Source organism: Bos grunniens, chromosome 11, assembly GCF_055505025.1.
Source record: "Bos grunniens cultivar Pamir isolate PY7600 chromosome 11, Bosgru_T2T1.0, whole genome shotgun sequence".
Taxonomy (NCBI): Eukaryota; Metazoa; Chordata; class Mammalia; order Artiodactyla; family Bovidae; genus Bos; species Bos grunniens.
In genome coordinates, this window is record NC_141175.1 from 40,609,455 (window position 1) to 40,742,170 (window position 132,716).

At 43.9% G+C, this 132,716-nt stretch overlaps 1 protein-coding gene across 6 annotated transcripts; it reads right to left on the bottom strand.

The window, feature by feature from the left end:
- Positions 1-20,589: 20,589 nt before the first annotated feature.
- On the bottom strand, positions 20,590-115,437 carry ARHGAP25 (Rho GTPase activating protein 25). 6 transcript variants are annotated; one of them, XM_086326259.1, is made up of 11 exons: positions 115,158-115,437; positions 69,083-69,282; positions 62,267-62,354; positions 54,903-55,019; positions 38,850-39,057; positions 32,984-33,116; positions 30,916-30,989; positions 29,233-29,354; positions 28,254-28,438; positions 23,928-24,454; positions 20,590-21,456 (listed from the first exon to the last, which is right to left on the bottom strand). In XM_086326259.1, exons 1-11 carry the CDS (start codon positions 115,234-115,236, stop codon positions 21,249-21,251), a joined length of 1,941 nt encoding a protein of 646 aa, XP_086182385.1. In that variant the 5' UTR covers positions 115,237-115,437; the 3' UTR covers positions 20,590-21,248. The 6 variants fall into 6 exon arrangements, with proteins under 6 accessions (XP_086182385.1, XP_086182387.1, XP_086182386.1 ...); XM_086326261.1 differs by lacking the exon at positions 115,158-115,437 and adding an exon at positions 112,480-112,959; XM_086326260.1 differs by lacking the exon at positions 115,158-115,437 and adding an exon at positions 112,192-112,356.
- Positions 115,438-132,716: the final 17,279 nt, after the last annotated feature.

Sequence of the window (132,716 nt, forward strand, 5' to 3'; positions counted from 1 at the left end):
CTTCCAAAGAGAGGGGCTTCCCTTGTGGCTTAGCTGATAAAGAAACAGCATGAAATGCGGGAGACCTGGGTCCAATCCCTGGGTTGGGAAGATCCTCTGGAGGAGGGAAAGGCTACCCACTCCAGTATTCTGGCCTGGAGAATTCCATGGACTATATAGTCCATGGGGTTGCAAAGAGTCAGACACAACTGAGGGACTTTCACTTTCACAGGGAGATGTGTTGATGAAGCTTCAGCCATCTTTTAAAACCTCCATAGATAATAGCTAAGAAATCTCGAAGGTGATTCTCTTTCTTCTGCGCACCACCCACACAGAGGCTCCTGGAAACACGTGCATTCTTGGCCCTGCCTAACTCTGAGACGCCCCTCCCTGCCCCTCACAGTAACTATTCTGCACTCTTCCACCAGAGCAGGTCACCAGCCCATCTCTTGACCTTAGATTTCTTGGGTGGGGCTCAGACTTGAGCTACCCAGGCCCCTCCTTGCAAACATAGAAAACATCTGTCAAGTTCTCAGAGGGGTACAATTTGAGGCAACTCTGACCATGTATGAGATGGACAAGTATTCTTCTCCCTCCCCTTAATTCTAACGATTAGAGCTAGGCCAAATAAATGAAGATACAGCCAAAATAAATTAATAGTCACTAAAATTAAGTTTTGAAGGATATTTGTAGGCATGGCAAATCCTTTCTTGATAGGAAAATATTTTTCTTGAGTCAAATCATGATAAGTTTTTAAGCTTGGTGACTCAAGATGGCTAAGTAATGTGTTTAAACTAAAGTTAGAGGCCTCTTTCAGGTTCTTTTGGTTTATTAGATTTTAAAACTCTATTTGGAATTCTTGGTCTTTGGACAAAGGAGTTGCAAAAATATTAAGTAATTTAACTAAAGTCATCTAATTAGTCAGTGAAAGACTTAATCCTAAGACCTAGATATATTACAACCTCAGGTGACCAAGATGTTTTTAGTGAAGTTACAGACTAATGTTTGCCTCAATACTTTTTTGTGTTAATGAGCAACAAACAGACAAGCAAAACATCCCAGGTCCTACTAGACTATATTCTGCATTTTCTAAATTTTCATGAACGTGTTTGATCAAAAGCCAGATTTTTGGCAATCAAATATTGCCAAGCAATGTTATTTAGTAAATAGGGATTTACATAATATGGTTGAATGCCATTGGCTTGAGGAGTTGCAAAGTGAGAAGCAAAGTGCTTTTGAGAGAACCCAGGACATGTGTTGAAAAGCTACATGTGGAGTTCAGTAAAGGTTGAAGGCAGTGTGGATTCACAAGGCAAGTACAGTAACCAAGTCCCATGATCCATCACCTTTGCGTGTGTTGTTTTTTGCCATGACAACTGCTTATCTTTGGTAGACGTTTTTGGATCCAGAGCTGACATTGAGGAAGTGGCTTTTCTTAACTGGTTTGACAAACAAAGACTAAATGTGAAATTCAGCAACACAGCAAGAGATTTCCATGAGGAGGATATTAAGGGGTTTATTATAACTGCTCTTTTCATCATCACACAAGTGATGTCAAAAAGACACTGAGCAGAGAATACTTGTTATTCTGAGCTCTAATACTCACAAAAAAGATGGAGTTCATCAACTACCTACAGCTAATTTGAGCCCTGTAGTTCTATTACTAGTACTATTACTAGCACAGTAACTTATAATCAGTGGTAGAAAGATCAAACTATTTGTCTCTAACCCTTGTGTCCGGGCAAATTAGACCAACTGCCATGTTTGAGCCTGTATGGCTGTCTGATATTCTGGTACAGCCCTTCTCCCTGCCTTCTTATCAGACCACCAAAGGATCCCACCATTCTCTTTGAGCTATCTAGAACTGGGATGGCAACCCCAGAGGCCAGGTAAGTGACATAAACAAGTGAGGCGGCCTGGAGACTGCGGATCACTGGAAGACTCAGGCTCCAAGTGTGGGCAGCAGCAGCTGTGAGGAAGCAGACGATTGTTGCTGAAGTAGTTTAAGGCCTGTGAGGGTCAGATTTTCCAATTTTAAGATAAACTAGAAATTTGAAATTGTAATTAAAAAATTTTTTTCCAACTGATTTCAGAAAATGTCTACATTCTGGGAAATACAAATAATATATATCTCTGAGCCTAATTTGGCTCATAAGCCACTTCTTTTCCCTGTCTCTCCTTGGGCTTGGTTAGGACACTGAGAGAATCACATTCCCCTTGACTGGGACGGTGGTTTTTCTGCTGAATCCAGCAAACATATTCATGTTCCTCTTGAGGCTCATTCTCTGACTCCCAGCTGTTTTTCTTGATCAAAATGAACCAGGAGTTAGGTCAGGTGCTTCCTTGCCCCCCACCCCAGTTTTGGGGAGTTTACCTCTGGTCCTTGTTGATGTGGAGCCAACAACATCCTTAATGTCCCCCACTAGACTGTCAAGGCCTATCCTTGATCCTGGCATTGTTTCTACAGCTCAACAATAAAATGAGGCTTTCTCCAGCAAAGACATGCTATGTGTCAATGGTTCTTAAACTAATTTGTGCCTTAGAATCATCTGAGAAACAATTTTTAAAACAGAGTCCCTGGTCTTAGCCAAGAGACTTACATTTAGTTGAATGGATATAATACCAGAAAGTAGTCCTCAAATGTTTTATTCCTCAGACCCCTTTACAGCCTTAAAAATTACTAAAGACCCCCAAAAGAGCTCACATTTCTGTAGGTTATAGCTATTGATATTTACCGTATTAGAAATTTAAACTCACAAGTTAAAAAATATATTTACCAATGTATTTTAAAATTAAACTCATTGTACATTAATATAAACAATGCATTTTTAAGAATAATAAATCTATTTTCCAAAACAAAATTAGCATCACAAGAAGATTGGCACTGCTTTATAATTTTGCAAAAATCTTCAATGTCTGGCTTAATAGAAGACAACTAGATTCCTATAATGTTCAATTCTTTGCAATGTTATTTTGGTTGAAGTTGATGAAGGATATGTGACCTCCTATACATTTGTAGTTGAAAAGGGGAGACATATTTTAATGGCATGTTCAGATACTTGTGGGTATTCTTTGACACTACACTAAAACTCAATCAGTGCTAGTTTCTTCAATGTTAGATGCAAGGTAAAATCTTAAATCATATCAATGAAATCTTTGTATGTAATTACGTTAAAATCCATTGGTCTTCTTGCACTTTTAATGGATCTTTTAGACAAGAGTGAGTCTATAATATTGTGCACTTGTTATCTGGAAAATATTTGCTCACAGATACCCTAAATGTTGACACATTTCATGTTCAATATCAGCACACATTGTATAGCCTCTGAAAAGCTCCACTGAATGAGAGTGAAAAATTCAAATCATGTCTTAGTATTATTATGAAAATAGCTTTGACTCTGTGGACTCTCTGGTGTAGGAAAATAAGCCCTTTCTTAAAAATATGTCTATCTGGATTTTACCTTAGGTTTCGCTACTAACTGGGCTTCCTAGCTACCTGGGTTTCCCAGGCTGCTCAGTGGTAAAAATTCCGCCTGCCAATGCAGGGTACATGGGTTCGATCCCTGGGTTGGGAAAATCCCCTGGAGAAGGAAATGAAAACCCACTCCAGCATTGCCTGGGAATACTTGCCTGGGAAATTCCGTGGACAGAGGACCCTGGAGGGCCACAGTTCACAGGGTCAAAAAGTTGAACACAACTTAGCAAATAACAACATTTTATGGTTCAGTTTCTCAATTGTAAAATGGAAGTTTGGAACTCAGTCAGTGTTTATCAATGGGACATCACTGGCATTCAAGGCAGAAAAATCTGACATTGTGAAGGACTGTCCCTTATGCTATAGAGCATTTAACATCCCAGGCTCCCTAACTAAATACGAGTAGCACTGCACTCCACCCTCAGTTATTATAACATGCCCAGACCCTCAAAAGAGCCATTTGGAGGGTGACATGGCCTTTAGTTGAGACCGACTGGACTAAATGAACTTTAAATTTCCCTTCAGTTCTGAAGCTAATTCTGTTAAACAGTGGGGAAATGAACTAAAATAACATACTTCAAATTTCTCTTTTGATGTTGTAAACATCCTTAAATATATCTGATTTGAACAAATGTTTGTGACCACTCTGGTCTAGTAACATGGAGGGAAGGTAACAAAATTAGAAGAGGGGGTCACCTGGAAGAGAAAAATAGAAACAGGAAAAAAAATTCCCATTCTCCTTGCCACATTTCAGAAACTAAGGATTCCTGACATCTTTAATAGCGGGTAGTGCTTTGACCAGAGGTGTGGAAAGGAAGAGCTAAGTTTTCCCTAGACTAATAGATGGCCAGGCAGACAACTCTCAGAAGGGCGGCCTCCTTTCTGCTCCTTGAAGACCAGTGTTGGCATAATGGCTAAAAACCGAACTGCTGGAGGCAGCCTGCCTGTTACTGACTCCCTCTGTGCCAGTGTTCCCTCATTTGCCAAGTGAGAGAGATAAAACACCTTACCTTACAGACATACTGAGAGGATCAAATGTGCTAATGCACATAAAGTATTTGGAACAGTGTGTGCCAACGGGTAAGGAAGCAATAAATGACAATTAATAGTGTTACTAAGTAAAGGCAGGAAGCCCCAGTTGCTCTCCATTGAAAACCCTGGGCTACCTTTGAAGCTTTCTTCATCTTTTCCTGTTCCATTTTTCCGTTCTTTTCCCATAAGGCTGAGTATAAAGCTGACTTGGTCATATATTTAAGTGTGCGTGTGAGTGGTTGATTGTCGTGGCGGGAAGCACCATCTTATCACCCTGGATGGCTTCAAGGAAGAGCTCTCAGGGAACCCACTGATGTCCACTCTAAGTGAAGGCAAAGCCCAGTGGAGCCAGTAGACTAGAATTCTGGGGGGTTGAAACACACATTTTTAAATGAGGTTGATTTGAAAGTCTCTGTTGGCAATGAAAGTCCCGGAGAAACAGGCCAAAATGGAATTCCCAAGATTTTCAGCTTTGCGATGACCGCTGAGAAGAAAATTCCAGATTGAAAAAAAAAGAGACCACCCTTGCCAGGACTTTTCCACAGTAAACATTTGAAAAGGCTGGGAGGTGACTCTTTGAAGAGTGCCGCCTCTTCTAAATTTGGCAGTTCATACAAAGGCCGTGTCTTCTTCCTTATCCTGCTCTGGAAAGGAAGAGATTGATTTGCAGTTGTGCATTCTGTTCTCTGAGAAACCTTCCCCCAGGCCACAGAGAATTTTCACTTTCCTGTCACCAGAGGAATGAGGCAGGAGGGGAGATAAGAAAGCAAAGACACTCACTTCTTGGGTTAATTGTGAACCTTTCTGCAGCTTGGCTTCCGGCGGACTCACGGAACTCTGGGGAAAGAATTCTGACAGATGTGTATATTCCATCAGCATTGCAGAGATAAGGGCAAGGTGACCTCATGGCAGAGCTTCTGTCTGTTTGCGTGTCTCTGGATAAACACTGTAGTGGAGCTTCTTGTTCTGGGTTCTTTAGTGGCCCAGACACAGCCACTCTCTCGTCAAGATTCTACTGATGACCAACTTAAGTACTTAGTGGGCAAGATGAACTTACGGGCTCATCCAACTCCATAAGTATATACATTTATATATTTGTAGAGCTGGAAATGACTTCAGATTTCATCTAGTTGAACTCTATTTTTCCGAAACAGAAGTGGAAGCCAGAGAGGCCAAATAAACTTTTGGGATCAGAAACTGCAAGACTGAATCAAGAACTCCCAAATTACAGCCCTTTCTGTTACTCTCCAGAGTTCTCGAGATTGGGGTCTGCATGCTTCCTTACACACATGTGTGTGACTATATGGGCAAGGTACACAAAAGGGAGGGGATACAACTTAGGGTATTTTCCTAGAACTCAAGTCTTATCCTAAGGCCAGCACTTAAATGTCATATCACATGGACCACTGTTCATGTCACATGTATTGCCTGTTTCCTAGTTCCCAGAATAGTGCCTGATCGAGTGGGTAATCAATATTTGCTGGGTGAATGAATAAATGAATGTTAAAAATAAGATATGACTTTTCATCAGAAATTTTAGTTTACAGTGCCTTAGAGATATGTCATGAAAATATTTTAGAAAACTATAGTAGTGTTAAAACTAGATGTCTCAAAGAAGTATCTATATTGTGGCCATGTACCTCATCTGTGGCCTCATGATTCCATTCTAAGCAATAGCAAGTCTTCTGAGGATACTTATTTTTTCAGATCAAAGGACAGTGCCTCAAAGGGAGAGGTGCATTTGTCTTCTGCTCCTTGAGTTAGGATGTGGTCAAGTGGCCTAGAGTTGAAGTGGCCATTTTGGAAACATGAGGTGACTAATGTGAGACAAGACTGAGGATGGTGAGGGATAGGGAAGCATGGAAAAACCTGAGCCCCCAAGGAATTGTGGAGCTTCCCTCCACTATCTATACCACCTGCCTCCAGAGCTCTCACGAGGAGAGATAGTTATGTGTCTTCATTGCCTGGGTTGCTCTTAGTTGGGTGTCCTTTTATTTACAGCCAAACACTCTTAACTGAATCAGGCTATTGCCAGTATTAGAAGAAGAAACTAAGACTTGAAAATGGTCAGTGACTTTGCTAAGGCTGGTAAAGTGGGGAGAGAGGCTGGCATTGAACACACACAGCTGGACTCCAGAGCCTGCTCTCTGGGCACTGTCTGTGTCTGCCAGGTTTTGAGACTTACATGACATGGAGCTGGATGATGGGCAAAGAAAGAGAGTCAGATAAAGGAAAGTCATCAGGAGAGGACAAATTGAGAAGACCAGACTATAGACTGACTAAGGAGATGGCAATTAGAGAAGTCAGGGGGGAGTTAAGGTTAAATACACAAATCAACAACACATCTCCAGTAGAGAAAGTGATTTTGAGACTCTGATGATGGTGGAGCATAAAAGATTGGGTAAGAGAAGTTACTGCTGGGGATTGGGTGGGGCGTTCAAAAGATAGACCTAAAAATACTAGAATTCTTCTCTTTTTCAAAAAATGTTCTGAGCTCTTTGCACTTTCTTCAATACTATATGGAGATCAATGAAGTAATACAGAGAGTGGCTTGCATGGGCTTGGAGCCATGGGTTTCTATCAAATAATAAAGACCCCATAATAATGGCTCTGTGTTACAGATGAACCCAATTTTTTAAGGCAATAACTCATTCTCCAAAATTTCTAGCCTGAATGTATAACTATTTCAGCTGCCACATCATAAACATAATGAATAGAGCTGATAATGGAGTCAAAGAAAAAAGAGATGAAAAATAACTCCCATCAGGAAAATGAGCAGAAGAGGAAAATTAAGTTCTTAAATTCTAGATTTGCACCAATCGCTCAGCAGAAAATCTTTAAATGTCTAAGCTGGAGCTAAGGACAAACAACTGTTGACGGCTCTCTTCAGAGAAGGTGAACTGTGAACAATTAATATAAAATCCTGCCACCTTTGATTTCAGTCCCCTCTTTTCTAGCCTCTTCTGGGACCTAATAGCATCCAGACAGACTGATGGCTGGTTTCTGAATTAACTGATGACTCTGCTTTGCATGTGCCATCTTTTCTGCCTGGAACCCTTTCCTCCCCTCCTCCGAACACCCCACAACCTGCTCACTATGAGTGGCATCTTCTCCACAAGCTGCCCCACATCTGGTGTTGGGTGCTCTTTTTTTGTGTGTGTGTCCCAACAACCTGTATGTGCTTCTATTACGACACTTCTGTTGATTGAAACAGTCTACTCACAAGGACTGTATTCTTAATAATTTAAGCCTATATCTGCCAGGAACAGTGTCTCTGCCATTTCCTTTGCAGGAATCTCTTATTTAGGGCTCTCTCTGAAAATCTGTTTATTCTCGAGTAGTGGTGGTTTAGTGGCTAAGTTGTGTCTGACTCTTGTGGAGCACGCTATTTATTTCTTTAGCGGCATTAATCACAATCTGCAGTTCTTCCATTTGCTGCCATCTGTAGTTCTGCATCTCTCTCCCTCCTGCTTTAGGAGGGCCCTTGTATGATGGCAAAGCTCTTTTCTGCCTGTCTCTTTCACGGAGCCTGGCACTCACCGGGTGCTCCAAAAATATTAGAATAAATAATGCCTGGCACATGATAGTCAAACATACCTAAAATTCAATCCAGGGCTGCTTTATTGCATATCTTTCAAAAAATGAATTATCTGTGTCTTTTGTTGTTCCTGTTGTTTTTGTGGAAATCTTTATTTCAAGCCAACCAGTATCATTAATATGACACACACAAAAACCAAAATGTTTAGGTGGAAATCATGCAAAACATTTTTTTTTTAATTTCTTTATCTTTGGCTGTGCTGGGTCTTCACTGCTGTGTTCATCTCTAGTTGTGGTGAGAGGGGGCTACTCTGTCGTTGCGGTGCACAGGCTTCTCATTGTGATGGCTTCTCTTGTGGAGCACAGGCTCTAGAGCACTTGGGCTTCGGTAGTTATGGCTCATTGGCTCATGGGCTTGGTAGCTCTGGTTCCAGGGTTCCAGAGCACAGGCTCAATATTTGTGGTGCACAGGCTTAGCTGCGTCATGGCATGTGGGATTTTCCCAGATCAGAGACTGAACCCATGTCTCCTGCATTGGCGGGCAGATTCTTTACCACTGAGCCACCAGGGAAGCCCTTCAAAAGACTTTTTTGATGGGATAATCTCTGGTGATGAGGACTAAATACTGCTCTACAAGTACTGGTTCCTCAGAGCTTTGAGCCAAAGCGTATTCTTTTTTTTAAAACAGCTCCTTTTGGAATTCCTGAAGCACCCCTTGGGCATTATTCTAGGTCTTAATAGAGCAGGGGCTGTGGACCAGGAAATCCATTGATCACTGAGGCTCATTCATGAACCAGATAGACACAGTCTGTGCCCTGTGAGTCTATAGGTTGGCAGATGAGATCAACATTAATCAAATAATCTTACCTGAAATGTATCACTACAAACTACGATAAGTACAGCGAAGTACAACCAGCATGTTGCCAGCAGGACTTGTTCTCAGGCCTGGGGGAAGAAGCTATATCTGGTTCTCAGCAGGTGTTTCCTTTGGCAGCTGCAAATCCACAATCATGCTCAGCACCATCCTTCCTCAAACAATGACTTGAAGGGAGGAGAAAACTTGTAGGTTCCAAATTGAGGCATTAAAAATAACAGTGTTAGTCTTAATGAATCCATATTAGATTCATCGAGGTGGGTTTGAGGATGTTTATGCCAACCTCAGCATCTTCTTGTGACCTGTGGTTCTCAGTGACCATGTTCAGAAGGGGCTCTCCAAGAAAGACTACTTTAGTACAATAAGGCTTTTTTTTTTCTATAAATTCTAGAGGTTGGGCCAGGGTGAATGCTCGGGCCTTTTGGAATGAATGACTTTTGTCCGGTTCCTGGGCGAGTTGAGGCTTACAGCCTGGAAGCAGACTGTCTGGCCTTCTGGGTCTCAGTGCCTTGGGCCCTTTAGCCCTCTCTAGGTCTGTGTTTTTTAAACTTGCCATGTATAAGGGTCTGAAGAGGTGGAACTTCTCTTGCCCAGCTAGCTGTGTGGAGTAATAAGACTCAGAAGATAACACTACAGGGGAGAATTTGGAATACAGCCTGTGGTCCCCTAGCTCAAGGCCCACCAGAATATCCGCACCCCATATTCTAGCCCATCTCGGGGCTGATGGAGGCATGAACCTGGAGCTCCCACTAGTGGCAGGAGTGGGTCACCAACGCTTCCCAACTTTTCCATTGAGGGTTTCTCAACTTTTCATTGGTTTCTTCCTTCATTCACATTGGGTTTAACAGCTAAGCCAGTGGTCTTCAAGAGATATTAAAAAACTTCATCTTCACCTTTATGGGTACAGTTTTTCCAAATGCTAGCAATTTTCTATGGACCTATGGGGAACAATGGATGCCTCCAGGCCTTCATGAATGTCTCCTTATAGTTGACGCCAAAGCCTCAGCTACTAGGAGGGAAGTGTAAGGTCACCTCAATCCTGCCATCACCTCCGCTGACCTCCACTACTTTCTTTTTTTAAGGACTGTTCAGAATCAAGAGATGTGAGTTTTGCGTGCACACACACACACGCACACACACACACACACACATACACACACACATGATTAGTTTATCTCTGCCTCCTGCCAGCTGGGAGGTTGGAAGAGCTCCTGAGGAGTCTGGAATGAGAGGTTTAGAAAAGCTCTCCACAGGGGTTAAGGAGAGTGGTCTCCTTTGCTTCTCTTCAGGCCTGTCTTTTCTCAGTGTCATTATGGGAGGTTTGGGGCCCAGCATCTAGGGGCGGAGGGGCTGCCCAGTCCTTCTGGAAATCAGGCTGCAAACCCACCTCTAGCCCAGGTACCATGGTGCTGCCGTGAGGTCCAGCTCAGGTCAGCAAGGGATTAAACTGGAGTTTGGGGCAAAACCTTTATAGTAATAAAGAGCATGCAATTGTCAACATATCCCCACAAACCCACCACAGTAATGACTGAATGAGTGCAGGCTGGGGCATTCAGGGTTCCTGGGCTCAAGTGAAATAGTGCCTCATCACACCTTCCTATTATTATTATTAATAGTTTAATAAATAATCTAATTAAAATGCTGTATATTATAAATAGAAATCAGGTTTCCTGGCCCCTATCCAATGTCCTTCTCATGACATCCATGGGTCAGCAAGACTTTAGAGTTCTGATCCTATTCATCTCCTGTGTAGAAAATTTAAAACTAAGTAAAACCATAGCCCCTAGTTTCTAGTTGTGAAGATATTAAATCTTTATTGATGTGCAGAAGAAATTCTGAAAAGTGGGGGGATCTTTCTTCTTTGGAGACATTAGTGATGAAGTGTCATGTTACCGAGTGTGATGGGTTGAATCGTGTCACCTCTAAAATTTACATGCTGAAGCCCTAACCCCTAGTACCTCAGAATGTCACCTGTAATTGGAGAGATGGTGCAATTTTGTAATTAGAGGGGTAATTAAGGTAAAATGGGATCACTAGGATGGGCTCTAATCCACCATGACTGACGTGCTAGGAGAAGAGATTAAGACAGATGTGCACAGAGAAAAGACCACATGAACACACAGGCAGAAGGCGACCATCCACAAGCCAAGGAGAGAGGCTCAGAAGAACCCGACCCTTCCCATACCTTGGTCTTGGACGTCCAGCTTTCAGAACTGTTAGGTAATAAATTTCTGTTGTTTATGGCAGTTCAAGAAAACTAATACACCAAGGGTGGGAGTTTTTCTGAAGATTTTACTGGTGATGGAGAATTCAAAATAATACAATTGAATAGAGTAGAACTGGCATTCAAATTCAGGGCTTCCAAGGTGGCTCAGCAGGTAAAGAATCTGCCTGCAATGCAGGAGACACAGGAGTTGTGGGTTCGATCCTCGGGTTAGGAAGATCCCCTGGAGCAGAGCATGGCAACCCACTCCAGTATTCTTGCTTGGAGAAACCCATGGACAGAGGAGCCTGGAGGGTTATAGTCTATAGGGTCACAAACAGTTGGATAGGACTATAACGACTGAGCACAGCAGGGCTCAGGGATTCAAATTCAGGTTAATTCTCACTCTGGAATCCACACAAACCGTAAATGTAATTCACTGTTCACCACCTTGAGCTGGCTTTCAAAAGGCAATTAAAATACACTTGGGGGAGGAGTACTTTTCATAGATAGATTGCTTTCTTAGTGGTATGGGGGGTAAGCAGGAAGCTTTGACGTTCACCAGAGTCTCTTCATTGCTCTGTCCCACTGCTGAGACTTCAGCTGAAGGAGCAAGCCTGACTCCTGTTTTTCTTCCAGGTGTTTCCTCCACACCAGGTGCTCTGGTGTGAACACAGTTCCTAGAAGGCAAAATGGAGAAACTAGGTCCAAGGGTCTCCTTGAGCTGTGTGAGCACCTCCCTGCATTGGAGGCTCCTCGTGTGCACGTTGGGTCAAAGACATGAAACTGCTCATAGTGACTTGTGTACTAACAGTCCATTTTCTCTGGCTGCATCAGGAGACCCTGGTGCCCTCCACCCCAGTAAGGACCCTCATCCTGAGCCCAGGCAGTCAGAGGGGCCGGGATGGATCTGTGTCCTGCTCTTGCTTGGGGAGCTGGAGTGCCAGCAGGCAAGCAGGATATAGAGCCTGCTTTCAGCACAATTCCTATTCCGGGGTTGTGAAATGTGGAGTCCTAATCCTCAGGCCAGTAGCTCACATTTGCTTAGCCCTTTCACAACATCATCCTATTTGGTCCTAAGGGCCATTATGAGCTTTGAGTGAGATAGATCTCCCCACCATCCCTGTTCATGGGTGAGCGAAGTGATGTCTCACAGGTGACTCAGAAGACACTTGCACTGCCAGTCAGATGAACGGCATGACGACGAGGACAGAGGCGATACCCGAGAGCAGTGGAGTGCTGGTTCCTGTGGCAGTCTTGTCTTGGCATTGGTTCTGCCCTCCAGGGGAAGACAGCCAAGACGGGCTGGGCCGAGCACATGGCAGCTCCTGGGGTAACATGGGGACTGCATGTGTATACATGTGTAAAGGGAGGATGTGGCTCAGAACTACAAAGGGGCTCTGGCCCAGCCCTGGCCTAAGTGCCCCCCACACCGAGTACAGGCAGTTGGGCTTGTCCTAGTGGCAGGCAAAGCTTTAAGAGGCAGGGTGGTCAGATGGCATTATTAGCTGTGTAGGATGCCTCTAAATAGACTAAATAATTTCAAACTAGGAACAATTCTTCCAAGGTAATATCCTTGTTTACACTTAATATAATACCATGCATCACCTAGACTAGTGAGAGGAGGTAATTTTAGAATGGAAGCCTGGGCATCTCTTGCTAAATTTGCAACCTACTGGTTCTCTCCATTCTTAAATCTTTTTATTTTCCTTTATTGTTGAAGTGTAGACATTTAGGTTGCTTCTATGTCTTGGCTATTGTGAATAGCACTGCTATGAACCTAGAAGTGAATGTATCTTTTCAAATTATAGTTTTGTCTGGATATATGCCAAGGAGTGGGATGCTGGATCATGTGGCAACTCTATTTCATTCTTAAGTCCTTTTGATACTTTTTTTTAATCTGTAAGAGAGCTTTTCATCAAGGGAAGTAATAACAGTTGCCTCAGTTACTAACAAAGAGCTATTTTAAGGTGGACGTTTTGGCAAATCTCTTGACGTGTAAGGATCTTCTTTTCCCCTCTGTCTCTGAGTATTCACCAAGTATTTACAAAATTACTTATAATAAGACCCAAACTTCACCATTCTCAACAGTTAGGTGGCCATTTCTGCTTCACCAAGACCTCTGTTCGAGAGCCATAAGCAGCCTGTGTGGCTCTTTGGTGTCAGCTGAAAACTGTGCCCACTGTGGGCTGGCAGAGCCCTGCAGGTGCTGGGCTTAGCAAACTGAGTGTGGCTCTGCATGGAGGAAGGCCCCCTTCCGTGGGGTGAGAAGTCAGGATGGAGGGTTAGGGGACAGATCAGGCTGCAGACAGCAGAGTGAAGGATCTGTGTTTGCCCCCTCAGCTGTACAACTGCTCACACAGCCTGGAGGCAGGGTACACTCACCGTCCCCCACCCCTGGAGTTCCAAATGGTGAATTTTCCCTGCCTTCTGATCCTCTCTACAGGGTCTGCAACCACTGCCCCAGCTCACCTTGCCCTCGGTCCTGATCTTCAGTTCAGTGGTCCAGGAAGCAACCTCTGCCTGCCTTGTCTAATATTTTCCTATCAGGTGTGAACTTCACTGATGCTTTACTGGGGTTTCCAGTAAGTCTCTGTTTCCAGTTGGCCAAGCTAGGCTATTAGCATGTGAAGCAGACTAATTTGCTCAAAGGCAATTTGTCAGATGAACAATTCACCCAGTTACTGAATATTGCCCTCATGTGCTCCCAACTCCATCTCCAACCCCAGGAACTGTCAGAAAAATGTTCTCCTCTGAACGTGAGACAGTTTGCAGAGTCACCATGAAAAGCAGGAGCAAAAGCAGCAACAAATTCCTTTGCTGTAAAAAGGGGTTAGTGCTATCTAGTTCTGGGGATTTTGTTAGGATTAACTCAGATAATACCAAAAAAGCACTTAGAACAGTCTGACTGGCAATATTCAGCACACAATAAAGGTTAGTGATTATTACAATTATAATCATTATTACTTTTAATTTCACACGTGCATTTAAACTATATGAGCTAAACTACACTTTACATTAAAAATTAAAATAACAATTTGAATAAGAATGCCAGGAATAGAAGACAGATTGCAATCACTAGGCTTCCCTGGTGGCTCAGTTGGTAAAAAGTCTGCCTGCAATGCAGGAGACCTGGGTTTGAGCCCTGGGTTGGGAAGATCCCTTGGAGAAGGGAATGGCAATCCACTCCAGTATTCATTCTGGCCTGGAGAATTCCATGGACACAGGAGCCTGGTGTGCTACAGTCCATGGGGGTCACAGAGAGTCGGACATGATTGAGTGACTAACTCACTTTCAGGGCCAGTTCAGTGGTCTGTAACTTTGGTCTCATCATTTACCCGGAGGGTGGGGGGAGAGGGCCTGGAGATTGAGTTTAATCACCAATTTGAAGCATCAATTTGGTCAGTGATTTAATCAATTGTTATTATAGAATGAGGGCTTCCTATAGGCCCAAATGACGAAGTTTGGTAAGTTTCTGTGTTGGTGAACACATGGAGATACTGGAAGATCAAGGAAGCTCTGTGCCCCTTCCCGTCTACTTTGCCCTATGCATCTCTTGCATCTGGCTGTTCCTGAGCTATATTCTTGTATAATAAACCTATGATCTAGGGAGTGAAATGTTTCTCTGAATTGTAGTTTAGAATTTTTAATTTTAAATTTTAGAAATTTTTAATTTCTCTGAAGTGCTAGTGATCCACTCTAACACTAGGCAAACTGGACAGACTTGGGTCAGTTCCTAGCTCTGCTACACTGAAACCTCAATTTTGTCCTCTGTAAAACTGGTATCAGATCAGATCAGATCAGATCAGTCGCTCTAGTAGCACTTAATCCAAGTGTTGGTTTAAGGCACAGTTCTTGAGGCACAAGCCTATTGTGTTCCCCCTTTGCCTGGCAAAGTAATAAAGCTACTCTTCCTTTCTCTTCAAAAAACAAAAAAAAACAAAAAAAGAGAAGAGTTGATGTAAGATTTAAAGATGACATGTACAAAATACTTGGCATAGTGCCTTGCAGAGAATACGTGGTATTTGTTGCTTATCAATGGTAGGGACTGTTATAATGTCGATGATGACACTGATCAAGGATCCAGAACGATGTTTGAACGTGACTGGCCTTGCAGGCAGGGAGGACAGCCATTAGTAAATGGGAGGAGAGAGTAGAAAAGGAAGTCAAAGTGCCAACTTTGATCTGTTATCAGGTTTGTTTGAGGGCAAATGAGCTTTCCATCCTGCTGCTTGAATCCCCTGTCCCTTTGTAAGTCCCTGCCTCCTCACCCAGTAGTCAACTATGGATGTGAGAGTTGGATTATAAAGAAGGCTGAGCACTGAAGAATTGATGCTTTTGAACTGTAGTGCTGAAGACTCTTGAGAGTCCCTTGGACTGCAAGATCAAACCAGTCAATCCTAAAGGAAATCAAATCTGAATACTCATTGGAAGGACTGGTGCTGAAGCTGAAGCTCCAATACTTTGGCCACCTGATGCAAAGAGGTGACTCATTAGAAAAGACCCTGATGCTGGGAAAGAATGAAGGCAGGAGGAGAAGGGGACAACAGAAGATGAGATGGCTGGATGGTATTATTGATTCAATGGGCATGAGTTTCAGCAAACTCTGGGAGATAGAGAAGGACCGGGAAGCCTGGCATGCTGCAATCCATGGGGTGGCAAAGAGTCAGACATGACTGAGCAACTGAACTATGAAACAGCTCTTCACCCATCTCAGATTGTATAACCTGTGCTCTCAGGTGACCAGGGCCCTCACCTGCTCTATTCTGTGGTACATCCCACACTCCATCCACACCTCCACCCATAGCACAATTTAGCCAGCCAGGTTCCCATCTTAATCACACAGCTCTCTGCTAGGAATCAGATAACTACATGGTATAAAGATGGTATTAATGATTAATGGAAATTTCATGGGTGTCTCCTAGGACTGTCACACTCATGGTTAATATCCCAAAGGCTCCTGGTAGAGATGTCGCTATCTGCCTTGAGTCTGAAAGAGAGATGGTTTGAATCAGAGTCATTCTCAAGACTGGGACTTCCCTGTAGCTCAAATGGTAAAGAATCTGCCTGCAATGCAGGGAACCTGGGTTCAGTCCCTGGGTTGGAAAGATCCTCTGGAGAAGGGAATGGCAATCCACTCCAGTATTCTTTCCTGGAGAATCCCATGGACAGAGAAGCCTAGGAGGTTACAGTCTCTGGGGTCGCAAAGAGTCAGACATGACTGAGCTACTAACACACATTCTTAAGACTCTTTAAATCAGGTTCTCAAGGGCTTACCTTCTTTGCTTATGTGAGCATTTAAAGTAAGTTGAGTGTATCCCCATATATTAAGGAAGTCTCAGACTCTTTGGATTTATTCACGACTAAGCTACTGTTATATTAAAGTTGTTTGGTAACATCTTCAGGCTCAGTTTTTCCCATCTGAAAAATGGATTCATATCATAAATCCATTCTCTATCTTGTAGGCATCTCTTACCTTATATGAATGAACCCATGATAAACCAACATGTAGGGAGGACAGAGTGTATAGTTGTGTTGATTGAAAATGGGAGAGGGAGCAGGTAGATTTAATATTATTATTAGTCATGACTTGAGTCATACTTAGCAGTTTTAGACTCATGTTTAACAATTCTGTCTGTATTAGAAGTAATTGAAAAGTTTTTTGTATTTTTTTTAATTCTTACGCTCCACTCCTAATATTCTGATTCAGTTGATATGGAGTAGGATCTGATGCTCAGATCAAGGGGGTTCTATTGTGAGGCTAAGTCTGAGAACCACTGTCTTAAGACAGCTTTGGTAATGCAGAGAAGGTGGAAAATGCTATATTAGGTGGGTCTTGGTTGTGACCAAGAGCTAAGCCCAGCTCCATATTTTGGAAGCACTGAAGTGACAGACGTTCAGTGGGTTTCACAGCATGGTCCTGGTCTGGGGGCAGAACCCTCGGACAGAAGCTAAGAATCACAAACATCACTGAACGGTGGAACGGAGGAGCCCTTTAAACCTCTTCCTCATCGCTCTGTGAACTCTGACAATTTACTTGTCTCTGGGCTTCAGTTTCACTATCCATTAAGTGAATAGGTTAGATTAGACAAGTTCAAGCGTATCTTCCAGTCTGTTATTCTAGGATCGTAAAACAGTTTCCAGGCAGCAGAGGAAAGAGAGGTTGGCCTCCCTGTTGGTATTCTGCACTCACTTCTCGTCTGAAGTCACTCAGCAGCTCTCTCTGTGGCTGACCAAAGGCCAGCCTTGAGCAACAGCTGAATCTCCATCCCCGGGGCCTCCTTTTATCCAGCCTTCCCGGCAGGATGAAAGCTTTCCTGCAATTCTTATGAGGGCAGCCCACGTGAATTGCAGGAGTAGCCTCTGAGTGATCTCTCTGCTCCCCGGCAGCACACGTCTGATGCTATCTGGCAGCACGTGACCTGATGCTATCTGCAGAGGAAGTAGTGGAATGTGGAAGTTTACATGATGTCAGCGCATATGCATCCTCCTGTCCTGAACCCAGAGCCCAGCCATCCACTCCTGTGCCATGCAGCTCCTGGCCCTCCCCTTCTCCAGAGCCTCAGGCTGCTTGGGAGCCCTCTGCTCCATGTTTCCCGAGAGGATGGGCATCTGAGCAGGACTGAAAGAATTGGTCAAAACAACAACAAAAACGATTATTGCTTGCATCCTCTGCAGTAGGTTCGGTATTGTGATGTCACATTCCATCTCTCGAGGCTCAGACTGACCAAAATTCACTGGGAAAGAATGGCTCTGATCTGAATGTTTGCTTCCCTTCCACCCAAAATTCATATAGAAATCCATATGTAGATTTGGAGAATCCACGTAGAAATCCTCAGCCCTAAAGATGATGGTAATAGGAGATGTGGCCTATGGGAAGTAAGTCATAAGGCGGGAGCCCTTGAGAATGGGATTAATGTCTTACAAAAGAGCCCCCATGGAGCTCCCCACAGAGCTTCTTCCATGTATGCATACAACCGGAAGCCTTCAGCCCAGAAAAGGACCTCACCTGACCTTGATCTCAGCCTCCAGCCTCCAGAATTGTGACAAATAAATGCCACCCCATCTGTGGAATTTTGTTAGATGAAGTCAGGACTCACCCCAGGCAATTCCCTAATACAAAGTCTCCTGCCCTATGCACAAACAGGTGGAAGACCATCAGGTCTGCTTCACGCATAGGAGAAAACGTGCCATGCTCGAGGCAGTGAGGAAGTGAAGAATGTTGGTGGGAAGAGGGCAAGGGGTTTGAAAGTGCATATTGCAGACTTTTTGAAGTTCTCAGCACCTGTGCAGGTAGAAGAAAAGGGACGGTAAAGGGCTGGTGGCAGGGAAAAGGCAGATTCCTTAGATCCTGCGCATTGCAGGGCTTTGAAAGTAACACTGGGAGCTCCAGGCTCCAACAGAGGTGGCAAAGGTCAGTCTGGGTTTGGCTTCCAGAAACTGGCTCCCGGGTCCAGGTGAGCTGCAGCTACACTGCTATGCAGCTTGTAGGTGGTCTTTTGGGGCTTTGATGACACTGGCCTCAGACCCCAGATCTGCTTCCCTGGCCCTTCCTTGGATTTGAGGGCCTGAGGGCCTGGAGAAACGCTTCTTTGTGTTCTCCTTATGTGGAGGGTGGCACCAGAGCAGGTGGGGGCAGCTTCGGTAAGCCAGATGCCCTCAATTGTGAAGAGATATTGAGACACTGGCTTCAGAAGCTAGACCGGTCGCTCTGTGATCTTGTGGTTCTGGCAAAAGGCGTGGAATGAGAGGCATGATCTGACCAGGAGGCGCTTGGGACTCAAATGTGGGCCAGCAAGTTCCTATAATGTGGACCCCCAAACAAACAGGCTTCAGGGCTTCCTCGCTGTACCTGCAGACAAATGTTCCCTTTGGAACTATGAAGCCGGCTACTTCCACACTCAAGTCTGTATTAGCATCCAAAGGGTCCATGTCAGGAGCCCATGGGAACATGTGGCACACATGCCTGGCAGAACTACAGACACTCATCAGTGGACATCAAGTATTCAGGAAGTGTTTCTACGTTTGCTACTCTGTCATTGAAAAACAAATCCCAGGAAATCAAATATTTAACTGCTTTACTTAATAATGTCCCAAATCAGTCTCCCTGCCCTCAATGGGCTGTAAGCAGGCCTCTACTAGGAACTCTACGTGTCATCCTTGTCCTCCATCCGTCTGGTCCTCAGGGTGCTGGAGATGGGAGGAGCAGGGCCTGAGTAGTAAGACTGGGAAACAGCTCCTGTCCAGGCCTTTCACTCTGTGAGGGATATGATGACCAGAGTGAGGAAAAGAGGAAGAAAAGGGAGAAAAAGAAGTAACGAGGAGACACAGATGCTGGGGAAGGCTAAACTCTCATTGTGGTAACCGGAGATTCCAAACCACTAATTCAGCCATGTGTCTTCCCAAAGTCAAGCATATTTATGGGAGTAATGGATGAAATATGTAATATGTAATATGAGTACAGGTAACACCCACTGGGAAACTGGGCTAGGGGCTTCCAGAGCTGAAAGCACATTTGAGAATATTTACTTAGGTCTGTTTTTATCTCATCATTATTCAGCTTCTTCCTGTGTATGTTTTGTGATATACATGATAAATTAATATAGTAGTATGTGTATATCATTTATAAATAAATAAACATGTTGAGAAGGATGGACTTCCCTGGCTGCTCAGATGGTAAAGAATTAGTCTGCAATGCAGGAGACCCGGGTTTGACCCCTGGGTTGGGAAGATCCCCTGGAGAAGGGAATGGCAATCCACCCCAGCATTCTTGCCTGGACAATCCCATGGCCAGAGGAGCTTGGCAGGCTACAGTCCATGGGATTGCAAAAATAGGATACGACTGAGCGACTAACACTTTCACTTTTTTTCATGTTGAGGAAGGTATGCTCAAATATTTTCTATTGATGGGGTACATGATCAAAAGAGCTTAGAGACTACTCAACTAGAATGATGACAAAAACCATTAAAGACTCCACCATGCTTCCTAGGAAGGCCTGGGGCCTCACGAGGGGCCTCTACCAGGTTGGCTTAATATAGAAGGAAAAGTCAACTCTCAGCTGGGAAAGCCCTAGCTTTTCTCTAGTGCCTCGGGATCATTTAAAGAAAAAATCATATGCATTTTCGTGAAACAGGAAAAATATTATTATATGACTGTTACTATCTAAACTCACAGTTCACTTCAGTTCAGTCGCTCAGTCGTGTCTGACTCTTTGCGACCCCATGAATCACAGCACGCCAGGCCTCCCTGTCCATCACCAACTCCCGGAGTTCACTTGATGGACATGACTCTAAACTCACAAACAGCGTCTAAAAAAAGTTGTATCATCGTGGGCCTGACCTATGCAATTGCGGCCCCTGAAATGCAAGTGGAATTAGAACACAGCCCATGTCCTGCTCACCGTGTGCCTCGAGAGGGATGTCTCTGCCCCCAGGATGGGGAGTCATTTACTCTCATAAAGGTGTTGCATGGATTACCAACAGCCCTGCTGCTGCTTTTTTTTTCTTTATTTGAATATAATTTTCTAACGAGTTTTGCTTTCATAAATACAGTTTATTGCTTGGTTTGTCTTTGCCTAACACTAATTTTGAGTTTCCAGCCCTGGAGAGTGTGCCTCATGGTGGGGGTGGCAGAATGGGGTCCCGGCTTCAGCAGGTGCCGCTCTTCAAAACACAGTTCCCCTCCCCCAAGGCAGAGAACTCAAAAGCTGAATATTATTTTTGGCCCCTGTGTCTCAGAGACATCCCAGTCAGACATCTGACCAAGCAAGTTGTTCCACAACGGAAACACAGCTAACACTTCAGTCCAGCCTATGTCGGGGGCAGCCTGTTGCCTGTGGCCTGCATCAGTCTCCACTGGACACAGCCATCCAGTTATGGAAGGTGCCGTTTCACTCCGCTGAAACCACCGTGGAATAATGCAATCCTTTCAAATACAGCCCCATGGGCTCAGAGCTGTCCACACAAGTCCCCGCTCACTCTTCTCCTCTTGCAAACTCCACCGATCTATTTATTGGGAAATGTGATGTTTTTCCCTCCAAATGTCGTCTCCCTCTTAGGGAGTGATGTTGCTTCCTGGCTATTGGTTAGCAGCAAGAAAGGCAGCAGTGCTGGGTCTCTGCAGGCGGTCTCTGTGGTTCCTGGGATCCTCAAGCGTCGGTCTTGGGTTCCTTTATCGATTTGACAAACTCCTTGACCTCCTCTTCCAAGACCTTGTTCCTCTTCTCCACATCCTCCCGGCAGCGTTCCACGTTGCGGAGGCTGATTTCCAAGGCTGCTGACTTCTTCTTCTCATTCTCCAGTTCTTCATTGAGCCTCACCACCTTAGCCCACACGTCATAATTTTCCTTCTCGAGGCTATGAAGAAGGGAAGAAAAGAATGGGATGACAAGGCATGACCTCTAGACTCTCCCTCCGGCCTTGCCCACTGCCACCCTGTCCGTTTCACCTTCCATATCACAAGACCCATCTCCAGCCTGTGCCTCCTAGTGTGTCCCACCCCAGACAGGAGGACTTCCCAGTAAAGCTGAACTCCCACAGCATGTTCCCGCTCCTCTTTCGTCATTTATCATCCATCCTGTGACATCTCGTGTTGTTTTTCATGTCGTTTTGTGTTTTGTATCTTCTACCACCCTATAAAGTCTTTGAATGAAGATACCACCTCTAATACTTAGAGCCCACTAGCGTCTTACATCTGTCCTGCTCTGTGGAAGTGTTGATTGACAGCTGAACCTCACCCAGATTCCATGTGTACGGATCCCCAGCCCCTGTGTAGGGATCCCCAGCCCCTGTGTACACATGTGTGCCTTCTCATCCTGCTCCACGCAGACCATGGATCAGAGCCTTCTCTCATGAAGGCTCCTGGAGACCAAGATTTGGAGAATCCAGGGAGCTGCCCTTTGAGAGCAATGGTCTTTCCAGCCCCACCCACACTTCTGAATCCTATTCAAAGTGCAAGATCTACTGGATTACTGAATTCCCAGGATTTTCACTGTTACTGCCCCAAATCTTGGTCTCATCCCAGGTGCCTGTCTGTCCCCCTTCAGGCTGTGCTGAATTAACCCTTGAAAAATGAGCGTATATATGACATTTTTAAACCATGGTAGGGAATTTCAGGCCTGTGAGGAGAATGTGATTAGAAAAGTCACTTCAGAGTTTCATTCTGTGAGATACTGCCTCCATGCTACCCAATGGCAGAGACATTCTTAAATGGAGACTTGAGCTCCTGTTTGAGCCCATCCCTGGGCTCCCCTGGTAGCTCAGATGATAAGGAATCTGCCTGCAATGCAGGAGACCCATCTACAGCGTGTGCAGGGGATCCCGGTTCAATCCCTGGGTCGGGAAGATCCCCTGAAGAAGGGAATGGCAACCTACTCCACTATTCTTGCCTGGTGAATTCCATGGACAAAGGAGCTTGGCGGGCTACTGTCCATGGGGTTGCAAAGAGTTGAACACAACTGAGCAACTAACACTTTCACTGGCTTCTAACTTCACAGGCCCGGTCGATGCTGCACGTAATGGCCTCTCATCAGAGTATTGCCTACCATTGCCCATTTCTTCTTAAAGCCAAATTAGACATTCCTCTGGAATCCACATTGCAGGAAGATTCTTTCCCATCTTCCCTAGTGACTCAGACAGTATACAATCTACCTGCAACGTGGGAAACCCAGGTTTGATCCCTGATTTGGGAAGATACTTGGCAGGAGGAAACGGCAACCCACTCCAGTATTCTTGTCTAGGCAATCCTATGGACAGAGGAGTCTGGTGGGTTACAGTCCATGGGGTTGCAAAGAGTCAGACACGACTGACTGAGTAGCACTTTTACTTTCTGTAATCCTACTCATCACAAATCTAATTTTCTTCTCACAGTTCTCCACATCCCTCTTGTTCAGAGGGCAACCTCACGAGACACTGCTAGATCTTGACCACTGATTCCAGTGGTGGAGAGGTAGAATCTGAGTGGGCTCGGGAGGGTGGCTGACCCGGGTTCAAATCCCAGCCCCATCAATGATTAGCTGTGCAATCTTTAGGAACCTTTTTATACTTCCCAAACTCTTATTTCTTCCGTAAAATGAGGGTATTACCTATTTCACCTCATTACTGAAGGGATTATATGAGAAGGGATGTCTGAAGCATGAAGATTAGAGAAAGTATTATAGACTGAGTCCTCTTTCTTCTCCCATGGAGGAGTTGGGAGTCCCCACCCCCCACCCAATTTTGGATTCAGAAGACTTTGTCCCCTTCAGGAGGAGTGGCCACCTTAATAAATATTTGCAGAGTTGGTGAATGACATTAATACAAAAAAGTTTTTAAATTTCTCTTAATGTTTTAGGGCAAATGCATGAGACTCTTTGCGATCCCATGGACTGCAGTCCTCTAGGCTCCTGTGTCCATGGAATTTTCCAGGCAAGAATACCGGAGTGGGTTGCCATTTCCTCCTCCAGGGAATCTTTCCAACCCAGGGATTGAATCTGCCTCCCATGTGTCTCCTGCATTGGCAGGCACATTCTTTACCACTACTCTACCTGGGAAGCTCCTATTAAGGCACGTTGATGCTTAAACAATCACTTTTTGGAAATAGCTGGTTAAGCTACTTAAGCTACATACTTACTTTTCCACGAATTTAATCTAAAGTTTAGTGTTTTCACTAATTTGGTCATCTCCTCAATCTTTTTGCCCTTTTTCTTCATTAGGCCAGACTACTTACTATAGAATCTGTCGTCTATAATTGAAGTTTCATGATGTCACTCCTTTGGCAGAGAAAAATCCCTATTTGCTTTTAATATGGAAACCAAGTGGCTGCCCAAGCCCCTCTGGGATTGACTTACTTTTCAATCTGTTCCTCGTACATTTGCTTCTGTGTTTCTATTTCCTTTCGCAGCTCCTGGACCATCCTCTGCAAAGATTCAAGTTCGTCTTCACCAGAGATTTTTTTCCCAGGCCCAGTTTCAGAGTTTAGGCTGGCAAGAGCATCTCTCTTGGAGTCACAGGCCTGGGGTGAGAGTGTACTGGCTTCATCCCCAGGCGACCCGGGCTGGGTGGGGACATTATCATAGGTGGAAGTTCGCTGGGAGTCGAAAAGCTGCGGCACACCTTGAGACATCGTTCTCCTGTGCCCATCCCCAGCCTTCGCCTCCAAAGAAGATGACCAGAATTCATTTTTAAATATCTCTGTTTTGCAGCTGTTGGCACCTTGCAAAGCAGAGGTCAAGAAGCATTTCCGGTTTGGGAGCGTCTGAGTCCTTTTTCGTGATTGCGGCTTCCAATCCCCTGGCTTGTCCCTGGATGCTTTGTCTTCTAGACACCCATCGTTTGGCTGTTGTCCAGTGGGGCTGGTTGCATCTGAGTCACTGGCCTGAAAAAAAAAAATGGCCATGGATGTTACATGGGTTTTTGTCACATGTGTCATGTTCTCAGGATGAGAAACTTGAAAGAAGGCATCTCCTGGGTGCGCATCTATGAAACTCCAGAAGACCGTCTCTTTTATTTCCTTGGTATTTTCTTTATTATTGTATTTTAGATTAGAGGATAAATACTTAACAATATTGTGATGGTCTTTGCCACACATAAACATGAATTGGCCACAGGTATACATATGTCCCTTCCTTCCTGAATCCCCCTTCCATCGTCCACCCCATCCCACCCCTCTAAATTGTCAGAGAGCACTTTGAGTTCCCTGCATCTTACATTAGACTCCCAGTGGCTATGTATTTTACATACGACAATGTATATGTTTCAATGCTATTCTCTCAAATCATCCCCCCTCTCCTTCCCCCACTGTGTCCAAAAGTCTGTTCTTTATGACTGTATCTCTTTTGCTGTCCTGCATATAGGGTTGTCAATACTATCTTTCTAGATTCCATATATATGTATTAATATATGACCTTTATGACTTACTTGACTCTGCATAATAAGCTCTAGGTTCATCCACCTCATTAGAACTGACTCAAATGCATTCCTTTTTATAGCTGAGTAATATTCTATTGTGTATATGTACCACAACTTCTTTACCCATTATCTGTCGATGGACATCCAGGTTGCTTCTATGTCCTAGCTATTGTAAATAGTACTGCAATGAACATTTGAGTACCTGTGTATTTTTCAGTTATGGTTTCCTCAGGATATATGTCCAGTAGTGGGATTGCTGGGTTGTATGGTAGTTTTATTCCTAGTTTATTAAGGAATCTCCAGATTGTTCTTCATAGAGGCTGTATCAATTTGCATTCCCACAAACAGTGTAGAAGGGTTCCCTTTTCTCCCCACTCTCTAGCATTTATCATTTGTAGATTTTTTGATGATGACCATTCTGACTGGTGTAAGATGATACCTGATTGTAGTTTTGATTGGCATTTCTCTAATAATGAGCAATGTTGAGCATCTTTTCATGTGTTTCTTAGCTATCTATATGTCTTCTTTGGGGAAATGTCTGTTTAGGTAAGAAGACCATCTCTTAATTTGTCACATTAGTTGATTTTCTGCCAGGCACTTTTTTCAGAAGAATATTACATTAATACTTGAAGGAACTCGTGCTCTAGAAGTGAAATGCTGACTAAAATCAATTGCTTGTGGGAAGGAGTCTTAAAATAGGATCTTTTAAAATAACCTTAGAATGGGGAGGCTTTTCCATGACCAAAATCCAGAAGCCATAAAAGAAAAGTTTGATAAATTCAATCTACATGGGTTTCCATGATTTTCCAAATTAAAAGTAAGCCACAGAAATCACTACATGCTAAATCAAAAAAGAATTAACAAACTAACAAAAATATTTGCAATGCATATCACAGACAATAGGCTATTTTCCCTAATACATAAAGTTCATAAAATTTGAGAAGAAGACCAATAATCAATAGAGACATAGGCAAAGAACAAGGTCAGACAGTTTATGTAGGAAAATGCAACTGGCCCTTACACATATGACAACAATGTTTGGATTCTCTTACAACAGGAAAACTTCACAATTAAAATTAATGAAATATCAGTTCTTTCCTATCAGATGGGAACCCCCACCCCCTGAAAGCTAACATACTCTGCTGGGAAAAGTGTAGGGAAATAGATAATTTCATGCATCACTGGTGGAAGCACAAAAGAGGACAACCACTATTTAACAATTTTAATCAAAATTACATTACAAATCTATTTACTGACTCATCAATCCCACTTCGAGGAATTTATGCCAGAAATATATCTGTCTGAGCATTAAATAAAGCATGGTCAAGATTATTTATGGCATCCTTGTTTGTAGTATAAAGGAATAAAAGTAACCTGCTCATCTCTAGGGGCTGGCTGAGTAGATCGTGGTCCATGCACAGAATGGAATACCATGTGCGTGAGTCGCTCAGTCATGTCCGACTCTGTGACCACATGGACTGTGGTCTGCCAGGCTCCTCTGCCCATGGAATTCTCCAGGCAAGAATATTGGAGCGGGTTGCCATGCCCTTCTCTAGGGGATCTTCTTGACCCAGGGATCAAACCTAGGTCTTCTGCATTGCAGGCAGATTCTTTACCATCATACATCTGCCAAAAACACAGTTTATGAAGTTGCTGTCTATGTATTGACATGAAAATGTCTCCAGAGTATGCCATTAAACAGAAAACTTCAAGATACAGAGTAGCATGCATGTGTGCCTGTGTGTGTGTGTGTAAGGGGAGAGAATGAGTATGTTATACCTTGTATAAAAAGGGAGGTAAATAACAGTTTACATTCATATTTACTTATGTTTTCATAAAGGAACATTGGGAAGATGAAAAAGGAACTGATAAAGGCAGGGAAGAATGAGGTGGGTGGAGAGAGCAGAGGGAGCTGAAGTTCTAAACATATCTCTTTTTCTTTTGTTTTGATGTTTTTGTATCATGGATATATATGTTTAGATTAAATTAAGAAGAAAGAGAAAAAGACTGAGCCCTAAATGTAAAATCAGAAAATCAGGGCTCAAGCTGCACTGGAGGCTTCTAGCTTATCACCTGCGCCAGCAACCCCACCTGGAATCAGAAGGGCCTGGGCCCTGAGATGCAAACTCGGTCTAAGTCCCACTCTCCTGCCATTCTAGTACCATCACCTTGGGCTAGCGGGTCCACCTCCCTGAGCCTCAGCACCTCAGCTATCAGATGTATAAGATAAATTCTGCCCTACAGAGGAAGGGTGACGACTCCACACGTGATCTATTCAAGGTCTCCAGCACAGTGCCTCTCTTTAGTGTTACACTAAGTACAGAAACCTGTCAAATGAGCAAAATGGCCACTCTCAAGGACGTCCAGGATGATTTCACTATATGAAGTAGGAACATTCCTAAATATTAATTTGATTTTAGAGTATTAGTAAGATGCACTGTATCCAGACAGGCATCATCCAGGAAAAAAATCACAACCACCACCACCTTTTTTTCAGTACTTTCTTCACCATCCACAGGATTAACAGTACTGAAGGCAGCTGACAGCACCTGGTCAACCGGGACTTTTAGATTCATTACTTGGTCACACATCAAGAATCAAGCTGCTACGTAAAGTTCACATGTTCTTTTAAAAAATATTTGTTTCTCTAAAGATGTAAAAATAGCTGAGCTTTGTAAATTGTTGGCCTTACTCTAAATTTCAGAGTCTGCAGAGTTTTTTGACATTGTGAACGTGAGCCGCAATCCTTCAGTACAAATGAGGGGTTGACATTGCTGAGACAGCTTATCAGGGAAAGGGAAATAATACACAAACACATCACATACTCTGAGAAAGAAATCACGTTTCATGGCTCAGCAGGAAACCAGTTCTCTCTGGACTTTCACCCGGAATTTTCAACAACTCTCACTGAAACATTTACACTGTGGTATACATTAATTTCCCTATCAAACTTCCCTGGACTGCATTTGAAAGGGTTTCCTTTTTAATGTGGGCTTCAGTGAGGACTCCCATTGCTCAGTCACTGAAGGGTGGGCACACATGTCACTAATCTCATCTCCAGGATACCAACAGAAACTAGATTTTGAAAGATGCCAGGCTTTCAAGATGCATTCAAATGAGTCTATACCAGCTGCGCCCACTGCCATAGCATCTCCCAGGACTCCCCAGACTGCCAGCCCAGAGCAGCTCTTACATGGAATGACCTGGACTGAGGGAAGAGTTGGATGGAAAGAGGAAGGTTTTCTACACCTTACCATGTTACTTACACTGTCAGTCCTAGAAATTGGAGGGTCCTCAGTGGCATCCCAGCCCACAGAGCTTCGTGCAACTGGAGGTTTCTTGGGGTCATTTTGGGGGGCAGGGGGTGACAAAGGTGCGTCCTTGGACTTGGGGAAAAGGACTTCGTGGTCTCTGATCATCATGGTCATCACTCTTTGGATTTGAGGAGTCCCTGAAAGAAAGAAGAAAGAGATTTGTAGTGCAAGACCATGGGCAGGGGGCAGGCAGTCCTCAAGGGTCTCCACCCATGAAATGTCACTAAACTTGACTCTAAAACCACATGGCCCCCACAGACTTCAGTTATTCCTCACAGAATCCTTCTTAATTGCTTGGGATAGGGGATCCTGAAAAGGATGAGACAGAAGGATATGGGACTGGGGTGAAAAAGGGTTGTTTTCAGCCTATAGTCCTCTGCATCATCTTTGATTAGGAAGTAGGGACTACAACAAGAAAAAAAACGAAGACATCTTTCTCTCCTGATGTGGTCCTCAATATGACATCTGATTTCTTACTGCACACATACCTAATGTGTGCCAAGCGTACTGCCTCCCCGAAATTACGGCAGACATCAATACTCTGTGTCAGAACTCTTGTTCACTGAACTAAGACACAGCCTCAGAAGTCTTTTCAGCACAGCTTTACACGTAGCCTCTTGCTGAGGTGTCTTATAAAATTACATTTGTTCGTACTCTCTGGTTAAGGGTGTTTAAAAATACTAAAAGACTAAGAAACACCAGCTAAATGTTTTTGTGCTAGCCTACCATACTGTGTGATGACTGGTAAATCTCTAACCTCTCTGCTCTGCTGTGACCCAGAAAATAAACTGCCTGCTGATTTCACAGGGTTATTTTACAACTCAGATAAGATAATCTACAGAAAACTCTCAGCAAATTGCAGAGCAATTTGGTAGTGATGTCACTGTTATTACTTCCTCTGCCCCTGCCATCACCATGGGACCAGCGGTACCTCTCATGATCACAGCAGGGTCCTCGACCTTCGACCTGATGAGATTCACACCAATCACAGTAGCCAGATTGTCCACACTCATTTTGTTAACTCCACAGTTCAGCTGGATTTCATGGAGGAACCTGCGGGCAGCCAGGATATCCCAGAGTGGGGGACAAGAAGTTGCCACAAGGAAGTACTTCCAGGTACCACAGAGGTATGTCTCAGCTCTTTCCTCCTGGTCTCAGGAATGGGACCAGTCTGCTTTGACTACAGGAATTTGGTTTTGTCTCGAAAGATTCAAGATCAAGGCAGACAAGAAACAAGCAGCCCAGCTGCTGAGGGTGGTGTAGGGGTCAAGGGTGGCTAGGAAGTTACATTGGCACAAAGCAGGGTCCAGTGCAAGGAGCTAAGAGGAGATGAGAAAGACTAAAATGGGTGCGGACCATGCCTAGTCTTCACTTTACAGGCTTATCTCCCAGGCTTTCTGTACATCCCAGCTGAGTCTCCAGAGAAGAAAATGTTATAGTGAGATTTCATAAATGGGAATTCATGATCCCTCCGTGCTCTCATCCTCAGAGTACACCACCGAGCATCTCAAATTTTCAGCAGGTGCTCAAAAACTAACAATGAGTTTTCACTATAATTCTACCCAGCTGAGGCATGAAGCTCTCAGACTCATTATTAAAAAAAAAAAAAAAAAAAAAACAACTCTGAAAAGATCAGCAAAGGGATTTCTAAATACTATCTCTAAAAAACACTTTTAAAGGAATAGGCTGAAACAATATAAAATTCCCAATATGGAGAAATTCTCAGAGAAGGGTGTGGTGTCCAAATGAGAAAACTTTATGGAATATTACAGAGTCATATATAACCCTATTTTGCAACATAGGAAAATTCTCAAACTATAATGTTTAGCCAAAAGAAGCAGCTTACAAATATATATATATATATTATTAACATATATACATATTTCTAATTTGGTATAAAAATTGTTTCCCTATTATTTATATTGATAGATGTGAAGATGTAGCACAGAGACAACAACATTCAGAAGGAAACACATTCAAATGTTAATAGTGATTTTTGCTGGGTGAGTGGACTTGGGGTAATTTTTGTTTATATACAGTATTTTGTATTTTGCTGGTTTCCAAACCAAGCATGTATCTCTTCTATAATTTGGAAACTATAGAAAATATAAAAAAAAATAATAAAGAGAAATTCAGCTATGTCTGGGATGGAGATCCAGGTTCCCAACTCAGCCTGATCTGGGTCAATCTACTTACTGTGTGTTGCCGCAAAGTCAGCACACAGCAGGTCCTCAGAAAGGGAACTAAGAAAGATAGCCTGGAATGAATGCCTCTGGGTACTAAGTTATGATCCAGAGTCAGGAAAATGGGAGATAATTCTAGAAAATTTTAAGGATTTTGGGTTCTAATGTCTGTTCCAGGATTCTGGGCAGCCTTGGAGTAGGTTTGAAGGAAGACGTATGTTTCCTTTTTGTGTTGATCAGATTTTCAGGGGATCCTTTAAATTATCTTGGGGTCACAGGAAAACTACCTCAGTGGTCTGTGAATAGAGCTGATCTTCCAAAGGTCTGGACCAGAATCTCTTGAGTTCACAGAGATCCTCTTTCCTCCTCTAACTGGGGGCCTCTTTCTGGTGTGGCTGAAAATTATGGAGCTGATTCCAGGGGCCTCTTACCTGCAGATGTAGCTCAGGAGGCTATAGTTGTCTCGGGGAAGAATAGAAAGCTGTTTTATCAACTCCTGCTGGGCCTGGGAAGAGATTTCAACACCAGTGAATGAGGCTGCTCACTTGCCAGCAATGGGACCCTGGAACATAACTGGGGTTCATCTCTGCAGGAGCAACGCTTTGGCAGTCAATCCTATCTGTCACCATAGTTTTCTATGTTTTTTTAAAAAATGTTTCATTTTGAAATAACTATAAATCCACAGGAAGCTGCAAAAACAGCACGGAGATGCTCATTGCTTTTAGTACAGTGTATTTCTTTATTCATCTGCAATTATGCTCTCCTCCCCAACTCAGAGGTACTCTAAGGCAAGAACTAAGTGATAACCATACTCACAATAATTGTTTGTTTCATAAATGCTAGAGATGTAACACTCCAATAAAGAATTGGACCAGAACCAAATGCCCCCAAGTAACTTCAAATGTATTGAGAAGGAGGATGCTTCTGAGAACTGGGATTTCAAGCAATATGGTTTTCCTGGAACACACTGGGACACAAAGCCAGGATGACCAACCTGGAGGGCAGGTGAGAGGTCTGAAGGTTAGAGCTCCATGATGACAATGAATGTCATAGAGAGTCATACAAGGAGAGCATGTGCCAGGAAGAAGAAAGACTGCAAACTTTCTTTCCTGTTTTCACTCATAGTACCTGCAGGGGCTGCCATCACTATTTTTTAAAGATTTTTTTTAAGTGTGGATCATTATTAAAGTATTTATTGAATTTGTTACATTGTTGCTTCTGTTTTATGTTTTGATTGTTTCTGGCTGCAAGGCATGTGGAATCTTAGCTCCCTAACCAGGGATGGAACCCACATCCCCTGCATTGGAAAGTGAAGTCTTAACCCCTGGACCACCAGGGAAGTCCCGAATCAATAATTTTAAAATGTGACTCACTTGTGACACATATCCTTTGGTTCTCCAAACGATCCTGTTATGAAACCTAAGTTTGTACTGTCTACTATAACAGCAACTTGCCGCATGTGACTATTATAAAATACAATAAAATTAGAAATTTCGTTCCTTAGTTGTACTAGCCACATTTCAAGTACCTAGTGGCCACATACAATGAGCAGTTACTACATTGGATGGTGCAGCTATGTAACAGTTCAATCATTGTAGAAAGTTCTCTTGGTCTACGAAAATAAACTGAGTCTTACAGAAGATACATCATTTGCTATTAATAGCAAAATCAAAGTTAAATTTATTGCAAGTTTTTCTGTGCACCATTTTGCCAGAGAGAGCTTTTAGCTTAGTAGTGCTAAACACAAATCTCCCCCCACCCCCAACATGGGGAGTTAGACCCCTTTAATAGCTGTGTAATACAAACACATTCATGGACCATTTAGTTTTGCAAATCTTGATTAAAAACCATGAAGGTTTTATCGTTGTCAGTAGGGTTTTACTGGTTTCTTTTGCTGGTTGGTTAGTTTCTTTAACATGATTCTAATGTGGTTAACTGTTGATTCTAAGCTCTTTAAGGAAACAATTTACCTGAGGATCAAAACTCCTGCTGGTGAAGAGCTTTGTGATGTTGCAGACAGGAACTGTAGCCCTGCAGGCAGCTGTGGCTGAAATGAGCCAAGGAAAGTTCCTGTCCTTCCTCTCCCTGGCATATGTTCCTTATATACCCACGCCTGCCATGCATGGTATCACAAAGCTAGAACACTCGGACCCTGCATCTGCCCTCCAGGTTGGTCAGTCTGTCTTTCTGTTCCAGCAGGTTTCAGCAAGGCCATATTGCTTGAAACCTTCTCAGAAGCATCCTCCTTCTCTTACTAGCTTTAAAGTGACTTGAGGGTATTTGATGACAGTCCAGTTCTTTGTTGGCATGCAACATCCCATAAAGACTGTTACCATGATTGGCTTCATTCAACTTTTTGCTGTTGAGAAAGTTCTAGTTTAACAAAGTATCTCACCAAAAGGTCCACCCTTGACCCACTGTTGCCTGCCTAACAGACTAGTGTTCAGTAACCATTACCTTCTTCTAAAGTAGGACAATTTACTCTAATGACATACAAACCTTTGCCTCATCTGAATTCATGAGCTGCCCACAGAGCAGGAACCCGTCGTACTGGCTCCAGGGAACGACGGGCTCTGGGAGGTCTCGGAGGTAGAGCTTCAGCAGGGAGGCCACCGTGTGGACATCTGTATCTCTGGAAGAAAATAAGCAATGCTTTTTGAAAGTAAAGTTTCAGAATTCTCCTCACCTCCCTGCTGGTGATCCACTGAATAAAACCAGGTCCCCAAAAGGAAATTTTGCAAAGTAGACTCAGCAGCAGCAGCAGCAGCAGAGTTTGATAAAGATGCATTTGACTAAAATATTTTTGCTACTCCCCCTTCTGGAATAACAATCCCCGACACCATTTCCTTTATCTCTTCTATCTAAGAGCCTCAAAGATAAGTTGAAGGTCTACTTTTCCATTAAACCTGTTAAACTATCTAGCCTTCATTGCTTTCTTCTTTCTCTAAGTCACTTAGTATATTACAACTTAGCATTTTCTATGTAGTCTATAGTTTTTCACATGATAACTCATTTATAGCTATGGCCCATTGTTCTCTTTAATCCCTCAGAGAGTTTACATAGTTCTGGGCTTCATTCATATATTTACACGATCATTTATTCAACATTTACTCTCAACAGTAAGTGTTGAGAGAACCTACTAAGTTCAAGATACTATGTCAGATATAGGGATTTCAGCAGTGAACCTGAGAGACACATAAGACCCCTGTCTTCATGTAGTAACAAAGCTGTACAGACTCAAATGTTACCAGTCATTATAATACTGTGTGGTTAGTGCAAAGACAAGGGACATTCAGGACCTGGGACTGCATCGAAATGTAGAAAAGGGATATCCGACATAGAACTGAGGAGTCCTAGGAGACGCTTTAGAAAAAATTTGAAGGATGATGAGGAATTAGGGCATAGGCCAGGCAGCACGTTATCAACAAAGAGAATGGAGGCAAGACTGGGTAAACCGTGGCCCAGAAGCCAAATCTGGCCCATCGCCTTTATGTGTACATCCTGTGAGCTAAGAATGGGCTTTACATTTTCAAATAGTTGCGGGGGGGTCAAAAGAAGAATATTTCATGGCAAGTGAAAAATCATATGAAATTTGAAGTTCAGCATCCATAAATAAAGTGTTATAGGAACATAGCCATGCTCATTCATTTTTGTATTGTCTTCAGCTGATTTCATGCTATAAGAACAGAGTTGAGTAGCTGCAGTAAATATTGTCTGACCCACAAAGCCTAAATATTTTATTTGTGGCCCTTTAAGAAAAGTCTACTGATCCCTGGGGTTTATGGAGCTATTGCATTTATCCCACAGCTCTATAAGAGAAAATGAGTCTGAATATACCATAAACTTGAAGCTCAATAGTGAAAAAACATATGCTTATTTCATTCATATCAAGGAAAACTGGTCATGCACTCCACTGTTCAAAGCAGCACTATTTATAATAGCCAAGACATGGAAGCAACCTAAATGTCCATTGAAGATGAATGGATAAAGAAGATGTGCTACATATTTGCACAATGGAATGTTACTCTGCCTTTAAAAAAAAATATTATAATGCCATTTGCAGCAACATGGATGGATCTAGAGATTATACTAAGTAAAATAAGTCAGATAGAGAAAGACAAATATACGATGTTGCTTATATGTGGAATCTAAAACAATGGTACAAATGGACTTACTTACAAAACAGAAACAGACTCACAGACACAGAAACAAACGCATGGTTACCAAAGGAAGGAGGAGGGTTGGGGTAAATTGGGAGTCTGGGATTAACATATACACGCTGCTGCTGCTGCTGCTGCTGCTGCTAAGTCGCTTCAGTCGTGTCCGACTCTGTGCGACGCTATAGACGCCAGCCCACCAGGCTGCCCTGTCCCTGGGATTCTCCAGGCAAGAACACTGGAGTGGTTTGCCATTTCCTTCTCCAATGCATGCAAGTGAAAAGTGAAAGTGAAGTCGCGCAGTCATGTCAGACTCTTTGAGACCCCATGGACTGCAGCTTACCAGGCTCCTCCATCCATGGGACTCTCCAGGCAGGAGTACTGGAGTGGGGTGCCATTGCCTTCTCCGATACACACACTACTACATATAAAATAAGTAAACAAGGACTACTGCATAGCACAGGGAACTATAGTCCATATCTTGTAATAACCGATAATGGAAGAGAATCTGAAAAAGAATAGATATATGTGTGTGTGTAACTGAATCACTTGGCTGTACACTCGAAACTCTGTAATTCAACTATGCTTCGATTAAAAAAGAAAGAAAAAGAAAAACTCGTGTTTGTAAGAGACAGCCCCAGTAGTATTCTGAAAAGCTGTGATGTGGTAAAAGGTTCAGCTGATCTGAGTGCTTCCTGGACATCAGCAATGGGGGATACAGAAGTGGATGGGCTAGGTGGGAACCACTCTTGGAGGAGGGCCAGGAGGGGTGGATTTGGGCATGAGGAGGAGAAGGCAGGCATTTGAAGCCTCAGAAACCAGAACATCACAGCTTGACTGTGGAGCTCTCTGTCTTGACATTTCATGTAAATGTTTTCTCTTTGGTTTGTTTTGATGGCTGGTGGTTGGCGCTGCCTCCTGAAAAGTCTCCAGCCTTTGCAGCCCGTGAACTCTAACTCCAAAGCAGAACTCGAGCAAGCACAGGGCCCTGCCTCTGCTCCACTGCTGCCGTCAGGAAACCAGGGGTGGGGACTATTCACTTTAAGGTGGGGATTATGGAAAAGACTTCCCTGCTGAGTCACTGCCTAAAAATACCTTGGCAAAGCCCTAGCATCAAAATGCAAGAGAAGTTCCCCAGAAAATAGCATCTGATACTTTGCAGAGCAGCATTCTCCTAAGTCCAGAAATCTCCTTTGTCCCAGTGCCCCTGAATCACTGTCCACCCAACGGGCATCTCTGGTTTAATTGAAGCCCTTCCCATACCGCATATCTTCTAATCTTACTCTGCAAGTGCCCCTGGAATCCCCCTAAGTCCTGCCCCTCCTTTCCCCGCCCTGTTCCAGAAGGCCATCGTCTTTTGCCAGATTCTGCCCTAGCCCCTATTTGGCTTACAACTCCATTCTCCAATGCATCGTCCGTCATGTGGCACAGCCCCCAAAACTCAGAACACACCCACAGAACAAATATGGAAAACAAAGAATTTGAAATGAGAAAAATAGTATAGATGGTACATCAAGAACCAGAAAATTTTGAAGATAAACATAACAACAAAAAAGTCAAACTCTATAGATAGCTCAATCGGGAGAAGGTAATAGCCAACATTAGAAAAGAGAAAGGGACTGTAACCACAGATACAGGATTCATACTTTGAAGTTATCATCAAAAAACACAATTAGCCATCTAAATCATCATAGACTATTGCAACCCACTGAAAGCTTTCCAGTACATTTTGTCAAGGGAAGATAATTCTGCTTGGCTTGGCTAAATCCTTAGGCTTGTTTATTGTATCTCAGATTAAGTATCATTTTGGGGTGAAAGCAAAAATACTGGGTTGCCATGCCCTCCTCCCAGGGGATCTTCCAAACCCAGGGATGGAATCCAGGTTTCCTGCATTGCAGGCAGATTCTTTACTGTCTGAGCCACCAGGGAAGCCCCCTAAATCCAGCAGATCATGTCAAAAGCCCCCTGCTGAAATGAAAAATGATGAAAAAATGAAACTAAAAATAGATGAAAAAATACCATCTATTTTTCATTTTTTGGCACTTAACACAATAGAACTATACAGTTTTGTCTCTAAATTTTTGGTTTAATGTCTGTGCCCCCATGGTTACAGAACTGGCTCTAATATTATGGTTATAGTCTAAATTTCCAGCATGATTTTTCCTGAGTTTGCTTTTCCTCCAACCTAATGAAATGTCCTTATATATATATATATATATTTTTTTTTTTTTTTTTAATCAAAGACTAAGAACAAGTCAGGAGCTAAGTGACTTCTGAGTTCAATGACTGACCCATCAGAGATTAGCCAAGGCCTCTCAGATGGTCTGCCAAGCCTTGCGTTGTAACACTGATCTTATAATGTGGCACACTTGTCCTTTTCTCACAGAAATATAGGTATGGGAAGTGAATCATATATGGGCAGTATCCAGCCCAGAAGTAACTCGACAAAGACATTTTAAACTTCTTACTTATATGTTTAATGAGAACCATATGTATCTGCAGTAGAACCTACCAAATAAGAGCACCTTTGTTTTCTTCTTTCTAGAGAGGTAATTCGGGGGATCTGACGGTGGAACTGCACACATGACCAATGTAGAAGATCTAGACAAGTACCCTAGGGGTCACGTGGCCCCAAGAGTCGGCTCTGAAGAGCCTCAGGTGACCCTTCTTACTTTGAATGTGTAAATTCTACTCCTCAGTCCTAGGGGGTGGAGCAATCAGACAAGGTGTGTGAAACTCTCCTTCCTCCAGCCCCAAATACTTCACAGGAATCAAAGACTCAACTCCAACCACCCAGGCTGACTTTATAGATGTAGGAGCTCAAGCCTCAGGCAGGTGTTTGGCAATTCCCATAATCACCTCTAGTCCTCCTGGCTGACTGCTCTCATTGCTTTAGCAATAACCCATCTGCATCTTTTGATCCACACAAAGCTAGCTAAAAACAAGAAGAAAAGTCAGTGTGAAGGTAATGCACTTGATTGAACAGGTGCCTGATGGTGAAATGTGATTTATGGTCCTCCCAGAAAGCTCTGTAAATCTGATGCCTGTAACCTGCTCTCATTCCAGTAACATCTTCCCCTGTTGCTTTCCTGTTAAAACACAGCACCTTGATAAATTAACCTGCTGGATGCCAAGGACAGCAGAGACAGACATATGATGCTCCAAACCAAGACAGTGGCTGAGAATGGAGAGCAAGAGACGGGTCTCAGCAATGCTTCTGAAGGAGAGTGGGCATCATTGGTGACTGGAGTGGGAGGTGAGGGAAAGGGAGGGCGAGACGGTCGCCACAGTACCACACTTAGCTGTTCATGGTTGCCCCAGGATCAGCCCTAGTCCTCCATCGTAAACAAGCTCCTGGGGGGATTTCAATCTTTGGAGACTGGTGAGAGTTCAGGTTTGGCTCACTAAACCTCGGTTTATGGGCTGCTGATTTGGAAAGAACAATGGCTCTTTCTTGCCAGCAGGACAAGTGCGTGCAGGCAACTGAGCAAATATTGCACAACAGGTTAAAAGTATCCAATGTCGGTGGGGGTTGTGCCAGTTGAGCGGGGCAGAGAAGAACCTGGGCTGTGTAGCTGCAGTGGGGGAAGGGGAGGGTGGAAGAAACATCACTGCACCTGAAATGCCCCAAACAGGGCTGGGCAACCTCCATAGACGAGATTGGGAAAACACCAGGCTGCCATGATGTCAGTCTGTACTCCCTCCCAAAGGGTTCTGAATTAAGTTCAGAGTTGCACAGGACTGTGTTTCCACAGATAAGCAAGAAGTCCTGGCCCTGGCCATTTCTGGAAAGCCAAGGAAGACCATCAGAATCCTTGGATATTGACACGGTACCTAATCCACCACCCCAAGTCTGCCCAGCCAGCTCTGCCATTCTCCATCCCTCATCTGCTTCAAATCGTGTGCCTTGAGCTAGGTCCCATCTTTCTCCCTTAGTCCGCATTCCCCTCCCCGCATCTCCTACATACCTCTTGACTGACCTGCAAGGCCCTAGTCCTAGTTCATGTCCCTTCTCACACAAATGCTCAGCGTGCTTCTCTAACCATGCTCCAGGCTCCCAAATTCTGAGTTACGAGCAGAACAAAAGGCTTTTTCTGTTGCAAGCCAGGGATTTTGGAAGCATCTATGCAAGTCCCATAGCTCAACTGGTAGACAAAGGTCCTCTCAGCCAAGCAGGGCACAGGGGCGACGAGGTGAGCACAGCATACCTGTCAAAGGAGGGCCGCTCCCCCGCGTCAAAAGCATCTCTCAGCTGCTTCACCAGGTTGTCCTGCCCAGGCAGTCGGAAGATGCCCTCTTCGTTCAGACCATGCTCCAGGATGAACTCGGCACACTTCTCCACCAGGATGGGCACCAGGTGGGGGCCGAACTTCTGCTCATAAGCCACGGTCTCATCCAAGCGCTGGCCAAACACGGCTGGGAAGAGAGAAAGCAGAGCCTGCCCGTCACTCCAATTTCCCTTGGCAGAACTGAGCAGTCAAAGTGATAGGATTTTCTGCAATGATACTGAACAAAATATACAAGACAAACCACACGTCATATTTCCTGGGGCTCTAAAGTAGGGGCTGTCCATTTGAGGCTGTCGGTCAGTCTGTTTGTTTACATTTATAGTATTCAAAAGAACAACTCACTTTTAATGACTGCTTGTTTTGTGCTAGGAATTGTGCTAAATTTGAACACCTTTCCTCACTTAACCTTGACAGCCAACTCCATGAGATAGTATTGTTATACCTGTGTTACTATTAAAGATACGGAGCCTTAGAGGCGCTAATGAACTTGCCAAGGTCAGGTGCCAGGACACAGTACAAGTCAGAATTCACACCCAGGCAGTAAACGCAAGAGAAGCAAGTGGGCCATTTTGAATTCTGCTTGTGTCATTTAGCATTAAAGCATAATAGTCTATCATATGGATGTCTCATACTGTATTAAACCATCGCAGCATTTTAAATAATTTATGTTGTTTACTATGTTCTACTGTTGCTAACACTGCCACAGTGACCATGGTCACTAGCCTAGCAGAGGTCCAGGAATGTATCTAGTTCAATGTATAATTTCTAATTAATTGCTTAATTGATTAATTAACATTTGGATTGGATGAACATTGGTTTTTCCTCCTTTTGAACTATCTCCTTAGGGCCAATTCTCACATGTAGAATTACTAGGTCAAGCCGTTTGAACATTTTAATGACTATGGTATGCAAATTGATCTCCAGAAATATTTTTCCAAATTACACTGCCTCCAGCGAAGCATGTGTGGACCAGCTCCACCCAGCCCTGCCAGCATCTGGCTCTATAATTTCCCCACCCCAGCAGTGGAACAAGGTTAGTTTATGAATCAGGACACTGGCTGGCTACCCATTTCCCCACCAGGGCCCCATGCCCTTCCTGTCCTGGAGGTCAGAAGACAGTCACGGTTTCATTTCTGTCCTGCCTGGTTTTCTCTCTGGCATCATTAGGGCTCCGCTACACTGACCACTCCAATCCCTAGGACACTGTGCCCAAAGTCCTTTGGTTTTCCCCATGATTCACTCTCTGGTGAGTCCCCTTTATTTGGTCTCTAATTAATGTGTTTGTCACATGTAAGAGCTGCAGCCATATCTCTGGAATCCGGGTCCTCCTTACTCCCCACTGCCCGAGGCCAAGCTGGACTCCTCCCTTCCCTGCCTCTGCTGTGGTCTCCTTTCCTATAATTGTTCAAAATCCTCCTGCTATTTACCTTTGTAAACAACTGGTCTACCCAAGTATGCTTCCATTTTTAATAGTCACCCACTTCCTCCCCAGTTGCCACAGCAGCATTTTTCAAATTACCCCTCAAAGCTCCAGGGGATCCTCATCACCTCAGACCTGCTGGGCTGTTATCTGTTTTACTTACAGCATTCCAGTGAGACTGTCTGCTTAAATATTTCTGTGGGTAAAAATTGAAAACCAGGGCCAGCATCCCTTAGGTCAGCAACTGGACCAGCCCCTACCTACCTTTCTGGCCTGACTTCCTCCCATGCCCCCAAAGGCACCTTACCCTGATGATCTCAAAGCCCACAGTACTCACCAGACTATACACCCTTGGACAGTCTCTTCTAGCTGCCCAGTCTGCTCATCTCTCTCTTCCCTGTCTACTAAGATTCTGTGTCTTCCTTGAAGTGAAAGTGTTAGTCACTCAGTCGTGTCTGACTCTGCGACCCCATGGACTGTAGCCTACCAGGCTCCTCTGTCCATGGAATTCTCCAGGCAAGAATACTAGAGTGGATTGCCATTTCCTTCTCTAGGGGATCTTCCTGGCCCAGGAATCAAACCCCAGTATCCTGCATTGCAGGGAGATTCTTCACCATTTGAGCCAGAAGGGAAGCCCATGTCTTCCTTGGCTCAACTCAAATACCATCACCTCTGCCAAGACTTCCCTGACCCAGCCTGAGGAACTCCATCCTCACTCAATGCATCCGTATCCCTTCTGTACTATCCCAATCCTTTTCTCACTGGGTTACTATCACTTATCTGCCCTGTGCCCTCTGCAAGACTGTAAGCTCCATAATGCCAGGAGTAGGCCAGGAGAGTCACCTGCCCTCAGAGCTTCTACTTCTTCTCTTGTCATTCATGTAATCTCTCAGTCCAACTCAACCTGATTTCACCCTTATGTTTAGCATGGGGACAAGGTAGACAGTCAAACAATTTTGCTGAATTACTTAATGAGCTATGCCATCTTTAATCAAGTGCTTTCCACGATTAATGACAATTTGAGCATTTCTGTAGTTTAAACCCTAACAGGGATGCCCTCAGTAAGTGAATCAGCCTCACACTGGCATCTACTGAGTGTCCTGCATGTATCAGCATTAGGCCATGTGGAATGGGTTCTACAGACAAGGGCCTGTAAGAGGTGACTCTCACTTTCAATTAGCCTACTACCACGTTATGAAAATGAAAGGGCCCATGCAAAATGATAAGAAACAATTAGAGGGTGTCAGGAAATATACAGAATTAGTTTTCTACTTGTCTGTGAAAGGAGCTAGATAGATATTTGCACCAAATTGGAAGGAAACGATTAAATGATCTGACTTAAAGCATAGACAATGGGCATTTTAAAAATTCCCTTTGAGAGTTCTAGGGAGGGCACCTTAGACAGAAAAGCAGATGTGTTTCAGAGCAGTTGACACTTGGGCTCAAGGGGCCCACTGGATCACAGTAGAGAAAGATACCCCAAACACAAAGATGTCAGAGCTGTCAAATGTGAGCTCTATTTCTGAAGTCTTGAGGCAGATGATCTGAAATCAAGCTCCTTCTTACACACCTCTGCACAGCCTGTCCATCAGCTTTCCTCCTCATCTGAGTCTCTCAGCCTTGTTCCTGTGTTCATTGTCTCTTCCTCCCATGATCCACAGTCACGACTTTCAATGTCATTCTCCCCAGGACACGCATTTCCCAACATCCCTTTACCCTCCAGCATCTCCTTGGGTCCAAATTTTCAGCACACCCTTGAGCCTACCACCCATCCCCTCCCCTCTGTCTTAGCAGGTGACCTTGTCTCCTCTTGTCCTTATCTCCCCAAACGGAGAACATCATGAAAGAAACTGTGATCTCCAGTTCCTGCCTTTCCTATCCCCCCCTCCTCTGTCCATCTGCCTGTCCTCTCTTGAAGGAAGAAGAGTACCCTGTGCTTTTGTCTAAGATGATGTTTCTTAAATGGGGGTACCCTACTTTTCTGTCTTTTCTAGGACTTCATTCTTCTTTGATATCTTAAATTGAAAGAGCATCTGCATCTAAGTCTTCACCTGTTTATTAAAGAATCATTTCCCACCCCAGCTCTCCTGCAATCAATAAATACTTCCTTTCTTTTCTTCACCAATATGCTTACAGTGAAACATGTATGCTTCTGGAAAGAGTCATCCACCCTCATGGCCTCCATTGTTTCCCTTGTTATTCATGTAACCTCTCAATCTATTTCAATCTGGTATCCTCACCAGCATCTTCCCACCCAATCTGTTCTCTAAGATTTCTCATGCCCTCTTAATGGCCAAGTCTGACAAACCTAAACAGCATATTAAAAAGAAGAGACATTACTTTGCCAACAAAGGTCCCTATAGTCAAAGCTATGGTTTTTCCAGTAGTCATGTATGGATGTGAGAGTTGGACCATAAAGAAAGTTGAGCACTGAAGAATTGATGCTTTTGAACTGTGGTGTTGGAGAAGACTCATGAGAGTCCCTTGGACTGCACAGAGATCAAACCAGTTGATCCTAAAGGAAATCAATCTTGAATATTCATTGGAAGGACTGATGCTGAAGCTGAAGCTCCAATCCTTTGGCTATCTGATGAGAAGAGCTGACTCATTAGAAAAGACCCTGATACTGGGAAAGATTGAAGGCAGGAGGAGAAGGGGATGACAGAGGATGAGATGGTTGGATGGCATCACTGACTCGATGGACATGAGTTTGAGTAGGCTCCAGGAGTTGGTGATGTGACTCTTTGGTCACAAAGAGTCAGACACAACTGAGCCGCTGAACTGAACTGACTTTCATTCATTCCACAATCTGCTGGTCTTCTCTGAAGACCAATGGTATTGATTCTTCTTCCTTCCTCAAGACTTCCTCCCTACGTGGCAATGAAACCATCCACCCTCATTTTAGTCTCATCTCCCTGCAGGCTCTTCTGCAGGTTCCTGTACTTGCCCATCTTCTACCTGCTCCTTGAGTGTGTCATTTCCTAGCATCCCAATTCAGACTTCTCCTCACTCTAGATGTTATCCTTGGGAAAGTTCATACAAGTCCATGCATTTGGATAGCACCCATAAATTGACACAAATCTGCATATCTGGTCCAATCTCTTTCTATAGATATCATCTCTGCCTCTCTCATTTCTTTCTCTCTCTCCTGTATTCCTGTGAACCCAATGTCTGATGGCAGTTCTCCCACTGTCTTCTCCAATCTCACTCTCATCCCACTCCCAACTCTCCCAAGTCACTGCTCCTTCTATAGATTTTCTCACAAGCAATAGCAATTCAGTCAATCATTCAAGCAGTAGGCACTTTCCTAGGCATTGAGAATACAAAGCCGTTATCACAAGGTACTAATTATTGCACATTAGAATGATGTGCAACACCCCTTCCTTCCTTCTTAACAGATCAGGACATTTTCAATTCATTTTAACCTGCCTCTCTTCTCAATCCTCACTTGTACTGCAAACATTATTGTAATGGGTGCTTCTGCAATTCTTTTTTTGCAAACTCCTTCCACTGGAATTCACAAAATCATTTGGCAAATATAGCTTGAGCATCTGCTGCAGCCCAGACTCTTTGGTAACTGTAGATTATGATAGAAGGGAAACCAGCCTTCCTCTTGAAAACTCTGGAGTGAAAGCCCTTCCTCCTCCCCACCGGGAAACCTGATTTTCCTGCAGCCTGAACTCAAATGCCTTCTCCTAAGAGGGACTTGGTTATTCCCCACGTTGTGCTCACGGCACTCCCTGTGTATACCTCCATCACTTCTCATGTCGTCTTATGATGATTTATTTAAGTATCTCTCTTCCACTGGACTGTGGGTTCCTCAGAGGCAGACAGCCTGTCTGGCTCACCATCTATTTTTATCTCCTGGCACAGAGCCTGGCACGTGACAGACGTCCTCACAGAGCTGTTACCTGCTGTCTCCCACTCCTCCTGTTCCTCGTCCCTTCTCTCCCAAAGGTACTCTGGTCAGCACTTCCCCAAACTTGCACTTGCCAAGGAAATCAATTTGTTGTTGTTGTTCAGTCACTATGTCTGACTCTTTGTGACCCCATGGACTGGCAGCATGCCAGAGTTTGCTCAGATTCACATCCATTGAGTCAGTGATGCTATCTAACCATCTTATCCTCTGCTGCCGCTGACTCCTTTTGCCTTTAATCTTTCTCAGCATCAGGATCTTTTCTAGTGAGTTGGGCTCTTCCCATCAGTGGCCAAAGTATTGGAGCTCTAGCATCAATCCTTTCAATGAATCTTCAAGGTTGATTTCCTTTAGGATTGATTGGAAAGGAAATCAATGGCTTCTACATTTTTAAAGTCTGGTGATCAAATTCTCAGTCTTTTTCTGAACTGCTGCATCAGCAACATGTGACACAGCAAATCACCCCTTCCTTCTGGAGACAGTTTCTCACATGGCTTTCGGTTCTCCATTTATTTCACCAGCCTCATTCTCGGCCCCCTTGGATGATTCCTCCTTTCTCCCTGTCCGCTAAAGGTTAATGTCTCAAGCTTTTCCTTCCGCCTTTGCATGTACTTTATAATCTCATGACTTTAAATATCACCTATATGATGAAGACTCCAAACTTTCCAGCTCCAGCCTAGAAATCAGTGCAAGCTAGTCTTACCAACAAGAGATGACCACTGCCTGCTCTGGAGACACCAGGACCCCACAGATCCCTTCTAACACGAGGGCAACCTTGTTTCTTCAGTTTGTCTACATCAGGGTTTGTCACTATTCATGTCACATCACATGTCATTTGGAGTTTGGAGTCCGAAATATCCCTGGAACTTCAAAGACCCAATCCTGAGTTCTACCTACCTCTGAATTCTGGATCCTGATTGCTAGAGTATCCTGAATTCTTTGATCCTGGGTGGACAAAGAATTCAAAGATCCTGCATTCTTTGATCCTGGGTGGACAAGAAATAGCCTAGCTATAAGGGAATAGATGAACTGAGAAATCTAGGGAAACCAGTGAAGGATCAGTGAAGGAGGAAGACAACAGACAGTGGGTTAGAAAGTACTCAAAGACCATTTCCCACCCCACGGATACTAAGAGGAGAAACCCAGCTCCCCTTTCTCTGCCCTCCTAGCTTGCACTCAGCCCTTCAGGGAACTGCCCTTTCTACTCTCTCCAACCACTCGTCCACTCAGAATTGCTCATTACTTTGGACCCGTTACCATTAACAAACGCATTTCCATCTACACAGGTACAAATCTTAAGTAATTATAATATGCCATATAATTATTAATACATTTAATTAATTAAGCTAATTTTATGAAAAACTACCTTAAAAGTTTTCATGTGCTCTTTCATTTAGTCCTCATAAAAATAATAAATTTTAAAAAATTAAAAAAATAATAAATTAGATATTATTGGCCCATTTTACAGATGAGAAAACTGAGACTCAGGTTACAAATCTGTCCAAGGTCATATTAATGTTTACCCTGGGATTCTAAAACCAGTATACTTTAATCCTTCTTGTGTAAAGTCAGTGGAATAAAATTGTCCAGGTAAAATTTCAGACATCCAAAAAGCTCAAGGAGACAGAGAAAGGGGTAAACTGTCTAGTCTCCTCTCACAAGCCATCCTTCACTCCTTACTTCTCTAGCTTCCACCCCAGATTTGCTGGAAAACCCCTGAACACTGTATTGATTCTGTTAAGCACAAGTAGGATTAGCTGTCACCTCCTTTTTAATCTCATTCCTCCTTCATCATTGCTCAAACACTCCTGGATTCAGGACAAGAGCCCTCCCACCCGGCCTCCGGTCCAGCCCAGGTCACGGAGAGCCCCCTTTCTGCCTCTCTCTCCCACTCCTGTCCCCAGAGGCTCAGTCCTAGGAGCATCCCCCTCTCAGACAGGAGAGGGAAGGGGAACACTGGGCAAAGCGTCTTTTCGTGGAAGAAGCAAATCACAAAATTGGAAAGAAATACCTTTCTTTTGGAGCTTGGGGGTTTTCTTCCTGAAATTCCAGCAAAAGAACAGTGCCAGGGCAGGAAAGCCACAGCCCAGCTCCCACCGCGGCATCCTGGGGATATGAGGCATGGCGGGGGCCCAGGAATCGTACTTTCTGCAGGGCCAGCCTCAGACCTTCCCTCCTCCACAAGCTGCAGGAACCATTCTCTCTTGTTTCCAGATCAACACATGCTTGTAAACACTGCTCAGGTTCTGACTCCAGCACTGAAACCATGGGATCTGTCGGCACCTGCCCCTGGCCCTCCCTTCCTCCTTCCCACACATCTTCTCCTCCCCACTCACCTTAACACACATGACTCTTGGCTTTTAAAGAGTGAACATAAAGCTGTCAAGGCCCCCGCAATAAAAATAAGTGCCCCCTTTTACTTAGCAGCTAATTGTCAACTGCCATTCAAGGAGTACCAGGGAGGTGCGTTAAAAAAAAAAAAAAAAAAGAAAGCCCGCACACAGCCCTTCCCAGCATCGCTCCATATATCAAAGCCTCTGGCAGGAACACAGGATTTCACTTAGCGCTGATGAAGCCAGCCCACCCTTCCCTAGAAATGAGTTGCACGTGGCTCAGTTGAGCCTTCAGAGAAAAGGATCTTGGAGGTGGGTTGCTGGGTAAAATGAGAAGATTTCCCCCCTCCCACTGAGAAGACTCAGCAAAGAGTGCAGCAAGCCAGCTAGGCGTGCCCAGGAGACTTGAAATGGACTCTTGGCGTCAGGGGGAAGACAGGAAAGGTCAGGGAAGGACTGCCAGGTAGGATCCTGGACAGTGTGATGCTGCCAACCAAGTTCATCCCTCCATGCACTCATAGAAATGGAGGACTCATCTTTGATACCACATTCTCTTCAATTATCAAATTCACTCCCATGTCTGGGCAATGTTACCCCTGAAACATTATGCAAACCTGCTTACTTCTCTCCATCTACACCTTCCTTACCCTCATCCAAACCACCTTAGCATAAAGACCCAGCTTTAACCAGGCTATCTCCACTGTTCACACCTTCCTCTCACTCCAGAGCCCATTCTCCTTTCTACCACAGGACCTTTGTACATGCTGTTCCTCTGGCTGAGACACTGTGCCTCTTCCCCCTTCTTTGCCTAGTTGGCCTTTTCTGGCCTTTCAGATAGAAGCTGAATCATCATTAGTTTCCTGAACTTCTTAATAAAGACGTTTTCCCCCCATATGGCATCATGAGATTTATTCTTCATGGTACTGTATGCAATTGTAATTTTACAGGTTTCCTTGGAGTTTTAACTTCTTTTCTGTGTCTTTTTACTAGACTATGAAAGTAGAGACTTGGTCTTTTTTTCTCTCCTCTTTCTCTCTCTCACTGTTGTACCCAGTGCTGGCATAGTGCTTGGTATATGCATGACACATGCTCAAGAAATACTTGTTGAGTAAATAAATATTTGTTGAGTATCTGTCACGTGCTGAGGCCTCAGGGGGAAGGAGGTGAAAGAATTAAAGAAAAGAAACAGAGACCATCCCTTGTAATGTCCCATTTAGCTAGAGAAAAAAGCAGGGCACACGGGGTAACAGTGAATTACAGAAACCACACTCCCTTAGGCAACACTGGGCTGAGGGTTGTGAAATTTTGCTCTGAGGGCTGCAGACACAGTAAGAAATGAGAGAGAAAAAGAACCCAAGGAATAGAACAATTGCATATTTATATGCTCCATGCCTAGTGCTAGCAAACACACAAAGACTCTTAAACTGTGGGACCTGCCCCCAGGCTCTTATATCCTGGTTGGGTGGAGCAAAACTGCACACAACATAGAGCAGCGCTTCTGTGCCCAGCGACGGCTCAGGAAAACCTCAGAGGCCAGCCTCCAGAGGAAGAGGGCAAAGCGGGTCCCCACTGAGGACCGATTTGCAAAGTGGCTAACAGCCTCCTGGGGATGGGCCGGATCCAGGGAAGCAGAGCCGTCTTACTAAAGGGAGGAGATGGTTTGAAGAAAATGCACAGCTGGGAGTCTGGGGAAGAGTCATTTAAAGTTTAGGTGTGATCACTTCCCTTTCTGTTCTCCTTAATTCTAGAAAACTCTAGAATTGCATCCAGAACTTCCGGGAAAAATTAATCTAACCTTTCCAGACAGACCCTTAGGAAAAGCATAGTAAAAAAAAGGAGCGGGGAGGAGGAGAGAGATAAACTGGTTGTCTAGGAAGGATCAAGACAGTATGGTACTGGCTCAAAGACAGAAATATAGATCAATGGAACAAAATAGAAAGCCCAGAGATAAACCCACGCACATATGGGCACCTTATCTTTGACAAAGGAGGCAAGAATATACAATGGATTAAAGACAATCTCTTTAACAAGTGGTGCTGGGAAAACTGGTCAACCACTTGTAAAAGAATGAAACTAGAACACTTTCTAACACCATACACAAAAATAAACTCAAAATGGATTAAAGATCTAAAGGTAAGACCAGAAACTATAAAACTCCTAGAGGAGAACATAGGCAAAACACTCTCCGACATACATCACAGCAGGATTCTCTATGACCCACCTCCCAGAATATTGGAAATAAAAGCAAAAATAAACAAATGGGACCTAATTAACCTTAAAAGCTTCTGCACAACAAAGGAAACTATTAGCATGGTGAAAAGGCAGCCTTCAGAATGGGAGAAAATAATATCAAATGAAGCAACTGACAAACAACTAATCTCAAAAATATACAAGCAACTCCTACAGCTCAACTCCAGAAAAATAAATGACCCAATCAAAAAATGGGCCAAAGAACTAAATAGACATTTCTCCAAAGAAGACATACAGATGGCTAACAAACACATGAAAAGATGCTCAACATCACTCATTATCAGAGAAATGCAAATCAAAACCACTATGAGGTACCATTTCACGCCAGTCAGAATGGCTGTGATCCAAAAGTCTACAAGCAATAAATGCTGGAGAGGGTGTGGAGAAAAGGGAACCCTCTTACACTGTTGGTGGGAATGCAAACTAGTACAGCCACTATGGAGAACAGTGTGGAGATTCCTTAAAAAACTGGAAATAGAACTGCCTTATGATCCAGCAATCCCACTGCTGGGCATACACACTGAGGAAACCAGAAGGGAAAGAGACACGTGTACCCCAATGTTCATCGCAGCACTGTTTATAATAGCCAGGACATGGAAGCAACCTAGATATCCATCAGCAGATGAATGGATAAGAAAGCTGTGGTACATATACACAATAGAGTATTACTCAGCCATTAAAAAGAATACATTTGAATCAGTTCTAATGAGGTGGATGAAACTGGAGCCTATTATACAGAGTGAAGTAAGCCAGAAAGAAAAACACCAATACAGTATACTAACACACATATATGGAATTTAGAAAGATGGTAACAATAACCCTGTGTACGAGACAGCAAAAGAGACACTGATGTATAGAACAGTCTTATGGACTCTGTGGGAGAGGGAGAGGGTAGAAAGATTTGGGAGAATGGCATTGAAACATGTATAATATCATGTATGAAACAAGTCGCCAGTCCAGGTTCGATGCACGATACTGGATGCTTGGGGCTGGTGCACTGGGACGACCCAGAGGGATGGTATGGGGAGGGAGGAGGGAGGAGGGTTCAGAATGGGGAACACAAGTATACCTGTGGCGGATTCATTTAGATATTTGGCAAAACCAATACAATATTGTAAAGTTTAAAAATAAAATAAAATTTAAAAAAATAAAATAAAAATGAAAAAAAAAGAAAAAAGATACTGAATTTATAAATAAAGGATTCAAAATAAAAAAAAAACACAATGAATGTATGCAAATACTACCACTGCTTTGTAAATTATAAATATCTTTATTAGCAAGATAAAAAAAAAGAAAAAGCTGGAATACCAAGGTGCACCAAAATGTTGCTTTCCAAGGTGCAATATCATGATTTATAATAAGAAATATATGTTTGCTCTTCCACCCATTTCCTGGCACAGAGTTCCTAAAACTCTTGGAATTTCCTGAGATGAGAGTGATCAAGTGTCTTTTGTTATGTTAAAGAGGTAATTTTTGGATCCTAGCTAAGAATGGGGGCTGGTTGCTAGGGGAACCAACCATGTGACTATTGGTTTGGAACTTTCAGTCTCAGCCTTCTCAGCCTCCCTGGAAGGGGAGAGGGGCTGGCGACTGAATTCAATGACCAGTGACCACTGATTTAATCAATCCTGCCTATGTAATGAAACCTCCAGAAAAAAACAAACAAACAAACAAAATGGGTTCAGAAAGATGTCAGGTTGCTGAACACAAGGAGGAACTGATAGAAGGGTGCGGGGAGAGGGCTTACCCATACCTTTCCTACACATATCTTCTACTTGTCTGTTCATGAGTTTTGTCCTTTTATAATAAACCAGTAATCTAGTACGTAAACTGGTTTCTCTGCTCTCTGAGCCACTCCAGAAAATTATTAGAACCCAAGGAGGGATTGTTGGAATTTCTAATCTCTAGCTGTTTGGTCAGATACATATGGTACAATATGGACTTGTCGAAGGCATATGAAGTGAGTGTGTGCTTGTGGGCAGTCTTGCAGGACTGAGCTCTTAATTTGTGAAACCTGAAGCTATCTCTTGATGCATGCGTGTGTGCTCAGTCACTCAGTCTTATCTGACTCTGCACCCCAAGGACTGTAGCCCACCAGGCTCCTCTGTCCATGGGGTTCTCCAGGCAAGAATACTGGAGTGGGTTGCCATTTCCTCCTCTATGGGATTTTCCCAACCCAGGGATTGAACCCACGTTTCCTGCATCTCCTTCACTGGCAGGTGGACTCTTTACCTTTGTAGATAGTGTCAAAATTGAGTTCAATTGCATAACACCTAGCTCCTGTAGAAGAATTGCTTGAACTTGTGGGGGAACCCTCCCCCTCCCCACAACACATATCCGCCGAAGTTGGTCCCAGAATCAGACACGGTTATAGGCGTGTTCAGAATCACTTCCAAGGCAGGAAGAGCCATGGGGAAGAAGTTAGGTTTGCGTGGGAACCACGTGGACTATCTCTCCCATCACGGGAGTTAGAAAAGGAACTGGGGCAGGAAGAAGCCTCAGCTCTGCAGAACTGTCATGAGAATGACTTGATGGGAAAAGGGCTTAATATTAAACGGGACGATTGGGGCAGGGCTTGCTGACGTGATATTTGAGCAAGGACTTGAGCAAAGCAAAGGACCAAGTCACACAGCTGTCTGAGAAAGGAGGATTACGGACAGAGAAAGCAGTAAGTGCCAGGGCCCTGAGACAGGACTGTGTCCAGGGTGTTTGGGGAAGAGCATGGAGGCTGGTGAAGCTGGAATGAAATGAGCACTGGAGAGGGTTCTAGAAAACAAGGTTGGAGAGGTCACAGGGATGGGGGCAGATTGTGTACAGGTTCATCCTAACGCTTCTGACTTTTCCTCTGACAGAGAAAGGAAGCTATTGGACTGTGATGAGTAAAGCAGGATCTTGATATGACAGAGTTAACAGGCTTGCTCTTCTGCTCTGTTGAAAACAGACTGTAAGATGGAGAGGCTGAAAGCCTGGAGAAAGTGTGGAGATCAAAGCCGCACTTGGAACAAGACAGTCTGGCATCTCAACTCGGATGGTGGTAGTGAAGGTGGTGAGACGTGATTAGGTTCTGGGTGAAAAAAAGTCATAAGAAGTTTCATGAAGAGCTGGAAAAAGACAGCAGCAGCAGATCTCAGTGTCTTCCCGGTGTTTGAAGGATGTGCCCTTGGGATCCAGTAGACGCAGATGCGCGGCACTTTACAAGGCAAAAGAGGGCCCCCTACAGAGACAGTAGCCTTGCTGCTGCCCCTTGATACCTGGGCCCCTTGGAAAAATCATTTACTTCCTCAGGACTGGACTGTCCTGACTTAAAAACAGGAAGGGCAAATGTCTGACTTGTCCCATGGCCTCAGACTGGACTCTGCTGTCTTCAAATGCCTTCTCATCCTGAGATCTCTGAGTTTGGTTCAACGGAAAACTTTTAAGGGTCTGAGATGCCACATCAAATCCAAACCTTGTTCTCTGAATAAATAAATAGTGCCGTGCTCTTATTTTTCCTCCCCTGGACTTTCCTCTGCCTACAGGACTTATGCTTGACTTGCTTTTGATGGTGGTGGCCTCCAGGTGGGGTGAGGAAGAAATCCCCGTTTGTGTTATGACTGTAGCAGCAGTTCACCCTGACAAGGCGGAGCAGAGCACCACAGGGGGCACGGATGCTGGTCACAGCACAGCCACAGCATTCTGACTCAGAACAGGTACATATTTTAGAAGGTATCTACTACCCTTGTCAGTTTAGTGAAAGCACTGGATCCAGGAAAGAAAACGTCAACCATCTCACAATCCCGGGCAGTAAGGAAGGTCACAGATAAGACCAGCCAGGGTGAGCATCACCGAATAGACATTTAATAAATAAACATCTCATCTCTACTAGATTAGCACCCCCAAAAATGCCATATTTAGGAATTGGGAAATGGTTAATGAAATCACACTTTTTTTTTGGTAATAGGTTGCAGCTCTTTGTAGGAGGCAGGCACTCTTGAGTTGGGCTGTCCCATCCAAGCCACTTCTGTTCTCACAGCCCACCCCTCAACCCCCCATGCAGGTCATAGGACAGCATCCCTGCCCCTGATCCTGACCACAGCTGAGCCAGGAGTTTGGAATGGGGCCATGGTAGAGGCTGAGCTCATACTGTTCATAGGGTTCTCCAGGGAAGAATACTGAATGGGTTGCCATTTCCTTACACTTTATCAGAACCCTTCACTATGACCCATCCGTCTTGGGTAGCTCTGCAAGGCATGACTCATAGTTTCATTGAGTAACGCAAGTGCCTTCGCTGCAAGGCTGTGATCCATGAAAGGGAATGAGCTCAGCCTCTGCTGCCACCCCATTCACTGGAAGCACTGTTGCTGAAACTGAAGCTCCGATATTTTGGCCACCTGATGTGAAGAGCCGACTCATTGGAAAGGACCCTGATGCTGGGAAAGATTGAAGGCAAAAGGAGAAAGGGGCGACAGAGGATGAGATGGTTAGATAGTACCACTGACTCAATGAACATGAATTTGAGCAAACTCCGGGAAATACTGGAGGACAGACGAGCCTGGTGTACTGCAGGTCCATGGGGGTCACAAAGAGCTGGACAGGACTTAGTGACTGAACAACAAGAGGTTGAGCTCAATCTCCACTGGTAGTTAAGAGAGAAATACAGGAAAGCTGGAGCTAGCACAGCAGTATTTGGGACTGGCATGAGTGGTAGAGAGCTGTTAACTAGATGAAAACAGACAAGAAGGCAGAGAAAAACAGAATGAACAGCTGCATGGCCCCTCAGAAACAAACAGGATAAGCTCATGCTGATCAGTTCTCAGTCTCAGCTCCTTGAGTCCTCCTGGAAGTTCCTGCCCTTGGTTTCCTGAAGGAGCGACTACAGATGCCCAGTGCGTCCCTCTTTCTTGTTTAACATCATTTGCATACATTTTTCCAATTAAGATTATACAACCATTTTGGAAAATTAAACTATAAAATAAAAGGCATTGAATTGCATATAACCTACGTTTATCATCCTGGGGAAGAAGTGTGTATATATGAACACTGGCTGAAAGGAAAATATAAAAATATCTTCGGTAGCCTTATGGGTGGTTATTTTCCTATATTTTTTCAAATGTCCACAAAATTGTTAAGGTGCTCATCATTTTTGAAAGAAATAATTGGGCAATTAAAAAATACATAATATTTGAGTTGTAAAAGCACCCCCTCCAATGATTTATAAATTAACAGGCAGCATAACTGATAAATAATCATGTATTACACAGTTATCCTGAAGTTGACAAAAATGAGTGTCTTCTTAAAAAAGTTGAATACACTCATTTGTGTTATGTGGTCTCTTGAGATCATGTCCACATCAGTTCTTTCATATTTTTTAATGACATGAAAAATCACATACTGGATTCACCTGTTTATTAATTTCATTTTTTTTCACATTAGTTATTCACAGGCAGGGCTCCTGGTGGACACAGCATCAAGTTTCTCAGAGAGCTCAAATACTCAGGCTTGTAACCTTGAACTTGAGCTTGTACACTCAAATACTTGTAAGCCAGAAAAGTGTTCAGTTCTGAATTCATTGCATACCTATTACACTAGACACAAATCCAGAACCTCTCCCCAGTCTGACCCCCACAGCAACTTTCCTTTCTTGTGCTGATCAGCCTTACTTATGCTTTTAGCATAGATCCTGCCATCAACGCTTTTAGGTTCGGAAGTCCCTATAACTGGGCAGACTCTTGGTACCGCTGAAGGTTAGTGCTGCTGGAGACTGGCATCAGCTGCTCCAATCCATTCATTTTACAGACAAAAGCACTGTGTCCAGAGAGGAGAAAGGACCACTTCAGGGCATCACACACATTTGTCGATGAGTGCAAACACAGATCTTTCCAGCCAATCTAGAGTTGGCTTTGATATCACTGGGGGAGGGAAGTTAGAGCCTTGGCAATGAGCACGGCCTCAGAGTTGTCCCCTCGTGGTCTTCTTTGAACACTGTTCCAGGAAAGATCATGTCTGAAACTACTTCCTTCCCATCTCTGAGATGTCACAGACACCTGTTCAGAAAAGCCTGCAGGGGTCCTTACCTCCAGAGGGCGTGCCAGAGACTCTCCTAAGGAATTTAACCCACTCCTCCATTTCCGCCTGGGAGCTGGCCATGAGGACATAGGAATCCTGTCCTGTACGACTCTGGTCACATGAGGCTGGAGGAAGAAGCAACATTAATGAAGGTCTTACATTTGCCAGGGAGTAGAGCAAGGGGCAGCAAGGGGGCAGTCAAGCCTGAATTGCTTCTTTGGTCCAATTAAACAATCAGTCAAACAACACAAAAGCATCTACTTATTCCCAGAAGAACTGAATATCCATGCACCTTTGCTGTTTTTGCTGAAACTCCCAATTCTATAGATGAATCACTGAACCCAGTGGTTGACAATTGAGTTGATTTGGGCTGAGATCTGCTCCCTTGAATGACAGAAGCCATTTCCTACCAAAAGTAAGAGGAAGTGCGAGGGGCAATGTCAGTACTAGAGGAGACAGGCTCAGCCCGTACAAGTTTTGAAGACTTCAGTCTATCACGCCAGTCATGGATACTTTCTTCGGCTACCCTGAGCTCAGCTGTGGGTGTGGGAAAGGAAACAGCAACTCAGGAGGGAGGGACAGTGAGCACACAGGTGTCTCTCTTGTGAATCAGTGCTTCTTGTTCAGGATTACTGCTCTCCTGCCTGCACGAGACATTGCAAACAGTGGCTATTGATACATAGTTGACAGACCAATGAAGTCTGTTTTCACTTTAAACCCAATATTATAGACATACATCTGTAGTATGTCCTGGGTTGGAGTTCTCAAGTGGACAAAAGGGTAGAGGAAATGACGAGGGGGCAGAGTAGGGCCCGGAAACCGAGACAAAGAATGAGAGAAAGTGACAGAGACAAGTAGCGAGAGAGAAGGAGAGGCGTAGAGAGGGAACCCGTCAAACATAGGTCTTAAAAACAGCAAGAAAATAAGGGCAACGACAAGATGCTATTAAATCTCAAATTGTTCTAGGGGATATCAACCCATTCTTTTCAAAATATCAGGGCATTTCCTTCAAAAAGAGTTTGTTCTACTACCATATGATCCAGAAATTCCACTCCTGGGTATTTATCAAAAAACAAAACAAAAAAAAACCCCCACTAATTTGAAAAGATACAAACACTTCAATGTTCATAGCAGCATTATTTACAATTACCAAGATATGGAAGCAACCTAAATGTCCATCAACAGAAGAATGGATAAAGAAAATGTGGTATATACATACAATGGGATATTACTCAGCCAGTAAAAAAGTATGAAATTTTGTCATTTGCAGCAACATGGACGAACTTGGAGGGCGTTATGCAAAGTAGAATAAGTCAAACAGAGAAAGATAATTATTGTATGATATTGCTTATAGATAACATCTAAAAAATACAACAGACTAGTGGATATAATAAAAAAAAGAGACGCAAACTCATAGATATAGAAAACAAACTAGTGGTCACTAGTAGGGAGAGGGAAGTAGAGAGAGAGAATCTGGGGTAGAGGATTAAGTGGCACACACTATTGGGTATAAAATAAAATAAGCTACAAGGATTTATTGTACAACATGGGGAAGATAGCCAATATTTTATACTAACTATATATGGAGTACAACCTTTAAAAATTGTGAATCACTATATTGGACACCTGTAATTTACATAATAATGTACATCAAATAAGTTCAATTTCTTTTAGATGTCAGAAAACATAGTCCCAATTTTATTTGTTTTTTCATTTATTTTTTTATTTGAGTATTATTGCTTTATAATTTTGTGTTAGTTTCTGCTGTACAGCAAAGTGAATCAGCTATATGTATACATATACCCTCTCCCTTTTTAGCGTCCCTCTCCCGCACCCTCCACCCTACCCCTCTAGGTCACCACAGAGCACTGAGCTGAGTTCCTATGTTATACAGCAGCCTTCCACTAGCTGGCTATTTTACATGCTAGTGTCTGTATCTCAATGCTACTCTCCCAATTCATCCTACCTTCCCCTTCCTCCACTGTGTCCACATGTCCCTTCTCTATGTCTGTGTCTCTATTCCTTCCTGGCAATAGGTTCATCTGTTTTAAAAAAAAAACTTTTAAAAAGAACCTGTTATATCTGCCCAGTTGGGCCCAAACCTGTATTTTCTTTCATAGCAACAGAATACTTCCAAAGTTCCTCTGTTTCCAGTCTCTTGAACCCACCTTAAAATTACCCAGTCTCACTTTCTTTATGCTTTGAAGAAACCTGATTCTGTAGCCTGGCATGCTACAGTCCACGGAGTCACAAAGTCAGACATGACTTAGTGGCTCAACAATGACAACAAACCTGATTCTGAATCCATCTTATCGTTGGGTCATCAACAGCTCTTCTGGTCTCAGTCCATGGAAGCACTGGCTATTGAGGAACATCCAGATGTTTCCAGAAGTAAAATAGGCAGTAAAAAGAACTAAGGAATCCCAAAGGAATCACAATATCCCTCTGAAGTAGAATGAGGCTCTACTATCATTTCTGCTCCACAAATAAATGAAGCCCAGAGGTGCAACGGGCCTTGCCCATTGGTACCCAGTATGTACTAAGTCACTTCAGTCATGTTCAACTGTTTGCAACTCTATGGACTGTAGCCCACCAGGCTCCTCACCCATGGGATTTTCCAGGCAAGAATACTGGAGTGGGTTGCCATTTCCTGCTCTAGGGGATCTTCCCGACTCAGGGATTGAACCCACGTCTCTTATATCACCTGCATTGGCAGGCAGCTTCTTTACCACCAGCACCACATGAGAAGCCCAGAAGTTACCCAGTAAGTTACCACCACACTCAGGGCAAGGCTACAGACCTTTCTCTCAAGAGTCTCCATCAGCCCATGGTGCTTCAAATTTGACCTTGGCCAAAATTCATCTGGTGTCTTCCATCACGCCTACACTCCAGTCTGAGAGAACATGCCTTTCAATTCACACTCATTCCTGAGAGATTCGTTTGGTTGCATAATGGCAACAATTAAGAAATACCCAGATCTTGATGTTTCTAAATAATCAGAGCTTCTATGACTGATCTTTCTGATCAGAAGAGCTGATGACAAGATGGATTCAGAAGTAGGTTCTCTCAAAGGCTAAGGAAAGTGAGGCTGAATGACATTAAGATAGATTTGAGAGACAAGAACCACAAGGAATTTGAAAGTTCTTGTTGCCCTACAAACAAATGAGTGTTTAGACACACTGAGGTGCTAGGAAGAGCTGTCTTTGAGAGAAACTGTTTGACATTAATACAAAGCCCAAGAACAGCAGCTCTCCCTCAGACACATACTTTCTCTGACTTAAACAGTCTGTTCAGCATGTGTCACCTATTGGGCTGTTTCTCTTGTTAGGAACCTGCCTTTTTTTTCCCCTTGCCTAAGGAACTCCTAGCCAGCCTTTAAAGTCAAAGTTTAATTGCTCAGTTGTGTCCAACTCTTTGTGACCTCATGGACTGTAGCCTGGCAGGCTCCTCTGTCTGCAGATTTCTCCAGGTAAGAATACTAGAGTGGGTAGCCATTACCTGCTTCAGGGGATCTTCCCCACCCAGTGATCAAACTCTGGGTCTCCCTTATTGCAAACAGATTCTTTACCATCTGAGCTATCAGAGAAGCCCATCCTTTAAAATATAGTACAAATGTTATTTTCTCTAGGGACCCTTCTTTCACATCTCCCCTCCCATTCTAAATCTAGTGGGGAGTTTTTTTTCTAAATCTCTTTTAACATCATATCCTTACCCCTATGGAAGCAGTAGCTAAATTACCCTGAACATTGTTTTCCTTGTCATTAAAATCGAGTTAACTACTTAATACTAAAACAAAAATACAAAGCTAAAGCCTTGATCTTCTACATGCACAAATCTCAGCAAAGCCAGCTTTCCTGTTTGCATGAAAACCTTGAAGTCAACCTTGACTTCTCTTTGCTACATCTAATCTGTCAGCAAATGAAGTACTCTCTGTCTTCAAAATGTGTCCAGAAATTGCTTTATTTCTCACCTCCTTCATTGTCTCTATCACTCAATTGTATAATTGCAATAACCTCCTCTCTGCTGCTCCTGCTATGTCTTTGCCCCTTTTTAGCCTCAAAAGAGTTTTAAAACAAAAGTTAGATCATGTTACTTCTCTGCTCAAAACTCCCAATGGCTTTCCATCCTTCCAGCACAAAATCAAACTTTGTGGTTACTGACCAGTGCCTGTGAAATTTGGGCCCACCCCTGACCAAATCGCCTCCTCTTCTCCCCTCTCAGCACTCCACTGTAACCACCTTGACTGCTTTGCTGTTTCCTGAACATGAGAAATAGGCTCAGAGACTTGGCATCGGCTGTTCCCTTCCCTGGAATGCTCTTCTCCAGATACACACTTGGCTCATGCCTTCACTTCCTTCAGATCTTGGCTCAAAGGTCACCTTCTCAATGATGTCTATTCTGCCTGCTCTCCTTCAAACGATAAATCAACAGTTGCCATCCCCACTTCACCCAGAACTGCCTCTCTCTTACTTTGTTTTCTTCTTATAGTACTGATCTCATCATAAAACTATACAATGTACTCATTCATTTAGCTTGTTGTCAGTCTTCTCCCTTGATTCTAAGCTGCTTACAGGCTGTTTCATTCATTGCTGGGTTCCCAGTTCCTACAACATGTGCAGCTCATAGCAGGTGCTCAAGAAATTTGGTGTCACATCTCAGAAAGCAGTATGAGAATTAAATCCTACATATTCCACAGAAGGACTAGCCCTCACCCCCGCTACCTGATGATTCCCTTTGGGTGGGAGACTGCTATTCTGCTTGAGTTAAGTAGGGAAGGGAAGCCTGCCACAAATCTTTGCCTGCTCCAAATAAAGAAAAGCAGAGCATAACAACAGTGGAACTCTTCTCTGTGGGCTTTGTACAGCTAACACTGGTGATCACAGAGAGGGGGCCCTGATTAGGAAGGCCATTTCTTATGCCAGGGTTGACCCCTGAGAATCTTTTCGTACAAAAAGATGACCAAAAAAGGAACTGAAAATTCTCTACATTGTAATAGAAAGCATTGTCTCATTTCAGGTTGGGTGAATGATGACATGTTTGGGAAAATGGCTCCCTACCTTACTATTGCTTTGTAAGTGTTGTTTTTCCTTATGTGATGAGTGTGTGCATGCACCTACATACATGTGTGAATCTGCCCAAGAACTGCCCCAGCAGCCCAGGAGACAACTGCAAGTGTAAGTTACGATGAGAGGACAAATCTTCACCCTACCCTAGCATAGAGTCTCCAAAGGCACTGGCTTCTTGGTGCAAAGCTCACAGTAAATTTCTAGTTGGAACTCTCAGTAGGGTCACCCTATATTGAAAAATCAGGCTATGGGACACAAGTTATCATAAGTGGCTGTGTCTCATGATTTGTGCTGGGAAAGGGGCCCTAGAAAGAGAAGAAATTTTGTGGGAGAGGGGTGGAGTTCTCTCAGAAAGGAGAGATTGGAAAAGTAGGCTCTTCCTTTCAGAAGGAAGAAAAATAGATAGCTCCTCATATAAAAATCAAGGGAAGGCCCATGAGGTGGTCACTTAGGAAGAGCTGAACTTTAAAAACAAAATCCTATTTTTATTTGTTTTCTATAAACAGTCATAGCCAGTTTGGCTGCTGCTGCTGCTAAGTCGCTTCAGTCGTGTCTGACTCTGTGCGACCCCATAGACGGCAGCCCACCAGGCTCCCCCATCCCCGGGATTCTCCAGGCAAGAACACTAGAGTGGGTTGCCATTTCCTTCTCCAATGCATGAAAGTGAAAAGTGAAAGTGAAGTTGCTCAGTCATGTCCGACTCTTCTCGACCCCATGGACTGCAGCCCACCAGGCTCCTCCATCCATGGGATTTTCCAGGCAAGAGTACCAGAGTGGGGTGCCATTGCCTTCTCCAACAATTTCCTCTAGTTATTGCCAAAACATCAAACACTGACATGACACTGTTACCAGATACTATACCAAGTATGACATATATATTTGTTTACTTAATCCTCACTATCATCATCATTGTCCCTATTTCACAGGTAAAGAAACAGAGGAAGGAGAAATTAAATAATTAAATAATTAGATTCAATAACTGACCACAATTACACACATAGCAGGGGCTTCCCTGGTGGCTCAGATGGTAAAGAATCTGCCTGCAATGCAGAAGACCCAGGTTCGATCCCTGGGTCAGGAAGATCCCCTGGAGAAGGGAAAGGCAACCCACTCCAGTATTCTTGCCTGGAGAATTCCATGGACCTGGTGAGGTCGCAAAGAGTTGGACACGACTGAGCGACTTTCACTTTACTCTATCACACACAGCAAACGGCAGGGCCAGATGTGGCCCCACACAGGCTGGCTCCAACAGTGCACATGTACCCTCTCTGCTGTACTGCCTTCCCCCTCAAGCTTCTTATGCATACGACTGACTTGTGTGAGGGTTAAAGAGAGAATTAAGGGAAGGGGCACTCAGGGGACTTGGGGCCTCTCCTGCTGTGTCACCATGGCAGCAGCAAAACCTGGCTGCAGAGCTGGACCAGCAGCCCTGGAGTTCCTGGTGGGGCAAGAGACGGGCAGAAGCAGCTTCAGTGTGGCACATCAACTCCCCTTGAGACAAACTGAGACAAATTCCCCCGTTCCCTACATGCGCTCGAGGAAGGTAACTCTTGATTAGAAACAGGCATCTCCAGCGTGCTGTTAACTTGTGTAACAGGTGAATTACAGCATGTGACATGTAATGAGTTCTCAGTAAGTTGGAGCTGTCATTTCTTATTAGATCACATTGCACCATATAAGACTGCTGATTATCAACCATTTTTGACCTACCAACACGGCAGTTTCTCATGGTTCTGTTTATACTTTGTTCATTTTATTGTCCCACTCACCTTCAAAGCTAAGTTCCTTTCCATGTTGTTGCTTAGTTGCTAAGTCAAGTTCAACATTTTTGTGACCCCCATGGACTGTAGCTTGCCAAGCTCCTCTATCCATGGGATTTCCCAGGCAAGAATACTGGAGTGGGTTGCCATTTCCTTCTCCAGAGGATCTTCCTGATCCAGGAATTGATCCTGTGTCTCCTGCATTGGCAGGCAGATTCTTTACAAACCACTGAGCCACCAGGGAAGCTCCCTTTTAGTTATCGAGGGTGATATACTTTCAGATCAGTGTCCCAGTGCCCAATGAATAGCTGGCTCCAAGAGGGTGCCCCTGAAATGCTTACAGAGCTGAATCAGACACACATCCACTTAGTTTCTATGTTATTAATGAATTAGTATAGGATCATTAACTATATATAGAACTATTATGCATTCTTACTAGGTTGGTTGGCTAGCTGGTTGACAGACTCACTGAATCTGGCCTTGACTTCTGGGATCAGAAGTAACCCGGGAATGTAACGAACATCTCTCCCACTTTTTGTCACCTACCTGGAATGACTTCGAAGACAAACTTCCCCGCTTCTTCTGGATTTGTGGCAATCTCCTTGATTGTACTTCCAGGTAGATACATGCAGCCCTGAAAGATTGAAAGCGAGGCCTTTAAGATAAACAGAAATGTCATCAGCTTCAAACTAAACTTAAGTTTGAGGACAGGCAGGATAGTGATGGGCTGGTGGAGAGGAACATGAAAGTGAGCATCTCAGCTTCGAATGGGGCCCTTCGGCTCTTCAGACCTCGGTCAAATTAAGTGGAAGCAATGTGAGCACAAGGGAGGTGCCTGAGGAGACAAAGAGGACAAGGTCTTGACCACAGAATGAGCGGAGAGGGTGCTGTCAACAACCTGTGTCTCTTCCTACTTTTCCAAGAGCCCAAATTCATGGCCAAACCAGACACCTGATCTCTGTGGAGGCCATGTTGAGACTGGGGGGATCCTACCACCTGCCAGGTCACCAGAGGGGGCACTGAGGACTGAACCAAGGTCATCAAGGAGATGCAGTGCTTAGCAGCAGCATACTCCAGGAGTCTGTGCCTTTGCTAAGCACTTCAACTGTGTATTATTCATTTAGTCCTTTCATCAATTCTCCAAGTAAAGTATTGCTACACAAATTCACAGGTGAGGAAATGGGATCAGAATGGTTCTGTGATTTGCTCAATGTCACAGAGCTAGGAAGTGGCAGAAATTCATCTCAGAAGTGAGTTCACAGCCTGTGCTCTTCACATCACAGCTGAGGTGCTGAGACCCTTCAGCATAATGTCCCTTGAAGGGACAGGGGAGGAGGATCATGGATTTGCGGGGGTGGGTGGGGTAGAAGAGCGAGGGTGGAACTTGTGACCTTACTCATGAAAATGTCATCAGAAAAACAAGTCACCTCCACCACGTGTGCACTCACTGCTTCACCACTGACAGTGCGCCGTCACACGCACTATCTCCTTAGACCTCAGAACAGCCCCAGATCAAAAGCAGGGCAGGATGGCCACACCCATTTCACAGATGAGGAAACCAATGCTTTCAAAGTCTAAGTAACTGCAGGAAAGGACATAACTAATTTGTCCTCGAGTTACTCACTCATAATTTACATCTCACTGACTGTAATAGGTAGTGTATCTGACTCAGAGTTGAGTAAACAGGGACGTCTTATTTCTAGAACAAACCACAGATGAAAGGATTGGCAACAGAGAAGTTATAAAGGAAGAGTCTTAAGCAACTCTCATATCAGCCCAGAATCCCAAAAGAATAAAGGTTCCTTGGGGGTCTAGAAATGAAAATGTCTAAGACTGAGAAACAGTAGAAAATAAACAAGAAGAGGAAGAGGAGGGCGAGGGGAGAAAGGGGAAGAGGAGAAGGAGTGGGAGGAGGGAGGCAGGGGAAGAAGGAAAATGAAAAATATCTGCTTATACTTCTCTAATTTTATTATTTAAAAATAGCCACCACCTACACACTCCTCATTATCTTTAAATATCAGTGGCCTCAGGAAAAAATTGACCCTGAGATTATGCTGCTGGATAGTATATGCAGGACTTTTAACACAGATCCCAGCACCAAATAACTATTCAATAAACGGTATTTACACATTTTATTTTTACTCTATTTGAATTAGATTTATCAAATAATAGTTTAGAGATGTATTTAGGAGAGACAGACACCTCTGAAATGACATTTTATTTTTCTTCCTACTAGGCAGGGCTCCCTCCTGTCTAAAAAACAAGTGTTTTGTTTTGTTCCCATAGCTCATAGCCATTATTAAAAGTTAAATTCTATGACCTTTCAATGAAATATTTTGTATTAAAAATAAAGATAGTACTATGCGGAATTTATAATTTTCTACTTCTTTTTTTCTTTTTTTTTTCTTGCAGTTCTCCTGAGACACAAGTGACATACCACACTGTCCAAGTTCAAGACACACAGCACAATGATTTGACCCACAAACACCGTGAAACGATCACTGTAATAAGTCTGGTGAACATCCATCATCTCATATAAATATAAAAAAAATTTCTATTTACCTAATGATTTGCTATAGTTTACTATCATTTTTCTTCATGTAGTTATTTACATGTAATCAATCTGTGTGGTAGAAATAGTGTCTAACACTGTGCTACTGTACTTCCATTCTCAATTCTGAGTTCAGGGATGCTGGTAGCTTGAATCAGCCACGGTGGGAGTATTTACACCACAGAAATTGGCAAGTGCTTCATCCAAAATAGTTCCTCTACCGGCAGGCTGTTGGTTAAATACTTCCCAGCTTGCCCCCCATAGACAGCCATCTGCTCTGACTTCAGAGAAACCAGATGAAGCAACGGGACAGCTATACCAGGATTGTCTAAAACCATTACTGTAGCACAGACTTAGAGCAATTCACTGAGATTCCGTTTTAAACAACTTCCTTGACAAAGAAATTTTGGAATGAGTTATAGAAAACTAGGTCATGGACTTACAGGGCATTATACTGTTAGAGCTGGACAGACCTTTCTGAGAACTCAGAGGAAAAAATGTACAGATTGCCTTCTCCCAAACCCCCCCCGGAAGAGCATAAATAAGAGTCCATTACACAGGACTCTGTAATTTACTTAATCATTCTCCTTTGTCAGACACTTTATCCAATGCTTCTCATTTACAAATAGCACTGCACATATCTGATTTCTTTTGAAGAGCTTCTTAAAACCAGAATGACAGGGTCATTCTGGATATGATATTTTTGGCTCTTAGAAATCTAGCCAAATTGCTTTCTAGAAAGGCTGCACGTACTCATCATCAGTATACATGAGGGCCTTTTTCATATCATTGCTCTAAGATGATTGCAGCATTTTTGTGTTTTGAGCTTTTTAGGGATGTGTGTTCTTTTTAAATTTACAACTAATTTATATTTTAGTTATAGAGAAAGAGAAAATTAAAGTTTTGTGTAACTCCAGTACTCAGATAACTCAGTTAACCCATCTGTGTATTTCTTTCCAAGTCTTTTCCTGTAAATTACAGATTCATGATTCTTTTTTCCCTCAAAAATGGGATTAGCATATAAATCATCCTCTGCTGTTAAGTGCTTTTTTCCCAAGCAATTAAATTATCAATGTCTTTCATTTTCAAAAAGTATCAATTTCAGCATCAACAGCTGAATTATATTCTATTGTATAAATATATATAAGTTCCCTGATATAACTTAGCCCCTTTTGCTATATATTCTTTCTATGTCACTATTATAAACCCCTACGTTAGGAATGCAGGGTCAAATAATTTGCATTTTTAAAGAGGCATAGGTTGTACAGATTCTCATTTCTACCAATAGTGCATGAGAATTCCTGTTCCCTAGTCTTCACTAATATTGGAATTTCTAGAAAATCTTTGCCAGTTTTATAAAAGGACAATGATGTCTCATTAACTTCCACTGCATGTCTTTAATTACGACTGAGAGTGAAATTTTTTACATATGCCTTTTGGCTATTACATTTCTTTGGGAAATTGTCCGTTTAAGTCCTTTGCTCATTTTCCTATTGCTGTTTCTTATAGGCTTGAGAGTACTTTAGATATGAAGAATATTTACCAGATGTATATGAACAGTTTTTCCTGTTTATTCCTTGCCTTTTCACCTTGTTATTTTGGTTTTTAAGATAGAGAAATTTCTATTTATGCAATTAAAATCAGCTTAAGAAATTAAAATGTGCTTAAGAAATACCTGCTTCCCAAAGATCATGCAGGTAATTACACTTTCTTCTCGGATCTTTATGAACTTGTTTTCACACGTAAGTCTTTATTCCATCCAGCATCATGAATGGTGTGAAACATAGGGTGGAAATAGACCTTTATTTTTTTCCCATGAATTTAGTTTATATCTTTGATTTCAGTTCAAGATATCTGCAATGTCTATGGATCCCAAAACAATGTTAAATGATAGTATAATAAAAGTTCTTTAGTTTGTATAGATTTTTATTTATCTTAACGAAATAATGATAGATATATGAAAAGTCTACAAGATGTCCACTTAATTCTTGTTTGTTACAGTAATATAGAAACATCAGCCCAAATTCTCAACTAATTTCTAGGATGAAATTGGTTAAAAAATTATAGAATGTCCACACAAGAAATTATTTTGCCACCACTAAGAATTACATTGTAGAAGAATATTTAATAATAAGGGACAATATTCATGACATATTATTAATTTTTAATTAAAATATTATTATACTAATTTTGCACTTAGAATAGATATTTCTAAATGTGTATGAATATAAAAAACTGGAAGAATTGAGGATTTGGGTAGCTATTTCTTCCTAATGGAATAATTTTTATTTTCTACTTTCTGATTTTTTGCATCCTCCAAATTTCCTACCATGTTCCCATATGGCTTTTGTAGTCAAAATGTTCATACCCATATAATGTAAAATATTCTAAGAAACTATCATTTTATTACTAAAAGCTTTTTAAAAAAACTTTTTATATCTGAAATGAGTTTTGAATTTTATCAAATTCTCTTTTCAGCCATCTCTTTAGGGGATGTGTAATTTTTCTCATTTGACTTCTGGATCTTGACTTATTGGCTTGATACATTAATAGGTTTCCTAAAACATAAGCCACACTTGTCATCCTGGAAGCAGCTTTACTAATTTAATCCTGAGACGATTCTGAGTTTCCTCCCCACAAGGTAAGGGAAAAAAGTTAAGACCACCAATAAATTTATTTTATCCTTTGACATCAGTTTATGCTTTTACAAAACAACTTTTTACATGTGTTTCATATAATCCTGTGGCAGATAACTGTCTCATTTTACAAAAGAAGAAAGAGGGGTCTAGAAAAATTAAATAATTACATGGCCGGATAGTAGTCGAACCAAACATAAGCTCCCCCCCTACACCTCAGTGAAGTAAGTCTCACTGAGCTGCCCTTTCTGCTAATTTCAGAAGGCCAACACATTGCTATCTCCCTCACTCTTCGCAGATGGGAAGACTTCCTGACTCACTATTAACGCACTAGGAACTCCATCTTAGCCTGTAATTGCTTGACTCTGATGGGGTCTGTTTGTCACGTGAAGAAAGTCTGGTTTCTACACACAGGACACTGATCAAGAGCTCAATCAGTGGTGGGGTCTCCAGCCCCTCTCCAGCCTCTATAGGAACAAACACTCCCAGCCCTCTGGGTGGAGGGGCAACCAGGCATTGCTGATGTGTTACAGAGCCTCAAGCCCGCCCTTAGAGAGAACTGTCCTCTTCCAAAAGAAACTTCTCATTTCTTTACATACCCTGTCACCCACTTCTAATATCTTCACCCTTCTTGGGGACTTTTTCCCTGCCTCCAGAAGGTTCTAGAGTCTGTTCTCCCTAGTAAACCCTTTCCAGCCAAGCCTACTCTTTCACCTCCACCACTCTAGGAGAGGGTGTCCAGCCCTCCTGGTTGCCTTGAGACATACAGTTAACACCTGGGGCTTCTCAGATGTCACTAACATCTCCTTTTGCTCTCATTTACCACAATGGCTATGAGGCCGGAAGAAAAGACCCAAGCCCAAGATTTAGGATCAAAGCCCTCTCTAGCCCCATCCACTCCACCTGGAAATCCCGTTTACTGTACTTTCAAAGTATACCAGGCAATCTGGTCATTTTCCTGCAGCCCCCAACTCCTGTTGAGATTTTAAACATTATAGCCTCTCATCTAAATCACTCTTATGCCTCTCCACTTCCGCCTTGGATCTATTTTGGACCACGGTAGCCAGAGCCATCTTTTTACAACACACACCAAGAATGACCCCTTTCTGCTGGAAACCTTGTTAGGCCTCCCATTTACCTCAGTATGAAGGCTCAAGTCCTCACAGAGGCCTACCGTGTCCTTTGCAATTTGCACCCCCACCTCCTGCCCTCTCCTTTCTGACTCATCCCCTCTGATACTCTCATTCTCTAACTCTTACATCCCCACTCTGCTGTCCTTGCTATTTCCCACTCGTGTCAGACACACTCTACCTCAGGCCTCAGGGCCTTTGCATTGCCTGTCCCTGCCACCTGGAGTGCTCTTTCCCCAGAGATCTGCCTGGCCAATTACCACTCCTCCTTAATCTTTGCTCAGATATCCCCCTCTTCATGGAATCATCCTGACCACCCTTCTTGAAATAGTACCAAGTCCCTCAAATGACCAATCCCCCTAGACCACTCTATTTTTTTCCTCATAGAAATAGTCATTTTCTAACAAACCACATACTTGTCTTAATGATTATGTTTATTTTCTGTCTTCCCCACCCCGTCTTCTAAGTTCTACATGGCAGGGTTGTTGTTGTTTTTTTTAATCTGTTTTACTCACTGGGGTTATTTCAATTCCCCAAAACACTGCCTGGTGCAAAGTAGATGCTCAACAAATACTGATTGAACAGACAAATAAATCAAAGCCTCAGATCAATTTTCCTGAACCCAAATCCACTCTCCCTGAGCCCTTGTGCTCTGCATCACCATCAAGACCACGCTGTCACGGAGTCTCCTTCGCTGTTCGTCTGAAACTATCACAGCATTGTTAATTGGCTATATCCCAATACAAAATAAAAAGTTAAAAAGAAAAGACCACAGCTGCCAGGCTTGACTTTGTGCTGTGTTTAGGAACAGCCCCAGTGATCATCTTGGGGCTCCATGGAGCATCATCACCATGTCATCTCTGAAGCCCAGTTTATATTATCTTGACAAGGCTGAGAAAGACAGAGAAGTCCTTTCGAATGGACAGGATGTTATCCTAGTGAGAAGCCCCCTGTGAGTTTGTAGGAATCTCCGGCGCTCTATCCGCCTCCCACGCCCGGGAGGGGACTGCTGTAGGAAGAAGGTGCAAAAAGCCTGGTTGGGTACCTGTGGCTTTACGTCCTCCTCGTCCTTGTAGTAGTAGAGCTGCTGCGCCCTCAGCACGAAGTACCTCTGCTGCCAGTTTCTCACGATGGACCTCTGCTTCTTCAGCCAGCCCATCTTGATGGGCCTTTCCAGCGGGTTGGGGGTGGATGCAGGGTGAAAGGCCGCCATCTGCTCTCCGGTCATCACGCTCCTTGACCGAGCTGTGGAGAGGGACAGACAGGCGGGCTGACCTGGGCTGTAAGCAGCGTGCAGGGAGGGCCCGGGAGGCACCGGGCCCCAGCCTGGCCGGGCTCAGGGCTCCAGATCTGCTGCAGAGAGGATGCCCCGGGACCCAGCGAACCAGCCGAGGGGCCCACTGCCACCAGCGCCGGCCCTGGGGCTCTCCACCCGCAAGGTCCGGCAGCTGGAGTCTGCTCCCTCCTTCTACAAAGCCAGAGATTGGCTGGAGCCGTCTGAAGAGGAAGTGGCCGCAGCATCTGACAAAAGGTGCTTCCTTTTTCCTGCGTGGGAGTCAATATCTGACAAGAGAGGGGAGAAAATAGTGCCTCTTGCTCTCAGGGTTCAGGGTGAGTCCCACGCAGCTGCAGAGCCCCCAGAAGCTGCCTGACTTCTTCCGTAGAAGGAGTTGCTGTGTTCCCCAACCTCACTGTCTGGTTCTGCCCTGCCCCGGCTGCCCTCAATAGCCCCTTACCCCGACCTTACAGCCACCATGCAGGATGTGGGCACCTCCCAAATCCTTCTGCTCAGGGTCGTAAGTGCTTTCTGTCCCCCTGCCCACTGGGCGAGTTCACAGCCCTTTCTGCCGGACCAAGGGCCTCCTGTGGCGGCCTTCCCATTACCCTTTCGGTTGGGTTGCCCCTCCCGTGTGGCTGACAGCATACAAGCATTTGAAAGGAACATGAGTCTGCCGACAGGACACAGAAGCAGAATTTGAATCCAGACCCTTCAACCCACTGCACTGTGTAGTTTCCTTTTGCTTTCACAGGAGAGCTCTGCCTGTCATCAGATTAGGTCCAGGCGACCACAGCTTGTCTCCATGGTAGCTCCCACTGAGGATAACTCTCTCCTTCCCTCCTTTCCACAGCAATCGGTCAGCCAACTGGGGGGTCCCCCGCGGGTCAGCACGTCCTTTCTCTGTTTCTCCCTTCCTTGTTTCCCAGCTGGTTCAACAGTGCCCTTAAAATCATGTTGGCGCTCCCTGTCTCCTCAGCCTTGTGCTAAGTGAACTCCGTACCTGTCAGTCTGCTGTGTCTGCAGTTTCCTACTTGCTGGAGGAAGTCTCCATCTTATAATCCCTTTGTCCAGCTTTTGTCAGTTCCCAGAACGTTCATGACGTTGCTGAACTAAGTCAGCTCCTCTCTCAGCCCATCTCATCTCACCTGATTAAAGACCGGTTTTTCCTTTCTTGGATCTTTCAGCCTGGATACATCAGGCAACTTCTCTGAGCTTGTTTCCTCACTTGTTAAACTAAGATCATCATAGCCCCTATTCTATGGAATTGCTGTGGAGATTAAATGAATATATATGTATGTATGTATATATATATACCACTTTGCACAGTCTCTCGTCCAAGGTGAACAAATGTCACTCATTATTTTTATCAACAGATGACTTTACTTCCTACTTTGAAGATGGAGATCACCATTGAGGATCTCCTAAGCTTCCCTGTTCGTTTCAAAATGTTGCTCCATCATCAAACCTTCCTTCTTCCTTCATTCCCACCTTCAGTGCATTGAAGCAATAACTTCTCTCATGGCTTTTGATTCCCTGTTGGTTTTTCATCCTGTATTTCTGTTCACGACATGCTTTCAAATACCAGAATTGTATACAGCATTACAGAGTCTTTCTTCCACTGACTCTAATTGGATCCAGAGTTATCACCCTATTTATATATTTCATCCTGTATTGCTGTCTGAGATGGACTCTTCCCTAACTAGGCTTCCTTGACCCCACAAAGGGTCTGCGTTCCTGCCACATACTGTCATTCCCAAGGTGCAGCTTGCAGCATCACCCCTTGCCTCTCACCAGGGACTGGAGGGGTCAGCCTGTGTTGTACACCAGGACACAAGACATACTTAATTCAACCTCCTTTGCACAGGCATCATAACAGTGCAGATACCCCATTGTAGTAAAAAGTAACTTGACATTCTGATGACAATTCAGCAGCACGCTAGCCACACATTTGCTTTATATCCATGTGTCCTGGCCTGCCAGTTAAGGATTTTATCTTAGATCTTGCTCTTCCCTTTACTGCTGTCTTCAAGGTCTTCCATCTGTAACTCAAAGAACAGCCACTGTGGGGCTGATCACTTGCTCTAAGGCTGTTTCAGTGATCCGAGGGAACCCGAGGAGGGTTTGGGTAGGAGTACCCAAAGGGAGGAGGGAATTTGAAGTGTCTCTGTAGGCCAGAGACTGTCACTTGGAAAGACTCACATTTGTACTAGAAAGAGGGCAGAAGTGGAAAGAATGGTTTGTATTCAGAATTTTGGAAGAAGACTGAAGAGTGAGGGATTCTGACGGATGCACAGGGATCTTCTCTCACCTCAATAGCCTCTGTGTAGCCCAGCTCAATGGGACTCATGTGATCATTCAGCTGAAGCAGCACCAGACTTGGGAGGGATGGCATCCCTCCTAGCAAGTGCTTAATGAGAAACGTTCACATGGCTTCTAGGATGGTGCCACTAAAGGCAGCCTGTGCAGGAGAGCAGGGAATCGGGTGGGTACCACGTGGTGGTTCTGAAGACTCTGGTCTCCCCAGACTCAGGCTATGCCCCACCCCCACCAAGAGATCCACAGAAACTGTTAGAACTCCTCCAGGAGATAGGAGAAACCAGAGGACTCCAGAAGCACTGACGAAGTAGGAGCAGTGGAGCAGGACCCAAAAAGACACTGGAGACTGAAGAGAACCAACTCAGTGAAGAAGAATTCAGATGCTGGGATAGCTCTGGGAAATTTTTCATGCTCTATAGTGGCAAAAATTGTGACAGTTGGACCATAAAGAAGGCTGAGTGCTGAAGAACTGATGCTTTCAAACTGTGGTGCTGGAGAAGACTCTTGAGAATCCCTTGAAATGCAAGGAGATCAAACCAGTCAATCCTAAAGAAAATCAACCCTAAATAATCATTGGAAGAACTGATGCTGAAGCTCCAACACTTCGGCCACCCGATGCGAAGAGCTGATTCATTGGAATAGACCCTGATGCTGGGAAAGATTGAGGGTAGGAGAAGGGGGTGACAGGATGAAATGATTGGATGGTATCATTGACTCAACGGACATGAGTTTGAGCCAAGTCCGGGAGACAGCAAAGGACAGGGAAACCTGGTGTGCCACAGTCCATGGGGTCACAAACAGTCGGACACAACCGAGCAACTGAACAACAACAATAAAAGTGGCAAAAACAGCAGTAACAGAAACAAACATGCAAAGCTCACACCTCCCCCCAGAAGCATCCGTGCATCATAGAATAGCCTGGCAAAGGAAGAGTAGATATACGAAGCTTATATCCTCAGACTTGGTTAAGAGGGGTCTTGATGTCCTGGAGGCAAGTGAGTGACCACTTTGTCCACACGTGTGGGATCTAGGCCTTGGCTGACCATCTGTTATATTTCAGAAATGATCCCATTCACCCGTATGTCCATCAAATGTGATGTGAGTTGGGGCACTGGGCCATGAGTACAGATGATTCAGAACAAATTCTCACTGCTAGAATCAGGCCTGAATACTGGGGAGATGATAGCAGAGTTTCTGATGAGACAGTAAAGAAGCCGGGGCTCCTTCTGTCCCACATCAGAGCTGTCTCCCACCTCGGCCCTCAGTAAGGCCCCTCAGCCAACCCGTTCATCATGAGATGAGTCAAATACCAGAGAAGAAAGCCTGATGGGCCCTAAGTTGGACTTAGTTTTAACTACATTTCCTGATTTTTTCCTTCGAACAGTCTCTCTTCTCTGTGGGTGTGACTTGTTCCTGAATAAAGTAAACAAAGAAATCTGTTACTATTTATGGGAGCTGTTTCTCATAATAAAAATAATAAGTGTAATAAGTTTTGCTTGTAAGCCAGTCATCACATACTACTGCATGCTCCCAGCCCTTCAGGCAGGAAGTCTGAGCTGGATTGTGGGCTGGAGAGGGGGTGGCGAGTGGCCAGTGAGGCAAGGTGGGCAGTTGGAAGGCAGTTGTTAAAAAGTTTACAGAATACTCTAGGGATGTGGGAAATCCACCTTTACTCTCATAGATAAAGAAAGAATAGGCCCCACGACCTGCACTGACCAATAATATAGTAACCACTTGTTATGACTGGCTACATACATCAAAATGAATTAGAATAAATTAAATTCAGTGCCTTGTTCACACCAGCCACATCTCAAGTGCTCAATATCCCATGAGGCTCATGGCTAGTAATAGACAATATAGAGTATTTCCATCATCACAGAAAGTTCTATTGGTTGGCACTTCAAGCATGAGATGAAACAGGCCATAACGGTGGGAGTATCATTTCATCAAATAGAGAAATGAAACTGGAGGGTCCAGACAAGAAGTGGCTTCTGATGGCAGAGTTAGAAGTTCAGCCTTGATCTGAGAGGTTAGAGGGAGCCAGCTCACCTATCTGAGCAAGAGAGGTCTGTGATAAAATAGACAAATGATTTAATTGAACTGAATAGGTTGCACTCTAGTCTGCAGGTGAGGGAGGGCAAGATGAGACACGAAAAAAAGACACAGAAGAAGTTCCATATTCTCAGTGATGAAGTTTCTACAGTAGAAGTTAGCTGCTTTTTGCCCCAAATTGGAATGAGAAAAAGTTAAAGGAGGAAGTTTAAACAGAGAAGTTAGCTGGGGAGGCATTATCACTTCCTTTCTTTATCTTCTCATCTTCTGACCCCCTCCCCTCCAGATAATCAATCACAAAATCTTCTAAGGTCTACTTCGCAGATGTTTCTTCCAACTTCTCTCAACTCTGCATCCGTTTAGATTCTATTTTAGAAGCTGTGAACATGTGAGTGAGATGGGAATAGTTCGGTCAAAGCCAGAAATCTCTGAAGATATTTTCTCAATATGTTGATCTGAGCAGTGCATTAGTCTGGGAACCTTGTTTAAATAAATTTGAAAAGGGGGTAGAATTTACATGGCTGCCCCCCAGACACCCTCTCCTGAGCTGTGGACTCATCTACCCAACTGCCCACATGTACCACCGTGAAGATCTTAAGGTCATGTGTTGCTAGTTGAACTTAACCACTTCCTCCCCCATCTCCTACCCATTCTTCATGTTGTGCAACAGACGCATTCAAACCTGCTTTTCTATGGTTTGTTGTGACTGACCTCTTCCCAGTCAACCAGCCAATCCAGAAGGCTGCTCCATTCCTACATCCTCACAATCAACAGCTTTCTTTCTCTCTGATCCCTCCTCCATTTTGGGGGCCCAATTATCCTCTCCCTGGATTTCTACAATAGTTGCCTGACCTGTCTCCCTCCCACCAATCTCACCTCTAACCCACTGATAACATTGTTTACGACATGGATCTTCTGAAACACAAGTCTAACCATGTCACTCTTTGACCTAGAAGCCTTCAATGACCCTCCAACATCTTTATCCCAAAAGATGAAGGCTAAACTACCTACCATGGGATTCAGAATCCTTTGTGATTTTCCTATGGTGTTTCCTGCCCTTCCTCCATACCCATCCTGAACTTTATCCATAACAATATTCTAGTCTCTCTGCTGGAATATTCTCCCACCCATCCTTAGCCACCCCCAGTTGGACCTCTTGGAATGTTCTTGTTCATTCTTTAAGACTTCTGGCCACACATCCCACAAGAAGCCTTTTCAGCTCAGACAGACTCAATCAAGCCCTGGGCTCTGGTCTCTCTTAGCTGGGGATACATGTCCTTCAAAACACTTATCATGCCTTCTGGTCCTTTTCTTATTCTGTCTTCCCTCTCTACTTGAACTCTAACAGGACAAGCGTCAGCCTATGTCTGCCTCTTAAAACATGGGCATTAAATGGAGGTCATAATTGTTAGCATTATTATCATAGTATAGATTTGATTTTATATTAAATGAGAGAAAAGATAGAAATGATGAAAGGAAAGAGATGAAGGAAGGAAGAGGAAAGGAGGAAAGGAAAAGGGGAAAACTAACTGGACAGTGTACAGTATTCTGGGTACAAATCCAGAGGTCTGAATTAGGATGATGGCAGGGGGACAGAGAGCACAGGAGAGGTAATGGTGAGGTGGATCACTGGAGCCCCACACCCGGCTGAACAGGAGGTGGGGGTGAGGTTTGGGGTTTGAGTGGCTCAGGTGAGGGGGCCTTCTCCATCCATTCATTCTATGCATATTGGCCAAGCACTTGGCACAGACTGGAAACAGGGACTGGATCTGGGATCTAAGATCAGCTAGAAATAACCCTGCCTCCAGACAGTTCATAGACCTCAGAGGCCCTTTTTTAGATGCAAAGAAAGAAGCAGAGAGCGTGGTGGGTTGGAATGGGCAGGAAAGTCCTGTTCTGGGTGTGATGAAATATAAGGGTGGGCTGGTGATAGCAGCCATGAAATTAAAAGATGCTTACTCCTTGAAAGGAAAGTTATGACCAACCTAGACAGCATATTAAAAAGCAGAGACATTACTTTGTCAACAAAAGTCTGTCTAGTCGAGGCTATGGTTTTCCCAGTGGTCACGTATGGATGTGAGAGTTGGACTATAAAGAAAGCTGAGTGGTGAAGAATTGATGCTTTTGAACTGTGGAGTTGGAGAAGACTCTTCAGAGTACCTTGGACTGCAAGGAGATCCAACCAGTCCATCCTAAAGGATATCAGTCTTGGGTGTTCATTGTAGGGACTGATGTTGAAGCTGAAACTCCAATACTTTGGCCACCTGATACGAAGAGCTGACTCATTTGAAAAGACCCTGATGCTGAAGGCAGGAGAAGGGGACGACAGAGGATGAGATGGTTGGATGGCATCACCGACTCAATGGACATGGGTTTGGGTGGACTCCGGGGGTTGGTGATGGACAGGGAGGCCTGGCATGCTGCGATTCATGGGGTTGCAAAGAGCTGGACATGACTGAGTGACTGAACTGAACCGAACTGAGAGCTTTTGACTTCCCCAGAATTCTGGTTTTGACAGGTGAGGCCTATGTGTTCAGAAAGAGGTTATTGGGGGAAAAGAGGTATAAGTGAAAGGATGTGAGAGTCTCCTATCTGGAAAGTAACATAACAGATGTTCAGAAATCAAAGAAAAGGCTGAGCCCAGGGGAGACTAGCATTGAGGGAAACATTTTTAAATCAGGGCACTGGAGATCAACTTAGATACAAGGCAGAAAAGTTACTGTTTTCCTTCTCTTTACAGAGAGTTTGTACTAGGTGTAAGTGTGGAAGAAGGGAAGTACAGCAAGAAAATCCAGTCTCCCCAAGAGTTTAGTGATGGAGCAGGGGCTGCTGCCTGGAAGGGATGTGAAAGGAGAGGCTGTCATTCCACGCTAAGCAAAGATCCAGGGCCAGTATTGGTCCATCTCACACCCCTGGGCCAGGAGCTGTCCTGGAGGAGAGGATAGTACCCCTGGAGGGATGGATGTAGCCACTCGCCAGCTAACAGCTTCATGAGAGGAGCATTGGCTGGGTTTCAGCCATGATCACTCTTTCTGCCAAGACTCTCGACCACACACTTACACAAACGTCCATGTTCTGTTAGAGGACCCTTAAGGGTACAGGTACTGTTCAAAAGCAAGAGGTCCTTTATAAAGAAGTGTTTGAGCTTCTGATCTCAGTGTTCACTTTCAGAAAAGCATATTTGGCTGTGTAGGTGAGCAAAGGCCCCATGGCTTGGAAATAAATAGCTCTTTTTTAATTTATGCTTTTATAGAAGCCTAGTTGAATGTTGTGTTAATTACCATTGCACAAAAAAGTGACTCAGTTACATATATGTCTGTGTGTGTGTGTTAGTCACTCAGTCATGTCTGACTCTTTGTGACTTGATGGACAGTAACCACCAGGCTCCTCTGTCCATGGAATTCTCCAAGAAGAATACTGGAGTGGGTTGCCATTCCCTTCTCCAGGGGGTCTTCCTGACCCAGAGATTGAGCCCGGTCTCCTGCATTGCAGGTAGATTCGTTACCAACTGAGCCACCAGGGACTCATGTGTCCACATTCCTTTTCATATTCTTTCCTTTTTCTTTATGGTTTATAACAGGATATTGGATATAGTTCCCTGTGCTATACAGTAGGACCTTATGTATCCATCCTATATTTAATAGTTTGCATCTGTTAACCCCAAACTCCCAGTCCATCCCACTCCTTCCCCAACTATTCCCTTGGTGTTCACAAGTGTGTTCTCTATGTCTGTGAGTCTGTTCCTATTTTGTAGATGATTTCATTTATGCCATATTTTAGATCCCACATATAAGTGATATTATATGTTATTAGTCTTCCTCTTTCTGACTTACTTCACTTAGTATGATAACCTGTAGTTGCATCCATGTTGCTTCAAATTGTATTATTTTCATTCCTTTTTATGGCTCAGTCTGAATTTGGCAATAAGGAGTTCATGATCTGAGCCACAGTCAGCTCCTGATCTTGTTTTTGCTGACTGTATAGGGCTTCTCCATCTTTGGCTGCAAAGAATATAATCAATCTGATTTCTGTGTTGATCATTTGGTGATGTCTCTGTGTAGAGTCTTCTCTTGTGTTGTTGGAAGTGGGTGTTTGCTATGACCAGTGCGTTCTCTTGGCAAGACTCTATTAGCCTTTGCCCTGCTTCATTCCATATTCCAAGGCCAAATTTGCCTGTTACCCTAGATGTTTCTTGACTTCCTACTTTTGGATTCCAGTCTCCTATAATAAAAAGAGCATCTTTTTTGGCTGTTAGTTCTAAAAGGTCTTGTAGGTCTTCATAGAACCGTTCAACTTCAGCTTCTTCAGTGTTACTGGTTGGGGTGTAGACTTGGATTACTGTGATATTGAATGGTTTGCCTTGGAAACAAACAGAGATCATTTGTTGTTTTTGAGATTGCATCCAAGTATTGCATTTTGGACTCTTTTGTTGACCTTGATGGCTACTCCATTTCTTCTAAGGGATTCCTGCCCGCAGTAGTAGATATAATGGTCATCTGAGTTAAATTCACCTATTCCAGTCCATTTTAGTTCGCTGATTCCTAGAATGTCGACATTCACTCTTGCCATCTCCTGTTTGACCACTTCCAATTTGCCTTGCTTCATGGGCCTAACATTCCAAGTTCCTATGCAATATTGCTCTTTACAGCATCAGACCTTGCTTCTATCACCAGTCACACCCACAGCTTGGTATTGTTTTTGCTTTGGCTCCATCCCTTCATTCTTTCCAGAGTTATTTCTCCAGTGATCTCCAGTAGCATATTGGGCACCTACCGACCTGGGTAGTTCCTCTTTCAGTATCCTATCATTTTGCCTTTTCATATTGTTCATGGGGTTCTCAAGGCAAGAATACTGAAGTGGTTTGCCATTCCCCTCTCCGCCAAATTCAGACTTAAATTGAAGAAAGTAGGGAAAACCACTAGACCACTCAGGTATGACCTAAATCAAATACCCTATGATTATACAGTGGAAGCGAGTAATAGATTTAGGGGACTAGATATGATAGATAGAGTGCCTGATGAACTATGGACGGAGGTTCACGACATTGTACAGGAGACAGGGATCAAGACCATCCCCATGGAAAAGAAATGCAAAAAAGTAAAATGTCTGTCTGGGGAGGCCTTACAAATAGCTGTGAAAAGAAGAGAAGTGAAAAGCAAATGAGAAAAGGAAGGATATAAGCATCTGAATGCAGAGTTCCAAAGAACAGCAAGGAGAGATAAGAAAGCCTTCCTCAGTGATCAATGCAGAGAAATAGAGGAAAACAACAGAATGGAAAAGACTGGAGATCTCTTCAAGAAAATTAGAGATACCAAGGGAACATTTCATGCAAAGATGGGCTCGATAAAGAACAGAAATGGTAGGGACCTAACAGAAGCAGAAGATATTAAGAAGAGGTGGCAAGAATACACAGAAGAACTGTACAAAAAAGATCTTCACGACCAAGATAATCAGGATGGTGTGATCACTCACCTAGAGCCAGACATCCTGGAATGTGAAGTCAAGTGGGCCTTAGAAAGCATCACTACGAACAAAGCTAGTGGAGGTGATGGAATTCCAGTGAAGCTATTTCAAATCCTGAAAGATGATGCTGTGAAAGTGCTGCACTCAATATGCCAGCAAATTTGGAAAACTCAGCAGTGGCCACAGGACTGGAAAAGGTCAGTTTTCATTCCAATCCCAAAGAAAGGCAATGCCAAAGAATGCTCAAACTACCGCACAATTGCACTCATCTCACATGCTAGTAAAGTAATGCTCAAAATTCTCCAAGCCAGGCTTCAGCAATACGTGAACCATGAACTTCCAGATGTCCAAGCTGGTTTTAGAAAAGGCAGAGGAACCAGAGATCAAATTGCCAACATCTGCTGGATCATGGAAAAAGCAAGATAGTTCCAGAAAAACATCTATTTCTGCTTTATTAACTATACCAAAGCCTTTGACTGTGTGGATCACAATAAACTGTGGAAAATTCTGAAGGAGATGGGAGTACCAGACCACCTGACCTGCCTCTTGAGAAACCTATGTGCAGGTCAGGAAGCAATAGTTAGAACTGGACATGGAACAACAGACTGGTTCCAAATAGGAAAAGGAGTAGGTCAAGGCTGTATATTGTTAACTTGCTTAGTTAACTTATATGCAGAATATATCATGAGAAACGCTGGGCTGGAAGAAGCACAAGCTGGAATCAAGATTGCCTGGAGAAATATCAATAAGCTCAGATATGCAGATGACACCACCCTTATTGCAGAAAGTGAAGAGGAACTAAAAAGCCTCTTGAAGAAAGTGAAAGAGGAGAGTGAAAAAGTTGACATAAAGCTCAGCATTCAGAAAACTAAGATCATGGCATCTGATCCCATCACTTCATGGGAAATAGATGGGGAAACAGTGGAAACAGTGCCAGACTTTATTTTTGGGGCTCCAAAATCACTGCAGATGGTGATTGCAGCCATAAAGTTAAAAGATGCTTACTCCTTGGAAGGAAAGTTATGACCAACCTAGATAGCATATTCAAAAGCAGAGACATTACTTTGCCAACAAAGGTCCGTCTAGTCAAGGCTATGGTTTTCCCAGTGGTCATGTATGAATGTGAGAGTTGGACTCTGAAGAAAGCTGAGTGCCGAAGAATTGATGCTTTTGAACTGTGGTGTTGGAGAAGACTTTTGAGAGTCCCTTGGACTGCAAGGAGATCCAACCAATCCATTCTAAGGGAGATCAGTCCTGGATGTTCATTGGAAGTACTAATACTAAAGCTGAAACTCCAATACTTTGGCCAGCTCATGTGAAGAGTTGACTCATTGGAAAAGACTCTGATGCTGGGAAGAATTGGGGGCAGGAGGAGAAGCGGACGACAGAGCATGAGATGGCTGCATGGCATCACCAACTCGATGGACATGAGTTTGAGTAAACTCCGGGGGTTGGTGATGGACAGGGAGGCCTGGCCTGCTTTGATTCATGGGGTTTCAAAGAGTCAGACATGACTGAGCAACTGAACTGAACTATGGCTCAGTATAAGGAATAAATATCTATGTGCTTTTTATTGCATGTCTGCAGGTGCTAGAGCTATGAAGCAGTTCTTGAGACAAGGACCATGTCTTATTCATTTGGTATCATGAAGGAGCACCCTCACTGTGTCTTGCTCAGAAAAGCTAATTGGAAGTAACAAAGAGAGAGGAGGAAAGTGTGTGTGTGTGTGTGTTAGAAGGGGAGAAAATAATGTTGAATAAGGCTCAGCAGGTAAAGAATGCACCTACGATGCAGGAGACACAGGAAGCGGGGGTTTGATCCTTGGGTCCAGAAGATTCCCAGGGGAGGAAATAGCAAGCCATACCAGTATTACTGCCTGAAAAAAAAATCTCATGGACAGAGGAGTCTGGCGGGCTACAGTTGAAAGAGTCTCAATGAGTCAGACAGGACTGAGCTGCTAAGCCCACACACAGGCAGAAGATTCATGCGATATGTTCTCTTTAACAAAGAAACTTATATCCTTTAAATTAACCAACCAGTAAAATTTCTTGGGCATTTCCTGTGTGCAGAGCATGGTGCTAGGTAATGTGCAGAGTTTAAAATATAGAGGAAACCCTCTAAATGAGTGAACTCAAGACTTACAAGGCTTCAAACATTTGCTGTGCAGCCTGGCACACAAAAATACATTCTACTGCACCCTGATGTCTATAGTTGACTCCACTCTGACCTAGTTATTGGTGGACCAGGGCCCTCTCATATTCCTCTTGTATAAAAAAGGGGATTCATTGTTGATCACAAACCGCAAAGTGTGAAAAGACAGAAGTTCAGGCGTGAGAAAGTAGATTCCCAGGGACAGGGATTTTTATAAACTTTTTTCACCAGTCTAACCACACCTCCTAGAAAAGCATTTGGTCAACTAAAGGTTGTCAGTAAATATTTCTTGAGTGAATAAAATAAATATTTTAGTAAGAAATGTGAGTCATCACCAGACATTGTATGTATTTGCAACCAAGGGATTTCTAGATATGTTCACTTGTGCCCATGCAGTCAGAGCAGCCAGGGAAGATGAAACCCCCGATGTGAAAGATCCACACAAACAGTGCCGTGTTTAGTGAGGTCTTAGCTGTGCCAGCCACCGTGCAAGCACATTATCAGGGTCAAGTCCAGCGTGGTTGAATGCTCACCCTGCGTCTTCACGGAAAGCTCTAAATTTTACAGACCAGGAACTGGAGCTCAGAGAAGTGAAGTGACTGGCCCAGGTACACGGCAAGAAATCTAATTTCAAAGCCCAGAATCCATACCCAGGCACACAGTCCATAGAGGCACATGTGCTGTGCACGAAGTTGTTTCAGTCGTGTCTGACTCTTCGTGACCCTGTGGACTGTAGCCCGCCAGGCTCCTCTGTCCACGGGATTTCCCAGGCAAGAATACTGGAGTAGGTTGCCATTTCCTTCTCCAGGGGATCTTCCTGACCCAGGGTTTGAACCTGCGTCTCTTAAGTCTCCAGCATTGACAGTGGGTTCTCTACCACTAGCACCACCTAAGAGCCCACAGAGAGGCACGTATTGTAGTGGCAAAGAGAGACACTGGGAGTGGGAATCGTGTGTAAAAATTCACAGAGCTAGACAGTCAGAGGGAAGTGAAGAGGAGCCAGTTCCCCGCCCATCGTGGGAGACACCTGCCTTGGCCTCCACCCATCTTGCTGCAATGTCATGTGTAAACCACTCTGTGCTACTTTTTCCGTCCAACGTAAGCTCTGCAGGGCTCAGCAGGCCTTGATGAAAGAGCGATGGGGAACAGTAGCACTGAAACTGCCACCCGGCACCAAGGCGGTGCTGACACCCCCACGGGAAAATGGACATATTAGGCAGTCCTGCCGCACCTTACTGGCTCTCTGCACAAGCTCCTTCGAGGAGACCTGAGCAGATCCCAGGGGCTGAGACCTGGGAAGTAGGAACTTGGAACCAACCCCAGGGGGCCCAGCACTCGGTGCACAGGGCAGCTCACAGCGGATCCCCCACGTGGCTGAGGGGGCAGCCCTGGCAGCCGTGGGAAACAGTAGCCCCTCATGGCTGCCTCCTGGAGATGGTCACTAGGGGTCATTACACCATTGCCTAGACCCTCCATACACCCTGCACACACACCCATACACTCATACACACCCACACACTCACAGTCACCCCCTACACACTCATACATAGCCACACACATTTGCACACACACACACACACTCACACCCACCCCTTCCACACTCATACATAGCCACATTTGCGCGTGCACACACACACTTACATTTACCCACACACATATACTCCCCACACTCACACCTAAACTTACACATCCGTTCGCACTAACATACAGTCACACACCCACCCACACACTATCCGCCCTACCACACATGCAGACCCTCAGATATCCAGTTAACAGACTGTGGGAAGACAGCTTTCCTAGGAAAAAAATGACGTCTTTTAACTTCAGAACCTCCAGGCCCACTTTTTTTCCCCCTCTTCTCTTTTCCTTCTCCAAGGCAAACTGACCTCTATTTTGAAACACCCACTATTCATGGAGGTGGGGAGCTTTAAAAAATCTTTCCACTTTCAAAACCTGGCATTTAGACTTTAGAATACATTTATCCTGTGATTACTCTCCTGGAATTTTGTCATAAATTCTCAGTTTCATTTTTAACTTTGGCTTGAAAATCTTTGCTCCACCCCCACCCCTGCAAAAGGTAATGAGATGTAAGACTGAGGACAGCTCTGTGCACCCAGAATGAGGTCACATGGGCCTACCCAGGACACTGGCCTTGAGACAAATTCACAAGACAGAATTCAAAGAAATACCTAAAGTTGTTCCTTGAATACCTGCCTCCAGACCCAGGACCTGTGCAGGTTTAATGCTCCTGTGTTCTATAGCTCAGAGACATTCATTGTTTGACAAGTGAGCCTTTCAGTCTAAAAAAGCAAACTCTGCCTTGCAAAGGGGCTTAACACACACAGCTACGTCTTTTGTAGAAATAGGTAAGAATGTGGTCTCCGTAGATTACGAAGAAGAGAACAAGGGTCTTCAGGCCTTCAAGGTCTACACTTTGAATTCACCTGACCTAGGCTGCCTCTCCAGGGCCACCCCTCTGGTGTTCACATTCTGGAACTTGTGTGTCTCTTGGGAATGCACAGAGCTGCTGCCTCTTGTGGGTGTGTGTCTCCATCCGTTGCAACACTTCACTGGCCCCCTCGGCCGATCTTTGCATAACAGGAAGCCAGCATAAAAACAAGAAGCACACAGAATTGTGAGCACTTCCGAATAAACACTGCTCAAGGCTGCCTCTTCCTCAGCTCATGGTGAAGAGGAGATTTGGCAACTGAGTGGCACACGCACCCTGGAGCACACACTGTGGCCCCTTCACTGTATCTAAGCTACCTGGCTCCCCAGACATGAACAGAAGGAGGCACTCTGCATCGTTAAGACCGGTAGGACATTAGCACAGTCAGATGTACTCATCAGTATTGACCCTTCCTCTGTCGAAATCAGTCATGTGTTCTAGGCAAGGGGTTCTGCTTAGTCACTGGCATTCATAAATAAGTGGTGCATTAGAATGCTTGAACTATTTGCATTTTATAAGCCCAAATAAATTCTGTGGCTCCAGGAACTCACAGTAGGGACCCAACCAGGGCCATGCCCTAGGGCTGGCCCCGATAATCAAACACTGGGCCCTGATGCTGCTGCTGCTGCTACTAAGTCGCTTCAGACATGTCCAACTCTGTGCGACCCTATAGACAGCAGCCCACCAGGCTCCCCCGTCCCTGGGATTCTCCAGGCAAGAACACTGGAGTGGGTCTGATGATGCTACAAGCCATTAACTAGCCTACAGATGTCACTCCAGTCTGTTTCTAGGGGCCTTCTATGGTCTTGGGAATAGTGATTTTTAATATTACAGTTCTATTAAGAGTGTTAACAATGAACAGTTCTTGCAGTGGGATGGGCCTCGCTTACAAGACATGTTTCTCTTACTGTTGTTCAGTCGCTAAGTCATGTCCAACTCTTCGAGGTCCCCATGGATTACAGCATACTAGGCTTCCCTATCCTTTACAATCTCCCAGTTTGCTCAAAATCATATCCATTGAGTCAGTGATACCAACCAACCATCTCATCCTCTGTCACCCTCTTCTCTTGCCCTCAATCTTTCCCGGCATCAGGGTCTTTTCCAATGAGTCGGCTCTTCTCGTACTGTACGATCTGATAAAAAGATTCTATTCAAAATGGAGGCAATTAGATTATGGATGGAGGACAAAGGATACTTATAAATTATTAGTTTCATAGATGTAATCAGGCATATGGTTAGGAAATTAAGTGTCCATATTTTCAGAGGTGCACACTTAAGTAAGGGGAATAAAGTTACACAGTGTCTGGGATTGGCTTTAAAATATCTCAGCAAAAAAAGAAAAAGAAAGTAATAGAGCAAATGTGATAAAATCTTGATAATTCTGAATTTTAGTAATAGATATACATGGTGAAGGTCATTATTTTTATTCTCTATTTTGGTATTTGAAATGTATGTATAATTTTTTTAAAAAAGACTCCTTCCCGATTCACTAGTCTTTAAAAATAAATTCTTTTAAGCTTAATTTTTTGCACATATCAGCTGTTGCCCTGAACTTCAACTTGTTGGTTTTCCCAGGCCTGCATTTCCAGACCTGTTGGATGTTCCCCTGAGCGTCCCAGAGTGATGTTAGACAGATGTTCTACCACACACGTACGCACTCCCCTCCGGACAGAGCCTGCCCCTCCGTTTCCCAGCTCTGTCACTTTATCAGTTAATGAAGGGGAAGAACCCAGGAACCCCTGACGCTTTCAATTTAGGATATTTCCTGTAAAATCGGCTTTTACTCAAACTGTTAGTGGTGGTGATGGTCTGTGTGTGTGCATGTACATACACACACACATAATTCCCCAGGGTCGCAGAAGGAGCTTTAAAAACAGCTGTTGCAAGGCAGGCAAAGAGGCTTCGTCTTGCTTAACAATTCCTTCTGGCCGGAAGTAATGTCTGGGATGTCGGACGCTTAATTCAAGATCAATGTAAAGAATGGAGTGACTGATTATCAGCATTTACAATGACAAGAATTGAAGGAAGTGCTAGTCCATAGGCTACTGAAACCTGGTAACTCGTTTACACTTGATGATGGTGACCCCAGCCTGCAGCAGACAAGCCGACAGGCAGTCAGCCTAGAGCAGTGGAAGGCCATCTCATTGGGCGTCAAGAGACCGAAGCGCAAGTTCCAGCTCAGACACAAAGCAGCTGTGTCATTCTCTGGGCCTTTCTGAGTCTTCATTTCCTCCTTTGTAAAATAAAAGGATGAGAATAAAGCACCTTGAATGCTTTTCCAACTCTAAATTAGAAACAAGTTTTTTCAACTCTAAATTTTTCCGATTAGCCTATTAAATATCTTTCAGCCAACTACTTTGTGCTGTAACTCTGCTTTTCAGATGCAACATGTCTAACAATTTGCCAACCCAGTCAAGACTGCATACCAAAATCACAGGTCTCTAGCAATGCATTTATGTAATTGATTAAGAAAAATTAATGTGGAAAAAGACATAATCTGGTGATGTTAATCAAACCAGATGATTAGGCACACTCTAGTTATAGTGCTAATTTCAATAGAAGGCTAAAGAAGATTCCTCTGAGAAGTCCCACTAATAATACAGGATAGGAAACACAAAGACAAAAGCCACTGTAACTAGTCCTCAACGACTGACAGTTAAATAGGCTGCATGATCGATTTATTCTGGCGTGACACCTTAGCTCCCAGATATTATGGACCCATCATCTTTCTGGATGCATCTCTCCAACTTTAAATCATGCTTTCCGTATCAACATCTGCAGGTACATCCATGCCTTTTTGACCAAGAAGTCTTCTACTAATTTAGTTAAGGAGACAATAATGTAAGTAAAGGTACTCACTGCAGCATTATTGTTTAAAAAATGTAAATATTAAATGTTCAACAACATGCAATCGGTTGAATGAAGTATGGTGTGCCCATAAAATAAAATGCTGTGCATTAAAGTTGATGCTTCCTTGGGTTATAATGACATGGAAACATTGAATTTATATATTGATAGCTAGGTTAAAATCTACTTACTCCAAAATAGCATATGACTTCATTTTGTTAAATACACACACATATATATTTTAGTGCAGGAAATTCACAAATATGTGTGTGGTATAGCACAGAAAAACATGATGCAATATTCACACCAAACTGATGTAGGGTTATTGGTTACTTTCCTGGTAGGTGGAATTATAGTTAATTTTTATGTCTTCTACCTGCTGTCATTTTTTCATAAAGAAAACAACAGTTATTTGTAAAATCTCTACATCGGCTTTTTCTTCAGGGATCTACAGGCTATCTCCCAATTTAAAAATTTTAAAACTTAATGTGTGTGAGTCAAGAAAGAACTGACTGAAACTTTAGAATAATTCATTATTATTCATAAACAAGATTGGCCATGTGTTGAAAAACGAAAGAACTGAATGAGGGGAATCTGTCCCAGTGTTAGAAAAATTTCCATAATCTAAACCAAAGTAAAGCCCAAAAGTTTTCAAATAAAGCATTTCAGACACTAGTATGTTATCTTGGGCAAATCCCCCTTCCCTGCCTGATGGTATTATTTGCCAGCAGGATACAATATATAACTGTCCTATACAGGAGGGATAGGACATTTTGCTTAGTATTATCCTCATTAAGCAGGCTTCCCAGTTATGCTAGTGGTGCTAGTGATAAAGAATCTGCCTGCCAATGCAGGCAGAAGAGACGTGGGTTCAGTCCCTGGGTTGGGAAGATCCCCTGGAGGAAGACATGGCAAACCTCTCCAATATTCTTGCCTGGAAATTTCCATGGGCAGAGGAGCCTAGTGGGCTACAGTCCGTGGGGCCCCAAAGAATTGGACAATTGAGCAGCTGAGCGCACACACACACTCACACACAGCATTGTCATTAATAAGAATAATTTCTGCACATCTTGGTTTCTACATATTTTAAATGAAGTGGTTGAGCAGGAGTCTTGCTAAGGTCGTCTTCAGCCCCAAATTCTTCTACTGTCCGTATCCAAGCAGTTTCTACTAATACAATATGCACACAGAATACAGAATTAGAGAAAAGGGGAGCAGAGCCGACTAATTTTTTAGGAAAGAAAATAAGAGAGAAAGCACACAGGGAGGAAGGGAGATCAGTATAGTTTGGAGCCGTCAGCCAAGACATCACAGAAACCATAGAACCTGAACAAGCTCTTTGGGGTTAAGAAGGGCAGGGCTTGGGGAAAAAGAAGAGGCAACCTGAGGGATCCCAGGAAGGAAGGATCCCCTGGAATTTTGGACGATTTGACCCTATGGTATAACAGCCCCACTCCCAAATTTCCATCGAAACGACCAAAGAATGACTTCAGTAATAAGAGGACATGTGAAATGAAAGTAAAACTAAAGAAGAAACAGTGTCAGCTGCTGGTGGTGAGGAGGATTTCTATGACCTGGAGGCTTAGCAGGACTAAACTGAGAGAAGAGTTGACCAACCCACAGTTCAGTGTCTGTGGAGGGGCAGTTGTCCCTGAGATGGGGATGGTCCCCCAAAGAATCTGCCCACCTCCTCAAGCGGAACAGCAGCACTGGAGAGGGGAGCAGAGGGAGACCCCCAAAGCACGGAGGCCTGGCTGGGCAGGCTATGCCATCTCCAGCTTATACCAGTCCTGCCAGAAAAGCAAGGGAGGTCCTGTCTTGCAGATGCCTAACCTGGGCCACTGAACCAGTTAGAGTGGGGGAAATTTTTTCAGCTAACCTGGGGTGGCCCCAAAGAGGAAAAAAAAAATTGCCCGTGAACAAAGCTGAACTTCCTAAACTGAATGCTTCTTTAAAAGTTACAGGTAAGCTTTACCATGCTGCCTCAATTCCACTTCTAGGAATCTACTCAGAAGAAGTGAAAGCGCATGTCCACAGATTGCTTGCATGCAAGTGTTTCCAGTAGTAGTATTCATAATGGTCAAACCGGAAAGATCCATAATCCATCAGCTGCTGGATGGATGAACACAAAGCCATGGCTATGCAATGCATCACTGCCCCACAAATAAAAAGGAATGAAGAACTGATACATGTTGCTACATGGTGACCCTCAAGAGCCTTATGCTAAGTGAAAGATGCTGAATGCAAAAGATAGCATACTGCAAATCCATGTAAGAACTATCCAGAAAAGGCAACATTATAGAGACAGAAAGCAGACGAGCAGTTGCCTGGAGCTGAGAGTAAAAGTAGAGACTGAATGTGCATGGGCAAGAGGGAACTTTCTGGAAAGATGAAATTGTTCTAAAACTGAGTTGTGGTTAATTACTGTACAAGGAACAATTCCTAACTCATGTTATAGTGAAAGTCTCTCAGTCGTGTCTGACTCTTTGTGACCCCATGGACTATAGAGTCCATGGAATTCTCCAGGCCAGTATACTGGAGTGGGTAGCCTTTCCCTTCTCCAGGGGATCTTCCAAACCCAGGGATTGAACCCAGGTCTCCCGCATTGCAGGCAGATTCTTTAACAGCTGAGTCACAAGAGAAGCCCAAGAATACTGGAGTGGGTAGCTCCACTCCATTTTATAATTCCACTTCATAACTCATTTATAAAGGCTTGGAGAATTCCATGGACTGTATAGTCCATGGGGTCGCAAAGAGTCGGACACAACTGAGTGACTTTCACTTCACCATTTAAAATAGATCATTAAACTCCACAAATTAAGTGATTTGCCTGTTTTCCCACTTAGGTAGTCCAAGTGTCTAGAATACTCCAGGAAGGCAAATATTTCATTATTAAGAAAATTATACAATGGTTTATTACAGCAATAAAGAATTGAAAAGCCATTTTGTTTTTTTTAATATTTTGAATTTACATGTGATAAATTAACAATATCGATTGATATTACAAAATTAATTATCAAGAATAGAATACATTCTTAGGTGGTAAGAAAGGTCTATCTCAAACCAGAAACAGGAAGCTGAAAGGATACTCTACATTGCCTAAAATTCAACTACTGAAATTTGAAAGCATCTTTAAGAAAACGTCAAGAAAGTTCTTAGGAGCAGGGCCAAGTGTTTGGTGTTTAGCTGTGTAAGGAAAAGTGATGAAGGTGAGAATTGCAAAGAAACAGAAGATGACACAGCAGAAAATTCCTGCCACTTTTCCCGGGTCGTATAATCGAGGGCTGTGGAATGTGTGAACATTTCCATTGCGGGGACAGTTTACAGTTCCATGAAACATTTTTTTTGAGGATCGACAGAAGAAATTAAAGTCCACAAAACATAATCCGATAGAAACAAAAACTTAACGTCAAGGTCTCACATAGAGCTAATGATGTGGGAAATCATTGAGATTTCACTTTTTTGTGAAATAATATTCTTTACCAGCATTTCTATCCATTTCAGGCTGTGCATCACATCACAGTATTTGAGTGAGGCTTCGCAGAAGACAATTTCCCCTGTGACTCTGCTGCTGACATCCTACAGTTGTGCTTCCTCTTCAAAGCTGTCAAACGTTATCAGCTGTCTAAAAAAAAAAATGCTCAAGGGGGTTTCCCTATTATCGCTCAAGGTCCTCACAAAAATGTTAGGATTTTTTCTGAAAGTATCTGTCTGAAGTGTGGGCTTTTTCGATGGGCAGACACAGACCTTTCCCCTGATGGCTCTCTGTAACTGACCTTTCCCCCCACCCACCCTCGGTCCTCCCAGTCTCTGCACTACATCTCTTGTTGTCCATAGAAGATCTAGAAAAACATCACTTTTCTTTCTTCCTCCATTATCCATTTGTTTGCTTTTAGCCAATGGCCATTGGAAGACAAACTAAGCCTTGAAGTTGTAGGCGCACAAGCTGAAGAAGCAGGAAGCCCAGATGGATAAACAGGAAGCAGAAGACAGGGAACCACACATGGGTGACTTAGTGATTGGCCCTATGACACGCAAGATTTATCCCCAGTCCCAAGTCCCTCTGGTCTGGCCCATCTTACAGCATAAAACGTAAAAAATCACTTATGCTTGCATGAGGTTTTGTTGAAAGGGAGTGATTTCATTCAACTCAAGGTATGCACTAAATAAAGATAAAATAACTGATATGTTTTATAATGACTTCCATGGGGTTCAATCAGAAAAGAAGTAGCAAGCGTCTTAATGTGGAATTTTAAACATGGAAGAAAAGATTTATTCATGTGCTCAAGAATGGATCACACTTTTTTTCTCCTTCAATTCCTTAACTCCACCCTTCCCCTCTCTTCTTCACTTTTCTGGCATTTCCTTAGTTTGTATCAGCTGTGAAATGGGAGGACTTCAAATCTCACCTAAGATAGCGACGGGAAGCTGTACCCAGACTTAAAAATAGCCCCCAAAATCATCTGTTCCTTTGAATATATGGAAAGATATTTCAAAATACAAGTAGACAAACATAGCTGATTAATTCACTTGAACATTAAATCCCATTGACACAAAGTGTGAGCTTTGTTACACAAGGGATGGATGTATTTGCAGGGACGAGATTCCAGAATGCCATTTTTACTTGCATGATTTTCAGACAGGCTTCACAATGAGGTTCTGGACTGTTTGGCTGTTAAAAACAGCACTGACCGTTTCGATCTCCAGCACTTTCCTCTGCATGATAAAAAGTACTTTGGAAAATGTGACTTCTGTGATCATTGGGAGGAGGCCTGGAAAAGGAGGGCTGAGGTTTCAGAGTGACACAGGAAATCTGTGCTTGTAATGCTTAAGTGTGTGGGTGTGTTCACATGGGCAGTGCTGGAGAGGAAACATGAAAGAAAATGTTTGCAAACCATTGCAGGCAGGAGCTGAATGAGAGACTCAAAGAGTCTATAACATTTTCAAAACATATTTGATATCCATGGAGTATCCTGGGTCAGAGTTAGCGGAAACTACTCCTGCCACGGAAAGCACAGTCTAGAAGAGAAAAAATTGATGGTGGCTTTCGTCAAAATTAAAACCTTTTGCTCTTTGAAAGGCACTAAGGGAATGAAAAGCAAGCCACAGATTGGGGGAAAAAAATGTTTGCCAATCACATATCTGACAAAGCTATTGTACCCAGAATACATAAAGAATTCTTAAAACTCAACTATAAGTAAACAAACAAACCAATTTTTGAAATGGGTAAAACACTGAACAGATAATTTGCTAAATGAAAAGATGCCAAACAGCATCAACCATTAGGAAAACAAAGGAAAACCCCAAGAGATACCTTTACAATCATATTAGAATGACTGAAATAAAATTTCAAAACAAACAGTGTGGACTGGCAATGATGAGAAGCCTCTGGAACTTTAAAACCTGGCTGGTGGGAGTACAAAACGGTTCCGCTACTTTGGAAAACAATTTGGTGGTTTCTTACAAAGCTAAACACACACTTACAATATGACCCAGCAGTCCCACTACTCAAAATTTACCCAAGAGAAATGAGACATTATATTTATACCAAACCTGTAAGCACCATATTTATAGCAGGTGATTCATAACCTCCAAAAATTGGAAGCAATCCAGTGTCTTTGACAGGTGGCTACATCTATATGATAGAATAATACTCAGCAATAAAAAGGACACAACTATTGATAGAAGTAGGAACATGGATGGACCTCAAATACATTCTGCTGTGCAAAAGAGATTGGACTCCAGACGGGCTACATCCTGCACAGTTGCATTTACACAGCATTTAGGACAAAGAAAAACTATAGGGACAGAGAACAGATGAGAGGCTGCCCAGGATTGGCCCAGACGGGTTGATTAAAAAGAGATGGTGCTGGACCTGTCTGTATCTTGACTGTGATGGTTATCACATGACTCTAGGCACTTTCCAAAATGCACACAACTGCAGACCAAAGTAAATATGTTTCCCTAGATGTGAATTTCAAAATAATTCTTTCAACCACTCTCATTTGTTGTATGTTTGTTACACAGAACCACCTGACAGTCTCACTTCCTCCTGACCTTCAAAAGTTTCCATAGCTAATATAAGTTCTGAATGGAAAAAAAAGTGACTCCTACCATCCCACAGGACTTGGGTGAGGTGAGTGACCTCAAAAAACAAGGGAATGTCAGGAGGACCAAAATATTAAGCCAAATCTCCCCAGATGGCAAGGGAGCAGGAGCACAGGAAGGGCGGATGGTAGCCCTGCAAAGGCTGGTCCACCTCATAGCCCGCCATCCCCAGCACCAAGCCTACATCCAAGGAAGAAAGTCTGACCGTGGTCCTCACCCGGGTGACTCATTTTGGTGTCCCAGGCTAACAAGGCAACGCAGTCATGCTGTTTCCTCACCCCCACACCATTTCTTCATTGCAGTGTTACCATGCTGTAGTACAAGGGAGAGCACAGTGATAGGCAAGTTGGTGGGGTGAGAGACCCCCAAAAGGAGTTTCCTTGCAGCAATTAGTAGAAGTCCCACTGGGCAGTGTTTCTGAGATCTGATTTTCCAGGCCTGGTTTTGCTGCTAACTTACTGTGTGCTTATTTGAGCAGTTTACGGAATTTATTCATGTTTTATCATTGTCTTACTAACTTTTTTTTTTTTTTGGCTGCAAAAAACAGACTCTGAATCAAGCTGGTTAATATAGATGGATAGATAGACACATGTGTACATACATACATATATACACACAAACACACATACATGAACCAATAGCTAGATCAATCAATCATTCTTATTGGGGGACGTTTTTACCCCAGGGTATATTTGGCAATGTCCAGAGATATTTTGTTTGTCACAACTTGGAGCGTTGCTATTGCCATGAGGTGGAGAAGTCCAGGGATGCTGGTAAATACCCCACAGTGTTCAGGGCAGCCCTCCCAGGAAACAGATGTCTAGACCAAAATGGGCCAGTGCTGAAGCTGACAAACCCTGATACAGACACACGTGTACATGTGTATACCTTATGTATGTATGTGCCTGTGTGCATGATTTTTGTAAAGATAGCAAATTATTTTAAAAAACTAAGTCAATTTGGGGAAAAAGACCATGGCTCAAGATGATCAGAAATTAAGATAGATTTTGCAAGTTTTGAGCTCTTAGAGTTCAAGGACCTTTCTCTCAGCACCCTACAATTTGCAGGTTTTGTTGCAAATGCCCATTCTCTGTGAACCTCAGGCTGAGAGAGAACAAGCTAGATGCAGCTTGAGTCAGCTCTGTCCAAGGGCAGACTTGCAAAGGCTGAGCCTGTGGCCACCCATGCAGATGGGTTAGAAGCCAAGACGGGGAGCTGGGAATACATCCCCCAAGACGTTATTGAACGTATCTGTAAAGTGATGACAAGGCCACCTACCCACTAGAAGCCTACCATTACATAAATGACCGTGGTTCTCAAGTCCCTTGGAAGTACAAGCAGTAGGTTTCTCCTTGAAATGGAATTCATAAGCTTTCTTTTTTCGCCCTTGAAGAACAGTTTGCATTTTTTATGCTACTATACAACAAATGGAACCATAATTCATGTTCCCCTGTTTGCATAATTGATTCCACAAACATTTATAAGTTTTGCTTGCTTATATCAGTCCCAAGTTTTACTCTCTTAGAGCTATCAGGATATGAAGGGTAATTTTCCACCTGAACTTTATGGTTTGAGGACCAAGTCAGTGTACAGAAAGTACAGTCAACCCCCGCCCCAACATAGCAAGTGGGGGCCAAAATCAGTCATCTGCAGCACAAGACCACGTTATTTTGAAGCGAATGAAATGGCAGCCTTGAACCAGTTCAGTTGCCCAAGGGAGCTTCAGAGGTCTGGCTGGGCCAACAGATCCGCCCCAGCTGCCGCTGAGTGTGCTGCCCTCTGGTGGCCACAGTCGACTTCAGCTTACACATCCACGACCGGGATGTGGTCCAGGATGCCTGGACCTGCAGGTCAGCAACAAGAAGCAGTTCTAGGAACTTCCCAGTTAGTTGTCACCCTCAAATTGCCCCAGGCCAGGAACACTGTGGGGCCAGGAAAGGCCGTGAACTAGGGAGCCATGTGGCATTTTCCCACCACTGAGTCTTCTCTCCTTTCACTCTCTACACATGACACCCAGAAAATACCCTTGGACAAGACAGAGGACGGACCCACGTGCTCACTACATTGTGTTTAATTATCACCAGGTTCCTAAGTGAGGGTTTTTTTTTTTTTTTTTTTTGGTGCTTGGAAACATAAAACAGTGGTTTTAGCCTTTGTATAGACTCCTTTGAGAATCTGCACATATAATTGTTCATACAAATTTGGGAGGGTTGTGGGCTTACCAAAGCCAGTCCAGTTTGCCACCCTATTCAGCAGCTTAAACCCTGTGACTTGGTCCTGACCTCTCTTGAGAACAGCTGACGCTCAGTCACCTGCATGTTCTTCCAAAATAGCTTCAGAAACCAAAAGTTCTACTTCCTTCTCTTAAAGAAATTCAGAATCGTCTCTCTGAATCAAATCATTGCTCCACACTAGTAAGGGCAGCAGAAAAAAACATGCATTGATCTTATTTTTACTCATGAATTTCACTGGGGTGGAGAAAAGTTAGCAGGCCACAGGAGAGTCCCCAGATATACCACAAAAATCTCCAAGATCACCTGTTTAGATTCCAGGCTCTGTTCTTGGCAGCAATGCCCTAAAAGTGAGGGAAATAGACAAAGCCCTACCTTCAAGGCGCTTATAGTCTAGTAGGAATTGGAGATCATAAAATGAAATCAAATAAATATCATTTCTGGTACTAAAGTGCTATAAAGAAAATAGAATAAAGTAATGAGATAAGGAGAGACTGGAGTAAGGGGATGTTATTATACTAGATGCTGTGGGCAGGAAACACATCTTCAAAGAGAGGATATTTGAACTGAAGCCAAATGGATGAAAGGTCATGGTAAGAGCTGGGGAAGGGCATGTCAGAGAGACAGTGGTAAGACAGACCTCTAGGTGACCTTGAACTCCAAGTGTTTAAGGAACTAGAAGGTGAGTGTGGCTGAAGGGCAATGTGAGAGAAGCAGAGAAGCAGCAGGTGGGTTGGGGAAAATGGTTGGGGTCAGATTCCATAGGCAGGTCTCATTGGTTTGAATCTCATTCTAAATATACTGGAGAAAGCATTCCACAAGTTGATTTCTGCTTTTAAATTCTATTGAGGGGGCGGTTATTCAATGTTCTGAGAAATCAGGACTGGTGTTGTAAAAATCATCTGAATAACAACTTCATTATATTAAAGCAAATAATTGAAGGGGGAAAAAGGAAAAAAAAACACTATTGAGACTGGCCACAGTGCAGAGTGTAAATTATATAGGACAAGATGGGAGACAGGAAGACTAATTAGCAAACAAATGCAGAAGACTTGGCCAGAAATGATGGTGTTTACAGTATCAGAAATAACCAAAAAAATCAGATGGGGAACTCAAATCGATAATGAATCAAAAAATTTTTTTCTGATGGGTTAGATGCAGGGTGAGAGAGAAAAAGCTGAGTGGAAGATGACTGTAGGTGGAAGCTTGAGAAACCTGGTGAAAAGTGGAGTCTTTTACTGAGATCTAGTAAACAGGGTAGGGAGGAGTGGGAAGAGAGAGAATTCTGGAGTCTGTGTTGGACATACTGGGAGAGCGAAGCCCAAGACGGGGTGAGCAGTCTGGAGCCCAGCAGAAAGACTAGGGTGAACACAGAAAAGGGTAGATGGAATTTAAAGCCATGGGGAGGGATGAGAGTGCCCAATAAGTGAGGCTGGATAAATAGAAGACCAGGGAACTGAGTCCTGAGCCTGGTTGGCCTCACAGACACATAGCCTGTGAGGTCGCGCTGGGCCCCACATCTCAGCACCTGCATCAGTGCTCTACTTGCAGTGCTCTTCAAGCTCACCATCTTGAAATTCTTCATAACTTGGAATGAGGGGCGCCACATTTTCACTCAGCACCAGGCCCTAAAAATGATGGAGTCAGTTCTGCCTTGAACAACTCAAAGCAAAATGTCTGGTAGAGAAGGAGACTCCATTAAAGAAGACTCAGAAAGAGTGGCTAATGCAGTAAGGAAGGCCCCGAGTGTGGCATCTAGCCAGCCTGGAGATTATTTCAAGGCGGAAATGGCTAACTCGGTGAAACGCTGCAGGGTAGTAGAATGAGACCAGGACAGCCATGCACCCTTGGCCCAGATGCCAACAATCAGTGAGGCTGACAAGGACATTCTTAGTGGAGTGGGGTCCCCAGTGATTACCTTGGCTGACTGTAGATGACAAGTGGCCAGGTTTCCACCACCAACCTTGGAGAAAGTATGGCAAGAATACAGATAGAGGCCCCTCATCATATAGCCCACACCCCTTCTCCTCCCAATCCCAGCTCCATTTAGCAGAGTGAGGGGCTTCACATACATGCATGTGGACACACCAGCCCAGACATCCAAGCTCTATTCTGGGCCTCCTCGCCAACAACCATCTGCAGAACAGCCACTGGGGGGACCCAGGAAGACAGCTCTGGCCATCCTTGTAGGAATTTCACATTCCCAAGTGCTCTAGATGGCATGCAGGGCCCAGGCTACAGGTGGGAAGATGCCTTGTCTTATGAGGAGGAACACAGAGCCAGACCTGAGCAGGACCCTATAAGATCCAAGTTTCCAAATGGGGGTCCCATGTCCAGATCTAAAGGGAAGTTCTTGAGGGGAAGATGGGGGTAGATGTGGGTAGACAGAAGCACTTGGTGGTAGGAAAACAAGGCGGTTCTCAATCAGTTGCACACACTTTTCTCTAAGAAATGTAAAAGTGAGTGTGACTGTGGAAGTAGGTGTTAAAGCATTCAGAAAAGAAAAAAATGTTCCAGCAAAAAGGAAAGGAGATTTATTAGGTAAGCATAGTAGGCTTCTCTGGCTTGGCTGAACATCCACCTAACATGATCGATCACAAATTTTAAGTAAATCCAGGCAGCTCAATGGCCTGATTTTCCCTACCATTGATTAGATGCCCGAGGCACCAAGAAAGTCAGTTGTTGAGTTTAAACATAGTGAAGGGTTTTACCAGGTGATTATCAAGGCAAGATGGAAGGGCAGAGGAGTCGAGGGTGTTTGTTTAACAGCTCTGCAATCCCATAATTATCTGTGTATGTTAAAGAGAATATAATGGATGATTGATGGTGGAAAAGTGGTAGAACCAATGGAATGGGAGGAATTGCTGGAGTGCGTAGCCTGGGCAGGTAAGATGTGGTGGTCACATCACTTTTCCATGTGGGAAGCCTGCGAGTGAGACTTCAGAGAGGGTACAGTGATGAAGAATGACATGGTTTATTTAGGACTATGAGCAGTCCCTTTCAAGAAATAGGTATTATCTGGAACTCACTTTGTATCTCTAAAGTTACAAAGGTGACTTTTGTTATAATGCTGGGTGTTTCAGGCCACAGAGGAATGAGATATGGGGACAACTTTATGATGATCACAGCCTGGTTAAATCCAGGGCTTTCTGGAGAGAAACCAGGGAAAACAACCCGTTTGTTAATGTAGCTATGTTGTCTGTGGGCGCCCTCTACTGGCACTTAGTCAGAATAGCCACCTGGAGGTGGAGGCTTTTGCGGGAAGAAGGCGGGGCGCGCGCGTATTATAATTGACAAGTGAAAACTCGCCCCTTGTAGATACTTAGGGGCTGTGGTTCAGTTGGGGCTAGGAAACTTTAGTTACAGAACAAACCCTGCGTCAGCTTTTTAAATGTTACAATCGCACTTACGTCACTTATGACTTTCTGATTCTAATGGGAGAGCCCTGCTTTCCTGTCTCTCCAATGAGCCTGAGCTACTTCAAGTGAAGATCAGTGTTTCTTATCTTCTTACACCCCCAGCCTAGCACAGTGCCCAGCACATTGTAGGTGTCTGATAAATGTGTTCGTCAAAAGAGAAGCAAAATGGAACAATTTCACACAAGCGGGGGGATACTTGGGCAATTTCAGGAAGGCTTCCAGAGGCACATGGGTGGTGGCCATAGTGGTGGGGAGGAAGGGGTAGAATTGAAAGAAAACCCAGAAAGTATAATGGCAAACCCAGGGGCCAGATATAGATTCCACAAAGGGGGGATTTTTGTGTCATTCTGGGAAGACGTTCCTTGCCATGACTGACAGGTGTGGCTCTTAATTCTTCAAGAGAAAGTATGAGCAAGAATTTTAAAATTTCATGAAAACAGAGAAAGTTAGCATGGCAGATTCAGGTAACCTGAAGGAAGAATCTGAAAGGACTTTTGATCATAAGTACCAAAAAAAGAAAAAGTCAAGGTTTAAAGGTGTTTCTTCCTATTTATTTTTACCCTAAACTGTACAACCTCATTGGAAATCCAGCTCAATGAATAGAGAGATGGCAATTTTCTGTCAAAACATCTCAAACTTAGAGCATGGGACTAGGGTGACTTTTCTGGTTTCTGTACTGAGTGTCTCATATTTCAAGAACCCCTTGAGTTCCAGGCTAGTCAGGACAGCTGGTCACGCTAGCTGAGTGGGAGAAAGGATGGCTCACACAGAGAAGAGGGCTGCCCAAGCTGGTCTCAGGACGGAGCACAAAGAGCCCTGGCTAAGAGTGGACTGTGAGTGACAACTATGCTCTGTACCTGTGATTCTAATAACTCTGGGTTGCATGCCCGGTGAGATTCCTCATCTACCAGCAAAATGGGTTTCCAGTATCTAAATGACCAAATGCCCAGAGCAAAATGCAGAAGGACAGGGAGAGGAGAAGACACTCACAAGAGCCCTTCAGTTGCAACAGCAGAACTGAGGCCAAGAAAAACAGAGATCTCATTTAGAAGGTCCTGCTCTTTCTTCACTTGTATCTAAAAATAATGATGTGGAAATGAATGGATGGCTACATGCAGGATTCTTACAGAACTGGAAAATCTAGTCTGCTGCTACTGTAACTCACATGTAAGTGATCACAGACATTAAACATTGACCCAAGTGAAGCCCAAACAAACAAGATGCAAGCTCACATCAGAGGCCAGAGACTTGTGATGTGGGAGATGCCTGCAGCCCTGGAGGAGACAGCTTCTCAAACAGTAGGAGGTCTTCCCAGTGGTGTACCACCCAGAGTCACTCACTGTTTTCCCACCCAGAGTTAAGAGAAGCATGAGGAATGGCCCCCATCACAATAGCATGGAGACTGAACTTTCGACAGCAGGCATCCTACAGGAAACTTACCAGAAGCTCCTCCTTATCCTTATAGGAAAATCACAACCCAGGTTCTTTACCAACTTGGGAAAGAAATGTCAATAAACAAAGAGAGGGAGAGAAAAGCAAGAAGAAAGAAAAAGGAAAAATGACAAAGTTATATAAACATAATGGATGAAATTTGTATGTCTTAAAGAAGGATAGCAGATTGAAAGACTGGAGGTAAGGGAGTCAGAAATAAGACATGCCAGGTGACCAACACTGGGCAGGAAAGTGGGTCAGCAGATATTGCAAAGACCATTTGTCTAAAGAAAATAGAGAGGAACTAAAATGGACCAAGACAAACCAAAGTGGACACTAGCATTGCTGGCTGTGGCCTTCACCAATGGCTTGGCTAAAAGGAGTTGTAGTAGAAAACCTAGATTGTAGTAATGCCCTTGATGGTGATAATGATAAGTGATATCTATGAAACACATGTCAATGTCTGCTGTTATGCTAAAGGATTTTTACCAAGATCATCTCCTTTAATCATTGCAATAGCCATATGGGTTAGCACTGTGATTATGCCCATCTTACAGATAAAGAAAGTGAGAACCAAAGTCACACGACCAGCAACGAGTGACTGTGGTATTCAAATTTAGGCAGTCTGACTCCAAGGTAACTTTCTAACTACCATACTATACATAGTTGGCTCATGCCACTGTAGCTAGTTCAGACTTTGTTATAAATTTCTTTGGTAAACTTTATAAAATTACTTGTAAATATTAAAAAATATTTTATATAAGCAACAGAAACATAATACTGTACCACTTCCTCTTTCACTTTGAAACCCCCAAACCAACAAGGAAACATACAGATGGTTCAGAAGTCATAGGCCAGAGTTCCAGCAGTAGAGTGTCACCAGCCCCATCTGGAAACAAGATCTGTGTGTACACATTTTGGGGGTGGATCACTATGAACAAAGCTAGTGGAGGTTATGGAATTCCAGTTGAGCTATTTCAAATCCTGAAAGATGATGCTGTGAAAGTGCTGCACTCTATATGCCAGCAAATTTGGAGAACTCAGCAGTGGCCACAAGACTGGAAAAGGTCAGTGTTCATTCCAATCCCAAAGAAAGGTAATGCCAAAGAATGCTCAAACTACTGCACAATTGCACTCATCTCACACACTAGTAAAGAAATGCTCAAAATTCTCCAAGCCAGGCTTCAGCAATACGTGAACCGTGAACTTTCAGATGGTCGAGCTGGTTTTAGAAAAGCCAGAGATCAAATTGCCAACATCCGCTGGATCATGGAAAAAGCAAGAGAGTTCCAGAAAAACATCTATTTCTGCTTTATTGACTATGCCAAAGCCTTTGACTGTGTGGATCACAATAAACTGTGGAAAATTCTGAAAGAGATGGGAATACCAGACCACCTGACCTGCCTCTTGAGAAACCTATGTGCAGGTCAGGAAGCAACAGTTAGAACTGGACATGGAACAACAGACTGGTTCCAAATAGGAAAAGGAGTACGTCAAGGCTATATATTGTCATCCTGCTTATTTAACTTGTATGCAGAGTACATCATGAGAAATTTTGGACTGGAAGAAGCACAAGCTGGAATCAAGATTGCTGGGAGAAAGATCAATAACCTCAGATACGCAGATGACACCACCCTTATGGCAGAAAGTGAAGAACTAAAGAGCCTCGTGATGAAAGTGAAAGAGGAGAGTGATAAAGTTGGCTTAAAGTTCAACATTCAGAAAATTAAGATCATGGCATCCGGTCCCATCACTTAATGGCAAATAGATGGGGAAACAGTGGAAACAGTGGCTGACTTTATTTTTGGGGGCTCCAAAATCACTGCAGATGGTGATTGCAGCCATGAAATTAAAAGACGCTTGCTCTTTGGAGAGAAAGTTATGACCAATCTAGACAGCATATTAAAAACCAGAGACATTACTTTGTCAACAAAGGTCCATCTTGTCAAGGCTATGGTTTTTCCAGTGGTCGTGTATGGACATGAGAGTTGGACTATAAAGAAAGCTGAGCACTGAAGAATTGATGCTTTTGAAGTGTGGTGTTGGAGAAGACTCTTGAGAGTCCCTTGGACTGCAAGGAGATCCAACCAGTCCATCCTAAAGGAGATCAGTCCTGGGTGTTCATTGTAGGGACTGATGTTGAAGCTGAAACTCCAATACTTTGGCCACCTGATGCAAAGAGCTGACTCATTTGAAAAGACCCTGATGCTGGGAAAGATTGAGGACAGGAGGAGAAGGGGATGACAGAGGATGAGATGGTTGGATGGCATCACCGACACAACAGACATGGGCTTGGGTGGACTCTGGGAGTTGGTGATGGACAGGGAGACCTGGCGTACTGCGGTTCATGGGGTCGCAAAGAGTCAGACACAACTGAGTGACTGAAATGAACTGAGTAGCACAGGGAGGAAGTGAACCAGCTATCACTAGGCGTGATATTGAGGATGCTCCTTAAAAGGGTCTATAATGTAAAGGTGAGCAAATAAATGTTGCATGAATGAATGAAATTAAAATGTTTGGTCTTAGTGTACTGAACACACCGTGATTTGATATAAGTAGTGAAAAAATATGAGTGACCATAGAAATGTGCTTTCATTTGTGAACTAAAAGAATTGATTCTCAGCACCAATATTCTCTGAACACTGGTTTTAGAAAAATTACAATATCCAGTTGCCACTAATAAGTAGGAAATCTACTCCCAGGATACCTGAGGAGGTATATATTGATAGATTGCATATACTTATACTCTCTCCTTAAAAGAAAAGACTTCATGGGTTTTTCATATTCAAATAGAAAACTCATTTGCAATGAACACATAAATTCATACCAAAGACAAAGGAAAATATGCGTGCTAGCTGCATGGGTGAAAGTTGTGATGGAGCTTCAATTTAACTCTGAGCTTCCTGGCAGCCAAGATAAGAAGAGAAATACAGTAAGTTTCACAACTGTCTTAACAGAAAGGAGGAAGAATGTCAATCCCTCAAAGGAGACAAAGCACAGGCACTGAATTCTCAGCGAATTTTCTCACCTAGAATTACATCTAAGAGTCACCTGCCTTGTTCATTTCTTGTTCTCCTTGTTACAAAATAATCAGGAGCAGGTTTCAAGAACTCATTACCTGTGGTGGTATTCAAAACTGATGATGTGACAGTAAAGCCCAGCTCAGTGAGCTCGTCTCACTGAGGATGCCAAGGGAAGGCAGCCCTAGTACAGCTTCTCATTTGATCTGAGGTTAGAAATGAGATTATCTATAAAGAAAGGAAACAGGTGTTTGCTAAACATCTACTGTGTTATATGCATGAAATGTCTTCCTCTCAACATATATATTATTAATTCTGTTTAATAATGAAGTGAATGTTTCTGCAAGTCAGAAAAGGCATCCCAAGCTCATGCACTGTCTTCAGTTCCACACACACCCTCTTGTTCTCCTACACTCCTATCAAGAAAAACCAATGGGCAATTCATCCCTTAGACACACCTCAGTCAATGCCACTTTCTACAGACAATTCAAGTTAATTCTCTCCAGGGAGGGCCTAGGGCACCGGTGTTGCACATTACTGATTAAGGAGAAATGCTTTGTTTAAAACCAAGTGATCAATTAGTAGGTTTGAATCATATCTTGAATGTTCAGGAGGCTTCACTGAGTTCACCACAAAGGAAGTCTACAGTTTCTAGAGCTGTGAGTGTCTCTGTTTAAATGGGCTGGGAAAGGATTGCTATATTCTCCTTCCAGTGATTTGCAGGCTCAGGACTGACTCCCAGGAGACAAGATGTTTATGCTATGACTAAAACATGATAGAGTTTCGATTTAGTTCTGAGCTTCCTGGCAGCCAAGACAAAAAAGACAAACAGTCAGTTTCACAACTGTCTTTACAGAAAGGAGGAAGCATGTCAGTCTGTCCAATGAGGTCAAGGGAAGGCTAAAACGTGAGCAGGAATTGGGTGGTGGTTAAGGGGGCCCTAAGGAGACTGGCTTCCACACAGATGAGAAAGGGCAGGAACTGCAGAAGATGTGACTGGGGTCTAGAGTGTGTCTGTCTGTGTCTGCTTGGGGAAGCAGGTGCTACAAGAGACAAGTGGGCAGGTGTAATCCCTCCACAGGGAGGAGCTACACAAAATTATCGAACTTTTTTCTTCTCTGAAAGAACAAAGACCATGTACAGGAAAATCAGTGTGAGAAGGATGGCAAGCCTGGGACTCACTGAAGAACACATGCATCTATATATTAAAGAAAAGGGATGGCAGTGATGGGGAGAGAGGTGGCGGGGCCAGAATGCAGATTCCTAGGCGCCCTCCTATGGCTCCCATGACTGTTCTCATCACAGGACTTGTCTTGATGTCCTGTGATTGCTTGTCTGTGCCCCACTAGCCTGTAAGCCTTGAAAAAGCAGAGAGCAGGACTGACTGCCTTTATATTTGTTTGCCAGACCTATGGGTATCATTTGTTTGCAAAGTGATTTTGATTTTTTAGAACATTTTCAAAGGAAAAATCAAGTTTTCAAGGAGAAAAATGGTGATGAGTAAAGTATCAAGAAATGTAAATTATCTTCTCTGTTTGTAACTTCTGCATCTCAGTTCCTGTCTGGGGATTATACAAAATTTACATACCACGCTCTAGCTAGAATCCCTCCCACTGGCCTGTGCCCCACGCTGGTTCTCCCTGCGGTATTTCCTTGAATCTCTATGAGTGTCCTTTGGTGTCAGTTGCTGTGGCCACAGCTGGGGCTTCATAAAAGCTGCTTATATACTCCCTTCTCATATCCAGTTAATCAACAACAGAGCTGCCTCATGAGAGGTTACTATTTTTTTTTTCTTTCAAGCTGTCTTGTGTGTGGTGGGACCATTATCACCAACTTAGTCTTTTTAATCAGTCACAGGATCTTTCTAACTGCCGTATAATGAGTGTCCTTTTCTCAAAGGACCACGCTCCAGCTGTGAAGGGAAAGGGCAGAGTTTCCCTAGTTCTCCCATAGGACGCTCTCTGCCAATGCTTTATAAACAGAGAGCCAGAGACGACAGCTTGACCATGCCTGGAAGGTACTTATGTCTGTGTATGCCATGCCTAGGTGTATGTCTAGGCTCACCCTAGACACATTTTTGGAAGTTCATGTACCAAGAGCAACTGAGCTCACCTCTGCCAATCCAAGGGCACTTGGCTCCAATCTAACAAAAGTGCAGAAGCTAAGTCAGAATCTAAGTCAGCTTTGCCTAGTGTCTGCCAGGAGGACTTTATCCATAAGTGAGCAGAAAACAAGATTTTGACTTCCCATCATTACTCAAGTTGGTCTTCGCTCTGCTGCTGTTTAGGATGACGTCAGTCCTCGTTCCCCAAGTGGTCAGGAGGCTCTCGACCTCGGCAGCAAGAGGCATGTATTTAATTTGTATCTAAAGGTAAGTCAGTGACTACATAGGGAGAGACATTTTTACTGGAACAAGGAACAGAGACAGGGGTGGGTCCCGAGAGGAGTAGTACCCTTGTGTCATGGGCTGAGGAATCAACACTCCTCCTTTGGACTCGGCGTGTGGGGGGGGGGGGCCCTTATGCCTCAGGGACCAGGAGCTGCTCAGGGTGTGCAAAGGCAGCTACAGCATATAGCCCCATACATTTGGGCCAGACCCCAGGCTAGTCTGGATGAGCACTTTGGAAGTTTGGCAGTGAATTATAAAGAAAGCCTTCACCTGAGTCGAATGCCACAAACATAGACCAGTCACCACAGGCTACATGATCTTGGTTGTTCCAATCTGGGGAGTTCAACCAGGCTGGCCTGGTCACAGAAGGACCATGTAGCTCAAAAAAACCCCCTGTATCCCAAGGCTAGAGGCCCAGAAAGTCTGCAGATGGTCATGTATAAGTCCTGGCTGGTTGCAACCTCTGTAGCTGAAGGAGGGCTTTGCAACTGGCTCTAAATCACCAAAGAGCATGTGCCGCCTGCCAAACCTCATGTCAACCTGCCTGGCCAAGCACTGAAATTTGTTTTGTGTGGTTCAGTGGTTAAGAATCCGCCTGCTAACACCGGAGCACCAGGAGGCATGGGTTCGATCCCTGGGTGGAGAAGATCCCCTGGAGGATTTTAGTATTCTTGACTGAGAAATCCCATGGACAGAGGGGCCTGAAGGCCCACATTCCATGGGGTTGCAAAGAGTCAGATACAACTGAGCACCCACACATTCTTAATGATATAGTTATTAATAATATTTGTTCACTATACAAAGTCTGGCAAATACCTATGATGTAATAGTACATATATGTGTGGGTATACCTCACCCATAAATCCTTCACCCATAATTAGCTACTATGGTTGACCCTTGAACAACATGGGTTTGAACTTGGCATGTCCAATTATAGGTGATTATTTTTTTTGGTAAATATAGTTTCTGTGTTTTCACTTTACAGGTCTTTAAATAAACTAAGTGTAGCAAAAAGTTTATGTCCAATTGGAGATTCTTTTCCTATTTCAATATCCTACCTCCTTGGGTGAGTCATTTATCAATTCCTTTGTTCTGGAGGCAGAGATAACAGTACCCAGGTTTCCGACTGCACGGAATGGGGAGGGAGGGCCCTGTGCCCCTAACCCCCACCTTGTTCAAGGGTCAAGTGTATAAACAAATTGTATACCTCCTTCCAGATTTTCGAGGGTTTATTTACACCTTTCTTTCTTTGTTCATTTTATACACATTAATAAAATACCCTCTTATGTGCCTACCAATTAAGATTAGTTAGGTACCTTTGTTGTTGTTGAGTCGCTAAGTCATGTCTGACTCCACACCAGGCTCCTCTGTCCATGGGATTACAGGCAGGAATAGTGGAATGGGTTGCCGTTTCCTACTCCAGGGATTCTTCTGATCCAGGGATTGAACTCACATCTCCTGCATTGGCAGGCAGGATCTTTACCAGTGAGCCATCTAGGTACCTTTGGAGTTTCCAGATGTATTTCTTGTTCTTTTCCCTCCAGAAGTAACAACCACCCAGAACTTTATGTTAATTGGTTTCTCTGTTTCCCTTGTAGTTTTGCCATATACATACGTAGACGTACATAGTTTTTAAGTTTCTTATAAATGAATCCCATTCTGATTTTGTGACTTCCCTTTTCTGTCTAATATTAAGTTTTTGCCATTCAGTCTCATTGAAATACATCACAATTAGTTTTTTGCTCTTGGATAGTATTACATTTCATAAATTTATTATAAATGTATTTTCATTTTATAAAGATACTAAAATTTCTTTTTCTTTTCTTTTATTGATGGGCACTTTGCTTGTTTCCTGTCCCTTGTTGTTTCAAGAAATACCACTGTGGAACTGCTATATATCTCTTTGTGTTCATACACACAATATTTTCTCCAGGGGGCACTCTCCAGAAGGAAATGACTACTTCATAGAGTTTGTATATCATCAGTTTCACTAACTGCTACTGCTAAGTCACTTCAGTCGTGTCTGTCTCTGTGCGACCCCACAGACGGCAGCCCACCAAGCTCCCCCATCCCTGGGATTCTCCAGGCAAGAACACTGGAGTGGGTTGCCATTTCCTTCTCCAATGCGTGAAAGTGAAAAGTGAAAGTGAAGTCACTCAGTCATATCCGACTCTTAGCGACCCCATGGACTGCAGCCTACCAGGCTCCTCCATCCATGGGATTTTCCAGGCAAGAATACTAGAGTGGGCTGCCATTGCCTTCTCCAAGTTTCACTAAACTGAATGTCAAATTGTTTTCCAAAGTTGTTATTAGTGTCTGACAGTTCCTATCACTCCACGTCCCCAGCAACACTTGGTATTGTCAGACTTTTTAATTTTAATCATTTTTGTGGGTGAGATTAGGTATATTATTGTACTTTTAATTTACATTTCCTAATTACTGTGATTAACCATATTTCTATTTATTTATTGGAACCATTATTCCTATTCTGTAAAATGCCTATTCATGTTGCTTGTTCATTTTTTAAAGCATTTTTATGGATTCTTGGACTTATTTATATATTCAGTTCTCTCTGTCTCTGTTGATCTATCTATGCATCTATCTATCTAAAACTATACTTTCAAATCTAACTTCTTTAAACAAGAATAATAATTTACACTGGAAATTGATCTAGTTCTAGGGCTTTAAGTAACAAATATTTTTATTCTCCTTATGCTAATTTTCTAAAGGACAAAACTAGATTCCATATCAGAAAAATAATGATTAATCAAGTGGGGAAAAAACCTTCCTCTACTGTCATTATTCACTGTACTACTTGGGAGAGTAAAACAATAAATTTTTGTTTCTGAATAAGTTTTTCTCAACATTAAATTTCAGCAAGAAAAAACAAGTTGAGTGGACTTTCAGTCCAGTGGTTAAGATTCTCCACTGAACGGGCTTCAGTTTCGATCCCTAGGTGAAGGAACTGAGATCCCGCATACTATCACAGTCAAAATATAAATAAAAATTCATTTGTTTTTAAAGTATAGCTCATTCACTTTGGTGTACAATAGAAGCTAACACAGCATTGTAAAGCAACTATATTCCAATAAAATTTTTAAAACTATATGTCCACACACAAAAGAAAGTTGAAAACAGTACCCCTCCATAGTCACTTCTTTTTAAAAATGTTATCTCAGAGTCATATGCTCTCTAGGGCCCATTCTCCCCTAGTTCGGCTTAGGGTACCTGAGAAAAAAGTAACATGTGCCTGCAACTGGATGGATACAATGAAGTCCTGAAATTCACCCAGTCATCTTCTAACTAAGCACTTTCCAGCCGCAGGGCAGAAGGGGCTTTCCCTCGATGGTCAATGACTTCTCAATAGAGCACCTACATTCCATCCATTGGATGTGCCAGACCCTTGGACAGAGTGCAAGAAAGGACACTGCATTCTAAAACCACCCTTCAGGGCTTACAATTCTGTTAGAAAGACAAATAAGTGATAGAACATATTTGCAAAGAATAAGACAAAACACTGCAAGAAAGCAATGGAGAGCTGTCGCAATTTTAAGTGTTGGACTAAAACTGAAGATGACAAAGGATCAAAGGAAGAAATGAGTGCTCTTGGCTCCATTTCAAGTCAAGACGTTGGCTCGGCATTTCCCTTACCTCCAACCCCTGTTCCCTCCCAAGACCAATAGATCAGATTCAGGGTGGCCTGGGTCACGTTCTCCCATACATCCAGACCCATGGTGTGGTCTTTCATCCACCTCCCATTCACTGGGGTCTCCTCAGTCTCTGAGATGGAAGTACAGAGTTGCTCCCCACCTTGGAAATTTTCACTTTCATTGAAGCCTCAGCTCAGCACTCTCAAGATAAGATTTAGGGGAATTAGAAGTGCCACTCAGCAAAAAGATACTGGGCCTTTCCTGGGCCACATCAGTGTCTTGCTATTTCCCTAAACAAATGCTGAACCTGGTGTCCTTCTAGGGTACTGTCCAGCCCCTGAAGTTATAACTTACTAAGAGCCTCCTGAAAGTTGCCCTTGACAATGAATCATGATGTGGTAGTTGAATTCCAGATCCAAGTGGCCTGATAACCACACCTTCTTGATGATAATCTGCTTCAGTGATTTTCAACTAGGAGAGCTGTCTCGTCCCGGGACATCTAGTAATGTCTGGCCATATGTATGGTTGTCACACTAGTGGTGGTAGGGGAGTGCGACCACCATCTACTGGATAGAGGCCGGGGATGCTACTAACATCCTAGAATGCAGGGGTCCCCAAACCCCAGGCCGTGGACCAGTACTGGTCATCATACTGGACAGCATACCTGTCCCCAACCCCCAGGCTTAACCAGTCAGTTAAGAACCCAGTCACAAAGCAGGAGGTGAGCAAGTGAGTGAAGCTTCATCTGTGTTTATAGCCACTCCCCATTGCTCACACTACTGCATTATCACAATGTAATAATAATAGAAATAAAGGGGATAATAAATGTAACGCACTTGAGCCATCCCAAAGCCATCCCCCACTCAGCCCATGGAAAAACTGTCTCCCGTGTAACCAGTCCCTGGTGCCAAAAAGGTTGAGGACCATTGCTACAATGCAGAGGATAACCCCCATCACAACAATCAACCAGCCCCAAAATTTGTAGTGTCCAGCTTGAGAAACTAATCTACTCCTGACTCGCCCAGGCTGGAGAAACTACAGGTCGTTGACACCCTGACATGACCCTCAGCTCATATCTTAATAGATATGAGCTTTATTGGTTATTCTTAAGTCAGTTCCTACAGTCACACCTGGACCCAGGACGCTGGAGAGGGAACCAGAGGTCCCATGGCTGAGTCAGTGACTCTCCTCCCTCGGAGGGCTCAGTTTGTGATTTGAATTCTCACCAACGTGATATTCATAAAAAGTATTCTGGCTGCAGTCCCATCCTTGGGGTGACAAACTTGTAAATGGCATAGATAATGACAAGGGCTCCTCTGCATTTCATTTTGTGATTATAATTTTTTTCGTTATTACTGTCGTTTAGTTGCTAAGTCATGTCCAACTCTTTTGCAACCCCATGGACTATAACCCACCAGGTTCCTCTGTCCATGGGATTTCACAGGCAAGGATACTGGAGTGGGTTGCCATTTTCTGCTCCAGGTGATCTTCCTGACCCAGGGATTGAACCCTTATCTCTTGTTTGGCAGGTGGATTCTTTACCACTGATCCACCAGGGAAGCCTGATATTTTCATTAAATAGTACCAACAACATCATCTGCTTGTACTCAATCATTCATTCAGTCGACAAATATTTGCTGTGTGCCCACTGGGACCAAGCACCATGCTATATAAGATGAATGGCAATTTCCCAAATCCACTGACTTAGACCATAGCCCCTACAGCAGGACTTCTTGATGAGGTGAGATGGAGGGCTGGGGGCTTATTAAATTGCAGATGCTTGGGTCTCCCTTCAGAGATTCTGATTTTACAAGTCAGGATGATGCTCAGGAATCTGTATTTTTACCTAACACTTGTGGTGACTTCTGACACAGGCTAACTATGGGACCATGGTTTAAGAAACATTGGTTGATATCACATGAAATCTACCCAGCCTAATCCCAAGTCTGAGATTATGTAGGCCTGTACTCTAATGTGGTAATGTCCTATATGCTGAAAAAAAAAAAACCAACCTTAATTATTTAATCAATTAATCATTTAACCATTAATTGTCTCATTTCCCATTTTTTAAACAGAAGGAGAATAAGACTGAAACACAGAAGAGGAGAGGGTAGAATGACCCCACATAAATAGAAGCAAGACACTTTCAAAGGAACAGAACTATAGAAGTTTTACTTCTAAAAGCAAATTTTTATGACATACAATAGAATGAGCATTAGCCACGTACCTTGCTATCAACAGTAGTTAGGAGAAAAATCTCTGATTATCTAAAATCTCTCCTTATTCTCTGAACCAACCTGCAATAGTTCCCAGCTTGATTAGAGACCACTAATCCTCTCTGGTTACCAAGATAAATGGCTTCTCTGATTACTCTCAATTTTTTTTCAAATCTTTTCTTAGACCTGGAATCATTAACACTCAGATACGTGACTTTTTGCAACACACCCTTTGTTTTAGAGCACATTAACCATCATTAGAAGTCCAAGTTAGACCTGTTCCAAACTGAACATTTCTAAGTCATTAGAAACACCTTAACACTTGTCTATGTCTAGTATCAAGGAAGTTATCTCACTATACATGTATACGGGTAAAACACGGGAATCATTTCCAAGCCAATTACTCTATTGTAAATTACTGTGATCAATTTAATCGTAGAACAAACCCATATAAAGAAACTGATGATAACAATTATGGAACAGATTAAAATCAAAGGATCACATGGTAGACCTAGAGATAATCATACTAAGTAAAGTAAGCCAAAGGAAGACAAATATCATATGATATTGATTACATGTAGAATCTAAAAAAATGACATAAATGTATACTCAATATCTTATCATAACCTATAGTGGAAGATGATGTAAAAAAAAGAATACACACACACACACACATACACAGCTGAATCATTTTGCTGTACACCTGAAACTAACACAATATTATAAATCAACTGTATTTCAATAACAATTTATTTAAAAAATCAATATATCACCATATTGTTAATGAGAAGAAGCCAGAATTAAAGGCCAGAGTATCTCAGAAAGCATACCAGAGTCCTTTAATTTAATTTATCTCGAATGCATCTATTTCAACTCCTCTAGATTTCCCTTCCATTCTGTCCTTTTTAATTAAAAGTGTCTTTACCTTCAAATGCCTGTATGTTCCACACTGTTTACTTTTTGCTATAAGCAACACCATTTTGGCCCCAAGTTCACAGAGGTCTGGCGACCCAGTAGGCTCACAAAACAGAACAGATCTAGCACTTCCAAGACTCCATCAAAACCCACTCATACATGGATGTGTCCAAACAGGAGGGAAATTATCCTTCCAAGATAAACAGAGAAAAACTCACCATGTTTTGTGAGATCTGTAGCCTTAGTCCACGCCAAGTACCCCAGATCCCACATGCCAAGAAGCTCCATTCCCACCACCTCCAAACAAACCAAAAAAAAAAAGAAGCCTTCCCCTGGTGCTTGGGGACTTTGAGCCAATATACCAATCTGAATGCAAATTTCACCCCACACCCAGCTTTGCCCAGAGATCCATTTTTAAGCAGACTATGCTCCCTGCAGACCAACATGCAAATGGTGGGAACTCAAGTGTAAGAACCACAAAAGCAGCAAAAAGACGTTGACCATACCTATTTTGCCAGCCTCCCCTCGCAAGTTGAAATCCCAGTTTCTTGGCAACTTCAGGGACATTTTGCTTGTGGTTTGGGTGAGTCGCTGCTGAAGCGGGAAATCTGCCACAATTCGCGCCCTTCTTGGCTTTTTGGTCTTCTTGCCTCTCGAGCTTGTGTGTGTGTGTGTGTGTGTGTGTGTGTGTGTGTGTGTTTCCCCTTTACGATTGCTTCACAAGCAATCTTGGGTTTGAGGTTGATCTGCCCAAGTATCTTCTCCTTTCTCAGATGAAAGGTCCATCCATCTGTCATGGGGGATGGCACCCAAGCCCTCCCACGGTCCCTCGTGGGGCTGGTGCCTTGTGAAGTGTACACCCGGCTTCTCTTGCTTTCAGTATTACCAGAAATATCCCAGTTGACACTTCGCTCTGCGTCATGGGAAGCAAAGCTCCTGTTCGAAAGAATCTCAGGCCTCACTGAGGCGAGGTCGTGATAAACAACGGCTGCCTCTTGGCTTTTTTTTTTTTTTAACTGTCTGCTTCCTTGCATTTGAGGAAGTGGGTGGCTGTTCAGTGTAGATGATACATTGAGCTCTGAAGCTCTTTTTTCAGAGAATAGGTTTTAGAAATGCTTATATAAGTAGAGTAATTGCTGTTGGGCTATAAACTTTATAGGTTTGATTAAAATTAGAAGACTCTGGCCATATACCTCTAAGCCTCCTTTCTCACTGAACAGACTGCGCTTCCAAAAATGATCAGTAAGACAATCAGCACTCCCTCGAAGGCACCCTCTTTGAGTTCTTCCTGCTATAAGGCCCACATAGTAAATTCTCCACCTGCTCTGGGTAAAGGTTCCAAGTGATCTCAACCTGATGTCAGGAGGATTCTGATGTATTTAAGTCAACATTAGCTAAGTAGACCCACTTAGGTGTTACAATGGTTCTTTGACCTTGTGTACAGGCTATGGGTTTGGGAATCAGACTGATAAGGGTTCAAAACTCAGTTTTTCTACTTTTTAGTGCTATAGCTTTTAATAAGCAACTGAATCTCTCCGGGCCTCAGTATCCTCAGCAGTAAAATGGGTTGATAATAACCATGACTGCACAGAGCTGTGAAGGTATCTAGTACACACAGTAGGTGCACCACAAACGTATTTCAATCCTTATTCCATTTAGTTAGGTTCCATGACAGGCTTTCATATGTTCAACTGGGCTGGACTAACTTAATGATTAAGTACTTGGGCCCAGAGCCAGACTGCTTGTGTTCGAACCATGGCCCAACCACTTTCAAGCTGTATGAATTTGGACGAGTTTCTTGACTACTCTGTACTTCAATAGTCTTATCTGTAAATGAGGTAAACAATAGGACCTACTTCACAGGGCTGTCATGAGGCTTAATAAAGATAGAAGGTAATAAGACTAATGAGACCACAGGGTAATGGGGCTAATACAGCAATAGGTAAGAAGGCTCATAAGAGTTGCTACTGGCCAGCATACTAGCTGCAAACTTTGGTTCATTCCTTCTCCCTCTCCTAGAAGACTATGCCGTGCTTTCTTCTTTGCCTCCCACATGCTCACTCTGTTGGTGACCTGGCTTCCTGTTTCGCTGAGAAAGTTGATGCAATGGAGGAGAATTTCTGTAAGCTCCCACCACTGTAGGTCCCACCTCCACGCAGGAAAGCTCACACACTCAGTCTTCTGCTGGCTACAAAGGATGAATCGTGTGACCACTCTTGCATCTTTACTGCATCATCAATTTCTTCTCTCTTGGATCATTCCTACCAGCATTCAAACTTATTCTTTTTCATCCTATAGTTTTAAAAAAATCTCACTTGATGCTTCTTCCCCCTTTGGTTATGGCTCTATTTCTCTCCTTCATTTCTGAGCAAAGTTTACATAAGAATTGTATGTATTTGCAAATATCTGTCTTATTATTCTCTTCTGAATCTCTTTTGTATATCTTTTGATCCCATGACTCCCCCAAATATATTCTTATCAAGTACATTGATAACATCACTGCCACTGAACCCACTGGTCAGTTCCGCCTGTCATTTCACTTTGGACACATTTGATTACTTTCTCCAGCTCCAGGCCCACTCTCCACTTGGCCCCCACGACTCCTTGCTGGCATGGTTGTTTGCCTATCTTTCTGTCCCATCTCCATATCCTTGCTGACTCCATCTCATCTCTCTGAATTCTAAACATTGGAAGAAACCAGGATGCACTCAGTGAACTGTTTTTCCATCTATACCCACACCTCAGTGAGCTCATTTCTCTCAAGGCTTGCATGCTATGCATCTGCTGATCCCTCCAATGTAGATTTCCAGCCCAAATTGTTCCCTGAACCCCCCAGTCATATACATCTCTGCTCATATAATGAATAACCATCTCAAACAAAGCTGTTCCAAAATGTATGTTTGGGGAACCAGGCTGAAGGGGCAAAGGTGACCTGAGGCATATCCTTCTTGTGAGTGAAAAGTCTGTAAGAGGGAAGAACCACAGGAGCACATTTAAAGCTTCTGTTCTTACCATACCTGCTCACATTCCAGTGGCCAACACATATCACGTGACCAAGTCCAAAGTCAGTGAGACAGGAAATACTCACAGCCCTGAGGAGGAGGGGGAAGAAGGGAGGAGAGACTAAAAGAGACTGATCAATACTCCAATCCATCCCACCAACCCAGCTCATTCAGCCACCTACCTTCCAACCACCCCAGGGGTGCTGGATTCCTCTGAACTTGACTCAGCCAACTGCACATTTCACAGCCCCCACTCTGCATGACAGCCTGCCCAACCCAAACAACACTATTCTTTTTCTGTCCTCACTTGGAGAGGGCGTGGGGAGAGGGCACAGGTAGATAGCCATCCTGAGCTCAGCCCAGCAGCATCTCAGCAGGGAACTTGATATCACCCAAAGTTTCAGCCCTGAGACCTTAAACTCAAGGACTCTGAAAAGATCTTAAAGGTAGCATGTAGAAACATGCAGAGAACTTCCCTTACTCTTCAGGGTACGTTCCTATAAGTCTTGGAAAAACTCGTGACTGATGGGGAAGTTGCTTGTGAATACTTAGAAAGGCAGCCAGAAGAAAAGCACCCCGGAAAGGCCCAGCACAGCTGCCTTGCCTCCAAGAGCCTGCTCTGGGGCCCTCCGCTGCCAGGGTAGGGGTGGAGGGCAGCACCACTGCCGTGCAGCTCCCGATTCCTGGGCTCCAGAAAATGAAGAGCTAGATGTCTTGTCTGGTTCCGAAGACTGAATCAGCATCTGCAACAGCAAAAGGAAAAGCAAACGTTCATTCATCTATTTGCTTATTGAATGCTAACCAGCTATTGAGAACTTAATTTATATATGCATTAATATACAGTATTTGTCTTTCTCTTTCTGACTTATTTCACTCTAAATAATAGGCTCCAGTTTCATCCATCTCATTAGAACTGGTTGAGATGCATTCCTTTTTATACCTGAGTAATATTCCATTATGTTTATGTATCCATTCGTCTGCCGATAGACATCTAGGTTGTGGTTCATTTTTAAAATCTTTATTGAATTTGCTACAATATTGCTTCTGTTTTATGTTTGGTTTTTTGGGCATGCTGCTGCTGCTGCTGCTGACCAGGGATCAAATCCTCACCCCCGCACTGGAAGGTGAAGTCTTAACCACTGGACCATCAGGGCAGTCCCAGGAGTTAATTTTTTCCTGGATATTGGCGGAATGTTCACGTTCAGAATGTTAAACAAGCCGCTCTTGTTTCACATTCAACTTACAGTCTGTTGAGAGAGAACAATTAAGTAAGCAATTAAATATGACATGAGAAGGGGCATGTTGAATTGAAAGTTCGGGAAGCATGAGACTTTACCTTCAGTTCAGTTCAGTTCAGTCACTCAGTCGTGTCCAACTCTTTGCGACCCCATGAATCGCAGCACGCCAGGCCTCCCTGTCCATTACCAACTCCCGGAGTTCACTTAGACTCACGTCCATCGAGTCAGTGATGCCATCCAGCCATCTCATCCTCTGTCGTCCCCTTCTCTTCCTGCCCCCAATCCCTGCCAGCATCAGAGTCTTTTCCAATGAGTCATCTCTTCATATGAAGTGGCCAAAGTACTGGAGTTTCAGCTTTAGCATCATTCCTTGCAAAAAAATCCCAGGGCTGATATCCTTCAGAATGGACTTGTTTGGATCTCCTTGCAGTCCCGGGGCTCTCAAGAGTCTTCTCCAACACCACAGTTCAAAAGCATCAATTCTTCGGTGCTCAGCTTTCTTCACAGTCCAACTCTCACATCCATACATGACCACTGGAAAAACCATAGCCTTGACTAGACGGACCTTTGTTGGCCTTGGAGGGGCCTAATTGAGCCTTAGGGAGTTAGGAAAGGCTTCCTGGAGGAAGTGTCTTTTAAGGCTTCATGAATGAGTTAGGGAAGCAAAAGGATTTAAAATGTTTTCTAGATGAAACAAACAGCATGCAAGAGGCACAGAAGCAAGAAAGAACTCATCAGGTTGCTCCTAAAAAGGATAAAAGAGGAGGGATAGAGGAAAGGTGAATCTGGGGAGAGAGACCAGGGCTGGATCAGGGCTGGATCCCCGGAAAGAGGTTTGACTTCACACTGGAGGAAGTAGAAGCCACTGGGGAGCTTTTTATTGGGATAAGGATGGGGAGGCTGAGATAGACATCCAAGGGAGAGTGAGAGTGAAAGATGGCAGGAGGGAAAACAAGGTAAGAGCCAGCCAGGTGGTAAGATTGATGGCACCCGACGAGTTCCTATGGGAGAAAAAAGATGCCCACGGTCCTGGCCCCTGTCCCTGCAGAGATGGAGGCTCCAATCACAGAGATGGGGGGTGGACAGAAAGAGTGAGCGTTGCTAATGAGGAAGGAGAGATACCCCAGGGAGAAGACGGTGGGCTCTGTCCGTCCAGGGCAGGTTGGAGCTCCTAGGTGCTAAGAGCAGATGTTCTGCTGGTGTGAGAGCCCAGAGCTCACATTCATTCGTTCCCCACTTCACTCCATAAACATTTATCCAGGACTGTGCTGGATGAATGCTGAGTAAACAGGATGATTAACAACCTGCCTAATCCTCAAATGACTCAGGAGAGAGAAGTGTAAACATCACGGCAATGTCACTGGTGGCATAAAAATAGTGCACACACAGGGCAGGGTGAGAGCAGGAAATGTGAGCTCTGCTTGGGTGGCCAGGGTGGCTTCCCAGGATAGGTGACCCAGGAGAGACCAGGCAGACAAGGAGCAGGGTCGGGGCGCGGGAGGAAGATGTCCTGGCTGATGAAAGAGCAGAGAACTGCTACAACAGGAAACCCATTTAGGGAAGTTCCTGGAGCAGTATATGGCTGCGGGGTAAGGCTGGAGGAAGGAAAAAGGGCCAAAGGGGCAGGGCCTCAGGCACTGGCTGAGGGGTTGGACTCTACCCTGAGATGAGAGTCAACAGTGGATTTCTTAAACATTTCTTTTATTGTTATTTTTACCATTAGAGATGTCTATGCAAGTTTTTTTTTAATTTATTTGTTTTAATTGGAGGATAACTACTTTACAATATTGTGGTGGGTTTTGCCATACATCAACATGAATCAGCCATGGGTGCTCCCAAACCCCCCCATCCTGAACCACCCCCGCCACCTCCCTCCCCACCCCACCCCTCTGGGTTGTCCCAGAGTACTGGCTCTGAGTGCCCTGCATCATGTATCGAACTTGCACTGGTCATCTATTTTACAGATGGTAATGTACATGTTTCAATGCTATTTTCTTATATTGTCCCACCCTCGCCTTCTCCCACATCGTTCAAAAGTCTGTTCTTTGCATCTGTGTCTCTTTTGCTGCCTGGCATATAGGATCATCATTGCCTTCTTTCTAAATTCCATATATTTAAATAAGTATAAAGACAATAAAAGTCACTGTTATTGTTTAAGATGTAATGAAAATGTTTCTCATTCTCTGTCTTCTCTGTGGATGTACTGGGTGTATATGTATTTTTATCTTTATTAGGGAATAATTGACAAATATAATTATTTATACTGAAAGTGTACAATGGGATGATTTGATATCCATATACATTCTACATGTGTGATTACTAAGATTAAGATTATTCACACACCCATCATCTCAGATAGTTAACATCCTTACTCTTTGTGTGTGTGTGTATGGTCAGAATGCCTAAGATCTACTCTTAGCAACTTTCAAACATATAACATTAGTTATAGTCACCATGCTGTACAGTACATCCTGTGTATGTATTTGTGTCCTAAGTTGCCTTAGTCGTGTCTGACTCTTTGAGACCCCATGGACTGTAGCCAAACAGGCTCCACTGTCCATGGGATTCTCCAGGCAAGAATACTGGGGTGGGTTGCCATGCCCTCCTCCAGGGGATCTTCCTGACCCAGGGATCAAATCTGCATCTCTCATGTCTCCTGCATTGGCAGGCGGGAAGTGTCTGCATATATATTTATGTATATATACCTGGGAAGTGTCTGTATATATATTTATGTATAGTTTTAATTTTTAAAACATTAGAATGCATGTTGTTTGATAAACGCTAACATGCCTTGACAAAAACACATGAGTAGTTATCTTGACGTGTTCTCACACTGTCCTCCAGAAGGTTCTACCAGTTCGTGTTCACATCAGTGCTATAGGAGGGCTCCAGTTTCATCATGGCCTTGCTAACAGTTGGCATGTTTTCTTTTGAATCATTGCCAATTAAACAAACAACTTCTTATTAATAGTGAAACTGAAGTTACTTTTTAATATGCATATTGGCCATTTGTAGGGTTTAACTATGCCTAGGTATCTATGTGTCCGAGCAGTCTGGAGCTCGCTCAAGAGGGAGATTATCTTATACCTTTACTTGTGACTTGTTCCGCTGGCACTTGGATCTCCAGAAATTCCAGTTAGCTACCTGCTAGCTCTTTATTTGTTGCCTCTTTGTCTTTCATTTTGTCACTTCTGTTATAGTCCTCTACATTTTGAGACAGTTTCTCATGTTTGTTCTTCATCTCACTGGTTTGGTTGTTTAACAGCTTTATTGAGATATGATTAATAATATACCACACAATTCACACATCTAAAGTGTAAAATTCAGTGATTTTCTTTACTATATTCATAGAGTTGCACAAACATCACCACAATTTTAGAACATTTTCATTCAGATCAGATCAGTTGCTCAGTCGTGTCCGACTCTTTGCGACCCCATGAATCGCAGCACGCCAGGCCTCCCTGTCCATCACCAACTCCTGGAGTTCACTGAGACTCACGTCCATCGAGTCAGCGATCCCCCCCCAAAAAACCCATGCCCTTTAGCAGACCCTCCCCATTCCCCCAACCAGCCCCAGGCAACCACTAGTCTACTTTCTGAATCTATATATGTGCCTATTCTGGACATTTCATATAAATGGAGTCATATAATATGTGTTTTTTGAAAAATAATACTCACTTTCACTTGGCATAATGTTTTGAAGGTTCATCAATGTTGTGGCATATATCAGAATTTTATTTCTTTTTGTGACCAAAGAATATTCCATTATATGGACAGATTTTGTTTATCTGTTCATCAGGTGATGGAAATTTGAATTATTTTTACTTTGGAGATATTATGATAATATTCCTGTGAACATTCATGTGCAAATTTTCATGTAAATATGCTTTTGTTTCTCTTGGGTATATACAGAGCAGTGGGATTTCTGGATCATATGGTGACTCACATTTAAACTTTTGAGGAACTGCCAGAATGTTTTCCAAAGTGGCTGCCTCACTTTATGTCCCCACTAGCCATGTCGGAGGGTTCTATTTTTTCTATATTGTCCCTAACACTTGTTATCATCTATTTGAGCCATTCTAGTAGGTACGGAATGGTATCTCATTGTATTTTTGATTTGCATTTTCCTGAAGGCAGTAATGTTTCCATCTATTTATTGGCTGTTTCTGTTTTTTAAAGCTTAAATTCTGCTTCTTGAAACATCCAAAGAAGTAGCTATAAGGAGTGTACATTTCTATAAAACCACATTCAGTTAAAACGTGACTTCCAGTTTTGACTGCTTCCAATTTCTACTACTTTGTTTTCGTTCCTTCAAGCCCTTCTTTAAGGAGAAGCTGACACACATCATGCTGAATTTCATTCCAAATTTCTGGTGGTCTTTTTCCTATGTACTTCTGAATTACCACTTTCCCCTACCTGCTGCCTGATGAATGTTTAAGTGATGTTGGGTCTGAAACCACAGTCCCATCTTACCAGCAGTGGTCAGGTCTGCTAGAGAGAATCCTTTGCCCCTTGCTTTCTCCCTCTCTTTCCCCATCACATGCTCCAGGTCGTGTTTGTCATCATCATCCTCATCATCACTGCTATTGTAGCTGGTATTTTCTGCAGGGATTTGTAGCAGTGCCTGGAGAGAAGAAGGGAGGATGGTACAGTAGCCACCTCACTGATGAGCATCAGAGAGATGTACGACAGAGAAGGCAGTTCAGCTTTCCAGATTCTCCATGGTGTGTGTCTCTGAGTGAATAACAGACTCCAGGACAAACACCTGAGTATCCACCTTTGTCAGGATGTTTCTGCCTATGAGACAAAGTCAGGGAGGTTTCTCTGAGCCCAGAATCTTAGCTTCTTGTGAAATAGGGCAGTACCTTTGGACTTCTCTGGTGGTTCAGATGATAAAAAATTGCATGCAATGCAGGATATCTGGGTTCAATCCCTGGGTCGGGAAGATCCCCTGGAGAAGGAAATGGCAACCCACTCCAGTATTCTTGCCTGGAGAATCCCATGGACAGAGGAGACTGGCAGGCTACAGTCCATGGGGTCACAAAGAGTCAGACACAACTGAGTGACTAACGCGTGCACACACACACACACACACACACACACACACACACACATACACACACACTGGTGATCAATAAGATTCTCCTTAGGAGGAACAGAGAGAAGCTTTGTTGCTAGTGCTGGCCCAATGGCCTTCCTTAATAGCATTGCTTGTATATTTTGGGAGGTGGGATATAAACAAAGATAAATCTTGAGCATCTTGGCATTGGAAGTGAAACAAAAGAGGCTTTCCATTTCACTATTTAACAACAAAATCTTAAGTCTAACAGGAGGTCAAGGATTGGCTGCCATCCCTCCTGTTTCCCCTAGTCCTTGAAGAGATGCTTGGTCAAATAATAATAATAAGGCATTGTCTATGGTGGCAGATCTCTGACTCTAATGTCTTTATTTCTCAGTAGTAAGTGTGAGGTGGGGCTGGGGCCGGGAAAGGGAGCAATGGGAGGCACCTGCCCTAAGCAGACAATAAATGTCATTGTCTGTGGAGAATTTAAAAAGTATAACAAAATTAAAAGCCATCTGCTTTTTTTTTTTGTTATCACCGCACATGATAATTCTAAATAATATCTGCTAAAACACTCCTGCCCTTAGCTGGACCACTTCCAACCCCCACTTTGGTAGGCCCCCACAACCCCTGTTGATTTTGATCCCACCTCATCCATTGAGAATTCTCTCCTTTCTGTGGACCCCACCCAGGGCTCATGAAATTTGATTGCCCACCTGCAAATATTAACACCATCCCCAGTCCTTTCCGATCCTTCCCACGCCAGCTGTCTGGGGATTTGAACCTCTATTCCAGCGCCTACCCCACCTTCCCCAGTCATTGTCTGTAACAACCCACCTCATCTTGTCAGCTTTTCAGTGAGCATGGAATTTAATCAGATGGTTCGGCTTAGAAAAACATTCTGCAGAAGCTCAGCAGGGTCTACCCTGGTCACATAGGTGGGGAGTGCGGAGACTCTTCTGCCCCAGAGAGGCGGAGCCAAGCGCCATTTGTTGTTACACTTGTACTGCTGTTTTCCTTGGGCTAGATTAAAGAAGAAGAGTATGATACTTTGCACTCATGTCTCATTCTCAGTTCAGTTCAGTCACTCAGTCGTGTCCAACTCTTTGTGACCCCACGGACTGCAGCACACCAGACCTCCCTGTCCATCACCAACTCCTGGAGTTTACTCAACTTATTCTAGAATGTCTCATTCTAAAGTGGGGAGAATAAAGGTAGTCTGGGAAGGTCAAGACATTTGGGAGAAAACATTTCTTTGTGGACATGAGTGAGCTAGTCTCACACACTTACATTCCTTACCTGGCTCTTACTGGTGCTGGGATGTGTGCCCCATATTGGATGTGCACTTGACCAGCAACTGTCCTTTAAGTTACTACTCAAGTGAAGTGAAAGTCACTCAGTTGTGTCTGACTCTTTGTGACACCATGGGTTGTAGCCCACCAGGCTCTCTGTCCATGGAATTCTCCAGGCAAGAATACTTGAGTGGGTTGCCATTTCCTTCTCCAGGGGATCTTCCCGACCCAAGGATAAAACCCAGGTCTCCTGAATTGCAGACGATTCTTTACTGTCTGAGCCACCAGGGAAGCCCTTGCAGGATTAAAGGCTGCACCTTCAGGGATATAACTGATTCCACAGAAGGTGTGTTCTGGAGTGTGGCATTTAGAGATACCAAGAGAAATATCGTGTTTCATATGGATTGTAATAGTCTGTACCTTTAAGACAGTGAAATTTAAAAAGCACAAGTTCAATGTCTTATTTCTTTTCCCTTGGCTATATGAGTAAAATAGATTAAAAAAAAATCCAGCCTGGTAGAGGAAGAAACTCTGCCCACTGAACACTCTGTCTGGGTCAAGGGATGGCAGACAAGCATCTCTGCTGGGATCCTTGTTCTTCCAGGCCTGAACCATGAGGTCAACCTGCCCTACTTGATACTGATCTCATCTCTGCCAAGGCCCTAGTGTTGATTTTTATGGTTGCTCATAGTTTGACAGTCTATTAACCTTCACTGATTCCAAATATCCCATAAACATATATATATATATATATGGATATAGAGATAGAAATAGAGATATATAATGCTGTTGAATTTTACCTAGAGGAAGGTTGTTCCATCTATCATAGGATTAGGAAGACAAATGTCCATTTAAATGGGAAATTTGTCACCCAAGGATTACACAGGATCTTAAGTTTTTGATTGGGAGCACACAGAGCAAGTGTTATGTGAGAAAAGTGTCCCCCCACATAATACATCCTTTGGGCCAAACATGGGTTACATCATATTAGACTGAATGAACTGCATGAAGTTCCTGATATTTGACCACTTTTAACCTGCAAAAACAGCTTCATATATTTCAGTGTAAAAGTCCCACTGTGCTTCCTGCCGCTCACTCACTCAACAAACAGCAAATAAGTTGTTCACCTGTGATGTTCCAGGCACTGTTCTAGGTGCTGGGAACACAGCCAAAATCAAGATAGCCACAACCTCCTGCTTCTGTGAAGTTTATTCTAGTGAGAGGAGAGAGATAACCAACCACAATAATAAGTAGAGTGAGTGTGCTATGTTAAACAGGGGTGAGAACTGTAGGGGAGAGTAGTTGTGCCCTGGGAAGGGAAAAGTGGTGCTGAGTTTCCGGAGGGGGTGGCTGCAGCTGTAAGTGGGTGGACATGCCCCACTTGAGTAAAGACCTGAGAAAGTGAGGAATGAGCCAGGTGCGTATCTGTGGAAGAATATTCCAGAAGAAAGGAGAGTGAATGCAAGGGCCCCACTCAAGTACAACTGTGAGACAGCCTTGTACATGGCATGCAGGGAAGAAAAGGAGATCACTGGGGATGGGTCGATGAGGTAACAGGGGGCTGACTGCACAGGGCCTTCTAGAACCTGGTCAGGACTCTGGCTTATGCTTGGAGTGAGGTTTTGAGCAGAAGAGTAACTTGACTTGTAGTTTTAAAAGACCACTATGAAAAGATGCTCAATATTGCTAATCAGCAGGGAAATACAAATCAAAACCACAATGAGCTATCACCTTGCACCTGTCAGAACGGCTACCATCCAAAGAACATAAGTAATGAACGTTGGTGATGATGTGGAGAAAAGGGACTCTCATGCATTGTTGGTGGGAATGTAAATTGGTGCAGCCAGTATGGAGAACAGTATGGACATTTCTCAAAAAAACTTAAAGTAGAACTATCATCAGTGAAGTCACTCAGTCGTGTTTGACTCTTTGCAACCCCATGGACTGTAGCCTACCAGGCTCTTCTGTCCATGGGATTTTCCAAGCAAGAATACTGGAGTGGATTGCCATTTCCTTCTCCAGGAGATCTTCCCAACACAGAGATTGAACCCAGGTCTCCCGCATTGTAGGCAGACACTTTACCATCTGAGCCACCAGGGAAATCCAAGAACCATCATAAGACTATTAATTCCACTCTTGGCTATATATCCAAAAAAAAAAAAAACACACTAATTCAAATGTTTATAGCAGCACTATTTACAACAGCCAAGATACAGAAGCAAACTAAATGCTGATCAACAGATTAATGGATAAAGAAGATATGAGCAATATATATGTAATGGAATACTATTCAGCCATAAAAAAGAATCAGATTTTGTCATTTGCAGCAACATGGATGGACTTGGCATTACACTAAGCAAAATAAGTCAGACAGAGAAAGACAAATACTGTATGACATCACTTAAATGCATAATCTAAAAAAAGTACAACAAACTAGTAAACATTTTTTTAAAAAGAAGTGAATTCACAGATAGAGAAAATAAACTAGTAGTTACCAATGGGGAGAGGGAGGGGGAGGGGCAGGGGGTTAAGAGGGACAAACTACTTGGTATGAAATAATCTACAAGGAGGGGTTGCATGGCAACCGGGAACATATCCAGCATTTTATAACTGTAAATGGAGTACATCGTTTAAAAAGTGTGAATCAACATATGGTACACCCATAACTTATATAATATTGCATAGGAACTGCACTTCAGTAAATAAAAAAAAAAAAAGATCACTATGGCTTCCATGTTGAGGGCTGGGGAAGAGGGGATAAGAGATCCCAGCTTAAGTAGGTGGGAAGGAAACAAAAAGGGGCAAATTGTGTGAAGGCTGAGAAGGGCAAGGACAGAAGCAGAGACTTCAGAGGTTGACTGCAACAATGCAGGTGAGAGGGCATGGTGGGTCCGGATTGGTGTGGACCAGCCAGCACACCACACATGGTTGATAGTTTGCAGAGGCACCGGCCATACCAACAGGTTGAAGGGGTCCTGGGATCCAGCCAGAGCCTGAGTATGGCACTGCATTCCTCCAGAAGAAGGGGAACCATTCCTTTCTCAAAGGCTCTGTCTACCCATTAAGTCATGGAGTGATATTTTTCTAAATATTACAAAAGCATCACTATATGGACCAGCACAGGCTCTGGCAGTGGCCAAGGAGCTAGTGAGAAGGGGTGAGATTCTAAATGCCTCGTAGATGAGTCCTGTCAGTTCTATTAACAGATAGGGTGAGGGGCATGAGAGAATGACAGGAATCAAAGGAAAATACAGGGGTCTTGGCCTGAGAAAATGGAACAATGAGGCTTCCATTGGCTGAGATGGGGAAGGTTCAGGCCAGGCGGAGAGGGTGGAGGTCAGCACATCATGAGCTAAAGATGCCCGATACACCTCCAAGTGGAGATGGTCCAGTGGGCAGTTGGGTGGGAGTCTGGCGTTCAGGGCTGAGATCCATTGGATGGATATTTTACATCATGTAAACAAACACTCCCTTGACCTTACACTATTTTGGTCCCCCTAGTGGCTCAGGAAGAACATCAGTAAGTACAGTTGGTATTAACCTGAGGGCCTCAGGAGCTCCTGGCCCTGTTTTCCCTGCATCCTGCAGAGATAATGCACTGTGGGCCTTGCCCCCGTGGGGATGCTCCCCCAGGTTGTCCTCCTTTTCCCTGGGGCTGGCATGAGAGGTCTGGCCCAGGAGATATATACCATTTAGGCTCAGATGTCAAGCAGGCTCATATGTCAAGGGGTCTCAGGGACACCCCAGGTGTTCAGGGGGTTGGGGGAAACATCCGCTCCTTAACCTGGAGAGTCAGGGCCCCCTGTCCAGTGGGAAGTTGAGTCCAGGGATGCCTCAGCCTCTCCCACTGGTAGAAGAGAAGCCCCGTGTTTCCCGGCCATGCAGTCTCCACCGGACATCCCTGCTCAGCTCTAATTCGGCTCTCTGACCCCAGTGGCTCGGCACACAGAACATAGCTCTGTGGTGTCTGGATTGGGAAGTTACCCTACTCCACCACCTCCCGGTGTCAGGCATGTCCATGGTCAAGCAGCTGGGGTCTTCTGTTCCTTCCCAAGTGAGTCAGGTGATGTGTGCCTCTCTTTGGAGCAATAGGCTCAGAGAGTTTCCATCCTGCCACTAGAAGGAACCTCTAGGGACCAGAAAGTGTGTTAGTATAAACCCACGCCCATCTTCAGGTCCAGTTTGTGTCCATCCCAGACTGACTGGCTATAAGCAGTACTAGAGCCTGTCTCCTCCCAGTCCCCCTCATTCAAGCCCTTTTACAAGTGTCTTGCAGTGAAGGCAAGGAGGAGAGGTCAGAGCAGCTCGGAGGCTCACATGGCCAAGCAGGCCTTGTGAGCAAGGGATGGAGGACTAGCTCTCCCACCCCTCCTTCATCCACTCTCAGGGGCCCAGAGGTCTTCCATGAAAGAGGAGCCTGGGCCTTATGATTACCTCCCAGGAAGTCCCTACGGACCAGCATTTCCCAAGCACTCAGCTCACCCCAGACCCCAAAGATGGGTGGAAATGGTTGAGGTGCCAAGATTTAGTGCCCTTTATTTCCCCTCACTCTTGGAGCCCAGTGGGGAGTAGGGGCGCACTGATCCCTAGAGGGAGCCCTAGGGCAGGAAGGGAGTCCTCTTGCTCTTTCTCCTCCTTGACCATGTTCTGGATGATCACCCTCCCTCTCATACCTGCTCGAGGTTTTTAATCTGTTCCTTCTTACTCTGTCCAACTATCACAAGAGAAATTTCTCAATAAATCTGGTCCATTCCTGTCATTTTTGAGAAACAGCCCATCCAGGCTTGCAGGGAGCCCACTGGTTTTCTGTTTCACAGCTGGTCCCACAGTAGGGCCACAGGTCTGGACAGATTGCCCAAGGAGTCCAGCAAGGGCAAGCCCACCCAAATGCCCCTCACTGGGCTGACAGCCCCGCTTCCTTCACTTTGATTTTGTTGAGCCTTCTTTGCTATTAACCAGCAGCCACAGTGCTGGCACCTAGCTGGCTGCCCACAGGCTCTCTGAAGCCCAGCTGGGTCCCCCGGCCTTGAACACAAGCCCGCTGCCCCATCCAGAGATGGACAGAACTCAGGCACACGTGCCCGGGTTCTCCCGAGACTCTGCCAAGCCTGGTTCCCCTTTCAGGCTTTCAGCATTTCCCCTTATGGCTTAGGAATTGGAAACTCCTCCATTTCTTGTCTAACAAAACTGCTCTTAGCCCTCCTGCTTCAGGTGAGGGCCTCTCATGGCGATTTGACCCAAGCTCCCTTCTTGGGCTTTCTCTACCCTTTTTCCCCTCTTTCCTAGATGGAGCCCTGTGGGTTGTACCCATTCTGCCTGGGATTTCACAGGGCAGGCTGAGCCAGGTGCTGCCTGTGGTCTTGGCAGGGCTGTGCAACTTTGCATCCGGGGTTTCCCATGTTCCCCACATGGGTATGTAAATGTATCCACTGTGAGTCCAGTTTAAGACTGAGTTGGGTGTGGGGAGAGAGGAGGAGGGGCAGTATAAGGATGAGGGGTCAGTAGGCACAAACTATTGGGTGTAAGATAGGCCTGATACAACCATTATGGAGAACAGTATGGAGATTCCTTAAAAAACTAGGAATAAAATTACCATATGACCCAGCAATCCCACTACTGAGCATATACCTTGAGAAAACCAAAATTGAAAAAGACACATGTACCCCAGTGTTCACTGCAGCACTATTTACGATAGCCAGGACTTGGAAGCAACCTAGATGTCCATTGGCAGATGAATGGATAAGGGAGTTGTGGTACATATACACAATGGAATATTACTCAGCTATAAAAAGGAATGCATTTTAGTCGCTTCTAATGAGGTGGATGAACCTAGAGCCTATTATACAGAGTGAAGTAAATCAGAAAGAGAAAGACAAATACAGTGTATTAATGCATATATATGGAATCTAGAAAGATGGTATCGACAGTCCTACATGCAGGGCAGCAAAGGAGACACAGACATAAAGAACAGACTTTTGGACTCAGTGGGAGAAGGAAAGGGTGGGATGATTTGAGACAATAACATTGAAACATATACATTAACATAAACATATACAAAAATATGTAAAATAGACAGCCAGTGGGAATTTGATGTGTGATGCAGAAAATGCAAAGCCAGTGCTCTGTGACAGCCTGGAGGGATGGGGTGGGCAGGGAGGTAGGAAGGGATTTCAGGAGAGAGGAGACACACGTATGTGTATGGCAGATTCATGTTGATGTACAGCAAAAACCATCACAATATTGTAAAGTTAGTGAAAGAAAGTGAAAGTCACTTAGTTGTGTCCGACTCCTGGCAACCCCATGGACTACAGTCCATGGAATTCTCCAGGCCAGAATACTGGAGTGGGTAGCTTTTCCCTTCTTCAGGGGATTTTCCCAACCCAGAGATCGAACCCAGGTCTCCCACATTGCAGGCGGATTCTTTACCAGCTGAGCCACAAGGGAAGCCCGAGAATACTGAAGTGGGTAGCCTATCCCTTCTCCAGCGGATCTTTCCAACCCAGGAATCAAACCTAGGTCTCCTGCATTGCAGGCAGATTCTTTACCAACTGAGCTATCAGGAAAACCCAGGATAGTAAAAATCAGGATAGTAAAGTAATTATCCTCCAATTAAAATAAATAAATTTAAAAAAATATAGGCCTCAGTGATGCATTGTACAACACAGGGAGGATAGTTAACATTTTGTGATAATTGTAAATGCAAAATAACCTTTAAAAATTGTATTAAAAATGAAAAATAAAAAAGGCTAGGCCAGGTGTGTCTGCCCACTCTTGATCGGCTAGTCTAGATACTTTATTTTTCCATTAAAAAAAAAAAAATGCCTGCATTAGCCTTTTGCTGCCTGTGACTCCATAGCACAGAGATTTCATCTAGAGATTCTGGTGGCTCCCACCTTAGGGACCCCAGTTCTCATTCTCCCAGAGGCTGGACAGTGTATTCATACAGTAACTGCTCCATCCAAGGGAAGTATCTTGGGTCCCATTTTTCCCCTAGTCTTTCCGGATTGTGAGGAGAAGCAGAGGGATGGAAGGCCTGCAGGCTGATGGCCCCAGTTCCCCCAGGTGGGGAGTCTACCATGCATGGCCACAGACTGCCACGCCTTCTTAGGGTCTGTACCCGCCCTCTCAGGGATTTCAGTGGTCTGCTGACATTGTGGCCACTCTGATTACTGCTCTCTCCTGACCTGCTAGCACCCTTGGGGTGGGGGAGACATCTTTCCACCCTGGGGACCCCATCCAGCCCTTCTGCACACCTAGTTGGGCAGCATTTACTCAAAATTAACACACTTTACCAGAGGAAACACTGGTTCCATCCCTTGTGCAGGGTTGATCATGGGCAGGAGGGTCAGTGGGTACCCAGGGTCTCCCTCCTCTTGGCTGCAAATGTTGGATTTGCTCTATGGGGGTGGGTGAGGGGTCCACTTATGAAAACTAAAAATACTTGGAATGAAAAACCACAAGGAGCCTTTGGGTACAGCAGCCACGACAGTGAGCCCATAGCACCCAGAGGCCTGCAGGATCCGTGCTCAAAACGATCACAGTGAGGGAACAGCCACCAAGGACCAGGAAGGCCAACTAGGAATCTATCAGATATAGAAACGCATTGTCTGCCAGCTAAGTGAGAAGGCCTCCATCCCCAGGCGTCTGGCTAAAACAGATGAACTTTCCAGGCTCCCTGCTCCCAAACACGGGGCTTCACTTTAGGCCCCAGAATTGCCCATCTCTCTCAAATGGATGGCCACACACTGTTGGATGATAAATAACCCCCTTTATCATGTGCTGGAAATCTCTGACCTGAGAAACTCCATTTATGACCACTCCTCCCAGTGGGCCCAGCATCACGGAATCTGCTGTCTATTCCACTCTCCTTACCATCTGCAGCCATGGGGCTATGTGAGCACGGGAATGGCCAGCTCAAGAGCAAAACATAGCCATTGTCACACTTGCCCATAAGGAGAGAGAGCAAAGAGGTGGTGGTGCCCTTCTGCTGGAATACAGGCCCATATGCCAACTGAATCCAGGCCAAGTGCACGCCCCTCAGTGTGAACCCAGGCCAAGCTCAATCCTCACAGTGTGAACACAGGTTGAGCTCAATCCTCGCCATGTGAGCCCAGGTTGAGCTCAATCCTCGCCGTGTCAGCCCAGGCCAAGTTCACTTCTCTCATTGTGAATGCAGGCCAAGCTCACTCCTCTCAGTGTGAACCCAGGCCAAGCTCACTTCTCACAGTGTGAACCTAGGCCAAACCTACTCTCCTCAGTGTGAACCCAGGCCAAGTTTACTCCTCGCAGTGTGAGCCCAGGCCAAGTTCACTACTCTCATTGTGAATGCAGAAGCTCACTCCTCTCAGTGTGAAACCAGGCCAAGCTCACTCCCCTCAGTGTGAACCCAGGCCAAGCTCACTCCCCTCAGTATGAACCTAGGCCAAAGTTTACTCCTCTCAGTGTGAACCCAGGCCAAGCTCAAGCTCACTCCTTTCAGTGTAAACTCAGGCCAAGCTCACTCCTCGCAGTATGAACCCAGGCCAAGCTCACTCCACTCAGGGTGAACTAGGTTAAGCTCACTCTCTTCAGTGTGAACCCAGGCCAGGCTCACCCCCCCTCAGTGTAAATCCAGGGCAAGCTCACCCCCCTCAGTGTGAACCCAGGCCAAGCTCACTTCTCACAGTGTGAACCTAGGCCAAACCCACTCTCCTCAGTGTGAACCCAGGCCAAGCTCACTCCTTTCAGTGTAAACGCAGGCCAAGCTCACTCCTCGCAGTATGAACCCAGGCCAAGCTCACTCCACTCAGGGTGAACTAGGTTAAGCTCACTCTCTTCAGTGTGAACCCAGGCCAGGCTCACCCCCCTCAGTGTAAATCCAGGGCAAGCTTACCCCCCTCAGTGTGAACCCAGGCCAAGCTCACTTCTTACAGTGTGAACCTAGGCCAAACCCACTCTCCTCAGTGTGAACCCAGGCCAAGTTCACTCCACTCAGGGTGAACTAGGCCAAGCTCACCCCCCTCAGTGTGAACCCAGGCCAAGCTCACTCTTCTCAATGTGAACCCAGGCCAAGTTTACTCCTCTCAGTGTGTACCCAGGCCAAGCACACCCCCTTCAGTGTGGACCCAGGCCAAGCACACTCCTCTCAGCGTGGACCCAAGCCAAGTGCACTCCCCTCAGTGCAGACAGTGGGGAAATGGTTCACCTATTCCCCGCCTGCCCAAGGGCATCCACACCTACTGGCACTGGCTGGTGTTTGCCCTGAGTCTTTGGCCCAGTGCTTCACACAGCTGTCCTTGAGGGCTCAGGAACCCATCACTGATGTGGAAAGGTTGGTGGGGTTAGGGGTGGGGTGTTGGGAGGGTCAGGAGCCTGAATTGGGGTGGGAGTCACCATGGGGAGCAGGGCCTCTAAAGCCAACTCCCAGGTTTGAATCCTCCTTGCTCACTAGTCTACCTGTGTGACTGTAACCATGTTAATGAACCTCTCCAAGCTTTACTTCTCCCATATACAAAATGAAGGTAATTACATCTATCTCATAGAGCTGATGAGATGATCAGATGAGACAATACATCAAAAACACTGAAGGTAGTGTCTGCCACATAGCAAGTTCTTAATAAAGGTTGAAGAAGAATATAATTTGTACTGGCAAAATGATGCGTCCTGAAGAGTCCTTGAAGTTCCACTTCATGTGATTTAATAAGAAAGTAAGCTGATGGCTTGGAGAAGGCAATGGCACCCCACTCCAGTACTCTTGCCTGGAAAATCCCATGGATGGAGGAGCCTGGTAAGCTGCAGTCCAAGGGGTCACGAAGAGTCGGACACGACTGAGCGACTTCACTTTCACTTTTCACTTTCATGCATTGGAGAAGGAAATGGCAACCCACTCCAGTGTTCTTGCCTGGAGAATCCCAGGGACAGGGGAGCCTGGTGGGCTGCCGTCTATGGGGTCGCACAGAGTCGGACACGACTGAAGTGACTTAGCAGCAGCAGCAAGCTGATGGCTAGCAAGTTAACACGTGCTGTATCAGCTACCACCTGGGGAACAGGAGGGCTGGGCCTTGTTTCAGTGGTCCATGAGGCTGCAAAGCCAACTTGGGTTGGTTGAGGAGGGGCGTGGACAGGAGTGAGGAAGGGCGCTGTCTGTCCACAAAGCACTGCAGGGCTGAG

Excerpts from the sequence above, each read along its gene's own strand:
- ARHGAP25 (XM_086326259.1), bottom strand. The coding sequence starts at position 115,236 with ATGCAGAGTGGGGGCTGTGAAATGTGCAGTTGGCTGAGTCAAGTTCAG. Across the intron at positions 30,990-32,983 it reads TGAATTCAGATGAGGCAAAG|GCCCAGCAGGAGTTGATAAA; the intron begins GTTTGTATGTCA and ends ATCTCTTCCCAG. Across the intron at positions 28,439-29,232 it reads CCCTGCTGTGATCATGAGAG|GGACTCCTCAAATCCAAAGA; the intron begins GTACCGCTGGTC and ends TCTTTCTTTCAG.